The sequence below is a fragment of the Cygnus olor genome, chromosome 1 (genome assembly GCF_009769625.2).
Source record: "Cygnus olor isolate bCygOlo1 chromosome 1, bCygOlo1.pri.v2, whole genome shotgun sequence".
NCBI lineage: Eukaryota > Metazoa > Chordata > Aves > Anseriformes > Anatidae > Cygnus > Cygnus olor.
Window position 1 is genome coordinate 196,950,855 of NC_049169.1, and position 144,179 is coordinate 197,095,033.

The 144,179-nt window shown below is 40.0% G+C and overlaps 1 long non-coding RNA gene across 2 annotated transcripts; it reads right to left on the reverse strand.

Annotated features, from left to right (window-relative positions):
* Positions 1-14,348: 14,348 nt before the first annotated feature.
* LOC121063608 lies at positions 14,349-111,549 on the reverse strand. 2 transcript variants are annotated; one of them, XR_005816092.1, is made up of 6 exons: positions 111,494-111,549; positions 105,501-105,638; positions 100,216-100,258; positions 92,476-92,783; positions 91,216-91,416; positions 14,349-14,479 (listed from the first exon to the last, which is right to left on the reverse strand). It is a non-coding gene; the product is annotated as an uncharacterized LOC121063608 (long non-coding RNA). The 2 variants fall into 2 exon arrangements; XR_005816091.1 differs by lacking the exon at positions 111,494-111,549 and having other exon boundaries at positions 105,501-105,857.
* Between the last annotated feature and the right edge of the window lie 32,630 nt (positions 111,550-144,179).

The window sequence follows — 144,179 nt, forward strand, 5'->3', positions numbered from 1 at the left end:
TACGCAGCCTTCTCACTGCCTCCTGCAGCTCAGCCACCTGGTTCAGGAGGCCCTCCTACCTTTCGCAGGCAGTTCTGCCACACGTCCGTGCCCTGGGTGAAAGATTTAGGCTCTTCCAGCAGTCAAGTCTGCACTGCAGCCTCACCCCTCAGTAGCTGGGTCTGGGTGGAGGCATCAGCCACTGCTGGGGTAGACGGTACAGACCACACCACCAGAGCCACAGCCTTTGCCCTGAGATGAGTGCCCACGATTCTACCTTGAGGACCAGGTAGGCTGAGTGCCCATGGCCTGTGCAGATGGTCATGGAACTGAGCCTGACCACAGCGTTAAGGTGTTCTCAGTGCCTCCGTGCAGCCTGTGGAAAGGCCCTGCCTCCCGGGCTGCACTCCCTGCGCCCTCCTCACCCTGTTTGCCCCAATCCTGTCTGCTCGCGCTCCCTAGGGGCTGCCTGTGGAGGAGTGTGGGGTGGCCACCATGAGACTGCCGGCCCCGCACATGCCTTGTCAGCCACTCCTATGAGGAGCAGCTGAGGGAACTGGGGTTGTTTACTCTGGAGAAGAGGAGGCTCAGGGGAGACCTTATTGCCCTCCACAATTACCTGAAAAGAAGTACGTGTGGGGAGCTGGGGTTCGGCCTCTTCTTGCAGATAACTAGTGATAGGACTAGAGGGAATGTCCTCAAGTTGCGCTAGGGGAGGTTTAGGTTGGAAATTAGGAGACATTTGTTCTCAGAAAGAAGAGTCAGGCATTGGAACGGGTAGTCCAGGGAGGTGGTGGCATCACCATCCCTGGGGGTGTTCAAGGAAAGATTGGACCTGCTGCTTAGGGACATGGTTTAGTGGGTGACATTGGTAGTAGGGTGATGGTTGGACCAGATGATCTTGAAGGTCTTTTCCAGCCTTAATGATCCTATGATTCTGTGATTCTTGTGAGAGCTGCTGGCCCCCAGCAGGTCTCTGCACACCTCTGGGGCTGCCCTGGCACAGGAAACCCCCCTGTAGGCCACGTCATCCCGCTGTGGAACACGCCCACCCCAGAGCTGATCACCTTGGTAATCATTTGAAAAAGTTCAAATGATTGCCTGTTCTTAAAGCAGTTTCAAAGTAGAACATTAAATCAGAAAATAATAATAAAAATGTTTGGGGGTTCATTCATGTTTCTGTTTAATGTGTAAAGGCTTGATCTTTATTTTGGTAATTTTTCCCTTGAAAATAATCAAGTCAGACACTGGCCATTGTTTTAGTGCCTTCAGTGGCTACTTACATGTTTTCTTTTTTAAATCTATTTCTTTTATTTTTACATGCTTCAAAGACATTTTTCTTAGCCACAGTCAAAAAGAGAAGACTGTGAATATTTGACAAAGAAAGCTTTTCTACCAACTGTTCCAGTCAGACAGATGTTAATCACCTACCTACTTTTTATGTCTGGTTTTCAATCATTCCAAGAGCCTTTTAAAAAAAAAGCAAATGTGAATATCAAATACATTTCTGATGCAGAAAATCAAAACAGGAAGAATTTGAAGTATAATTTTTAGACATCTTCATTCATCATAAAGAAAATGGATTAAAATATCCTTTTTTCTTTTATGCCTGTTCTTTGTCAACATGAAAGAATACTGTTTTTCTCTAGTTCTGAAGTCTGCTAGGGACTGCAGTGCAGCTGAAGATCCTACCAAGGAGGCACAGGAAAAAAAAATCTAAGATAACACTTAGAAACCTTGATAATTTCTTTATCCCAGTGTTCCCCAAAGTAGCCCACAGCTGAAAAATTTCTTCAGTTGAGAGCCCATTGCAACAGCCATTCTTTAGGAGAGTTTCAGCCTCTCCCATCCTTTTGACATCCTCCATTCCCAAGCCAGTAGTCTTACGGCTGTTTATGCTATATTGTTTTTCTTTTCTCTGGTAATGTGCCCTTTTCAAAAATTCTCCTAAAGGTACTGAGTTTAGTATAGAGCACCTCTACAATGGATACAACTTCACTGCAGAATCAAAGCAACTAAGTAGTACCAAAAATATAAAAACATAAAAATAAAAATCCACAGCTCTTATCTGTTCAAAGTGTTGACTGATGAATGCACATCCAGGTATATATTACTTGTACCTGGTGCATGAGTCATTCAGAGATAGCTACAGTTATTGTCTGTCATAAAACATTTATAATATTGCAAAGCTGGATCATAAGATTTTCCCCCTCCAGAAAAGTATGTTGTTCTGCTTCATCTGGAAACCCTGATTATTTGAAGGTTTATTCTGTAAAGTTGAAGTAGTCTTAAGCCAGGTCAAAATTTAAAAATTTATTCAATTACTTATTTTAAAAGTTGGTAAAGTTCCAGAGATAACTCAGTGTTACGAAACAGGTGGCTTCATCATAGAAATAGCTATGTAGAGGTGAAAAACAGAACATAAAAAAAATGCATCTTTATTTGTATTTACCAAACTTCTCTGATGCTTAATCCATTACAGTCTCATTTGTTTGCTACCTTCACCCCCAATATAAATCTAAAATGAGTACTATGAAATACTGAAAGCTTTGTTGTAGTTGCTGAAAATGGCTGAGCTAAGGTAAAACTAGCTTTTCCCTTTCACTGCTGTGGAGAACTAATTTAACATCATATTTCCTTGAAAAGAATAGTTATTGGCAGCAATTTACACATATAAGGATGTAGTTGTGTGCATACGTATACACAGTTGTTGATATGCATTTCAGAAAGCTCTGTTTCATTTGAAAACTACTGGAATTTGGATGAGAAAAAAAAAAAGACAGAGGCTCCAGAGCATTGACACATGATTAACATAGATTGAAATACTTTTCAGTCTTTCTGTTTAAAACATTTTTGACTTGTACAAAGTTTTTCTAACCAAGAGCACACTATAGAAAAAAAAAAAAGTTTTTTGTTTTTCGTTTTTTTTAAAAAGACTTTAAATATCTCGGGAGATGGGAACATACATAGCTTGAGATGACAACTCCAAATGGTCATACAGAAGCTCTAGAGAAACCTCACAAGCCCAAGCTTGTCCTTTCCAATATTCCTGAGGTAAAACATCACCAAGACTGTCTTCATACACCAGAGAGCAGACAAAGCAGGGAATGGAAATGTGAGATAAATACCAACTTGTAATGTAGATTAACACCAGACTGAGGATTATTCCAACTTCCCATGTTTAACGTGTGACTTTATTTATTTATTTGTTTATTTATTGGAGTCCCTACACAAAGATACCTAAGCTTGATGGTAAGAATGGCACTGTTTCCAGTTACTTCTCAGATGTGTTCAAGAGAGCAAGCCATCACTTAAAGCTTGGTGAACACAGAACAAGATTGCCAGGGAGACTGCAAAATGATATTAAAACCAACACAGACAAATATGCTCTAATATGCTCTGCTGGGAGCATATTAGGTAGAGTGGATCAGCCCTGAAGGATGGGGATGGATTTCCAAACCCTAAACAGAGACTCCAGATCCTGATGTAAGGTCATCAGTAGAAGACAGATATTTGCTGAGGGTACAGCTCAAGGCTACAGGAACCCCACATAACCAAAGGGTTTCCAGGAAAAAGCTAGTGCTTTCATGGCTGTGTATCTCCACAATCCCAGCAGTGCACTACTTCCAGAAACACCACTTTGTCAAGTGCAGCATGATCTGTAAGATGGCACGGCTATCTCTGAAAATAAGTCTTTTTTATTTCACTTGTTCAGCAGAGTGTATGTATGCCATCCATTGTGTGTTTTAGTAGGTCACTTCTTAGTAGCCCTGCTTTAACTCCAGTGAATTGATAGTTAACTCATGGCTACAGACACATGAACAAGGCAGGAACCTGGAACAAATCTCCCATGGCACCTTCTGTGGCACCTCAGCAGCAATGAACAGTCTGTGCTGTGAAAGACAGACATCTGAGAGCACGATTTACACCCAGGTGGCAAATGAGAATGCACCTAACTCACAGACACACAGTGTCATACCATACTGAGACTCAGTTACACATACGTGTAAATTAAATCCTAGTTCAAACATATCATGTTCATCTGGTTTTTTTTTCTTGCTGATCCCAAGGGGGAAAAGTATTAATAGGTTTATGGATGAATGTATCTAGCTTTAGTTTTATTAATCTGGCTTTTTTTAATTTATTAATCTTTTAATCTCTGTCTTTATTAATCTTTTCTTCCAATGGTACAGACCTTCAGAGACAACTCTTCCAGGAACAACAAATGGCCACACAGTACTATCAAAAGAAAGTTCCATGCTATCAGAATTTGCCCACTCTGGGAAGCTTGACAACTTTAGCTTTCTGAGTAGAGAAATAAGAAGCACTGATATCCCCACCCTTAATACGGAAACAAACATTACAACACAGACATAGCAAATAGCATCTCTACTAAAGCTTATTTCACTTTGCAAGAAAAAGTTGTTTGTAGTCATCCATCACACACCTGTTTTTATAACCACATGGGATTTATACTTATTTTTCATAAGTTAAATGTCCAAAGAAAGTAAATTAGATTTAATTAAGGTTATTTAGTAGAGTTCTGCAATTTAGAGCTGAATTAATATAAATTAGTACATTCAGTGATATCCTGAGGAGGGGAAGAGGAGGCTTAGGAGTATCATGGCGTCAGTATCATCTTATATAATGCATAGAGCCATATGCTCAGTAGTGCTTCCTCCCCTGATCACCTTCTCCTCTGATAAGTTACTGAGGACTTTGCTGTAAGTTAGATAGCAAACAATGTGTATTAAAATTAGACCAATAAACTCTGCTCTCCACAGACAACCTGAGAATGTTCTGCCAATATTGGGGAAAGGGAAGAGGGTAACAAGCAGAGTTTTGTGTACAATTTTCATCCCCAGCCCATCCTACAAGTGTTTCTCTACTGTGACAAATGACATTTGAAATAAGCCAGTTCCCTTCTGGCAAGAGACCCTGAGTAAATTGTGACCCTCTACCCCTGCTTCACCTTTCTTTAGAGGTCCTACACTCGGGGAGCATGCTGAGATTTTAATGCTTCAGGCATCAGCAAAGAGCTCTCTCCCAGCCAAAGAGAGGTCAAAGATAAGGTTAGGTGCACATGAGGCTGCCAAGGTTAGGGCAGCTCCCAGCACCAGTCCAATACCAGCATGTGAAAATGACAGAACTCCTTAGGTTGTCCTTTTTTGTTCTGCCCAAATGACCAGGGACATGCTTACAGCTCAATCGACTGTAAAGGGACCGAGTCAATACAAGGCTAAAGTAAAGCTTGAACTCAGCTCTGCCACTGCATCTCCAAAACATACAAGAAAATAGTAACTCTGAATACTAACCATTCAGAATATATTTTCTTTCACCAGGCTATGGTCTTCTGATAGATGATCTCCTTCCATCATGATGCTAAAGCAGTCCTGCAATCTAGAGATACAGGACTTGAGTCATTAATGCCTGCATCCACGCTCATGTCATCACACCAATTATATTGGTCATAAACCATCTTTTTATTACTGAGATCTAGCCACAGCTCTCTGTTCAGCCAGGCCGGTCTTCTTCCACGTTGGTTCATCTTTTGGCATGTGGGGATGGCCTGAACCTGTACCTTTAGGATTTCTTTCCTGAAGAGTGTTCAGCCTTCCTGGACTCCTTTTCCCTTCAGGAATGCCTCCCAGGGGACTCTGCCAACCAGTCTCCTTAATAAGACGAAGTCTGCCCTCTGGAAGTCCAGGGAGGCAGTTCTGCTAACTCTACTTTTCCAAGAATCAAAACTGTATTAATTCATGATAGCTGTGCCCAAAACAACCTTCAACCTTCACATCACCCACAAGTTCTTCCCTATTTACAAGCAAAAGGTCCAGCAGGACACCATCCCTAGTTGGTTTATTCACCATCTGTGTCAGGAACTTATCTTCCACACACACACGAAACCTCCTAGCCTGTTTCCTCTCTGCTGTGTTGCATTTCCAGCAGACATCTGGTAAGTTGAAGTCCCCCATGAGAACAAGAGATAGTGATTGTGAGACTTCTCCCAGCTGTTTGTAGGATATTTTTTGTGCCTCTTCAGCCTGTTTAGGCGGTCAGTAACAGACACCCCCCCCCCCCCCCAAGACATCTGTCTTATTGGCCTTCCCCCTAACTCTTACACATAAACATTCAACCCTGTCATCACCATTATTAATCTCAAGACAATCCAAACACTTCCTAACATACAGGGCTAGACATGTATGACCCGTTACCGTTTAAAACACAGAAGTGCTAACAAGAAACTGTGGGCAGGATTTCTGTCCCCTCTCTCCCCTCAGCACATAAAATAGTAAGGGAAAAATAGTACTCTTAAAACAATCAGCATTTCCAAAGTTATCACAATTCAGCTGTCCTAATCATGGTATAAATTAGAGGAGTGTAAGTGCAGTTATAAGAAGGTACCATGGTCCAAAAGGAAAACAATTTGACAGAGTGTTGGGAGAAATTATTTCCTATCACCCTCATTTTTGTCACTGTCTGCAAAGGAGCAAATTAAAAAGAATAACCTGTCTCCAAACATTACTTCCAGGTTCAATGCACACAATCTAAGTCAGGATTCTGAGAAAATGTTCTCCTCCTTAATGAAGTGACTCTAGCAGTTGCATATTTAATACCACTTTCTGTTCTGAGAGTTAGTTGTCATTGAATTTTTTTCCCCTCTCTTTACGTTCTGTATGATTAATTGAGAAACCTCTTCCCTGGATGGCATCAATTCACCATAATCTCTGCTGCCTATTAAAAAAAATTCATTCCAGCATCTAATTTTTTATATTTGAGGCTTGAATGTAATCAGTCCAGCCCAGCTGCTGGATACATGTGAGAAACAACTGTCAGAGGCACTAGCCATTTTTCTTCAGATTTGATGAGTTACCAATGATGCCGTTTCATAAAGACTTCTATCTCATTCTATTGCTAAGTACCTGTCAAACATACAGTGTATCTAAGGACATAGCAGAGAGGCTTTGTAGTCATTAGGATTTTGTTACTGCCTTTTTTCTTTTTTTTTTTTTTTTCCTCCCCTAACACACGGATCTTATCAGATCTCTGCTAGTTTGCCATACTTGACTAAACCTTTGTCAGCCTGGCTTCTACGGAGCATCTCCTGGGAACAGTCTTGGTTTTTATTCATCCCAGGACTGAGATAATTAAGCAATCTATGAACTGTGAGGCTTGCTGAAATGTGATGCTTTCTTGTTGTCCTGACCTTGATGTTTTGGATGCTCTAAGTCATGACGGATATACTGACCATGACAATTCCTTCAAGGTTGTGGGCAGTTTTGTGCACCCAAGACAAGAATGGCAAACATTTATATTCTTCAAATTACCCAGTATTCTGCCATCTATCTGCTGTTTCTCCACAGATCCATGGTCTATACTGTTATCTGACATGCTGTTAGGGCAATTGTGGTAAGAAAAGAAATACCTGTCTCAAAGTCAGTTTCTCTAGCTGCTTCCTGCTAATTTTACCCAGTTCTTAAAATGGTCAAGTTATTAGAATATCAGGACTAAGAATTTAGACTTTCAGAGAAAAGATGCAGGATCTCTAACTGCTTAGTGGTGGCTGCTCATTATGGAGGCCTCTCCCTTCTTTAACTATTTAACTATTAAACTATTTATTATATTTTTTATAACTTTAACTATTTAACTATTTAAGACCATTTAACTCCTTGGTGTGTGCTGATCATGAAAAATAGTGAAATATACTTCATCATGGAAGCAGACTTCAGACAGAGCCAAGAGCCAAAAGGGAAAGAGCCAGGAGCACCTCTGCAGTGATGCAATTCCTGCAGCAATAACCATCTCTATGCAGCTGGTGAGACAGGTTTTCATGGAAGAAAATTTCTTTTCACAACAGAAGAGCAGATATTGCTTATACAAGATGAACACTGGGGTCATGCTTTAGCATTAACAGTTTATGGGATGTTGGTGTCTACATGGTTTTCTCTGTCCTAATGGTAATCACTTGGTGAGGAAGCTGTGGGATCTAATTAAGTTCTGCACAAGGGGAAAAAAATTCTGGGATGTTCTGAAACTAAAATGACCATGTTGACATGTTGACAGCCAGCCCCAGGGAATATGCTGAAGGATGAGAAATAGCTGTTAGAAATGCTGGAGACCAATAGATCTCATGAAAGCTAGTGTCACCTGCAAGTACTCAGTCACAGAAATAAAGGTGGGGAACCGGAGTCCAAGAGCACGGTTCTCAGTTTTGCATTTTTTTATGAGACAAAGTTTACAAGATCATTTTAAACTAATATATTTTCTCCTTAGAAATGGGAAAAAAGCTCTACTCATAAAGTATTTGGATTCAGCTCTGCTTCTCCCTCTGCCAGTTCAACCTCATCAATAGCACTAGGAGGGCATGTGTTAGAGCTAGTTGAAACCAGACATATAAAAAAGTACTGAAAACAAGAAAGTGAGGTGAAAGGTTTATTAAAAACATGCTTAACAAACTGTCAGAACATTCCATATTTTCTCTCTGAATTTAAACCTCTGCCTTATTTACACTCATCACTTTGAACATCCTGTTTATTGAGTTTGCTCAAGACAATCTGGTTTTCCCATACCCTCGCAGTTCTGGGAAACTCGCAATGGCTTTGTGAATTCCTGCAGTCATATAAGATGTATCGTATATTTTATGATTTGCTTAGTACACTCTGAGCATACTTAATACAGGTAATAAAAGTACACACTGTCTTTTTTGTATAAACTATCAAATAATTCACAAATAAATAAATCATATAAAAGCAAATACAATTTTTCAATCTGTCATTAAATGTTCTATATTTAAAACAAATGCTGGGAAAAAAATATTAAAAGCTTAGGTCTAGAAATTGAAGAGGCACCATGAAAATGAAAATTGCATTTCTCCCTGAAAATCTAGTGCCTGTTATAGTTACAAGCAACTCCTAAAATTACTATAGGTGAAAGAAAAATGTCCTCTACTTCCTGCAGTTTGTTACATTGTGCATTTGACAGCACTTTTTGTGTAGTCATTTATTAAATCAATTTCTCCTCTGCTGAGAAGACTCCTATCAATACCAAGAGGGAGCAAAACAAAACAAAAAATTATATGTTTTTAAAAACGAAGTTTGTAAATCATTTCCAACACATAACAGCTACTCTTAATCCACTGAAATCAATGAATCTATATTGATTATTCTCTCAGAGTCTGTCCTACCCATTAATAAATGGTGTTTATTAAAATATTTTTACATTAGAACCTATATTTTCAGTACACTAACATCTCTTTAATGCTTTCTTGCTTTCGGGCAAGCTGGGCAGTACATGTGAAACGCAGCCAGAAGATGCAGAAGGGTCATACCAGCACAACTGCTATATTTCTCTTTAGCCGTCGCCTCTGGTCTGTTGAAGGTCTTCTTCTGGAGAACCTCAGCCTACCTGTGCCACCAGTGTGCAGTCAGCCTCTCTGAAGCAGCATGGATAATGCTGGATGGAGGCAGCTTTCTCCACAAGGGCACCATCATGTGCCCTCTGCCTTCTTGGAGTCTTTGGGGGATCCCTCATGGTTCTAGCTCACACTCAATGTGGAGTGTCCCATAGAACCTGAGTCTTATCCACCAGCCACAGAGGGATATCTAAGGCACTGCAGAAACTACATGAAGTCCCTAAACTGAGGTGCCTTCATCTGGAGGCAAATCCCAGCAGGTGCCCCATGATCAGAGCAGGAAATCTGTGCTGGATTTGGCTGGGATGGAGTTAACCTTCCCCACAGCAGCCCATTTAGTGCTGTGCTTTGAACTTGTAGCTAGAACAGCAGTGGTATCACATAAATATTTTGGCTATTGCTGAGCAGTGTTGGTACAGCATCAAGACTCTTTTCAACCCCCCACCAAAAGCCAGTGGGCTGTGGGTGGGCAAGAGGTGAGGAGGGGACATCCCCAGGGCAGCTGACCTAAACTGTCCAAAGAGATATACCATGTGGTGTCACACTCAGCAATAAATGGTGGGAAAGGAGGGTGGGAGGGAGATGTTTCTCCTTATGAAGACATCTGTCTTCCCAAACAACTGCTACGTGCACTGAGGCCCTGTTTCCAAAGATGTGGCTGAACATCACTTGCTGATGCGGAGTAGAGAATAATTGTTTTCTCCTTTTGCTTCTGCAGGGCCTTTGCTTGTTTTTCTATTCTTTTAATTAAACTGCTCCTTATCTCAACCCATGAGACTTTTTTCATCATATTTTCTTCCCCTGTTGTTTTGAGGAGGGGAAGCGAGACAGCGACATGGTGGAGCTTAGCTGTCTGTCAGTGTGGATGCACCACAGTCATTTTTGGTGCACAAGGTGGAGCACGAGGAATCTGAGATAAGGATGATAACTGGGAATGGTAACAGGCAAGACATGGACTGGACATTGTTAAAGACAGCAATAATTGTGAAGAATTTATGTTGTTGTTATGTGGTAAAGGGATGAAGGGTGACGTGTGTAAATGGTTCCCACAGCAAGGAGGTGATATAAGGGATGTTTTATCCATGGCACTCGCTGTAAAATTCAAGCATTTCCATGATATTGAAGACACACTTACTGTTCCCCTTCTGATTTTATTTAATAAATAAATAAATAAGGAAGAAGAAAGAAGAAGATAAAAGAACACTGAACACTTAGTAGTGAGGAAATAAAACTTGTCAAGGGGACACTATTTCAATGTGACACTGTATCTGCAGAAACATATTTTCTGGCTTGCTACTGAAATTCTATAATCTGAATAGGAGAGGTACAAATGAGTTGGAAAGAAAAACAAATCTTTTGAATTGCACTTCATTTTTCACTTCAAAATTATAATGATTGACTGTGATCCATAACAGACGGATCATTACCTTAAACTGTAATAAATCCTCAGCTTTCAAGTCAAAGCACTTGTGGAGTAGAAGCACAACTAAAACCTCTGTGTTATGGACATTTCATATTATTCAAGATGTACTTGGAGCAAAACATGATACAGTTACCATAGTTTTATACAAAGGTGTGATTACAGTTGAAGGTCACCAGGAACAAATGTCTAATGTAATTTCTTCTGTGCTTTCCAAGGGAGTGCAAAGGCTTGGACTTGTTGGCTGAACATTAACTGGCAGGTCTGAAGTCAGGTGTGCTCAGCAAAGCTACCTTCACCTCCAATAGTCACAAGCACAGTTCCTCAGTCCAATTACATATTCATGTAAGATAGGTCTAGCTAAGAACTGGTTTTGCGTGTTTTAGGCTTCCTGCTAGAATACTGAATTTCTTCCATGGGACTTCAATAGTATCTGTGCAATTTATCTGACAGATTTTTACCGGATACAAAACAACACCTAGGGAAGGACTGGTCCAAAAATATTACCTATGCAGGTTAAGTTAGCAGAGAAGTTCTGCACAATGCACAGCATACAGTTATTTTTTGTAACTGGACTTTGACAAAGAGACACAATCCTCCCGCCCCCCCCCCCCCTTTTTTTTTTTTTGTTCAGAAGGTATTTAGACCTTTTGCATTAATGACTTACAACACAATATATCAAACAATAAAGGTATGGGACATCTTGAATCTATGGCATACCTGAGACTGGAAATTCATAAAGGCATGTCCAAGTGGAGATCCAGTGGGCTAGAGGAAGGGATCCCCACCATGAACATCAAATGCCTCCTGAGGTATTCACCAGGACTTGGATGACTTGCTGTAAACAACCCCATGCTCTCCCCCATCCTGCTTGAGGAAGGCACAACCTGTCGAAGCTGGTGAAGGGCCTGGAACACAAGTCCTGTGAGGAGCGGCTGAGGGAACTGTGGTTGTTTGGTCTGGAGAAGGGGAGGCTCAGGGGAGACCTTATTGCTTTCTGCAACTACCTGAAAGGAAGGTATGGGGAGCTGGGGGTCAGCCTCTTCTCACAGGTAACCAGTGATAGGACTAGAGGGAATGGCCTCAAGTTGCACCAGGGGAGGTTTAGGTTGGAAATTAGGAGACATTTCTTCTCAGAAAAAGCAGTCAGGCAATGGGACGGGTTGCCCAGGGAGGTGGTGGCATCACTGTCCCTGGGGGTGTTCAAGGAAAAGTTGGATGTGGTGCTTAGGGATGTGGTTTAGTGGGTGACATTGGTAGTAAGGTGATGGTTGGACCAGATGACCTTGAAGATCGTTTCCAGCCTTAATGATTCTATGATTCTATGAGTCTTGAGAGCAAGGGAAACCTTGACGGGTAAACCTGACACCAGATAAAAGGGGCAGATATATTAGTAGAGAGTTTTTCTTCAAAGATTTTTAGTGTGTGAGTCTTTTTTTCCATATCACCATGAACCATAAGTATCTGTATCTAAAAATGTCTGCTGAATTTTGTTTATTTACATATAATATTTCTTACACTAGCAGTAAATTCTTTGTTCCATATATATACAGTGTGTTCCCTATTGACCCAAACCGATTCTCAGTATATCAGAAGGAACAGAAACAAGGATGGGAAAGGACCACAGAAACACCATACACTTGAAGGGCTGTGATTTGGACCCAAATACAGCTGCTGAGTCTGACTGGCTGGATGCCCTCAACAGCATTTGCTGTGATGAGGAACAGACTGAATGCAGGGAGGCTGTGAGAAGGAGGCATGTGGAGAGCCACCTAGTCAAAGAGTTTTGCACAAAATACATGAGCTCCAGGAAGAGCAGGGGCTGTCCAGGTTTCTCCAGGAGTAGGCCAGAAAGGGAGGAAGTAGTGTAGGGAAGAGACAGGGCTTTGGTCTTGTATTTTCTCTGCAGCACCCAGTATAGGTCGCTGGGACCAGAAAATAACTGAAAAATGCTTCCCAAAGCACAAACCTTTCTGTTACCTTTCTGCAAAGCCACTCCATCCCTTGGAGACAACTGTATCATGAATGCTTTGGCTGGTATTCTGCAAGGATTAATTCTTCCTCCTCCTTTTTCATCAGTATTTCCCTGAATAAAGTTCTAGTTACTGGTATATAAATCAAACACACAGGGAATATTAGTCCCATCCTTATAAAGAACAATTTACTGTGATCTGTTTGTCTGAAACTTCGGTGCATGATGGTTTGTTGCCTGTTCCTGTGCAAATGATACTGTAAATCACCCAACCAAGCAGCAATTTCTCAGCACTGTCTTTATATTTTACCTGTGCAGGAGCAGGGATTTTTCACTTGCAATATCATTTCCACCCCTGCGTAGTGAGTCTGCAGAATGAGCACCTGACCCTGCATCTGCAGTGAGCTCTGATGGGCTCAGCTCTGCAGTGGCTCTCTGCTGGTGAAGACAAATGACTCCCCTGTGCAAGGACCCAAGGGCTCACCACATAGGCAGAAACTTCTTAAACACCGGCCAGGTGAGGGGCTGTTTGTCTTCACAGATTTCTCTCATCTTCACAGGCTTATCTTGTGGACATCTACCTCTCGACCCATCAACCTTTCCACTTGAATTTCCAGGATGCTTCTCTGGCAGTTCTGACCTCTTTTGGAAATAATAAAAAAGAGCCTCAAGGACTCCTACAATGTGCTTAGTACATTTAGCTCTGTGTAGCTCCAGGGGCTTCACAAAATAAACAAGACAAATGTTTCCCAGAATCAGGCCCATGTAGGTTTGCTTTAAGCTTGTGCACTTAATACAACAAAGGTGGTGAAGGACTACAGTAGCAATTTGGCTTTGCTAAGAGAAAGAGAGAGATTGGTTACCATTTTATTCATTAATAAAAACCAAATAACTTTAAAATATAGATGACCTCATTTTTTAAGGGCCTATTGCAGGGGTGGTTGCACGTTTTTCCTGCAACACTGGTAGCATAAACAGCACTGGGAGAAAGATCTCCATCTATAATTATGCGTTAGGTCTTCAGTAACCAAACTACCCCACAGGACAATTTAATGGTTTCCATGTTTTTTTTTTTTGTTTTTTTTTTTTCTCTTTTAATATATTTTAAACTTATATGGAAAGTGTATTCCATATCTCACTGCAGGGCCACTTCTACTCACCCCAGCATCATATGTGTCCATAATGAAATATCAGATGTTTATTTCCCCTTTTAACAATGTATTTACTATACAGTATGTTTTAGATTTCCTGTACAGTTATTCTAAGGCCTCATGAAAAGTCTATGCATGTAAAAGAAGCATGATTAAGATTTTGCATTGTGGATGCTATAACCCTTTTAAGTGCCTACTAAAGCCTAAGGACAAAAGATAATGGTAGAGTAAGTGACTGTATAAGAAATGTTACCTGGAATTATTCTATATGTCCGTCTTGTGGGTTCTGCTTGGTTCATCACTAAATTCTACATTAGAAATTACTGGAAACAAACCTTTTCATTGTAGCTGCTTGCTAGACAGCAGCCTATGGTTTAAATTATACTAACAAATACCTTCATACATATATCCTCTTTTCTTTATTTCCAATATATATCACATTGGCCAGTGGCAAGGAGCAAAATAGCAGAAGAAAAGCATTTGGAAATGACATGCAGACAAAGGCACCATAGTTTCCTCCAATTTCCATCACTAGAGCATCTCATCTGGAAAAAAAAAAAAAAAAAAAAAAAAACTTTTGACAGAAGGTGGGAGATACAGCAGACAGGACTAGCACCAAAACCAGTGGTGAAAAAGGAGAGAAGTCCATGGTGTTTTTCTAAAATGTTTGCTAAAGAAAAGTAATAACAGCTAACAGTCAGAAGACAAGCTAGCAAATAAGCCAATGGGAGAAAGAATTGTTAACCAGATGCTAGTATCATCCCCGTTTCTTCTCAAGTTATTCAGAGTTGCTCTTGGAAAGGGAGGTGGTCCTTGACTGGCTGTTACCAGTGGAATATAAATTAATGATAAGAAAATAGTAAGGAGTAGAAATCATGACTTGGAAATACCTGTCCAGTCATTTTCATATTTTGAGCAGATGAAGGATTGTCTGATCCTCTTAGCAGATACTAATGACCTCAATCAGTATCCAAGTTTCAGTATTTCCAACTATTTTACCAACATACCCTTTTAACAGCCAGTGCAGCTGAAAACTGCTGTAAGTAACATGTTCAATCAATTAAATCAGTGATACAAATCATTCTTATTAGTGATCTTCTGCTGCCAACAGATATTCCGTACATTAGAAATATTACAGATATTTCTGTAATGTGCCAGTGCTCCACAACTTTACTGTATTGTGAGGAGCAACATCTAAAAGAGCAAACCACATACTGCTTGTAGCATGGGAATGCAAGATTCTACACTTATTTTTCAGGAAAACTTAAGCAAAATTAACAGCAAATTAAATAATTAATCGCAGCTTTCTATTAACTACTCTCCTCAACATTACATCCCTTCTGGACAAGTGTGCAACCCTTCTCAACATCATCAGCTTCAGAATTACTTCTTTAGAGTTGTTTACTACATGGAGAAATTAATATACAATTATTTTTTACACAAGATCCTTCTCAGGAACACTGGATCCATATTTATTGTCATAGCTAATTAACCAACCACAGATTCAGACTTAGCATGAGGAGTCCATTCTCTAAGAGATAATCCATTGCAATTGCATTAGAGAATTATATTCAACTTGCAGATGAGAAGAAAAAAAAAATGTATTTCATCATACCAAACCAAGAACAACATAATACCTTATACAGCAGAAGGCAGTGTCATCACTGACAACAAACAAGCTGCTGATCACTGATCCTACCACCTGCCCTACCAGTTTTGACCTTTTACACTGCCAAAAACTGCTCCTAGAATGATCCACGACAGCATGCTGTCAGTCTTCACAGACTCCAACTTGTCAACCCATGCGGCAGCTCTGGGTAAGTATAAGTGACAAAACACTGCAAATACATCAGCTGTTGCTTGGCTTGGCAAGCCTCACTGAGGAACCATGAAGGTATTTAGGTGAGAGATATAAATTCAGTGAGATATGGAGGTCTCAGCAATTTTATTGACTTAGACCTTAGCACTTCGCCCTATTAAGGTTTGTATATCTCATTAGGCTTTCTTTCAGCTGTTGACCTGCCTATCTACTCTTCATAACACCAACACTTACTGCCAGTCCTTCTGATTTATACTTGCCCAATTTGCAGCCTGGCAAAGTCTTCAGTTATTAGCTGAAATGCTTGGGTCCTTTAATGTTTTGTAAAAATCCTTTTAGTTGTGTTTTTTTTTTTTTTAATATATTTTTTTTTCCTTTTGCTTTTCATCTAAGAGCGAGCCCCAATTTGTCAGTATCTATTTGGCAGTTATGTGTTCAGGAGTGAACACAATGTGCTGGTTGAGGTTATACCACAGTGATAGAAAGAAGAAATATAACTACAATGCTCTGAAACATGCCACCTTTGAACATGAAACACTGAATCACTCTGGCCTTTTTTCTGTTGCAAAATTACCTAAAGGTCCTTTCCAGCACAATCACTTTCTTCTACTTCATCTTGCCACTGAGCCAAGTGGTTTCAGACTATTTCTGAAATTTCCTCTTTCATGTTTTCAAATTGTAATTAGTAACCTGATTTTATTTTTTTTTTGATCCTGAAGATATGTAAAGATTCTCAGATGATGTTTTCTGTCGTAAACATATTAGCTGAAGTGCTGCTATGACAATTCAAACTGGCTGTGAATCTACCCTAAATTATTGCAGTGCATGCTCTTGATGTTAATCAAGATAAAGATGGCTATGGGGATAAATCATTTTTCATGTGCTTTGCTGAAAAGGAAGCTCAGCTCCAGCAGCAGAAGTTCCCAGTAACAAAAAATTTGGAGTGAGATTTCTCTTTAGTCATCAACTCTTGCTCAAAGAAAAAATAAAAATAAGAAGCATGTGTGCATCCGCAGACACATATTATATATGTGTATTTTACCGGTCATGATATTCTCCAATAACGCCATTCTGCAAGATGCAAGAGTCATGTAGGAATTCCACCCTGCACTTTACAAGTACTCGTTGCTTATCAGTACACATCCATGCACAAACCACTAAGTATGGGTTATTACATCTAATCTTTGGTATTATATTAATCATATTCCAAGATAAACAAAATGTGTAGAAAACTAATTATAGTATTTGCTAACTTATAGCCAGCTAATACGTTCCCCCAACTGCATGTATTTCTCTTACTGCCTACTGTTTTTATTTATTTATTTATTTATTCTGAAGTTAGGAACAAACATTACACAAATCAAAAGTAAATAAGCACAGAATTTTAATCTCCTCCCCTTTTCAGATTTGAAATTCTCAACCCAATAAGCCTCTGAAAGCTCTCTGATTTTCAGCTAAGTTGCTTTGAATTATCATAGCCCTGTTCTGGGCCTATGTCATGGCTTCCTTCAACAATATTTCTGATAGTTTAATGCTGAAAGCCTGCTAACACTTCCTCCCTTTGTTAATCCTGGGATCACAGAGACCACTTCCCCCACTTTTCTTGGTCAACATAGTTGTCAAAACAGATCGAGATTTGATTGCTCAAATCTTTCCTCCAGACAGCGTTGGGCGGTCCCAGTTTTTCTCATGCCTGACACTTCACTGATGAATAAGATATCCCTTCGTCCAAGGTACTTGCATTTATAACATATATAATCAGAATAACAAATTTTCTTTTAGGTAAACAAAGAATGTTGAAGGGGGTACCCAAGATGATAAAACCTACTGGTTTTCTGTTTGCAGAATAGCTGCAAAAACTTTTTTTTTTCAATTTTTGTTGAAAATTGTTCATTTTCTCAAACATCCAATACTAGTATTGAAATATTCTTCATTGCTTGTATATAGATGTGGGTTACAGAACACTTCAACAGAAAAAGCTCAATGTTTGCTGAAAAGGCAGCATGACATAAGAAAAAGCACACTAAACTCTAGGGTAGTCATTCTATCTTTTGTTCAGTATCTGCCTTGAGCTAGATCAAAAATAACTTTGCTTTTGCTTTTCTGTATCTAGTTTCCCTTTTGTAAAAATGGAGGTAATATTCCACTATCTATTCACAAGTGCAGTTTTAGCACTGTAGTTCGCAGCACCCTATTTTACATTTATCTGACAATACTGTGGGATTTTAAGATGCTGTAAATGTAGCCTTAAAGTTCTGTCAAAATACCTTAATAAGAGTAACACAGCATCTAAGATTCTCTTCCTACAGAGTATTAAGTGTCCCCAAGGAAGGACAAGGGAGAAATGTGTGGAGCCATACAGTCACTGAAATCTAATTGCTGTATAGGTACAGTCTCTTTAAAGTTGGCACATCAGAAGCAGCCCTCTTTAATGCCAATGGTAAAACTGCACACATTCACCCTAAGTGGAATGAAGTTTTAGCCTGCACAAAAATAAAAATCAATTAATCATAATTAATTAGCATTCTGTACAGTCCATAGCACAGAATTCATCTTTTTTGCAATATCCTATATAGCTACTTAAGAAAAATGTAGGGAATAAGATGAGTATCTAGAGAATGTCACTGAGTAATTTTAAGAAACCCTGGGCTTTATTCGGTGATAACTCATGTAGGAACATATCTAACTAACTTTTACTGTTATGATTCACTTCACTGACTCTTAGAAGTACCTTAATCCTACAGACAGACCATCTGAGTTCAGTGAGATGTGAATCAGACTGTATGAAAGCGCTACAATCAAAGCCCCATTCTGATTTTATTGGGGTACACTTTAGTGTACGTTGTTTTGTTCATTTCAGAAATCATATCCATTTTTAAATCAATTTCATTTCTCCAGTGTCTTGCATATTACATTTTGGAAAAAATAATGTACAAATAGCAGTAAAAGAATATTAGTTCAAGAAACTAAATTCTGAACAATTTTAACTTAAAAGAAGAATCCATAAACTCAAATTTCCAGAGCAGTCACAGTAAAGATAAATGAAATATTAAATGTACTCAAAACATCTTGCATTTTGAAGCTATGACCATTTGACTCTGAGACAAACATCCCACAATCAATACAACCTTCATGAATATATTAAACTGCGTTTCCAGTCCAATTTAATAAGCTCCCAAAACATTTTGCTCCAGATATTGAAGTCATTTCAGCAGTAACTCTACAGTAGTTTATCATATTTAGTAGAACTCCATTTGAAGTTTAGAGGTTGGGTTTAAAATATCTGAACAATTCATGTTCTTATAAATGCAAACTACTGGAAATATGGCGTAACTTTCATACTGATCTTCAAAGCCATCTTATAAGTCCCTAGCTGCATACTTCCTTCCACATGTTGAAGAGCAACTTACCTTTCTTTTGGACCATAAGAGGGGTAGCGGAAGACTTGTGCTGGTAAAGAGGCTGAAGAACAGTCCCACACCATCAGCAACAGGAGGAAGTAGATCAACTGGGGATCAATTTGGCAATGTTCCCCCAGCATACAGCTGCATCTGTCCTTCAAGGCAGATGCAGGAGGAGTCAATTACCATTGTCATCTCCCACCTGTGCTCTGCCCCTGGCAGTCCTCTCTGTTCTCTGTCAAGCGGTAGCAGACTTTTAGCTTTCACACATATGACGACTTCTAAATATCTCTCATAGCTCAAGAAAGTACAGTAGTCTTTTGTAGGTGAATGAAGGAACAGTTTTTTTGTGGTTTCATGTGGATACATTTTTGGAATTATATGACATCTGTGGACTGTCTCAAGCCATACGAGCAGAAGCTGAGGCTACTGGAATAATGAGAGCTAAGTCATGCTGACTATGATATTGGGCAGTGTCAGCCTTGTCCTGCAGTTGATTTGTGTCCTTAAACTTAATCTAACGTGATCAATATTTTTTTTCTCTGTTCATCCATTCCACCACTGACCCTTTCTACTCCTTCCATCAACCCTTTGTCTGGCACTGACCATCTAAGTTCAGAAGTCCGAAAAAACTCCCAGACACTCAGGGATCTTCACAAACCTGACTTGGCAGCTGATGCATGTCAAGAACTTTGTCTCTTTTTGAGATCTTGCCCTATACATTATGTATACTCACAATCATTTTAATAATCTGACATTTCCTCCATACCTAGTAATAATATAAAGAACATTACCACCTATGATTTTCTGCTTATTTTTCTTTATGTATGTTGTTCTGCTTTAAGGGTAAAAGTAGTACAGTAAACTAATAATAGGATTGTTTATCCCATAAAAAAACTCATATCTGACTACAGTGAAGTACCAGCCTCTTCTACTCCAAATTGTCTGACCATCAAATATCAAATAAACACTCTAATTTTGGATGAGACTGTAGTTCTAATAAACCTGAAAACTTTTGTCAATGCACAAATCAGTGATGACACATTGTTCAAAGCATGACAGTATTTTTTAGAAAAAAAAAAAACCACAGTTTTTTAGCAACCTTTACTAGAACACAAACACCAATTACGTTATGTTATCTAATCTTTGCCTGACAGTTTTAAAATGTACCTCTATATCTGTCTTTTACTTTTATTAGTCTTTTATGAATTAAGTTACAAATTACCTGCCAGGCAATCCTATTGTGTATAGATTTATGTAACTCATTTTTCTGATATACGTTAAACATTTGCTCATATGTTGTATAGTGTTGGGGTTTTTTATATTAAAAAAAAAAAAGAGAGAGAGAGACAGATATCGGATTATTTTTAGCGACAATCACATAGAAATAGAGAAGTCCAAGGCTTGTGTTTATCAGGTGCTCCACTTTCTATTTCTTTCTTGTACTTTTAAAATAATGTTTCTTTTCAGTGCTGGACTTTTTTTTTTTTTATTTTATTGAAGTAAGGCAAAGTTTTTCCATATCCAACCATTCACCTACAGAGCCAACAAAAAGCATTTGTTCCTGAAAAATACAGAGATCCCATACAAAAATAAATAGATAGATAGATAGATAGATAAAAGAGAGAGGGAGAGAGAGAGATAACATATCCCTGATGATCTTATCCCTTAATTTTAGGAACAGTATATTTTTCCTGACATCAGTTACATTTAACATGCTGTGGTGGTTTTACTCGGGTGGGCAGCCAAGTTCCACCACGGCCACTCTCTCACTCCCCCTCCTCAAAGGGAAAGGGGGAGAAAAAAATACGATGCAAAGGGCTCAAGGTTTGAGAGAAGGACGGGGAGATCTCTCAACAATTATCGCGATGGGCAAAACAGACTCAGAGTAGGGAGATAGTAAGATTTATTGCCTATTACTAACAAGCTAGAGAAGTGAGAAACAAAGGAAAGAAACCAAATACGCCGTCCCCCCATCCGCCCTCTTCCACCTCCTCCCCCTGAGCAGTGCAGGGTAACAGGGGTATGGGGGCTGCAATCAGTCCATGACGCTTCCTCTCCACTGCTCCTTCACAGTCACTCTCATCCCCTGTACTGTGGGGTCCCTCCCACGGGATGCTGTCCTTCCTGAACTGATCCGGCATGGGCTTCCCATGGGCAGCAGCTCTTCAAGAACTGCTCCAGATATGGGTCTGTACCACGGGGTCAATCCCTCAGGAGCAAACTGCTCCAACCTGGGTCCCCCACGGGCAGCAGCTCCTGCCAGGTCACCTGCTACTGTGTGGGCTCCTCTCCACAGGCTGCAGGTCCAGCCCGGAATCTGCTCTGGCAGGGGTCCTCCACAGGCCACAGCCTCCATCAGTGCAGGTCCACCTGCTCCACTGTGGTCTCCTCTACAGGCTGCAGCCTGAAACCCTGCTCCACCATGGTACTCCATGGGCTTCAGGGGGACAGCCTGCTTCACCATGGTTCTCACCACAGGCTGCAGGGGAACTTCTGCTCCAGCACCTGAAGCACCTCTCCCCCTCCTTCTTCACTGACCTTGGTGCCTGCAAGGCTGTTCCTCACTCCTCTCACTCTCCCAGCTGCTGTGTGGTGCAGCATTTTTTTTCTCTCCCTTTCCCTTTGAGGAGGGGGAGGGAGAGAGCAGCCGTGGTGGAACTCGGCTGCCCACCCGAGTAAAACCACCACAGCCCTTTTTGGCGCCCAACGTGGGGCTTGAGGGTTGAGATAACAGTAGAATTGATTAAAATATTTACGACTAACACACTTTCTAGTCACAATGTTCGGTTTGCTATTAATATTTTTCTGTGTGACTATGTCGTATGTAGTCCATCCTATGTTCTCTTTCCTCCTCTATATCTGATCAGAGAACGTGCTAAAATCTGTGTTTGGTTTCTTTATTACACTGTGCTGTAACACACTGGCTGTGAGTTTCATCTGGTACTCAAGCCCCGCATTGTTTTCATTCTGGTCTCCTGGAGATTATCTTTTTGGAAATATTAGGAATTACACTGCCTTCTTTTTCTTCTCTAGAAGTCAATTTGTGAATAATATCGGGAATGGTACCTTTTTCTTCTCTCCCTGTGGGTTAATTACAGCAGCCTTCGAGTATCTTGAATACTCTTGGTCGACTGTCATCCTCCTATTACTAGTCCTGCAAAATGAGTTTCTTTTCCTCCATAAGGTCAAACAATTCATTAAGAATATCATCCAAGAATCTGCCCTGAGACAAAGTAGTTGTGGGTGGCAATGTGGGGGGGGGGATATGGGCAGGTACCTCTCATGGTTGTCTCCGCCAATGGTTTTTCACTTCACCCCTGAACAAGTGCAAAATCCAAAAAAACTGGTAGAACGTTTGAAAGACGTATGCCCTGACCCTGGCAATACCACAGAACTCCACCAGCTTGATGCACTCTGCTGGGGTCTGGCTTACGCCTATCAAATGGTAATTAACACTGCCCAGCACCCTCAAGGGGATGGGGAAGTCTTTGAATTTGATGACCAGATAACACACACTGTGACTATCCCAGAGGACCAACCATCCTCTGCTACCATTCCACCCCTCGCCTCTGTGAAAAGCATATTTAAGAATAATCACAATATACTCTTACTTTACAATCATCACAATTTTCACAAACTTCACTTATATCAAAAAGAATTTCCCACACCAAAATAAGCATAACATCATCACAACAATGACGAGGTGGACAATTTACACACACACCACCCCTCGTCCCTTCACCACACTAATATGCAACATATTCGTCACAATTACAACTTTCTTGAATTCTCAACTATTACATTCATAACAATTACCCAGTCCATGTTTTGCCCATTACTTCTCTCAACTATCATTCTTATCTCAAATTCCTTGACCCCCACGTTGGGCGCCAAAATGGACTGTGGTGGTTTTACTCGGGTGGGCAGCCGAGTTCCACCACGGCCACTCTCTCACTCTCCCTCCTCAAAGGGAAAGGGGGAGAAAAAATACAATGCAAAGGGCTCAAGGTTTGAGAGAAGGACGGGGAGATCTCTCAACAATTATCGCGATGGGCAAAACAGACTCAGAGTAGGGAGATAGTAAGATTTATTGCCTATTACTAACAAGCTAGAGAAGTGAGAAACAAAGGAAAGAAACCAAATACGCCGTCCCCCCATCTGCCCTCTTCCACCTCCTCCCCCCGAGCAGTGCAGAGGAATGGGGGAATGGGGGTTATGGTCAGTCTATAGTGCTTCTTCTCCACCGCTCCTTCTCGGTCACTCTCTGCCCCTGCTCCACGTGGGGTCCCTCCCACGGGATGCTGTCCTTCCTGAACTGATCCGGCATGGGCTTCCCACAGGCAGCAGCTCTTCAAGAACTGCTCCAGATATGGGTCTGTACCATGGGGTCAATCCCTCAGGAGCAAACTGCTCCAACCTGGGTCCCGCACAGGCAGCAGCTCCTGCCAGGTCACCTGCTACTGTGTGGGCTACTCTCCACGGGCTGCAGGTTCAGCCCGGAATCTGCTCTGGCAGGGGTCCTCCACAGGCCGCAGCCTCCGTCAGTGCAGGTCCACCTGCTTGACCATGGTATCCTCCACAGGCTGCAGCCTGAAACCCTGCTCCACCATGGTACTCCATGGGCTTCAGGGGGACAGCCTGCTTCACCATGGTCCTCACCACAGGCTGCAGGGGAACTTCTGCTCCGGTGCCTGGAGCACCTCTCCCTCTCCTTCTTCACTGACCTTGGTGCATTCAAGGCTGTTCCTCACTCCTCTCACTCTCCCAGCTGCTGTGTGGTGCAGCATTTTTTTTTTCACCTGTCTTAAATATGCTCTCACAGAGGCACAAACAACATCACTTATTGGCTTGGCTCTGGTCAGCAGCGGGGCCCTTACCTAATATGGGGCAGCTTCTACATTCTTCTCACAGAAGCCACCCCTATGGCCCCCTGCTACCAAAACCTTGCCACATAAACCCACTACAATGGCTGCAAGAAGAGACTTAGAGTAAGAGCACCAATTGTGCCTTGCAGCCAGGATCGTATTGAGGAAAGCAAAGACATTTGTGACCCTACAGTGGAGGGGCATGATACGTTCATCTGCGCCACCAACCCAATCCACCAGCCAGGGAAGGAGTAGGAGCCACAGCTTCAGTTCTCGAGCTCACTGTCAGACTTCATTTTCCTTTTCCTTTGAGATGCTGATATTCTGCTGAGGAATCATTTCTGAATATAAGGTTGTAATCCTGACCTGGTCATACCCAAGGCCAAGGAACTCCAAACTTTCCCCATCTCCCCCTGTGCAAGTCAGTCAGAGCTTAGCCCTAAAGGGATATCTTCTCCAGCAAAGCAGTGTGAAACTAGCAGAGACCAGTTTTTAATGAGCTATCTCAGGAACCAGCAGCAGCCTCTTTCAACACAAGGTACCTCTCAGCACGATTTAACCTATGCTTTGGCCTGCTGCCAGCTCCTGCATCTCTAATTTAAAGCAAGTCTGGATGTTTCTCTGCTGCATAGTAATTTCCTCTGTAGCTGTGAGATGAAACTCCCGTAAGCAATAGATATACTGGGGATTAAGAACTTCCACGCCCTAAGTGGCAGTGCATGCACTAAGTCATCTCTCACTGAGGAGACGTTGTGTGTTATCCATGCAGCAGAGGCTATCATTTCTACCTACGTCAGAGGGTACAGTTATAAACTTGTGAAGACTCAGAAAGCAATATTTTTAGTGACTTATTTTGATACTTTCAAAACCCAGTGTTTTACATTGTTGTTGGAAAGACCCAGTATAAATATCCATCATTATGATCTGTTTTCTGAGAACAACTGTGACTGCAAACTCCCCTTATCCAGTCAAAACAACTGTTCTCCATACCAAATTTTCATTTTTCATTGCACTCCTGTGCCAAACAGGATCTTTCTACATGATCATTTTGCAAACCCTGTTACAGTTCCCCAAGCAGTAATCCTGGGGAGAGAAAAGGTGGCATCAAGAACTGAGAGGATCATCAAGTCTGGTTTTCTTTTGAAATCACAGGCAGTACGATGTGCAAATCCCTCACATGGTGAGCTCCTTCAGCCAGCTGAATGAGGTGTCCTTGTTGCTGGAAGGCCAAAGGCTTCAGGTGACCGTATGCAGCCACTCTGCATCTCTCTGTGTATTTGAGATGCATGAGGTGAGTGCAGGGAGATTTCAAAAAAGCGCACTCTTGTGCAGATAAGCACAAAAGAGTGTAGATAGTCAATTCATGTGCTTACATAATTTAGACACAGAAGTCTGGCACAGAGCCACAGCAGCCATTGGACTCACAAGACAAATTTGAATTAAAGAAGTTAAGATCATCTCTTCCTGCACAAAGAACTGCAGAAAACAGTAAAAATTGAATTAATTTTAAGAATGCAAATACCTACTAGGTGGGTTGCAGGGATACACACCTAGTCGCTACACACCTGGCAGGGGCATTCTTTGGAAAAGGCTTGGATCTCAGCATTTCACCCAGGTTTGGGACATTCAATGCCTCTGCAAAGCTGATGTTATTTATCACAACACAACTGCACAGAAGCATCACTGTCCTTGCAGCTCTATCTGCTCCTGCTGCACAACTGAAACACACAAAAAAATGTTAACATCAAGAAGCTGCAGATTAATTCCTATATCTACTTTTCACAACTTTATTATGACTAACCTGATCTCCTTCTATGACAAAGTGACGTGCTTGGTGGATGAGGGAAAGGCTGTGGATGTGGTCTACCTTGACTTCAGTAAGGCTTTTGACGCTGTTTCCCACAGCATTCTCCTTGAGAAACTGGCTGCTCTTGGCTTGGACTGGCGTAAGCTTCGTTGGGTTAGAAACTGGCTGGATAGCCAGGCCCAAAGAGTCGTGGTGAATGGAGTCAAATCCAGGTGGAGGCCGGTCACTAGTAGAGTCCCCCAGGGCTCAGTACTAGGGCCAGTTCTCTTTAATGTCTTTATTGATAATCTGGATGAAGGGATTGAGTGCACCCTCAGTAAGTTTGCAGACGATATCAAGTTAGGTGCATGTGTCGGTCTGCTCGAGGGTAGGAAGGCTCTGCAGGAGGATCTGGATAGGCTGGACTGATGGGCTGAGGCCAACTGTATGAAGTTCAACAAGGCCAAGTGCCGGGTCCTGCACCTGGGGCACGACAACCCCAAGCAGAGCTACAGGCTAGGAGATGAGTGGTTAGAAAGCTGCCTGGCAGAGAACGACCTGGGAGTATTGGTTGATAGTCGGCTGAATATGAGCCAGCAGTGTGCTCAGGTGGCCAAGAAGGCCAACAGCATCCTGGCTTGCATAAGAAACAGCGTGGCCAGCAGGGCTAGGGAAGTGATTGTCCCCCTGTACTCGGCTCTGGTGAGGCCGCACCTTGAGTACTGTGTTCAGTTTTGGGCCCCTCACTACAAGAAGGACATGGAGGTGCTCGAGAGAGTCCAGAGAAGGGCGACGAAGCTGGTGAGGGGTCTGGAGAACAAGTCTTACGAGGAGCAGCTGAGGGAGCTGGGATTGTTCAGCCTGGAAAAGAGGAGGCTCAGGGGCGACCTTATCACTCTCTGTAGGTACATTAAAGGAGGCTGTAGCGAGGTGGGGGTTGGTCTATTCTCCCACGTGCCTGGTGACAGGACGAGGGGGAATGGGCTAAAGTTGCGCCAGGGGAGGTTTAGGTTGGATATTAGGAAGAACTTCTTTACTGAAAGGGTTGTTAGGCATTGGAATGGGCTGCCCAGGGAAGTGGTTCAGGCACCATCCCTGGAGGTCTTTAAAAGATGTTTAGATTTAGAGCTTAGTGATATGGTTTAGTGAAGGACTTGTTAGTGTTAGGTCAGAGGTTGGACTGGGTGATCTTGGAGGTCTCTTCCAACCTAGATGATTCTGTGATTCTGTGATTACTCTTACCTAAATTACTTGTGTTGAACTCCATCTCCTCCCTACACAATTCTACTAAAAATATATAGATGTTATTCACATTTTTTATGCCCTGCATAATCCTAAGAGCACTCTGATGCTTCCAAGGCTTGACCTCACATTTATGTTTCCCTTGACAAGAGATAAGGTCCCACCTGAACTTTATGGCGCCTATCAACCTTCTCAACCCTTGTGATAGGTGAATCTAATGTCCCAGAAAAGTCTTGGGCCATCCTGTCTGCCTGATGTTAGTGTTATGTGATAGAGGTGGTGAAAACTGGATGTAGAGAAACATTGTCCATCTCCATGGTACCCCAAACCTTCTTTTTATCCCAGGAGAATGAACAAAACTACTATTGACCAGCTTTAAAGGCACCCTGGTAGATAAGCTGTATTAAAATGTCCATCCTGGATGCCATTGCTACCCAATGGGCTAGACATCGCTGGGATGTTCCTGCTAAGAAAAGGCTGGCAGACTACCACAGGCTCAGGGAATTGCACAGCACACTTCACTCAACCACCCTCCTCCAGCAAATACTGACCAGTGAGTGAATTTGCTAACTATTTCACACCTCAGTGACTCAGCGCAGCCATCTGCTGCAGGGAGTTCCTGAAGCAGCTAGGAGCTGTAAAGATGGACAAAAGTAACCCACTGGATGCTTGCCAAAATCCCCATAGTGCTTCAGGCAGTCTCTATTTAGCTGATGCATACTTGGCAGATTTGCCTGAGACTTTTCCATTAATACCTTTAACAGTTTGATAATCTCTGCTATATCAGCACAAAATCTTCCCTCAGCCACTAAAAATGCACCCTGGTTCCTCGGGCAAATGCCTCTGAGACCAAATCTGTCTGCTCCCTATTGCACACTCATTGGCACTTATATCTTTTCTTAGGTGTGATGTTCAGTGTTGTTTATAGTGCTCTAGGTGCAGTCTAACTACTTTATATACAATAATACTATCTTCTCTGATTTATATTGTATTTCTAGCAATTCTGTTTGCCTTCTCCTATACAGAAGCACAGTGGGTTGAAGGCCATGGGGAATATCTCCACAATAACTCCCCAAATTTATTTCAAACTCCTAGTAACATACTGCAGTGACATTCTATTTGTTACCTCATTGGCTTCTTTGCTATTCTACATTGTCTCTTAGAAAAAGGCATTTAAATGATTTAAACCCTCTGAGCTGAGCTTCATTGTTCTTCATTATTTGCTGTATTTCCTGCATTAGTATCACATCCACAGCTAAAAATTCAACTCTCAATAGCATTAGGTAAACCATTAAAAATAACAGAAAGCTGAGGTGGGTACATTGATCCTAGTGATCCTTTATACTTTTTATTTACAGTTAATCAGTTCCGTCCTTTCCTACAGAGGACTTTTATTTTGTTGAGCAAATGTTCTTGCTTCTTCCAAGACTTAGGCATTACAAGAATTTCTTCTGTTCTTGCTCCTGGCAATATTTTTTTCTTCATAGCAGATTTTTTCTTCTTTGCAGCAAGATAGAGGCAATGGCTTGTGCAGTATTCATCAAAATGTGTATTTGGAACATGCAATAGCCACTCAGTGATACTGGAAGAGAGGTGGTTTTAATCCATCTATCCATCTATCCATCTATCTAAACACAGATTTAAGATCCCTATTATAGTGACAGAATATATTGCATAACACTATGAATTATTTAAAATGATTTATACCCATAAATTACAGTAGAATATAAACCAGATCGGATAAAGTAGATTTCAAAAACTAAACCTCAAACTTAAAAACAAAATGGTTTTATTGCAAGCAAGCTAGTAAAGCAGGGATGTGTTTGGAGGCAAGGGGATTCTCCTACAGAATGTCTTTCTTAGCTGATGCCACCATTCATCATGACCAAGATGCTTGAACTTCTACAGCAGGAAGAGATACCAAATTTGGTAACCAAAGGTTACCACAGTGGGAGAGCAAATTTTCAGAAACCTAAGAAGATTTTTTAATATACCTTAATAGAAATATGAGTCAATAAACTGTCCACTAAGATTTCCACTTGTTAAAATGGTATTGAAACTCCAGAAAGAGTCTTCCTTAGTAGATGAATAAAAAATGCACTTGTTAACCTATACCTTGCTGTACTTTATTCCCTCCTGCCTTTATGTATTTGTGGTAGTCATACTGCAATTCAGTATATTAGAGACCAAGTAAACAGGATTCTGATTGTGGATGTGGCTACCCATCCTTCCTGAGGAACAAAACAGATTTCTCTTCAGGACCAGCTATGCATCATTTGTTTCCAATGTCAAAGACTATGTCTTTAATCTTCAAAACAACTAAAAATCAAGCCCAATTACATTAAAGATGAAATTCATATATTAGAGTCACTGCAATATTTGCGCTCCCCAGGAAATGAGGCAGATCCGAATGCCCATAATGAATTATATGAGGGCCAGCTAGCCCAGCCACATGACAAGCTTTGAATGGAAATGAAACATATCTGGTGTGCCTTGCTTTAGCAACTGTTACAGAACATTTCCCATCAGGAAAGGCATTTCCACAAACACAATTTTTAGCAAGAAAAGAAATCCCAGTGCTCTCTTCCCCTTCCACAACCAAAAAGGAAATTGACCAAATCTAAAACAGAATTTTATCCCAAATAATTTTTAGTGAGAAAAGGCGTGATTGGGAATTTATGTACACACAATCATAGAAATAAGGCTGAAAGGGACCTTGATTGGTCATTTTCTACAATAGTGTGTGATTATCTTTCTATTTGGTAGTATGCTTTTCTTGTCTCTGAGTTTACATGGAACGGAAGGAGATGATGTCCTGTGGTGGATGGTAGTATGATGGTAGTACAGCTTTAAGGCTGTACTTTTTTCTAAAATTTTAGCCCACAGGAACTTGATGTTTTGCTCTTTGGAACCCCACTTATTGGACCACAATCCTTACCTACAGTTTTTAAAGAATGCCACAGTGATCATGTCAATATCTGGGGAGCACCTACATTGGTATGTAATGCCAAGTACTCCATCTCAGTCATTATCAGAGCAGGGAGAAAAAAAAAAAGACTTCCTATGGAGACTTCCCTGAATAATTCCATACCTAACCCTTTCAATCACATATTTTACAGGCTTCCCATAACTGGAAAGCAACTAGCTAGGTAGCCCTTTTGAGGACTTGAATAAATAACCTGGAAAATGGTCGCTTAACATGGCAGGAAAACTTTTTCAGTGAGCAGCAAAATCAGTCTTCAACACCAAAAAATATCTTGCTGTCAGGGTGCTGCAAGGGGTGGCTGTTCCTGAAGGGAAGGGAGCTTGCAGCCACGCCATTCCCCATGGGGTGACATCCTGCAGGTTGCAAATGTGGTACATAGAGCCAGGGCTCAGTAACAGGGTCCATTGACAGCCACTGACATGGTAAGCAGTGAACTAAGGTCAATGTCTCTGCAGGGAGCCCCGATAGGACCAAAAAAGACAGGGGTGGAGACAAAATTACAGCATGGGTCCAAGGGATTAATCCAGGGCATGAAGCTGGAGACAGGGCTGAAGACCAGGACTCCAATAGCATTGCTGGGATAGGGACTGACAGCCCCAGGATAAGCTAAAATGGGGTTCCTGGGCCCATGGAGGGGTGGAGGGAGTCCCAAGGTGAGGTGTACTGCTGCGCTGAGGACCCTGATACTTATTTATTAGGGCTCAGGTCACTATTTTTGTGATGTTCCCACACCCATAGATGTCATTATCTTTCAGCTTAGTGGCTTATGCTAGTGGAAGTTTCACTAATGAGAAGGTCTCGTTGTGTGATCAATCTGTGATCATAAGATTGTTTTACCTACAGTCACACAAAAAACTGTAAAGATTTCTCTTTGTATACTGTACATCCATAAGATAAGCCTCCAAGGCTTACACACTAATGTATTCACAAATATCAAAAATATCTCAAAAATATCTGAGGCAAGTAGAGACTAAATTACCAGGACACATTTTCAACATAGCAGGGATTGAATCTTGACTTCTTCAGGTCCAAACCAAAGCCCTAACCACAAACTAAATGTGCTTCTGTTCTTGGAGTAATTTCAGTTTATTCCCTGCAGTTATGACTGTACTGATTCATTACTCAAGTGAAGGCATAAAAATGTTACTTAGTCCACAAGACTCTTCTATTACAATGTCATTCCAAAAAATGCAACATAACACGATCCAAAAGATTTGCCACTTTACCTCTAGCTTTCACAGAGAGGGAAAAATATATTCCTGTTTCACACATCAAATATTTGCAACTGCAGTCAAAAAGGATCTGAAACCTGAATCAAACTCTATTGAAACTCATGGAGTGAAAGATTTTACAGTTTATTATTTAGATATAAGGTATTTTATTGGGATGTAAAATAAAACTCAATTCTGAGTCCACCTCAGGTGGTGACAATGGCGTTTTAATTTCTATTGGAGCATGGAAAAAAATAAACGTAACTTCAAGTGAGAATCAAACACCGACAAAAGACTGAAAATAAGAAGCCATGGCACACCAGTCCAAACCAAGCAGCATGTAGAGAAAGAAAATCTCCTAGACTGTCATGATGGGTAATTAGCCTCAAAAACTGGACTACCATGCTTCTTCTCAGGAGAGAAAAAAAAAAAATCCTTAAAAAAAAAATCCATATAGGAGTCTAAATATGTTTTGCAGTTTAGGATATTCAAAGAGAAATGGCAGAGAACTTATCAAAAGATAACACTTATCTTTTATTTTAAGAAATGCCACATCTAATTAACCTCAATATGCCTGATACAAACTACCCCCCAGTGTGAGAGCAGCTGTTTTGGAGTGGTCACCTTGGAGACTGCTAGATTTCTGGAAGCTCTTATAAGAGAAAAGGTCCCTGTGACTTCGGACGAAGGCATGAACTGACTTTAGTGTAATTCTACTGCAAAGCTGTGGGACTGCACTTTATCATGGGGAAAATATTATGGATTTATTGTTTACAGGCTTTATGCACAGCTGTATTGTTTGCTTTGAATTCACATCTTACCAGAGACCAAGCCTGGGACCAAGGCTTCAACTTCAATAGCTAGTGATTTAATGTTTATAAGGAATTGAAATCAGGATTTTCCCTAAGATGGTACCATTTTCTGTTTCACTTTAACCATTGCAAACCACTTGTGTGATATTCAGGGCTCAGTTTCACCCAGCCTAAATTCAGTTGAAGTCCCAGTGCTTCACCTTCCCATTAGTTGTCTCCAGGCCTACAATACTCCCTAGTCAATAAGGGAGTACAGAGTAAACCTACTCAGATGATATTTAGGCCTGGGAAGTCTGGATCAGTTTATTCTGTGGGCCCTGGTAGAATGATGACCTCACTCACCCTGTTAATGTGAGCTTTGTTCACTGGGAAATGTTCCTATAAATAATGGCTGACCTGTTGTTTCACAAGGAAAATGTCTGCAAATACATTTTGTTTTTTATGGAACTTGTTCATTCAGTCTATTCTGGAAAATGAGTGTCATTAAGAATGAAAGGGAGACAGGTAGTACTATTAATGAGAAGGCAAGTGCCATATACAATACATGGAGAAAAGCCAATACAGAGGGTTGTCATTTATAAACACTACTAAAATAATTCAGCACAGGACTAAAATTGGTAAAAAAATATATCCTGCCAAACTGACAGGAAAAGTTACTGCACAGTATTCATTTACAAAAAATATAACAGGGAAACTGCTGTATTCTACTTTCTCTCTTATGGAAATTGTCTCCTTTCATGTTTATTCACATACCTACAGAGAAAGATTGGTTCATAGGCGTTGATTTTGAAAGATTTTGATAACTCCTATTTAGTTCACAAGACTTTGTGCAACTAGCACCAACTGGACCAAGAGTCAAAATATTAAGTCCAACTTGACAGACCCCACTAGGAGGTCTCTGTTGGGATTAAAACAGAACTTCATTTCATAACCTGCCTGGGCTTTGGAAAGCTGCCAGTAAACTATTTTCTCTTTCCTGAAAGGTCTCACAACCACCACTTCTGTAGACCAACATGAATAGAAAACAAGGAACTCAAGGGCTGGCAAAAACATGGGAGGCTGAGGAGAGATCACGCTCTTCATCTCTGAGGAGAACTAGCCAGGCAGCTGAATTTCAGTTTTGCAATAATGAACCAAAATGAAGTGTTTGGGGTTGGTTTCTTTGTATGTTTGTTTTTCCTTCTCTAATCTGTCCAGAAGAATATGATTAATTCCTTTAGAAATGTCTTTTCCTTAAAAAGGGAGTAGGTGGACTTTAGCAGATTAGCAATACTAGAAGTAACAAGTGCCATTGACTTAAAAGGATATGATTCCCCCCAATTTTGCTGTTACTAAACACTGATTTCCCTGGGGGGGGGGGGGGGTTAATGTGACCAGGCTCATGTTACACTGACTACTCAGTAGCCTCAGGTGAAGGTGCCATCTCAGTAATGAATTGGGTGTCCTGAAACATTTTTTCTGCTGTTATTCATCAAATCGTGCTAATGGATAGATCATACCTTTGTTTGTGGGCATCAGCCCAACCCACCTAGTCCCCAGAACTGTTTAACCCTGGTGACCATGTTTCGAGCAGGGATTAGATTAGGTGATCACCAAAGGTACCTTCTCAGCTCAGCTACTCTGTGATTCAGTGGTTCTATGAAAGCTAAAAGCAGTCTTGGAAGCTGGCACCAAAACCCAAGCTTTCGTTGCTACATAACTCTCAATTCAAACAAGGTGGCACAAAGAGGGTTAACCAGATCTGAGGATTTCACATGAGGGAAGCTGTGAACACTCTTCTTCCCACCTTGCATAAGATCCAGACAAAATATGTCCTTGGTATTTTTCCACGATGCATATTTAACTGCTGTCACTGTTATTTTGCCTAAATTATGTGAGGATCTCAGCCCCTGGCTCTTTATGCAAATCTTATGTTGCAGGACAAGAATAGCCATCTATATCTTTCTGCCTGATACTGCAACTATGAAAGCAGGTGCAATCTTTGGCACATAAGCAGCGGGGTACAGTGAAGTAAAGAAAGATTATTACTACAGCATATAGAATTAATGAGACCTTGTCTGGAAACCTTTGCTGATGTTTATACTTTGTAAAACGCGACAGAAAAAAAAAAAAAAAAAAAGGAAAGTTTTTTTTGAAAAAATACAGAAGAATGAACTATAGTTTCAAAGCAGCATTTAAATATAAGAAAGTAAAGACACTTCATTTCTTAATTTCTCAAAACACAGATTAGGTTACACCTTCACTTCATCACAGCCTACATGTAGTAGACAGAAAAAGATTTCAAAGAGCAGAGGAAGCCTGGCAGTAGATAAAGTATATAGAAATCAGTTATCTGAAAGCTGAACCTAGACAAACTAGGGGGAAAAAATAAGGTGTCAATCTCTGAACGACAATAAGTATCCAGTGTAACAATTTAATGATGAACACAATGGATTTTCTATCATCTGAATTTAGTACATCACTACTGGTTGACAATAGTGTTACTAAATATATCCAACTAAGGTGATCACTTGAAGGATGTGAGCTGACAGACCACATTGATGCCTGTTTTTAACACTTGATTGATAAATCTGATTCTGAATCTGAGAGCTGTTTGTTTGAGTGCTAGTAATTATCTTACCATTAATTACTATGTCATTAATAAGCCTCTAATGACTGGTTTATATTCAAGATGTTTAGCATGAGTAGTAGATGGTCTGCAAATAAATAAATCACCTTCTATGTTAATGTACATAATAATGAAAAGTTTCATTTTCTCAATACAGTTTTTTGGTTTTGTTTTTCCTTTCCTCTTAGCATTGTATTATGACTATGAAACAGAGACAAAGTTAATCCTTCGTCTCTTTCCTTTTGTTAACGTCCCAAAATACCAATCACAAAGCTCAAATACTAATAAGATAAATGCAATATGACCTTATACTGCCTAAGTAATACATTCATGCTAATAAAAAGTTAGACAGTAATGCATCAATTTCAGCTGGCTGTGAACAGTGAAATACAGACACATTTGGAATGGTGTCTATGCAAAGTGAAAGCAGATGCTGGGAAATGTACTTTGTTGTTCAGGTCACTGTACCAAATTCAGAAGCCATTTGGCCGGTCCTGTTTTAGTCACTGCTTTCAGAAGACAATAGTTGCTTGGTATTCTACCCAGATTATCATTTTTGAAAGGTTGTGGAGGTCAGGGTTGGTCCCTGACAGATGACGAAAGGTTGCACACACTTTAAAAAAGGCAAAGAAAAAGATCCAAGGAACTTAATATTGAACAACATCACTTCAGTCTCAGACAAATTCATGGAGAGAGTCCCAATGGACTGTATTTCTGCACACGTGGAGAATAAGGTGGTAGGGAACAGTCAGCACAAATTTACAAATGTTAAACCAAAACCAACCTGATTGCTTTCAAAGACTCGATTTCTGGATGAGGGAAGACCAGTTCATGTCATTAGTCTCAACTTCAGCAGGGCTTGCAACATATTTCCCCCAATATTGTTGTATCCAAGTTGGGACATGATAGTTTCGATAGGCAGATCAACCAGAGGTGTTCGATCTTGGTTGCATGTTTGTGCTCAGAGGGTGATGGTTAATTGATCATTCTCTGTCTCAGAGCTGGTAATGAGTAGAATACCACAGGGGTCAGTCCTGCAACCTGCTTAACATCTTCATCAGTGACTTGGAGGAGGTGACAGAGTGTACTCTCATCAAGTCTGCAGAAGACACAAAACTGCAGGGAACCAATCAATATGCTGAAGGGCAAGGCTGATATCCAGATGTACCAGAGCAGGCTGGAGGAGTGGGTCAGCAGGAACCTGAGGAAATTCAGCATGCACACCAGCCCCCCGGTGCCTATGGAGAGGTCATCAAGGTGGCAAAGCTAGGCTCTTCACAGCACAGAGCAGGGAGGTGAGAGACAGTGAGTACAAGCAGAAACAGTTGAGACTGGACATAAGGAGAAACTTTTTCCCTATGAGAACAGTCAGGCAGTGTCACAGGGTGGTCACAGAGGATGTGCACTCTCTGGCCTTGGATGTATTCAAGACTTAAATGGCTTGCCTGGAGCAAACTGGTCAGACCTCATAGCTGACCCTGTTTTGACCTTACCCTGCTGAGGTCCCTTCGAACCTGAATTATCCTCTGCTTCTGTGATTCTAAGGGTAAGTCTGCAGTCCCTCAGAAATGTAACTGACTGCCCAAAGGATCCTCAGTGGATTTTAAAGCAGGAGATCAAGTAAAGTGAGCTTTGACAGTTAGGCAATAAAATGATACTGGGAATAATATAAGCTTGTTAGAAGGTATTAATCATAATTAATCACACATGAATTGCTTATAACAAATATGAGGGAATTAAGGAGAACTGTGCTATTAGTAAAGTCTTGGGAAATGTTTTCTACTGAAGCATCCTGTATGGCTGGGATGGTGAAAGGCAAAACTTTGTCTGAATCACAGGAAATGAATAAAGCAGTGTGAGATCTGTCACTATATTAAACATATTTGGAAGCTGATCCTTTCCCAGTCAACACTCACTGCAAAATCACCAAGGTATCTACAAACATTTCCCTTCTCTCTCACCATCAGCAAAAGTATTTCTGCAGTGCCACCTTTTACCTGTGTTAATTTTCAAGTTCTTCTAGAAGTAGGTCCGTGAGCATTTCTGTACATGTAAAATCAGGTAGAATTAACCTCATTTAACACTAGGTGCCTATAAAGGAGATACATGTGTTTGAGCTACTTTTCCCAGACACTTTCAGGTCTGATTTTCAACATCTCATTTAGGATGGTATTAACTGCACCCTAAATGTAACTCCTCCACTGTAGATGAGTTTTTCAGCTGTAAATACCAGCCTTGTCCATGATTATGTACAGTTAGATGAATCCTGTTCGACGTGTTTCTTGTACCAGCTGGAGCAGTTTTTAAAGGCTGAATGGTGAGATGGCAGTAGAAGAAGAAAGGGTAGTAATGCTCTACACGTACAGGCCAACCTGTATTTCATAGAATCATAGAATGGTTATCATACAATGGTTTGGATTGATCATCCAGGATCATAGAATGGTTTGGAAAGACCACCCAGTTCCAACCCCCTGCCATTGGCAGGGACATCTCCCACCAGACCAGGTTGCTCAAAGCCCCATCCAGCCCGGCCTTGAATACTTCCAAGAATGAGGCGCCAACAGCTTCTCAGGACAACCAGTTCCAGTGCCTCACCACCCTCTGAATAAAGAATTTCTTCCTCATGTCTATTCTAAATCTACCCTCTTTCAGTTTAAAACCATTACCCCTCATCCTATTACTACAGGCCCATGTGAAAAATCCCTCTCCAGCTTTCCTGTAGTCCCCTTTAGGTACTGTCAGGCTGCTGTAAGGTCTCCCTAGAGCCTTCTCTTCTCCAGGCTGAACAACACCAACTCCCTCAGCCTGTCTTCACAGGAGAGGTGCTCCAGCCCTCTGATCATCTTTGTGGCCTCCTCTGGACTTGTTCTAACACATCCATGTCCTTCTTGTGCAGGGGGCCCCAGAGCTGAACGCAGGGCTCCAGGTGGGGTCTCACGAGAGCAGAGCAGAGGGGGGACAATCCCCTCCCTCACCCTGCTGTCCACACTGCTTTTGGTGCAGCCCAGAATACAGTTGGCTTTCTGGGCTGCAACCGTACGTTGTCAGCCCATGTCGAGCTTCTCATCCACCAACACCCCCAGTCCTTCTTCTCAGAGCTGCTCTCAACCCATTCTCTGTCCAGCCTGTATTTGTGCTTGATATTGCTCTGACCCAGCTGCAGAACCTTGCACTTGGCCTTGTTGAACATCATGAGGTTTGCACAGGCCCACCTCTCAGGCTTGCCCAGGTCCCTCTGGATGGCATCCCTTCCTTCCAGCGTGTCGACTGCACAACTCAGCTTGGTGTCATTGGCAAACGTGCTGAGAGTGCTCTCAGTTTCACTGTCCATGTCACCAACAAAGATGTTAAATAGTGCTGGTCCCTATATTGACCCCTGAGGAACACCACTCATTACTGATCTCCACCTGGACATTGAGATGTTGACTGCAACTCTTTGAGTGTGACCATCCAGCCAATTCCTTATCCACCAAGTGGTCCATCCATCAAATCCATGTCTGTCCACTTTAGAGACAAGTGGCCCGAATGGGCCACCATTGTTTAGCATGACGTCAGATGGTATGGAATACCCCTTTGGCCAGTTTGGGTCAGCTGTCCTGGATCTGTCCCCTCCCAGCTCCTGCTGCATCCCTAGCCTGCCGGCTGGCAGGACAGAGCGAGAAGCTGAAAAGTCCTTGGCTTGGTGTAAGCACTGCTCTGCAACAATTAAAACATCAGCGTGTTATCAACACTCTTCTCATCCTAATCCAAAACATAGCACCCTACCAGCTACTAGGAGGAAAATTAACTCTATCCTAACTGAAACCAGGACAATATCATACGGTAATTTAGAGACAATGATATCAAATGCTTTGCACAAGCCCAGGTAGATGATGTCAGTTTCTCTTCCCCTGTCCACCAGTGCTGTAACCCTATCATAGAAGGCCACGAGGTTTGTCAGGCATGGTCTGCCCTTAGTGAAGCCATGCTGGCTGTCACCATTCACCTCCTTATTTTCCATGTGCCTTAGCAGCGTTTCCAGGAAGACCTGCTCCATGATCTGGCCAGGTACAGAGATGAGACTGACTGTCCTGTAGTTCCTTGGGTGTTCTTTTTTCCCCTTTTTGTAAATGGGGATTATGTTTTCCCTCTTTCAGTCAGTGGGAACTTCACTGGACGACTACAGCTTCTCAAATGCGATGGACAGTGGTTTAGCAACTACATCTGTTGGTTCCCTCAGGACCTGTGGATTCTTCTCATCAGGTCCCATGGACTTGTGCACCTTCAGGTTCATTAGCTGGTCTAAAACGTGACCTTCTACAGTGGCCGAAGTAAGCGTATTTGGCCAAAAGCAAGACTGTTCTCCTAAATTTTGGGTGTCTGCAGTTTACCTTTGTCTCACACATGATGTCCAGCCTCAGAGTGACTTTTTCCAGCACTGGCTTGTGCTTCCAAGTTCCTTGGAAGTCTGAAAGTAACCGAGAAGTCTCAAAAGACTAACTGTGCAGACACTGTTCCCAGCATGCTTCCTGGCCACATTTCCTCATTTTAAGCTACGCAGACAAACATAATATTAAACCACTTCAGGCACAAAAGGTGAATGTCCCAAAGAAAAAAGTCCCAAGGTGTATAAGGCAGCCTTAAAGACTTGCTCGCAACATTGCCAAACCAGCCTTACTGGAGCCCAGACAAAGAGGTACAGAGAGCCCCACACAAGCTCTAGGTTATACCATAGAATCATAGAACCACAGAATGGTTTGAGCCAACCTCCCTGCCATGGGAAGGGATGTAGCTCAAGTTCAAAATCAGACTGTTCATCTTGGCACATCACTAAACAAATGCAGCTAGAAAGCTTCTGGATCCAAATAAGTATTTCCTGATACCACAAAGCTGTGCCATGATTGCTCAGGGTTCAAGCAACGCTGCATTGCACAGCACAGACAAGAGCCTGCTGCTCCTCTCCTTTCTGCTCAAGCAAGTGTCTCTGGGGGTTGTTTGTTGCAACATCACATGTGAAAGCATTTGCAAAGAGACAATGGGTTTTTAGGGTTAAAGTACATTTTTACTCAGTCACTGCAGCTCTGCACCAAAAGGACTAATTATTGTTTTCCAGAGAAGTAGATATGGCATGACCAGCCCCTGAAAGTGGCCCCAGCAACAGGGTGTAAACTCCTAGTTGTGCTAAACTCAGTCCCAGTGTTAAATTACAGTTTAATTTTTGTGTTGGTACACCCAGGAACCCAGACCATTCAGACCCCTAGGGATATATATGCACTTTGCAGCAAATCCAAGTCCTCACTTTCATATATTCAGATCAGAATGTGGCAGAAGTGCAGTATGACTCCTTTCCACCCACACATCCCATTTTTCTTCCCAAGGAGAAGAGCACTAAAGGGAGACATGGCTTTTGCTCGAGTCTCACCTTGGCACGGAGGCTGGGTACAGCTGGAGGTGAATATGTGCAGCTGCACCTGGGAGCTGGCACATGTCCCAAGGTCCCACAGTGCAGCACGTGGGCTGCCTAACTTTGTACAGTCAGCTCAGCATGGAGTTCACACAAAGTTAAAAGGGAAATGCCAAGTCTTATTCATTCTAGCAAGTGTAAAGACAAACACATAGCTGTTATATTTTTGAAACAAGACTATAAAAAGAAAATTAATAATTGCATTAACCCACCACTGGAAACCTTTGACTCACTGGCCCTTGAAGTTTCTTTTCAATCTCTCCATCAGTCATACAGACTCAGGAATGATTCCCTCCTCTAACAACTCTCCTGTTAACACATAATGTCCTGGAACTGAGCAGCGGGATGTAACTCAGCATGTGGCTGTGGTCCCAATCTGAAAAGCATAATCCTCTTGCCTTCCTTACTACCCATCCCGATTTGCACTGTCTCACTGCAGCTTGGAATAGCAGAGGGTTGTTGTAGGGAAACAAATCCTTCTGGCTTTTCTCCATCTTACAGTTTAACTTTAGGAAGACCCACTGTAACATCCTGATACACCGATGAATGAGCAAACACAGGTGCACATGGGAGTGCTTTTCAAATGGACTATGGACAGGTGACTCCACTTTTTGGGAGGCTCCTTTGATTTAATTGCAGTGTGTATGAAGGCATCAGTAGGGTTGCCTAACTGCACAGCTGTTGGTTAGCTCTGCTGCTGTTAGAATCTTACTTTTTCTCAAATATGGAAGTTCTGGAATAATTTGTGGGCTCATTTTACTACATAACACAATATTTATGAAGCATCTATCTTGAAAATATTCCTTTGCACCCATGTCTTTATAACATCATTTTGTTCTTGATGCACACAAAGGGTAACTACATTACCCCAAAAAAAACAGAAAACAGAACAACTACTGCCCCATGGTTCATGGCTCAGAATTTTTGCCATTTGCCATTGTTTGACACAGTAAATCTTTATCAATAAAATGCAGAAAATGCAGAATTTTAGAATCAGGATGACCTATTACAGTGAAGATTGTCTTTGTACAATGTTTTGCACAACAAAACCAAATTAAAATACTTTCTGTAGTTATTTTTTACATTTTTCTAGAACATAGATACACTCTGAGAATTTATAATATGATGAAATCAAATAAGTCAACAAGCAGAAATAGTGCAAATTATTTCTACTTTGGTTTGGGATAAAATGTGTTTCAGAAACAGTTTAGAAACCAGAGAGAAGCCTATAATTAAGGAACAAACAGAATGAGTGCAGTGAATTTAATCTTGCTGATATCAAAACAGATGAAAGTGCATTATGCATTACTATTGTTTAGAGCTGTAAAGTGTGGCTTTTTATAAACTAAAGGGAAGGCTGTTGGAAAATAAATAAATAAATAAATAAAATCCTGTGTTCAAGTTGGAATAAATAGGTATAAAATAATAAACAGAAAAACAGTTAAAAGAATAATCAAGAACACAAATAGAAATATCAAAGGTTGAACTTCCAAATATTATTCAAGTAAAGGTTTTTCAAAAATACATTTTCTACAATTACTTAAAATAAACATGCTCAGAAATGGTGGGAACAGATGAAGGAAATGGTGTACTTGTTCTAAAGAGCTGCCTTTGTTTTGTCTTTTGCATGAAAGAGAGGGGGAGGCAGCCAGAAAATCCTGGGCAGTGCAGGCAGCAGCAAAGAGATCAGGAGAGGTGGCAGGCCAGCCTCCATGGGTGAGGCTGCAAAAACTGCATGCTAAATATTATTCTAATGCAAAGTCCTGAAGCACTTTTGTAGATGGGCTTATTGACCTTTCACTAGTCCCTCAGGCAAAGCGAAGTATTGGCCAGCTTTGTCTCTGCCAAAATGAAACAAACACACTCCAAATTTGGACTCTTTATAGTCTTCCTTCATCAGTCTGAAGCAAAAAAAAAAAAAAAAAGGAACTTTATAATCAGACAGCTACATTAAATAAGAACAGAAACACAGGTTAACAAAAATTTATAGTCAACAGTTTTTCTGTTCACATTGGGGTGGCAATCACATTTCCTTTCTCTCAGTTCTCTGCCATAACGCTTCAGCTTGACAACCCCTGCAGCTCTGTGAGAGTCAGTGGAGTTACACTGCAGTAAAACTGGAGAGGCACAAAGGAGACTCCAGCTCTTTTTTACTGACTGCTCTGAAAACTTAAAATAACTCGTATGAAAAAAAAAAAAAAAAAAAAAAAAAAAAAAAAAACATTCTCTCCCTGTTGCAGGTATGAACTGTTGCCAGGAAAAAAGCATAGAACCTGTGATTTTAAATTGAGTTTCTTCTGTGAAGTCTACAAGCAATTCAACAAGAAAGGCATTCAAATTACACTAACCCAGAATGTTCTTACCCAAATCTCCATCCTGTGCACTCCTCGTTATTATGTTAGCACCTTTGCTATACCCAATAAAATCAGTGGCAAATTTTCCATTCACAAAAAAGACTAACAGCTTGTCAGGGAAGTCCTGCTCTTTCTCTGTCTCCTAGGAGAGATCTAGCAAACTTAAGAGCTTCAGGGGACTGTGATGGGCCCTTTAATGCCAGTTCCAGAAATACCTACAAGAAATAAAACCATACAGCTTTGTAAGCTCCTTCTGCCAACTTACTTGCTACTTCCCAAAACATCCCTATTGCCTTCTTTTCTGGTATGCTTATGGCACAAACTCAGGGGGCTCAAAGCTACACCAGACTGTGGGGGTTTTATAGAGACAGGTGCAAATCATTCTGAGTTTCTCTAGTTCTGAGCTGATGTCTGGAAAGGAGCAGTCAGAGATATCTTCAGAGATTGTCTGGGAGATTTGTTGGGGATGATATGGCTTCATTAACTGTCTGGCAAAAGGGGATAATTTCATTATCTAAGAACTGATGGGAAAATGGCATGAGAAATCCTGTCAAATCAAAACCCCAAGCTGATCCAAAAAATGGATACAAAATTATCACATCATTGAATTGGTAGTGCTATGGATCCAAACACAGACGGTGAGGCTTTCTATAGATGAGCCATGTTTTGTCTCATTCAGGATGTTAATTTGGTCCCAATCCTACAGTTCTTAGCTATATAAGGAAACTAATATCTGGGGAAGAAATTCTACCAGATTGCTCCTGTTTATAAGGGTAGTAGGATCTAAATCTGTACTATATGCTTCTGGAGTTGTTTTCAATATGGGAAAAGCAATACAAAATTCAAACAAAGCAGAAATTGGTTGTCATGAAAAAAGCTGCTTTTGCCAATAAACTAGTGATTGGCATCTGAAAGCTGTTCGTCTTCTGTCTGGAGACCGGCAGCATGTAGACTATGACATCTACATCAGAACTGTGAAGGTTTACAGCCAATGCAGTTCATACTGACCTCATTACATGCTGTTTTGGGGCCTGTACATAGGTGGTTCTGGAATCTACGTATACACATACTTTTGTGTAACTCTCTTAGGCCATACAGAAAACTTCAGCCACTCAGTCACGTTCCTCGGTTTGTTTTGATAATACCCATGTCTTAGCAACAACAATTTCAGAAAAAAAAAAAAAAGATGCAAATTTTGTTTGGAATAAAGAAGCAAATACAAAGTATTCAGAAAAAAAAAAAAAGATAGATTCTCTGTAATGCTGTATGTTGTTCTGAGTTTTTATGAGTAAACATAATAACTTCCTAGCAATCCTGTAATTTTGAATTACCCACTAGTTTCCCCAATTATCGAAAATATTTTTATGAGAAGAACCCAGTGGAAGTCAGATCTATATTTTATTTCTGATGCAGATGGAAGGGTAGGTATTGTCTTTGTATCCATTTGGAAGTTTTTTGTTCATTTTTTGATAGGGTGAAAGAGAAATGTGAGAGCTTTCCAATTCGGTACTAAACAGATACTTGCAAGAAACACAATCTATTTTTGTTCTTGAAATGGGAAAAGTAAGCCTACAGGCCAGCTGATAGTGTTCATGTAAATAAGCAGCAACCTCCTGAAATAACCAACTCCCTGTCACTTACAGTGTCTCTGAAAAATGGTCCTACAATGCTGCCCCTGCAGACCGTAGTATAAACTCATGTACAAAAGATAGTGATTAATAGAGTAAGAACAGAGTTCATTTTATCTCATGTTAGATATCTCAAAGTCTAAACTCATTATCTAGGATCACCCCAATGATCTCTGGGGTCACTGTAATCAATAGCAAGAGACACATGGGGACATGAATCTCACCATCCGCAAGAGCTTCTTTATGAAAGGCCACATTACCCAGCAGAGCCGCTTACCTCTCTATGGAAGCTGAAGCAAAGAACAGGTTCAGCTATACCAAGGTGATTCTTAACATTAATGAATGGATAATTTCAAGTCTCTGATCCAGAAAATTTAGAAAACTTCAGAAAACTACATTATGGAAACTTTTGTTAATTGATCTTGTTTTTTGTTCAATACAGTAATAAAATACAGTAACATAGTTCAGTCGGAAGGGACCTGTGAAGGTCAACAAGTCCAACTGCCTGACCTCTTCAGGGCTAACCAAAAGCTAAAAGCTGTTAATGAGGGCATTATCCAAATGCCTCTTGAGCACTGACAGGTGTGGGGCACCAATCACCTCATCACCTCACTAGGAAGCCTGTCCCAGTGTCTGACCACCCTAATGGTACGGGAATTTTCCCTCATGCCCAGGCTGACCCTCTCCTGGCGCAGACCTGTACCATTCCCTTGTGTCCTACCATTGGTCCCAGCGAGCTGCAGGGAGCAGTGAGGCCGCCTCACAGCCTCCTCTTCTCCAGACTGGGCACCCCAAGGGTCCTCAGCCTCCCCTCACAGCACATGCCTTCTTGCCCTTTTACCAGCTTTGTTGCCCTCCTATGGATGCTTTCAAGGGCCTTAACATCCTTTTTATATTGTGGAACCCAGAACTGCATACGATATTCAAGATGAGGCTGCACCAATGCTAAATAGATCAGGAGAATCACCTCTTCTGACTGCCTGGCCATGCCGTGTTCAATGCACCCCAAAATACAGTTTGCCCTCTTGGCTGCCAGGGCACACTGCTGGCTCATGTTGAGCCTGCTCTCAACCAGCACCCCCAGGTCTCTTTCTGCTGAGCTGCTCCCCAGCCACTCATCCCCCTATCTATTCCTGTGTCCGATGTGGTAACCATTGAAAAACATCTAAAAATATTAACATGCCTTGGTTATTTTACTATGCAAAGATTGACTTGAAGGTTGTCAGTACCAAAAATCTCAGCCCCGGGATCATAGCCTACTCTCAGAAGGGCAGCAGCTATTGGGAAGAAACTGTGGCCATACCACCTGCCCCAAAACTGCCTGGGTATGGGCAAGTCCTCCAGACACTGCTGAGCTCTCCATTACATACACTCAGCAAAATACACTTTTAGATGTGAAATACATCAACATTTCTGAAAGAATAGGAGTAAAATGAATAGGAGTGAAGTGAGTTGGGTATCCCCAAGATCTCCTGCACCATCACACATCTTGCCTGCCAGCCCAGCACTGGGGGCAGGCAGATGGCACAGCTCTAAACAAAGCAGCAGATAGAAGCCCTGCCAAATCCACACCTCAGCTCCAAGGCCATGAATTCAACGAGCCATTTACAAAAATTGTTTTCTCTTGGGTCATCGCATGACATGCTGCTCTGTTTGTGAGGAGCTGGGATAAGACCCTCTCGCTCTATTGTCTTGGCCTCTTCCAAAGAATCTCATTACTAACCTGAAGAGCTTGGCTAATGGAGTTTAAAGTGACAGAGTCTTTTATAGTGCAATAAAACCTTTTAGGATGTACTTCAGGGGCTTCTAATTCTCTCAGCAACACACTAAATATAATGAACGTAAAAATTATCCTTGCAGATGTTGTGGTGTCAGTAACAATAACAAAATCTCAGCACGGCACAGGCCCAAAATAGCATCTGGGATTTTGATTCACTCAATTTAATCACATAGTGTTTGAACATTTACGGTTTTAGAGTTTTAGTTTATTGATTTACAGTATTTTAATAAGATTACTGTGAAAACATATATGCTGAACTGGTACTTATATAGGACATATACCAATGCCCATCACTTCCCTCATTGCTTTCTACAGAGTGCTAATTTGCAGCCCTCTGGAGCTCACAGGGAGATTTAACATTAAACAGCCTGCTGCCTAGTATGAGGGGAAGAAGATGACTAATAACTATTTCCCAAGCACATCAAAAGACCATGAAGCCTTCTAAGACTTTTTCAATAAGGGAAAATAAAAAACATAGAATGAAGCCATTTATATTTCTACTGATTTAAAACTGAGTGGGGAAGTATTAGCGAAGCAACACACTGATCTATCGGTCACTGCTCAGGCAATTTCCAAAGCATTCCGAGTATAAAAGTCATTTGTTGCTTTGTGGCCTACACAAAAGTGCTGGTAGTTTCACATTTGTGAGCAAGAGGCCACAGGGAAGCAGCACTTCCCATATCCCTGCACCTGAGCATGCACAGGGATTTGTTGAGTTTAACTTTTGCTATCAAAAAGTTAGGTATCTAAGTTAGGCGGCTGCCCATGCTTGGGGAGTAATTTGCACGTCAGTGACTCTCATGTCAGGTGGCAATTCATACTACCTACTAAAATGCCACCCAAATCTCATATAAAGGTACCCCTGCCTCTCTCTCAGCCTCTCTCTCATTATTGTCTCCACTGACTCTATTGGGCTATTCTTCCCTTCTGGATGGCTGCAGTTGAGGGAAAAGAATTCTGAATCTGAGTAGCAGAGGCGAAAAGCTGCACAAGATATGAAGAGCAAGCTACTCGATAGACTTTTCTAAAAATGAAGTCCCTCCACTTGGTGATCAGGGCACTCTGGGAAAGCAATGTAAGTACCCATTTTCTGCAAGTAAATGGAAAGTTTTGCCTTGAGAGCTGCCATGCTGCCACCTCCCCTGAGGACATCTCTCAGGTTTCCCTCAGAATATGTGAACTAAGTGCTCAGGGTGGTCTGCAGCACTGCACAATGCTGCCAGGGCTGTACTCAGCACCAGTACCACTGCTGCTTCCAGTCTCTGTCAAAAACAACTCTTCTGAATGACTGCATGAAAGATAGTAGGGAAAATGTTAAAATTATCTTGTTTCCACAGACATGAAAATTACTGTTTGTCAACTACATCCATGGGAACTGTTTTTCACCTGGAGTCTCAGATATTTCATGTCATAAGGATGGTTCTATGAAAGCCAAGGTCTCCCAGAAGATTTTTCAGCTCCTGCCCTGTGGCCAGAATTCCAGAGAAAAGCAAACCTTGTGCTCCCAGTGCTCCCATCACACGATCCATCAAGCCCCTTCCAGCACCCATCATAAGGCCGAGTCCCAGGAGCTGTAAGTCAGTGTAACTCCAGGGCAAGTACATTGATTTCTGACAGTTTAACAAGCAGTTAAAGTAACATTATGCTTGCTAAATGTGGAGAGTGCACTAGACAAAAGAAAGATTTTGGCATAAATTTTTGAGCAAAAGACATTTTAGTTAGAGTAAAGAATGGTCATTCCTTACATTACTGGAAATGTTTTCTTTCTTCCTTCCTGTGTGCTTGTCCATAGAGCAGCTACAGGTCAGATTTTTATTTATTTTTTCTTATATTCTGTTATTCTTTACATCTTCTGGGTGACACAGGACTTATTACCATGGCAGGCTGAAATTTCCCTGCCACTGCTTGATCCAGTGTCCCTTCAGCTGCGCGACAACACGTGGCATAACCTCTTTCCTCTTTGTGGTGGTTAATGTTCCCCTTGTGCCCTCACATGTCTGGCAAGGTGTTTGGCCTCGGAGCTTGATGTATGTGGTTGGAGATATTAGATGAAATCAAGTTTCCTCTCCTTGCAATGAATGCATGCTTGAAGTAGTATTTCTTTTCTTGTGCTGGTTCAGAATAATCAACAGCAACGTTAAAGTGTTTTTTATTCTTTCCCAGATAAAATCCATATGCTTTCCTTAGCTTCTGCTTTCTAAAGAAGTTAGCAATATCAGCTGGCCCACTTTGGCATCTCTTGATGAATCAAGATCATTATTGTTAACATCCCAACTGCCAGAGAAGCAGAATATAACTTTGTATGCTCTGCTTTGGGTTTTTAAGCCCATTCACATGGGAACTCTTTAGTTGATAATTCAGTAGCACAAGGCTTTTCATGTTACAGGCAATAATTCACTCATGAATCTACCTCACATTTTATTTCTTTCTGTCATATAATAAACAACAGTTCATTTGTATGCTATTCTGTGTCGGTAACATCTAAACAACCACTTTGGTGAAAAGAGAAAGCAGGCTTGTCAGAGAAGACAAGAAATTGGAAATTATTTAGATTTTTTATCCTTTATTTTTTTTCTATTTAAAAATGTCAATTCCCTTACAACAAAAAAGGGAAACAAAAGGAAATGTCAGCTATTACTATGAACAAAGCATAATTTACTTTAACCATGAATTTCACTGTTATTTCTTAGTCAGAACATCCCATGAACAATAAATTTTGGTATCTACTGACATTAGCAATAAAGGCCACCCCAGGCAGAGCATTTATTTCAGTCAAGCATTATGTATTCTTAAGCTGTCAAACATGAGATCTGTCAGAAACAGCAGCTGGGACACTAATGACAGCTACATACTGATCTATCACAGTAAGCTCCTCAAGAAAAAAAAAATTAAAATACATTTCAAAACTGTTGAAATTGTTATTATGCTGAGTGGGCCTTGGATTTTCCTTTAATAATTCTATATTGAAAGTTCTTACATTTCAGAGAAGTAAATGGGTTAGTTGATGAAAACAGCTGGGTCCTTTTTATTAGAAAAAAAAAAAATACTCCTGTGGAGTTTTATCCCCGAAAGAGAATTACTTTTTATAGTAAGAAAACGTTGTTGCTTTTTTTTTTTCTCTTTTTTTTCTCTTTTTTTTTTTTTCTTAGCATTTCATAAACAAATATTTAGTCTCCTGCATACCATTTCTAAATACATACTTGCTTTGATGTCTCAGTGCTGGGACCTAAATACTTTGCTGATTCATACCCTGTCAAATCAATGCAGCAATTGCATGTAAACTATTATATTTCAAAGCCTTGTCTATCCCAGCCTTGCAAACTCAGCTATATGTTAGTATAAGGAAATTATATTGTACCCTGAATAGATTCCTATTTTTTCTAAACTATCTCATCCATGATGCCCAAGGCTGGGGGATGTGTTCCTGCTCACTGTTGTGCTCCTTGGGGTGGAATCCTGATCTGAAGAGGGCTTCCATGAGCATTTTACCATTGGAGTTTTTTTTTAATTTTCATGTTCTTTTTCTTTAGCTAATATAGGATATTGGTTGAGATTTGGGGTTTTAAGTGCAGCAATGTTTTAAAACAGGAATTGGAGAGTTAAAATATAAGTTTTCTCTTGTAACCGATGAGCCATTCATGACCTTCCATCTGTTCCATGTCACCCCACTGTCACCAACACCCCCATGAAGGTCCCTGTCAAACACCAGCCTCCGGAGAGCTGCACAAGGGCAGTGGCTGGGGTGCACTGAGCAGCTCTTGGTACCCGGCACAGCTCAGCACTGGGCCATTTGTGGGATGTTAAGCAGCATTAATGTAAGAAAGATGCAACAACAGATTCAGGAGAACAGTCTCAGGAAGAAGTACTACATCTGTCTTTTCAAGCCTCCTTTGTGAAGTTACAGAATTGTCACCAGGCATCAATCTGACATCTTGATAAGGCAGAAGAATCTATAGTCATTTTCTTTTCACTGGGGCAGAATTATCATTACTTTTTGATACTATTTCCTTGGAAATTCATTTACATTTCACAAGGCAGAAGGAAGAAGTTTTATATAACACCTGTAGTTGGTCAAGTCACATCAGAAGTGAGAAGGAAGTGCTGATTCTTTAAAAGCAACATTTGGCACGGGAATACATCAAGCTCTGATTAAATTTCACTGGGAGAGGTTTCTTAGTTCCAGGAGGATACTCTTTCCCTCTGTTAAAGCCATCCCAACCTATATATATAATTAAATATTCATTATGTGAGAGAGACAGAAACACAGAGACACATAGATAGGGAGGGAAGCTGCCTCCAGAGCCCAGTGGCGGGAGCAGTCATCTCAGATGTTGGAAGCCGTAATACCAGAGGCCAACACCATCTCTGTCAAAGGGTTATTGAAGACGTCATACGTAAGGGAAAAGGGTATAACATGTACAGTCAAGTGCATTTGAGAAGTTTTTGTTTCTTTCCTTAACATGCCACTCTATTAATAGTCTGCCTTAACCTAAATACAGCAGAAAGCTACCAATCTCTTTTAACGGTGTATGGCACTTTGGGGGCAGTTAGTTTAAAAATAGATTTAAATAATTTTTTTAGGACTTCTGTGGAGACAAAATATACCACTTACATACATATATATATTGCCAAATGCTGACATTTGGTTCACCTATTTAATAGTGATAAGGATAAATTCTAGAGTCATAAAATATTGATGTGGAAAACAGAGGTGGTCACTGTAAAATACATTTCACTTACTATCTGAAAGCTACTCACATATTCTAAGGGACTCTGTGTTATTGACAAATTTATAAATAGCTGCCATTTTAACATGCCAGGTAAAAAAATGTTATTGCTATTATTACACACATTTATAATGTTTCTGGGGAGTGTAATTGACCCATCAGGATAATTATGACTTTCATTTTTCCTTCTTCCTGTCCGCCTGCTGCAATTGTTGGTTTGTTTCGTTGTCCTCTTGGTTTATTTCAGAAAGTCACTTCTCCTCAGCAATGAAACAGTTACGTACCAGTGCTGGACCCCAGCATTAAGCAAAAGCAGGGCATTCCCTCTGACTAAAGAGTGAGGGCAGGGGCAAAGGGCAGCCAGAAATTATGAAAGCAGGTGCAGGAGCCACCACAGAGCCTGGCAAAGCCTCAGGTCTGAGCTCCAGTGCACTGACACTGCTGTCTACCCCTGACAGCAACCAGGGTGATGTTTAACCCACTTCTCTATGTTACCCAAGTGTCATCTCAGATTGCTGCTTAAGCGATTAGCTTCCTTCAAGTCTTTGCTCAAAGAGTTGGTTCAGTCTAATTAGTTGAATAGTGTTTATATATATCCATATATACACACCCATTCTTAGTCAAAGACATGTACATACAAATATATACATACATAGAATGGGTTGGGTTGGAAGAGACCTCTAAAGGTCATCTCATCCACCTCCCCTACCAAGCACAGGGACACCTACTACATCAGGTTACTCAAAGCCCCGTCCGACCTCACTGGAACACTATATATAAAAATTATTTTAAAATATGTGCATTCACAAACATATGTGACCTCGTCCTATCATCTGAAAGAGGGAAGAAAAGAGGGGAGAGATGAGAGAGAATGAGAGAGGAAGAGGGATAAATGAGGAGAAGGTAGAGAGGCAGGAAAGCTGGTAGGATAGCAGGGAAAAGGAGGAAAGGAGCAAGAAGGGATGGAAGGAAAGAAAAGATGAGACCTAAAACCCACTAGTCCTTTATTCTGTCTCTGAACTGTCCAGCACAAGTTGGTTTTACAGAAAGGCATGTGCTCTCTGAAGTGCCAGAACATGTGCTCATATGAGCCCTTTCTTCAATAGATAAGAATCTAATATATAATTTTTAAAGACGTGGTTTCATTTCCACAGCATTTGATAAAATGCTATGATAAAACAGCCTTTAACATGTTTTTCTGTCCTAGGTATACAAACCCTGGATATACTCAACATGACCGTAAATGGGAAATCTTTTTTTTCTTTTTTAAACTGCAAGCATGAAACAGAAAGAAAACTTTGCATACGAAGTACCATAAATTATCATGCTCTACTAATGTGTAAATAAATAAATAAATAAAATAGAATAAGTAAAATAAAATACAATAAAATAAAAATCTAAGGCCAAAGCAGAAAGAGAATAATAGCATTTTATATAAGTTTATTATATAAAAGTAAGTGGTGACTTGAATCTCAGAAGGGTCCCTGGTTTATACAACACACCTTGTAGCCTGTATACCTCAGAGGAATTAAATCATATTCCATTTCCATGAAACAGAACAGGAAACTACAGAGAAGATTACTGTTTTATCAGGTAGAAATCTTTTCTTTAGGGTACATTAAAAAAGAAAAAAAAGGGCAATGTGATTTTACTCTTCTCAGCATGGTATTGAATAGGCCAAAAATATACAGTGATAGATTAAAAAAAAAGAAAAATAAAAGAAAAAGAAAAGAAACGTTGTTCTGGGGCAGCTAGAGTTCATCTGCACACAACTGACATGAGCAATGAAGCAGAAAGTTAAATCATTTAACAGTACCTGCATTACACTCTTTCACCCAGAGGTCCTCACCTCACCAGCACTATGAGTATCGCTTCCAACAGACACCACACTGCTCCACATAAATCTCTGCACAACTTTGGGCTGTTTGCAGACTAGGAAAGGTGCAAATGGTACAATTCTGGGAGGGCTTAGGGTAATTCACAGGAGGAAACGGCCTCAATTTTCATTCCCATTTGTGCATATCCCTCATATATTTGCAGATAATAAATGTTCTGTGAAAAGAAAATCTCTGGCGACATTTTCCATATTCTTTTGTTTATTAATGACTTTTTAAAAAGTACCTCTTATCCATAAAAAAATAATTTAAATTCATGTTGCACATTAAAACATCCTGAGCATATTCAGGATACTCCACTCTGACAATTTTTGTGTAATGGCTCCATATTTTTATGAGATATTAATCAATAAAGAAAGGTGAACAGATAAAATAGTTTCAGGGAGAGAGCCACATTTCAAACCCTCTTTCCTAGTAGAAAAGCATGAATAGAAATGAAAATTGCATGAAAAATTCAAAGGCCCTAGAAGCTACACCTGTCTGGAATTTCACACAGTCAGGCTGTAAAGAAGCAGAAATCCTGCCCTATTTTAAACACATTTTAACCCTTCAGTAGAGAGCTGCTATCAGTAAATAATTATAGAATAGATATCTTACAAAGGAAAGGTAAAGCACTACCTATTTATTATCTATTTCCCTTACAATGAAATAAAACTATGTGTAACATGAAGGATACTAAAAACGTCATAATCATATATATTGTTACAGCAGGGAAAGTGAGGAAGAATCTCTTGTGAGTTGCTTAAGAATTTTCTGAAGTCTTTTTGCCTCCAGCCTAAGCTCTGTGGATTTACCCTGGGCTAAAAGTCTACCATCTTGTTTCCTCCAACAAACCCAACTCAGTTCTTGGCAGCACTGGAGATGAGCAGGAGATTTGGAGCTAATGGTGTAAGAGAGAGTGAGATAGAACCTAGAGGAAAAAAAAGATTTTGTGGAATCTCATTAAAAAAAAAAGAAAAGAAGAAAAGAGAGGTTTTTATTTTTCCTCTAGACAGGATTTTATAGATTTGGTGTCAGTAGGAAACATGCTGTGCCATTTCTCCTACAGTCTAATTCATTATGCAGAACTATTAAAACATGAAATATTTCAGCATTTGGAGGAGAAAAAAGAAATGGGTTATTTATTTTAATTGTGAAGTATCACTGGAAGGAAAGGAATGTGAAGAAGTCACTTGCAAGTTTGGCCAAGATGGCACAGTGAAGGAGAGGTGAAATACGCTGAGTTGCTTGCTTAAGATGAAGAACCAAGCTTTCATCAGAGCAAGACACTGATACTGGGTCATCACTTGCCATGCGGTGATTTAATCCCCTGTGCTTCCAAAAAACTTGATATCTTCTGTGGTGTACAAAGTGAATTAGTTTATTCCTAAAACGTTGCATTTCCCATATAGCTTTGTTGCTGCACCAGGGGTCTCGGCACAATGGTTTAGTGCCCGGGGATATGCTGGGTAATCTATCACATCATAACGAGTTGATACAAAATAATCTCTGTGCCAGTCACCAACTTGCTGCCTGACTGCAAGTACAGAAAGGAAAAACAGATCTTGGGACTGTGCTGCTGGACTGTCATCCAAGAGGCACATTGAAATGCCAGATATTTCCATGGTCTTTGTGATTTCTGGCAAGCCAAGCAATTCCTCTGTACCCTAGTCATTTATCTGCTAAATGGACATGTGCTTCAAGTGGACTCATCTGAGGATGGAGACCATCTCCTTCTTCCATATCCAAATGCCCTAAATTTCACCCACATCCGTTCACCCATCTGTCCTGTGTTCCCTGCTGGGACGTCACAGCAAGCCCATGGGAAACACCAGGCTCAGGGTAGCAGTAAGGCTGTCTGTAGTGAGCTGTATTCCTGACAGTGGACCTAGTACATCCTGAACTGCTGCTCATCACTATAGACAAAAAATAAAATTTCACTATTACACAGCTCTGTCATACATGTATTTGGGTACAGATGAAATGTGGAATCTGCCCAGAATACAGATATTTTCAACACATAGAAATGCTCAACATGAATAATAATAATAACAATAACAATAAAAATAAAATGTTCTGTTTCAAACATGGTTCCTTCCCCAGAAAAATAAGTACAGACCTGTTCTATTTTCTTGAGCTACTCACAGTTTCCTCAGTCTCATTTCTGTAACAATGATCCGAATTTCCTGTCAGGGTAATTGGACTAACCTAGTTAGTGGTCAGCATTTTCTTTTCAGTTCTTCTGCAAACTGCAAAATGAGCAATTTGTCAAAATGCAGAGAACTTCATATTCAGGTGGCAAAGGAAACCAAGCCTGAACATTTCATGTACATTTAAATGTGCACTCAAGCAGTGACATGGAAATCAGTAAAACAGCGACTAATGATCTGGTTCCATTAACAAATGCTCATTTGGATGGTAAGTGACCTGAGACAGAGAGGAAATGCAATTTTGTATGCCAATACAATAAAAAATGGCTGCTATTAGTGCTATATAGGGATTATAATCAATTATATCTTTTATTGACTCAATTCAGTTACACTGTAACCAATTAAACCTTTGTTTTGAATAAAGAAAGGAATACAGTGGGTTTTACAAAACCACCTCATGTGCAGTTCCTTTAACTTATGTTATTAATATCACCTTGGTTACTGGGTTGACGGAACTTACTTCTCACTGTGATTTTAGCTTTTGCCTTATTAGCCTAAAGTTTTTCAGAACACTTTTACCAAGACAGGAAGTATGTCTCTTCTGGACATCAATTTAAACTTAATTCACATAAAACAATGCAATCACTCTAGCCAATGACTAGAACATTACCTATTTCAGCTACCCTACTTTATACTCAGAAGTAATTTATTCACTTAATGGTAATCTGCTGCTGACTAAAGATGTCTACAAATATGTATTATGACATTTATTTTGATATAAAATATTTTTCTTAGTAACATCTATTAACCAAAAGTTTAAAGCTACTGTGCTGCATGCTGCAGAAATTCATAGAAAATTATCATTTTCCCAAAGAGCTTTGAGTTGCATATGCATGTGAACATACTGAAGGTTAATGTCTCTGTCACAGCAATACCACTTTGTCCTTTTCTGACATCAGCATTAGAGAGGACAAATCCAACCCACTGAACAACCCCCTTGAAATCAACTTAAATGACTGCATCAGGAAGACTACATATATTTGGCCCCAAGTTTAAACAAACAAAAGTTTACAAATAGGCTTCAATTCACAGCCCTAATCTATTTTTCAAATCTGACTGGCAGGCCTAAAAGCGGAGTTTGATTTTAAGTAAAGAATGAATTTTCTGTTTCTAGTTAGTTTTGGAAATGAATGGTCCCTATCCCTATGCTTTCTGATCACATACAAAGATACAGCTATTTTATTTGTGAGTGTCTTTTTCAATAGGAAGCTTTTTTAAAACTGGAGCCTGAAAGAATAAAGGAAGCTTTTGTTTATAGTTAGAAAACAATGTGGGTAGCAAACATAATGAGTGTGGGATGAAGAAGGTGGTTGAAGCTCTGGTAGAGTGTATGCTGGGAAGATCAAGTAGGATGAGTGACAACAGAGGAATTCAGAAGCGGGAAAGTGGCGCTGGAAACAGTGATAACAGAAAAGTCAGGAAGGCAGTTTAATCACAGGTCTCAAAGGAAAATATGTAGTCACAGGCAAATTAGAGGACCTTTCCCTCTCATGATCTCCTCAGCTGAATTTCTGAAGTTCTGAGTAGTTTAGGTGAAAGCATGAAGAGGAAGCAGGACTAAGACCAGGTTCAACATCCATCCTGAAGAGAGAGGTAAGGCTGATGCAGCACTCTGCTCTTCCCAGATGTTATATCAGAGCATGATCTAACACATCGCATCAGTAGAAGTCAAAGGAGAAAGACCCTCAAGTTAATATATGTCAAATTTAATAATGACTATGCAGTAATAGACTGGAAATAAAAAAGCCCACAAAAAAAAAAAAAAAAAGTCCTCTCTGCAGATAAAGCATGGGGTAGTCCTTCAGTTGTCAATCATATAACAAAAGTTAAAAAGTCAAAAGACTGACTATAGGCATCACTCATCCTTAGAGAAAATGGACTCTCAGGATTGTATCAAGTAACTTTTGAGTATGATCTGGGTCACGTAAGATTCTGCTGAAAGAAAAAAATTAAATAGATTACGGTCACAAAACAGGACAACCTGTGTGGCCAGTGAGTGTCAAGGGGTTATAAGAAAAATCCTCCACAAAGTTATAGCCTCACTTAGCCTCTTATCAGATACAGAGACTTTGAACACATTACATTAAGGAGCACCAAGAAGGAACAAGTTCCGCATCACGTAGACATATCCATTAACTTCAGCAGGCTTTGGAGCAAACCTCTGGGAGAAGACACTGTCATTAGCTATCCAATAAGTCAGGGTGTTTTCACTTCTCCCTTTTACTGATAAAGGTGCCTTCATATTAAATACTTTATTCAAGACTGATTATTGGAAGGACCCCAGACACCAACAGTTCAGGAGATCTTCATCTGAATAGCTGGCTAGAGCTTCTGTTTAGAGCATATCTAGCTATAGTCAAAAGGTTGCACATTCACAGTTACCCGCAGTGGGGCATATCTCCACCTACAGTGTTATTTCCGCACATCTGTGTCATGGTTTCTGTGGAGGGGGAGTCAGTTGCTTGAAAATAAAATACTCACTCAAATATTTTCCTACACTGTAACTCATTCTAGCTAAGTAAACACAAGCTAAAAGAGTCAAGCTGCATTTTCATTGTGAGCTCAATTTGATTTTCAGTACTCACCGCTAATGAAATATCTAAAAGTGATTTATTGGAACATACCAGTTATATTTAAGCAGCAGCCAAAACAATTACATTTAATTAAAATTAAGGTCAAAGAAACACAACAAACTAGTGTGACACTTCAGACAGCAGCCTGGAATAGATGTTATGTTGTTTGATTATCAATTAGGCGCAGTAAACACAAATGTGTTCAGCAGGCAGTTCTCAGTGAAACCAGTTCAGGCAGGCAAACAAATGCTGTGCCTGAAAATTTTCTCACTTTCTCTGGATTCAAAATCATCCTGCACACTGTGCTGTCCTTTCTATCCTTACCCTACTTGAGTGATTTATTCTTTTTCCTTGAGGAGAAAGTAGTCTGCCAGAAGCTCTCACTGGAGAGCCAGAGAAATGCAAAGTTGTGGGGGAAGGTGTTTAGTTTTCACTGTGTTTCATCTCTTCACCTTGAAAGCACAAAAAAAAAAAAAAAAAAAAAAAAAGTCATCTTGTCACAAGCCTTAGGCTAATCAGGCTGTGAGAGGTGTTTGAGCACCTTCTACATGGCTGCATATCAGCAAACTTGGAAGCAAGGTTTATTATGAAATGGTTAATGGCTTAGTCCTTTCTGTAGCAAAGATTACACAACTGTGATTTTCTCTCTGTGATTGTTTTAAGCATAAGTCATTGCTTATGAATGTATATTTTAAAACTGTGAATTTTCACCTTATATATTTATTTAAAGAGACAAATACCTCAAGGCTCGATGGCAGCCTTCTTCTGAACTCCTTGATGATGAGAAGGAGAGGATACCACATGAATAAAACACTGCTTTGAGCATCCCCTGACTGCAGAGGTTCAATCACACTGAAAATTCCTTCAAGTCCCTCAGGCCTGAAGTCAATTCAGGGATCTGGCAGTGGAGTAAATGGATGCAGGATCTGACCTTCATTCTCTCTGGATCTTTTGTTTCCCACTTATAAAAACAACTGTGGAAATATTACAGAAATAAATTCTCCTGCAGCCTCTGCCTGTCATGCAGGGACAGTAAGCATGTCCACATCTCCCTGTGGAGCACACTGCAGAGACCCTCAAGCTCACACGGGTTGTTGGGTACATCCACACACTACAGCATGCACACTATTTTGAAATACTAGCTGATATGCCAAAACCACTGCCCCTACTCAACTGAAATCTGCACCCCCCAGCTCACCAATACCCAATCCAGCCCAGGTGCAGCAGTGCTCATTCAGATCTCCTGCTTGAGCTTCCAGAGGGAGTGTGTGTGGTGCTATCTGGGGGACCTCTGTGCAGCCATCAGATGCCCTCATAGCCCCAGCACAACGGACTTCTGATCTCCACTGGGACTTGCTGGTGATGCCTCAATCTAAATAGCGATGTGGAAATTTCTGCTTTGAAGCCTCCTCAGACTTAGCGATGCTTCATGAGGTTCACAGACACAAATGGAAAAACAAAGCTGAGCTATAGAGCGAAGGGAAAGAATGACTTATCCCTTTTGTGCATTTGTTGGAACAACACACCTTTGGGGACATGCCAGACCCAATCTGAATACAAATCAGAAAGCATTAGCATAGCAGCTGGGGCTACGGACAGCCAAGCTAAAATGCAGCAAGACCACTACCGAGGTCGCTGGAAATTAAACACAGGACTGAGTGGAGGAAAGTCACCAGCAAAGCAGGAAAAGGAAAGGCAGAGAGAAAAGTCACCCTGACTGGAGGGCAACAGAAAAGGAAAAGTGACAACGTTTCTGTATTGGTGATTTTTTGCTTCTCCTGTATTAAAGTTACTGTAGAACCTAAGAAGGTTTTGCAAAAATACAGAAGCCCTGACTTACCTGTGGTGAAATGCTCATTTCTTGATTTTCTTGATTACCTTCCTGATGTAGTTTATCCTCATCAAAGCAAAATATCATGATGGAATAAATCCTAATCCATGGTAAAATACCTCCAACCTTCAGCTAGGGCAGGCTTTTGCTTTTCCACTGGAGACAGAAGAAAGCTGAACATCTTTGCAGGAAGATCCAGATTGTATTTTAGTCCTTCAGGCTATGTTGTGTACTGCTAACAAGTGTCAAGTTGGTAGTGACTAAGAGATGAGACAGGCATATGCTACTCTGAATCCGGTGACCTGGGATTTGGCCTAGGTATATCTCCTGTCATCGGACCAGCCTAAGCCACTCCTCCAAGCCATCATTCACAGTGTTTCAACAAATTTCTGTGGCACTCAAACACTGAAGAAAAAGAGATGACACGTAAAAGAGACTGGAAGGGACCTCAAATCCAGCTGGTCCAATCCTGCACAAAGCAGGGCCAATTTTAAAGTTACACTGGGTTTTACAAGTCTGGATCCAACTGAAGTTTGAACACCTCTGAGGATTGAGACACCATAGCCTCTTTGGGTCCTCTTTCCAGTCTCTGACCTCCCTCACTGTGAAACAAGTTCTTCTTACACCCAGTCATGTTTCCCTTGTTGCAGAATTGTGTTTGTTGCCTCTCACCTTATGACTCACTCAATACCTCTGAGAAGAGTCTCTAAACTCTCTCATTAATATCTGTAGAGAGCTATTAGGCTGACTGATCCCAGCTCCCCCAGCCTCTCCTCACAGGGCAAGTACTCCAGCCCTCACCATCTGGGTGACTTTCACCATCTCCTGAACTCCTTCCAGCTTATCAGTATCTTTCCTGCACTGCAGACCTTAACCTGGGCACAAATGCAATCTCAGAAGTGCCAAAAAGAGGGGAGGAATGACTTGCCTCAACTTGCTGGCGCTAAGGTTTATAGCCTGGAGAGGAGGACAAGTGAGAGTTTTACAAACTCTCAGAGAGAGTGGGTAAACTGAATGCAAAACAGCTCTTTATCAAACCCTGCAATGCAAGGAGTAGGAGGCACTTGCTGAAACAAGTTTAAAAAACATCAGCTTAAAACAGCCAAAAGAAAGTATTTCTACACACAGCAGGTAGTGAATTTTGTAAAACCTACTGCCACGGGAAGCTGAGGAGACAGTATCAGGAGGCTCAGAAAGAGACCAGATAAATTCATGGACAGAAGACACTGAAAGTGCTAGGCAGGGATGTACACACTTAAATTCCTGCTGCAACACTTGTGCTCGCTGGGAAATACGAAGGGACCACAGGAAGCAGTTGGGTTTGCATGCTGTTCCTGTGCAGCCTCTCCTCTGGTCAGTGCTGGAGGCAGATGGACCACTGGTCACTTCTTGCTTACTTATTCAGCTGAGCCCTGTGGGAGGCTGCTGAGCTGACACATTAAAGAAAAGACACTGAGACAGTAGCTGATGTCTCTTACATGAGATATTGATCTTGCCATATTAAGTATCAGCAAAAATTCAGACAAACTGTATCCAAAATTGTTGTCCTGTGGAAGTTAGACCAGAAAACTGTAAGGTCCACTTCATAAGAGGGTTTAGTGCTAGTGATTTTTGTGGACTGCAGGGGTGTGATTGCTCTGCAGGATGTGGGGCTGGTAGTAGGGATGGTGCATCAAGTATAGCTAATCTTCTGTCTCCACAAAAATAAACAGAAATCGCTAGCATAAGAATTGAAAGCTAACTGAAACAGCTCATAATTTTAAGCTACTAGAAGCATATTTAAATGTGCTGACCTGAGGGGCTTAACACAGAAACTTTATTTCTTTTTTAGATACATTTTCCTCATGTTTTCTATTTCCAAACAATTCCAAAACCATTATTTCAAAATAATTAAAATATGGGTCATGATATTTGTGAATAGTGTGTTTGCAATCCTGTCAGTAGGTTTAAAAAAAATAAATAAAATAAAATAAAAAATAAAAGGAAAATTCCCCAAAATGTCCTAAGAAAAAAAAAATAAAACTGGGAAAATGTGTTTTCTGACCAACAAAATATGATGGTAATTTTTTTTTCTTTAATTGTTTCAGTAAGTCATATCTGAGAATGCCCTGGAAGAGCAAATCTTTCTCTAATAGCAAAGCACGGCTTCACTTCCATGATGTATCACTCAGCTGAGGAGTTTTTCTATAAAGGAGAATGTCAAAATATGCCACGAAAAAGAAAAACAAACCTTTAACACAGCAATAAGATGGAAGAAAGTAATCTGAAGTTTCCCTTTGAGCAAGATACTAGATAAGGAATTATAAAAATGTAAATTTTTCTGACTCCCCTTCCCCGTAAGACTTGAATGCATTTCAACATGGTTACAAAGCAAGTTACTGGAAGCAAACCCATTATTTATGTAGGTCTGGTATAATCTAAAAGAAGTTTGCCAATCATAACACAAGAAGAACTTTCTAGTGTAGCTGCAAGTAGTGAAACTGTGCTCTCTGGTACAGCCAAAACCAGTCTTTAAATAAAGTCAGGAAGGTGATGCTTTTTTGTTAGTTTTAATATATATGGGAAAGACTTTTGACTTCATTAAAAAGTAAAACTAACAAGCAAAGAAACAACAACAAAATAACAGCATACCAAAAATATCTTTTGCTTTCATTAAAAAAGGAAAGAAGAACCAACAAATCAAAAATAACAGATCCCAAGCAAGGTTCTTATACTCAGAAGAATATTTTATGCAACTTTTCTAGGTTTTGTTCATCCTCTTTCAGGCAGTATAATGACAGTAAAGATGATCACAGTAACTATGTTAACAAATGTTAAGAAATTACTGTTTATGCTATAGGAAGTGAATACTGCTTTGCATTTCAGATCTCTCTTATTGTAAAAAGTTAGCTTAAACCACCCATTTTGGCTCTAATTTGTACTGACCACTGCAGAATTGGTTTAAACTCTTTCACTCAGCCTAAGCAAGCTGAGAACAGTAATCAGAGCAGTTACGATGAATCAGCTGAGATCTGTAGAAATACTATAGGAACTGCTCACAATTGTGCAAACATAAGCAAAAAACTGGACTAAGAATTTAAGAAAGTGGAATTACAACCTATAAGGATAAAAGAAATGAAAATTCAACATAAATTGCCAGTTCTCCAGTGCAGATAGTATGGCCTGTGAAAACATCAGTTCTGACAGTGTTTTGTTACCATCAATTATATGCTATGGAGCCTGTAGTACTGTCTTATCTATTGACTAAATACCTTTCTCCAAAGAAAATGAACCATCAGTTTGAGAAATTTCCCTAGTTATAGCTGTGTCAGCCTGCTTAAACTGACCTTTAGAGAATTCACATGAGAATAAAGGACATATTATTATTCAGAGAACAGTTTTGTTAGACCAACCCAGGAACTGTCGACCTTAGATAAAGCACAAGATTCCTTCCCAAGAGAATCTCTGAAGATTTGCAATTAATCACACTCTTGAGTAGTTCATAATCTGACAATAGAAAACAGCTGGGGAAAAGTAATCCTGAGGCAACTCCATTTTCATGCAATAGGGTAAAATTTGGTCTATCCCAGTGTGTTTCTACTGGCCATCTCAAGGTATGCATAAAGGAGTGGGGAGAGTAATTTGTTATAAGGAAGGGAAGCTGGTCTTATGTGGAGAGTGTACTGTGTACATAGGCCAAATAGTCTAAAAACTTGGGTTGTTATACCAATATGTTCGTAATATCAAAACAACATTCGTGTGCTTTTTATTCCATAATTTTAAACTCATCTTCAGGCCTTAATGTGACAAGTCATAATAGCTGCATGAGGAAATTTAATACCATATATCCCCAGTTGGTATAAAGGCAAAGTTGAAGCAGAGAGCAGTTCATTAAGTTGCTCTATGTTCTTGGGAGGATAATTTGGGCTTCCAGATACTTCAGTTCTTGAATAAGGCACAGTAGGAAAGAAAGGAAAAAAAGGTAGACTACACCCAATACTGACTTTTACAAATAGTATCTGAGATCTGAGGAGTTACCATGAAAAAAAAAAAAAGAAAAAAGAAAAAGTTTTCTCATGCAAAATGACCTCCTGAAAAACTGGCTTTGGCTCACTGAAGATATAAAGACATCTCTCAGCCCATGTGATTTCACTAATCTGAAAATAAATAATCTCTTTGAACTGATTTTGACTAATGGCAGTGAGCCACCTGAATCCTGGAATGATGACAAAAGAGTAATATGAAGTGATCAGGGAGCATTCAAGCATTGCATCTGGAGTAAAGCTAAGCTGGTTTCTGTATTTCAGAGTTTAGGGATGGTGAATGGGAAGAGGGAGAAGGAAGCAGGGAAGACAAGACACCGTGGGCTATGTTTCCAGCCCCGATTTCCTCTGGTACTGGTTACACTAACAGTAAACCATTATTTTTTCATGTACTTGCAATTTTCAGAACCTTAAATTGAAAATGGGGTAATTGATACTTTACACTGTTAATTTTCTTATTTGCTCTAAAACTAGTCAATGAGGAAAAACAGAACAGGAAAAGCACAAGGTAATTTAAGTAGTGTTTCAGCTTCTACAGTTCCAGCATGCATGGTACCCATATTCCGATGGACAGAGGAATTCATCGTAGGCTATTATTGTAATGAGTAGTAATGAATAACGATAAGACTATGGGAGTCTTCTCTCTGCACAGCACCATTACAGGCATGAGTGGATAAACAGATTGTGATTGAGCTAGTGCCTAGTAAATCAGGGCTGATTTTTTTGCTATGCCATCTGAAATGGCTGCTGAGTATATTTTTATCCTCACCTCCATCATTTTGCAGTTTCTTATCTTCCATACTTATTGCCTTAGTGATTTCAAAATCCAGGAGATTTCTAACTACTTGTGTGTCAGAAACTGTTTAGAGAACCTTCAAATTTACCAGTGGAAGATGGAAAGAAATGAGCAAGATTTTGTCTGACCTTGTGCTTCAGTTTTGCCAGTGACCTATATACTAATAGGAAAACTTATGCTGTTACTAAAGGAGGGAATGTTCTGGAAAACTTTGTTAGTTAAAAATCCATCGCAGAAATTGTGGCTTGCTCTCAGTTACAGATCTAAGGATGCTCACATTTCCTGAAATCAGTGTTTCGGAGGGAGGTTTATCTGGATATGGCCTTTCTGGCAGCTCAGAGGCAGCATGGCAACAGAGGTCACAGGCAAAGGTCAACAGGAACTAGAGAGGCTGGTCACCACATACAGAGTGACAAACCCAAAGGAAAGCATAGGAATCTCTCTACTTCCTGGAAATGTACAAGGGAGATAGATGCTTGGCAACACATGACATATTGCATGTCTCGTGCAGAGATATCCCTGTGTGTAGACATCCATGAAGCAAGAGGTCACGAAGGCATAACTTTCAGAAAGAGGCAGCCTCCTTCTGTATTCCTAAAGAAACAAGTTGTCATTTTTCCTCAACTGCTTTTAGCTCGTTTGTAGATCTTCTCATTCGAATAGTTAAAGAAGGGTTAGATGAAGCCCGTCACATATGTCCACACTACATACATAATACAATGAAAAATCACCTGAGCAGTATTAAACAAGCAGACTTATACTGAGAGACAGCTAGATGCAAGAGCAGGGGAAAAAAAGGAATAAACAGATCTCCACAAAACACAAAACACAGGGTCCTGAGGTGAAGACGATCCATGTGCCTGAGTCAAGTAAGTCTGTCCTTACATGCAGTGCAAGCACAGATGTGCCCTTAAAAGACAGCTCTTGCCTGCCTTGTTGCTAGGGCAAGGCAGTGATGTTCTCACCTTCACATGAGGCAGAAAAAGAATTCAAAACACAGCACAGAAAGCCAGGGACGCATTGAATTTGGCAGACATTCAGTAAACAACTGAGGGAAAAGTGAGTAATGACTTGAGAGCAAGGAAAAGTGAAAAAAAAAAATCAGAAAAAAACACCAGCGTACTGGTAATACTTCAAGCACAGTGCAATGTCCATGTCTTTCTGCTTCAGGTCTGCTTTGAATGAGGAAGTTTGAGGCTGTAATAGTTTCTACTTCTAATGATACATTCAGTTAAATACAAAGGTTTCATCAGCAGAATCACATCTCTGAACATGATGAGTCAGCTGAATATTGCAATTTAAACTCTACAGCTATTTCAGAGGTAATTCAAATGCAGTCTGATGATTCTTAAAAGAAGAAAAAGACATTGATGAGGTGATTATTAGATTTCTTGAGATATCTGTGCATTGGAAAGAAGTAGACTTTTTAAAATTTAGGGTGCAATTCATCTAACCAAATGCAGAAGTCAGTAGTGCACTGAGATCTAACCTAAGTCATCCACGTTTCCTTTATGGTCAGAGAAGAGAGATAAGATCCTCTACCACCTCTTCTGAAACAAATATTCAAAGCAGATAACCAAACAGTGCTCATTTCTTCTGGAATGCCTCCATTGTAAACAGCTGAAATTAGGCAGTGTTTATCTTGCCTGGTCTCAGCAAAATCTCTTTGCCTATAGAAGCAAAAGGTAACTGAGCTTTTAAGTTTTTCCAGCCACTGAGGCTGAGGATTACCAGTCACTGTGCTCTGAAACACTGTCCTTGCCTAGACTCTCCCTGGCCATAGCTGGTCCCTCCCAGCATCATGCCTTGACGTGAACAGCCCCCAGGTTCAGAGGGAACATTTCCACGGCAGAACAGTAATGCATGTTGATCATACAAAATGCCAGTGCACCATCTTGAGTGCCTTCTGTAGGCACATCATTTAAAAACAATTTGTTTAAGCATCAGCATGTTAACTAACCTATAGGTCCTGTAGATCTAAGGATAAGTTGAGGGCTGTATTTTTCTGCCAAGAGGCTTTAGTTTCCCAGAAAGCTTTTCCCAACATCTGTCATAATCTCTTATCGTAATCTCTTGCCCTAACTGGGGCAGAAGTGAGGTGGGAGTGAGGAAAAGCCTTTATTTATAACTCTGTATAGAAACAAGGTATTAAGGTGTTCATCCAAAGCCTTCTATTCAAAAGAACATTAAAGTCAGCAGATATTGCAATAACATACACAAACTGTGTGCAGAATAGTGGGGAGGGGGGACACCCAATCGTTACTCCTTGAGATCAGAGGCTGGGCAAACCTTGCCTCTCAGGCACAGAATAGCCTGACAAGCACAAATAGGGCTTATTCTTTTGATTTAACTTTATCAAAATATAAGGAAACATCTCCCGCTTCCTCTCATTCTCATATCCTCTCTTGATCTTCCTATCACCTTGAGCACATCACCCTACAGCCATTCAGTTTTATCTAAGGCAGCAGAGTTTGTAGATAGAGAATTAGGATGATCATGGAATGCACGGAAATGACTTGGTAAGCATTCTAATTTTTAAATGTCATCTCCTTTTTTTTCAGAGGTGGGAAGAAGGGAAATAACAGCGTCTTTTTATATCTTTCTTCTATTCTCTAGATAAACATATTCATTCTTTTTATAACATCTGCTTACATGATTTCTACATGCTTTATCATATAATAAAATATTCTAATAGTGGGCTTTCACTTCCTTGAGTAAAATAAATGAGGACGGACACGCTCCTTGAAAAGATGTGGAATAATTGAAAAAGGGTTTTTTTGGAATAGTGCCTAACATCCGAAACTCCCTCATATTGCCATGCAAAAGTCAACTGATTATTTCTGAGTGATGTATGCTATGCTGTTAGTCTAATTGCCAGCAGTGGCATTGCTCAGCCATAAAGAAGTTCACTGCATCAACAAAATTTAATTGGAGCATCTCAATATACTGGCATTTCCTTGCAGAGCTAGTTAAAATGAATACAGAAACTGTGATGTACAAGGATTGAAGTGTACATTCTTCACTTGAACGAGAGAAATTCACAGAAAAAGGACTCAATTTACAACAGCATGCTGTAATTCTGCTCCCTGCTCTTAACTCCTGCAACCATTAGCTGATTATTATTATTAATAATTCAATAATAATAATAATAATTCTGATTTACTTTATCAGAGGACACTAAGGCTATTTAACTAATTAGGTCATTGGTTTTACTCTGCTGCAAAAATTTTAGCAGAGAAAGGAAAGAAACAACAAACAAAAAGGAAAACAAAAAGGAAAACAGTAATGAAAATGAAAAAAAAAAAGAGAGAGAAAGAAAGAAAAAGGAAAAAAATGGTATAGCCATTTTGTCCAAACTTAATTTCATTGAATATCATAATTAATCAAACAGTCCAGCATTGTTGATGACATCTGTATTAATGTGCTGTTGCTTTCCTAATGGACGGAACTGCTCATAAGAAAAATTATGCAAAAGAATAATTTGGTATTAAAAATCCACAGCAATCCACACGACTAAAAATATTCTATTTTTGTTTCTCACATCCTCACTGGCAGGTGTGGGAAACCTAAAATGTCCACTGACATTAAAGTCATCAACAGGCAAAAAAGTAAATAGTAAGTTTAAAAAAGGAGAAAATTTAATTCTCTCTCTGTGACTACAGGAGAGAAAATGACTACACCAGAGTCACCAGAGTTTAAATGGGTAATAGGGCATGTTTCAGAAGCGCTGTGTTGAAATGCTGAACTTTACTTTCTCTCATTAAGTTGATTCATTGAGTAGGTAACAAGGGAATAACTGGTAAATGCTGACTGCTGCGTGAGCCTCCACACTGCCAACATCCATCATTCAAAACTTTGAGGCAAACATGCCCACCCAGCTTTGTCTTTCCACGCTCATCTCTCTTTCTCCCACTATCATGCTACAGTTTTTTTTTCTTTTAACATCACAGTTAAGGGAAGCCACTGCCTCACTCCTGGACTGTTTCAAATAAAGTCTCCATAAAAATAAAAAAAAAAAAGAAAGAAAAAAAAAGTTAGAAATCCTTGAAGGAACAGCCCCACATGTTGTTGCATGCAGCAGAAATACCCCCCTGGGCTTTGAGAGTCCCATTGATGTTCAAAAGAATTTCCTCGCCTAGAAACTCTCCTGAAAAGTTGAAAATTGGGCCCTAACTCTTCTTGCTATAATTATTTTTCAGATTTTTTTTATTTTTTTTTCCAGAAATGGATACTTGGCAGTGATTAAGCAAAGGTGGAAGTGATGTCTTCTCACTTGAGTAGGCTGAGTTTAGGGTCAGAGGACGATTGATTGTTCTGATTAATACACTGCACTTCGACATCTGGAATGGCGACTCAAAATGAAGGGGCCATATTCTGCCCTGTGCTCATGGGCACAATTCCCCACTGAAATCAATGTCTCTAAGAAAAAAGAGAATCAATGGTCCTAGGCATTAGTGGAGGTCAGAGTACAAGACATACAGGGCAAATCATTGGTCATTGTAAGTCATTGCCACTCTCTTAACTCAGTGGATCTATTGCACTTAGGTCAGGGATCTGACCCTGAGAGTAATCTCTGTTTTGTTTTCACATCTATCATTTCCTCGTACACTTTTGATTGTTCTTTGCTTTTGCAAGCAGTTTTATTTGAAATGGATTACACTCAGTGTTCCGTGTATTTCTAATATTCACAAATATTTCAAGAACAAAGTTTGGGTATTTTCTATGCCTTTAAATTAAACTTCCTATGCTGCATGGGTATATATTCCCTACCATTCACCATTCAAAGAATAGCTCTGATCTACAGAGATTCTGGGAACCTAAAGAACGGTGCTGAGTATTACAGTTTCATATTGAAATGTTGAGGATACTCAGCAGCCTGTAGACATTCTCTTCATTTGTTTATTCCTCTTGGATTTTTGTTTTTCTTCTTGTGTTATATTTACTTAAAATGTTTTTCTATTTTCATATTCTTTATGTCCTTAGAAATTTAATATTTTCCTGAATTCTGCTATCCAAAATTCAGGAAGTTTTCTGCACAACCTCATACATTTTTCCTTTTGACACCTTAGATGAAAAATATTCTTAAATCTTCCTTCAAGGAGGAAAACTCTCCAAGGATGAAAATATAACTCTTAGATAAATAAGAGCATACAAACATTCCTTGGACCTGAACTTAAACTGCAAATGTAAGGAAAAAAAATTCTGTTTGAAATTTCATCCTAAATCATGACAAGAATGGGATGGTTCAGAAAAACTTCACTGATATTTGAGCAAGCTTCTGATAACTAGATTCACTTCTGGTATAAAATGCCTTTTTAAGCAGTTCTAGTGTTTTCTTTCAGCATGAAGAACAGAGGAAACTTCAGTTAGATGTTTCTCAGAAAAAAAATCCAAATTCTGGGACTGCAATTTCCAAAGCATGCTGAAAGACCTGATTACTTGTCTCCCACTAAAAGACAAGTACAGTCTCAAGTAACACTTACAGTTGCCTTTGGAAATACCAACAGAAACTTCCCTGGCCTCATTAACCATTAGCCCTGTATAAGAAATAGGACAGAGAATGAAATACAAACAGATATGGATGGATGAGAGTCTAATTTAATAACTACTCAATATAACTGCCCACTGTCTGATGCATTGCTGCATAATGGGCTATTGATTTGGGGAAAAAAGATTATATGATAGCTAGGAGCAAATGCCTGGCTCTCTTCCTCACAAGTTTTATTGTTTTTGATAATGAGTAAATACATTTTATGCATGAAGATCTAGCAAGGTTTTTCTAACTGTCTTAATTCTGTCATCTCCAAGGACAAGGCCCCTTATAACTTCACGGTCAGTGTCCATAAAAAATCTGCATGTACTTCAGTCAGCTAATGAACGCTCCCACAATGTGCAAGTAACTCCAGCAGACAAGAGGGTCTGACAGAGGATCCTCTTGCATACTTACTTCCTGAATATGGTATTGCTTCCAGCCCTTTGGACAATTCTGATATAAACTGGACAAAGGTGCTCCTAATTCACTGTTTTTCCTAAGAAAGATTCCCTTGGGATGAGACCACCAAATAGAAGACCGTACAATTCACTCATTACTGTACCTTAAAGTGTCGCCATCTCTGTTAGTGCTTATATTGTCCATCTAAGTAACAATTTTAGCTCCTTGAATTTGAAAGATATTTAGCTAATCATTTTGTCTGCTGCAGCATTTTACTGGGAAGATTTTGAAGCATGTCACTGCATTAGCAGATTTAAATCACTGATTTCTACATACTTTAACTGGATTAGGATGGTTGGGAAGTAGAAAAAGAACTGAGGTTTTTCCTCCATCCCCATGATGTTCCAGACACCCATATGGAGCAGTGCAATAATATCCTGAAAGGCATAGCTCTTAACAATTGTGTTAAAATCATATCTACAATAATTAGGGAAGTGTGCCCACTGCTGGGACAATGCAAAGATGCTTTTCTTTTAAACACATCCTTTGTATGCATATAGATCTATGCAGATAGTTACAGACATCGATTTGGATTATATAGATTAGAGACAGAGATAGAGGTATGAATGCATATATTTAAGAATAAGAATAGGCTGAGCCCCAAATTTCATAAAACTCATTATCTTTATAAAATATCTTCACCTGTAATACACTGAGCTTTGAAAGCCTGTTGAAATGCATAAGAGGGTATTTTGAAACTGCATAAAAAGCAATTTCAGAGCCACAAGCAATTATACTGGAAAGCTCATGGAGAGCAAATGAAGTCGTGAAAGAAAAGGGGAAAAACATCTCTTTAAAACAGGAAAAGAAGAGGATGTGATAGTCACAGCTCAACAGCTTAACTCTGAATTCCTACTGGAAAAAAAAAATCTGTAAGCATCAAGAAGATAATAAAGTACTGAGCAGCAGCTCTGCAAAAATCAGTCTTATTTCCTTTTGTCATAGAGCAACAGATCAAGTGAATAGGGACAAAGAACTGGTATTCTTTAGTGAGGCTTTTGCCACTGTTTCCGATTGGTGTTCTTGAGGGAAACTATGGAAATTTGGACAAATAAAAATACTAGGGAATGAAAAACTGCTTGGATACGATAGTCATAGAGTAGTTTTTAATTATTTACCATTAAAATGGAAAAATACAATGGGACAACTAGGAGACTGTGACCAGTAATATTAAATATTTTCGTTTTGACTTGGACAACTTTTCAAGGCCACGTCGGATGGGGCTTTAGGCAATATGGTCTAGTGGAAGGTGTCCCTGCCCATGGCAGGGGGGTTGGAATTAGATGGTCTTTAACGTCCCTTCCAACCCAAAACATTCTATGGTGCTGTGATTCTGTGACAATACCAGTTTGGGGAGGACCACACAGAGAGGATTAGTAAGCATGGTGATCTTGAGATTTTGGATGTATGATCTAAGTCAAATGAGAGGCAATTCAATGTGAACAACTACAAACTCCTACACTTAACTAAAATAATAATATCCACAAATACAGGATGATGCTCAAACTAGGTGTCAGAGCTACAGAAAATAATCTGTAAGTCCCTTGATGAACAGGCATCAGCAGGAATACATCGCTGCAAAACCAGGTAAGTATTAAAGAATGAGAACTACATTCTGAAAGATGCATGACATATTTCCAATCTATTTATCGTTCAACTAGCAACTAGAATAGTCCATCTAGTTTGAGACACTGCTCTCTGAGAAAGATGCTGGCATGAGAACAATGAGAACACAATGAAGTCTAGAAAATATGACCTATACGGAAAAAAAATAAAAAGAAAAGAAAAGAATAGGGTTTGTTTCAAATGAAAAATACAAGACTGGAGGGACAAATTATTTAACTGTCATCAACTTCATAGAAACACAGATGAGAGAAACTGACTGAATAATTTATGGTTTAATAGGTTTAAATTCATCATAAAAAAATTAAGGTAGTTTGGTGGAAAACTTGGCTAGGGGAACAGATTTCTGGGGGTTGGAAGATGGAAGATGGTTTTGAAATTTTATTTCTTAGAAGTTTTTTAAGAACAGGTTAGACAAGTACCTGCCAAGTTTACCTACCTAGTTAGCCATTGTCTATCTAACTGGATAACGGAAAAAATCTGAGGACTGGTTTAGCCCTACTTTCATTATTCTCTGCCCACTCCTAAGTAATAAACACAAATACCAATTGTACTTTAATGTCTCTATTTTCGGAAAGAGTGAGAGGCATTTCATCTAAGTTTCCTCAGAATTGTTAGAACTGAGTCACCATATGGTACACATCAGTAATGTTATGGTAATTCTCATTCAGTTTCTGTCATTGTCACTCATCTTTATAAGTTTTCAGGAACCTTAAAGTTAATCCACCACAATAGGAATGTGATTGGAGTTACCCATCCCCCACTGGCAACTTTGTGTTGCTTTGCTCACATAAAATATCCCAGCAAACAGCAGCTTCTGCTGACTGGATTGGGCTGTCCTGCGAGCCCTCATTTCTCTTGCAGGCAAATAGTCATCAACAAGGTGTTTATTGGTGTCTGTCACTTTACAAGAAGCAGACTACAATATTCTCTTCAATGAGTTCACTTCAGCTCTCATACTCAGAAAGGCAAAACAGTTCCTGTTTTTCTTCTATGTAAAAGACGGTTGCCTTCATAGGTCCACCCCCCAATGTCTTTCAGAAACAAATCATACACTAGTGATAATACTTTAAATTCAGCTCCAAACACTGGTTGAAACACAGTTTTGCCACTATTTATGATGCTTATTGAGAAACAAAACATGAAGTCAATTAGTTGCTGCCAAACTCTCTTCAACATAGCAATGATTATTTCAGGGCTTATGTCAAGTTTAGTTCCATGTACCAAATAATTCACTTATTTTTATTGTTTAAGTCAGCTTGAACCTTTCTTCAAGCCAATATCATCCTCATGAAACCCTCCAGGAATTATTCAAAATCATTTTCAGTACTCACAAAGTTATGAGGTATAAGAATCATTATTAATCTGAGGGTAGCAAACATTTTATAAGGACGACATTTTCCAGTTGATGCTTGCTCTGACAGTTCTAACTGCATAATGGCTTTAGCAAACTGAGGGAGATTTCTAATTTTGTATGAATGAAAATCAATATGTACTTCTCTGGATTTAATGTGTATAATGGTTATATTTCTCAAAAACATTTTGTCAGCTATTGCTCTGGGTTAGTCTGAATGAATTCTTAATATAAGACAAACACTGAAATGCTCTCTATGAAAACTGATTTGATTTCATCCATCACGTTGTCCCAGGCAGAATTGTCTTTACCAGTGTGATTAGGCTAGTGAAAGCTGTGTTTATATTTTCCTCCCGTGTATATGATATCTATAATACTCCAGCATCAGCAGCAACAGCTATTAATTTTAGGTCACGGACATCCTTAACATCCTACACTCTGTCCAGTAGCTCTGATGCTGAAAAGTGGCAAGGATGAGAACTGATATGGTTCTCAGCATCATCAGATCTGTCGTATCCAGATGCCCCATGTTCTGCAGTCACAGAATGTACATGCACAATATCCACAGCACCAGCTCTGGACCATGGATAAGTTATCAGTGTGACAAGGTCAGTACTCTGGAATACTCTTACTCCCTTTTTAGATGGTAATGAGATCTGTGACTAGACTGTCCCAGTAAATCACTTAAACATTCCGTATCAAAACCTGATTTAACCTGACGCTAAATGCTACAGTATAACTACTGTTGCTCCAGACACAATTGCCAGCTAAGCAGGTTCATCTGAGCTGTAATAGAATTTCAGATGATTGACTACCAAAAACCCAAGATGCTGTAGGACCCTGTTCATGTACTGAATGAATACAAGGACATGCAATGAAACAATGAAACTGACCTTCAAGACCTTTATGTCTCTTGGGATTTAACTTGCATTTTTCAGTGTCTTCTCTTAACTGGTTTGAACCCCTCTGGAGTTGTATAGGAGTATAAACTGTGTTTGCAGGGACACTTGGACACTTGGTACAGCCAAAGCCAAAACCAAAAAAAAAAAAAAAAAGAGACTAAGCACCCTAAAAAAAAAAAAAAAAAAAAAGCTAAACACCCTAAAGCTTTTGTCTGCATTTCTCTCTATCTCATCCAATGGCAGCTTAAGTGCTCTGCCTCACCCTAGGTAACATCTGGCTGCTGTGTCACTATGCTTCTTTTTCACCTTTTTCACCTTATTTAAAACATCTCAGTAGTGAACAACCCCAGCTCCCTCAGCCTTTCTTCATAGGAGAGGTGCTCCCCAGCCCTCTGATCATCCTCATGGCCTTAACGTGGACTCGCTGTAACAGGCCCACATCCTTGTGCTGGGGGCCCCAGACCTGGATGCAGAACTCCAAGTGAGGCCTCACAAGAACAGAGCAGAGGGGCACAATCAGCTCCCTCCACTTGCTGGCCACCCCTCTGTTGATGCAGCCCAGGATGAAGTTGGCCTTCTGGGCTGCAAGTGCACACTGATGGGTCATGTCGAGCTTTTCATCCACCAGAACCCACAAGTCCTTCTCTGCAGGGCTTCTCTCAATGAGTTCTCCAACCAGCCTGTACTCATGTCTGGGATTGTCCCAGCCCAAGTGCAACACCTTGCACCTGGCTTTGCTGAACCTCATTAGGTTCACATGGGCCCACTTCTCAAGATTGTCCAGGTCCCTTTGGATGGCATCCCTTCCCTCTGTTGTATCAACTGCACCCCTCATATTGGTGTCATTGGCAAACTTGCAGAGGGTGCACTTGATCCCATGGTCTGTGTCACTGACAGATATTAAACAGCACTGGTCCCAAGACAGACCCCTGAGGGGCACCGCTAGTCACCGGCCTCCACCTGGACATAGAGCCATTGACCACAAATGGGGATGTGCTCAGCAGCTTTTCATAGGTGCAGAAATATGGAAACAACCACTAATTATGTATCCCGTTAATTTTTAGTTATGTACTTATGTCTATCATAGCCACATTTGCTTGTCTTCACTGCAGACAAGTAGTTATCATTCTCTTATGGTAAACAAATGCTCTGCTTTCTGCCAAATCATTTGAAATAACAAATAAAGCCCTGATGATAAATCTTCACTCCTTGAACTTACCCCTTATATTACTATTTCACAAATATCTTACCAAATCAGGAGCTGTGATACAGCTGTACAGGTACACACTTTACAAGTATATCAGGTTAACTGCACCAATGTCTTCATTGTCCAAAGAGTAATTCTCCATTTCCCCACGTCGGGAACAGATTTCAAAAGCACAGGAGATAGAACGAGAAGCCTTTTTTTTTTTTTTTTTTTTTTTTTGATATCTTTCACCTTAACCTAAAGAGGAAGCAGAAACTGAAGCATAGTAGATCCACCATTTCTTTAGCAACAGAAGAGAGTGGAGTGAGGATATTTTTCAGAAGGGAAACCTTGTGAAAATTATTTCAGGGTCAACAGCATTTTATGGACCTTAAGGGAATGCTGAGAGGAGAATTTTTTGTCACTCTTAACAGATAACAGGCTATGAAAATCACATTATACATCCACTAGTTATCTTTCATTCAGAATCTGTTTTACCAGGGTCAGTGTAGAGCAGAAGCAGAACTCAACAGTATGAAGATGTGCCTAGTCCCCTAGGTGATACAGCCAAATCTTTTAGAAAACAAAAATACCGTGAGTAAATGGGAAACCCATTGACAACAAGGAATCATTTGTGTTGTATGCTGAGATTGTATGACTGTTTGTAACTGAGATTTTTGTCATGAACCAGAAAGACTTGCCCGTCAGAATTTTCATTTTCCTGCCAATTTGGGCACTAGCTGAGAAGTGCAACTGTGCTTACTCTGGCTCTTTGGTCTATGAGATATCTTCCCTTGCATACTTGCACATTGCTTCATTTTGTATGTATAAGGAAAAGATAGAATATAAGCACTGTGCTGACAGTTGTAAGTTATGTCAAAAAGTTTATATATTTTTCTATTACACCATATGTATGGTGTAATACATGGCATTTGTGTATATAAGTGCATAGAGTATCCCTCCAAAGCTTTAGGTGCACAATAATTACAAATCAGAATATGAATATATATTTTAAAAACAAACAAACCACAGAATAACTACTCTTGTGGGCCATACATCCACAGTAATCTCTCTGAAAGAATGAAAAAAATATTGTTAATATATTTAGACTCAAGACAGCCCCCTCTGTTTACATTGAAACGAGAGACCGAGAACATTTCCTTCAGAATTTCTATTATAGTACTTAATGTAATCAAATGACACAGTACTGACCTAGACAACGTTTTAGGAGTGCTCAGAGGAGTTTCAGAGTCACACCAAATCTGCTCAGGTTCTTTGATCTCTCATCACAGGGTCCCTAGGTAAGAATTAAACCAGCAGATTAGGATTTGCACAGCTTTAAAAAGAACAAGAAACAACCCAGAGCCAGACACTGAAGAGACTAAGTATGGGTAAATTTCCTCTCTCCATGTCAGCGCCCAAGTAGATATATTATTCTCTTTCTCTCTCCTTCTTGACTCCTATACATGGAATAACAAAATTGCCCTCTGGCATGTGATCAGACACACCAGGATGATTTTTATCTTCATGTTCTGATGTAGACACAATTTTAGAAATATACCCAGTGCTTATGTCACAATGGGGAAATGTGTTTGGGCTATCTAAATGATTTAGGTCTCAGAGACTCAAGAGCAAGAGTAACTTTACAATGGCTGGACCCTAATCTCTGTGCTTGATTTTCATCCTCCCGTAGCAGACTACAGCACATTCCTAGCACAGAGGGACAATGCAAGGAGCCAAGGTTGCAACATGCTGAATAAGGAAGACCATGAAAATACCTTAGATTGTTAAAATATCCTCTATTTTTTAAAGTAAATCTTTAAAAAGTGAGTGTTCCATATGTAATAATGACAATTAACCTAGACACAGGGTGTATTTCCAATTGTAACGCAATGTAGCATTCCTTCAAAGAGGTGTCAAAAACAATCATAGGCTAATGAGATTTTACATGAACCACCTGCTGTTAGCTTTCAATTAGATAAAACACCTTTGCTGAAAGTGAGGAAAACCTTTTTATTATTTGCAAATGACTTACAGAACAGAAAGAGATAATGGGAAAAGAAATAAGAAACTAATAGAACAGTCTGAGCAGCCCAGCTCTACTCCTATCCCCATAATTCTGCTGGGGGGTGAGGGGAAGGTAATGATGGTAATACTGTGTTCAATGACATTGGGGAATAACGCAGTGGAAAGCTACATGAATAATTGACGTAACAGTTCACTGGTACTCCTGCAAAAATGTTAAACCAAAAATTTTAAAGTACTTTGTTTTACTTTACAGTTGCCTTTAAAAAAAAAAAAAAAAGTATCCTTAAAAATGTGGAAGGAGGAAAAAAGAAAGAAAAAAAACAAAATAACATATTATTTAAAATAATATAGTTAAGTGTTTAAGATGTTTTAATGATTTGGGATTTCAGAATATCTCTAAGAGAAAAGGAAATGATTGAGATGAACAGTTTGGCAAAACCTGAAATAAATTTGCAGAACGTCACAGTCTAGACAGATGTCCATTTTATACATTTGTTTCTCCAAAAACTTCAGGCCAGAAGAATTGCTTCAGTCCCACTGAGCTTTTGGCCTTCCTGTATGAGATCAGCAATTGTACTCTGGACATGAGCAAATTTAGAGGAAGACTGAAGTAAATCATAAACTGAAATATCCAACACAGCCCCCTTTGAATGAAGGAAGGGAGTACGGGGCATAGGCATGGCAGACGCTTTCTCTTTTAATGTTTTTTTATAGACCTTTCATACTTGCAAGTTCCAGAGAAAAATGAAGAGAGCATAGAACTAGAGGGCTTGCACTCATTACATTTCCACCTACCTCATATCATGGTGTAATGGACATTGACAACAGAATTTGTGAGATTAAGAAGCTATTTATATGGACATAAAGCTTGCAGATTGGCAGAAAATCTTTGAGCCACATTCTTTTTTCTCACATCATGCATCAAGGTTTCATTTGTAATATCAGAGCACTAAATTTTCAGAAGCACTTTGGAGGGATTTAAATATCAACCTACAGTACAATGGAAGATATGTCCTGCAAAATGCTTTTGGAGCCTGTATTGTAGATGGGGATTTCCTTGGAGTTTGGGGGGTTGCTATACTTCTTTTAGCTTTATTAATAATGTGATTGTTGGATAGTGTCTCTAAAAAGAGTTCCTGCAAAATCCTCCTGCCATCTAAATCCTGACCTTTGTGTTGTTCTCCAACCCACATTTTCTCTATTGAAAAAAATATAAAATATTTTCCTTGGTCCTTGTTATACATGACTAAATGGGTTTTTAATAATAAAGCAAGCAAACAAACAAACAAACAACAGGTGTGTTCCAGTTCTATGGAAGAGAAAGATTCCTTTCAGAAGAAGGCAGAAGACAAAAAGTAAATAACTTCACCAGCAGCTGACATTTGAGATGGGAAAGGGGCAATCAAGGTGAAAGGAAAAGCTTAATGTGACCTTCTCAAACCCCATAACAATGACATGCCTTTCTTCCAAGAACAATGGAAAAAAAAGCACCTTTTCATTAGTAGGTGTCTGCAATGAATTACCCAAGCTGAAAGAAGGTTTGAGGGGATCCAGATCCCACCAAAAGCCAAAGGACCTGGAGGGAGGAAGAAGCCTTATCCCTTGAGATGTGGAAAAGTGCTTACAAAAGAATTGTTACTTCAGTCAACTGAAAAAAGGTCAGATCCATCAGTGATTGATAGAAGCTGAATGCACTGTCACACTTCTTGAAGTTTAAACAGCTGTATACCCTGATGATATTATTCAAAAAGATGCATTTGGAACCAGTGTCACAGGCAGAATACAATTTGAGAATCTGCTGTGGCATTAGAAAAAAGTTCACTCTTTAGAGGGTTTATCATCCAGAACCATGGCTTTAGTACAGACTGCTGTGGCAACCAATCCTTGCTTGCAGAGGCTGACAGGAATGAGAGGAAGAGATAATGTAACATTCAGAAGCTAAAACACTGCATGGATTTCCAAGTTAATTTAAATAAGCAAAGCAGACCACAAAAAAAAAAAAAAAAGTGTTTATGCAAAAGCAGGCTCAAAATCAGAAGGTGACTAAACTTGTCATTTCATAATGTATCATATGCAAATGAATTTAAAAATTAAGGAAATGAAGCTGTGGGTGAGTTTGATTTTGCAATATTTAAAAGAGAGAAGGAATTAGTTTTAAATATTGGGCACTAAGAGGTCTTATTTATCATCATCTGTGGTTCGTTAGTTGGTAAAGGTCAGATGTCCTAAAAGCACAAATCTGTTGAGGGTGACACTGCTTTAAGATCAATCCATGGAGAGAATGGTGGTACATTAATCCTCAGTTCCCCCTGCTTTGTAGGATAATAACTTTCTTCCCATTCAGCTCAGCAGCAAATAACCAGCCTCTCCATTGGTGTGCTTTAGTTTCCTAGCCTGGCAAGAAGGCTGGGGCATTGGTGCTCCCCCCCTTACTGCTGAGTGTCCCCCACCAATTCTGAAAAATATATATTTAAATGAGAAAAAAAGAAAAAAAAAGAAAAAAAAAAGCTGAACCTCTACGAACAAGTGGTTTGGACTTGGCATAGACAGTCATGCCAAAACAACTCCAAACATTCCTATTAAACATAGGATATAGTTCATTTGGAAAATGGTGTTTCTTTGGAGCGGGGGGAAGAAATCTCTCCCCCTTGCCATTTTTTTCCCTTGATGTCCACATTTAAAACTCAGAAAAGGAAATCAAATTTTATTCACACTTATACTTTGCACAGGGGCTTAATCTAAGCTGCAGTCTAGTCCTAAAGGAGTAAGAACAGTATTTTATTTGTGACAAGGCTGGCCAACATGTCTAGCTTTTAAATCTTGTATTTAAGCTATGTCTACATGAAGTTTTCCTAATGAATCATATTATTGGTGTGTTACCTTCCAGCACTGCCTACCACGATATGACCAGGTAGCGTATCCAGAGCTGCTATAGCAGACTGATTGAGAATAATTAGCGAGACAAAAGGGCAGATGATAGACATTAATGTGAAGGAAGGAAAAAATTACCTCATGCCAGGCTCAGGAAGAGTTATAATTGAGGTTTTTTGTAACAGAAAAACAAACAAACAAACAAACAAAAAAAAAAAAACACCTCTTGCAGAAGGGAAGCCTACTGTTAATTCTATGCTGACTACCTGACGATTGTAACATCACTTTGCATTCCAGTTCTCAACATGCCTGTTCCAAAACATCAAAACACGCCTGTTTTGCCACTGGCATCATCTGTGAGGAAGACCAAGACTGCCACTGGTTCCAAGGGACACTACAACATCTGCTAAGAGTCATTCCATACCTTCTGATGCTCATTCTTGGCCACAATAACTATCAGTGCGTGAGAAGCAGCTTCATGGTGGCCACCTTGCTCTGACATGGATAAACGTACCGTGCCCCCGTGACCAGAATGGAAGACCCTCTCAATGCACTGGGGTCACCCTCTGTGAGAGAAAACTGCTCAAGGAGAGACAGTTTGGAGAAAGAATGTGAGAGAAGAGGTTCCTATCAAAGCTCCAGTCACCTTGGAAAGCAGGCCCAGTCTATTGATCTACGACCTATTGAAAGGTCTGAGATCTTCCTAAAAAATTTTGGGCACCTTTGGACATACCTGCAAAAGAAAAGGGCAAGGTGCAGCAATATCACCTTTTATCCCCCAAATACCCTCAGAACTGGAAGTCACGTTCCTGTTCTGCAGCCGTGGCAGATCAGAGCAACCTCAATGCTGTCACGAGAAGCTGGAAGGAAAGGAAGTAGTCACTCATCCTACCTGTGTCTGTACCTACCACTCTCTGCAGCCTTACTGAGGATATACCAAATTTCATTTCTCTGTATTCAGCAACAATTTGGCTGTAAGATATGTTGCTATTTCGTGTTTACCAATGGGTATCTCTGTTGATATCAAAGGGTATCTCTGTTGGATTTGCATGGCTTTTTTCATTCTGCTGATCTTCTCAGATGTCTTGAATGAGACCTGCAAAGCTAATAAGAAAGGTGAGAAAGGTGTGCATCACTATTTTTTAAAAACATATTTTAGCCTGTCTGATGTTTATTTTACTGTGTTGGATGTTGATTCTTTCATTCCTTGTATCATCTATGTTGTAGTTTTATTTCCCATACTGTATCCTCAGAGCTGTCAGAAGATGCATGTCGCTCCTCAAATCCAGGACTGAGTGGTGCATGTACAGATCAAGCTGAAGATGCCAAACAAATCCAAATGAACATTTTTTTTTTTTTTCATTTGGACCAAGTCATTAATATAGTATGGTTTCAAAAATCTTGTTCTGGGATCTCTTTCTTATTGTGTAATACACACACTTATAAGCAGACAACGTGAAAAGCCTTTTTTATGCAAACTGGAGGGTACTGCTGTTGCCATCCAAGGATCACTCATTCATATTGAAGACATTTTTTCCAGCAGTCCAGTAAGTAAAAGTGGTAAAAGGTTCATTGGTAAATAAAGGAGTGAGCAAGCTCAAAATGCTAGTTCAATGGATGTAAACTTCTTGTTTGTCCTTCAATTGCAGCAATCAAAAGTAGTAATCCTAAAATAATATCATTTCCCTCTTGGATCTGAGGCTGATGATTGTTTAACACAACCAGACATATTGCTATATCAGTTAATATTATAAGCTATAACCTTGAATATTCAAATCAAGTACCTGAAAGGGCAAAATGTAGGAAAAGATATCCTCGTGGAGGAAACCATTTCTGCTGTATTCAATATTGTAACACTTTGAATGAGCCCAGGAAACTGACTTTGTAGCTCTGATTACGAATGCCTGTATATACAAGACAGATTGTCAAGATCACTTCACATGTCACTGAAATGCAAACACTGCTCAAGAAAAGCAAACACTTAACAAAGCAATATATTAGCTGTAAACAGGAAAGTGTGAGAGCCTAGAGAGCCCAAAGCATCAGATGAGACCATGACTCTGAAGCTGAAGCTCTGATTAAATGGATTCACAGCAAATTGCCTCATTTCCCTCTTACTCCATAGCTGGAGTGCAGAGCATTGCGGTGTTTTCCTCTGCGTAATTTTCCAGTGTGGATATGCAGCCAGTTAGTTCACACACCTAGGGCCAGCATTCCTGGTCTGGCTATGCTCCAGGAAAGAGCATGTAGACTAAACATCAGGGGAGAAACACACCACAATAAGTCACTCATTTCCAGCAGGACAGTTCTCAAAAAAGGGACTCTCCCTTTAGCTTCCTGTAAGATTACAGCTCAAATGAGCACTGAATCCTCTTGAAGCAAGCAGCCACCATTTGCTCCAGGTGGTGCCAGGTGGTGGTGTTATCCACAGTACAGTGGATCCCATTATCCCAATCCTCCCAATACTCTCTCCAGTAAGGCTACAAATAGCAGTAATCCATGGGAGCAATCATGGGAGCAATCAGTATTCAGCAGTACTGGTGCTGTTTCCAGTACCTCTAGATTAGGATTATGCCACTCTTTTACACAAAGTAATGTCTCTCTCCTAACCTCCTTTACACCTGCCATAGAAGAGATTTCAAAGACTTACACATGTGATAATAATACACTGAGGAAAAGAAAACTAATATGAAAAGCCATACTTGGATTTTAATCCTTTCAAAAGCTTTCTAAAGTCTGTAATTTCAGCAACGGAGAAAAAATCTGACAGTCAAAGGCAATCACTTCTCCAATCAGCTGCTTTATTTACCAGGCTACTGGATGTGCAATTATTCCATCTGCATAAAGATTGCTTTAATTTTTAATTTACATATAAAACCATAAAAGGTACAAGATTGACAGCACTGAAAATGGAAGGCCTCTGATTTATCCAAAAAAAAAAAAAAGTAAACTGCTCTTATCAAAGCCATGAGCAATGCAAGGCTCCTCCTTCATGGCTGTGATGTGCCTTGGGTTTAGAGGCAGAGGGGCCATTTCAAGGATGAAGAGTGGTCTTTAAACTCTGAGTTAGTCTTTTAAGAGTACCTACAAAATATTAAAAATGAAATACAAGATGACTTGAAAATCAAAGTATTTCAAGCATCCCTATGAATTTTTAAATAGATCCCTTTTGAAACTAACAGTTACTAAGATAGCCAAATTGCTCTAAGAAAAACAAGGTAATTTAACTGTGAAACAGACCAGGAACTGAGTAGGAAAAATAGGATCACCTTTGTGAAGAGTTGTTTTACCGAAAAATACTCATCTTTGCATGTTTCTGAACATAATCATTTTCTGAAAACAAAACAACAACAACAAAAAAACATGAACTGCAGAGATGGGAGACAGATAAAATGGAGCAGACGTTGGATGCAAAGCAGGCAAACAATGGTCTGAATGGACCTGATAGTGTTCCCACTTTAAATAAGCACATTTTTAACAAATGCACAGAAAAGGCAAGATAGATGAACTCTGAAGTTCTTTGTGAAGCTTTGTAACTTCACCAGGCCCCAGAACTTGCAAGAGCATTTCGTTCTGACTGGGCAGACTGACTAAGGTCACTTATGTATCAGGAGAAATGGCTGATCATCAGCTACTGCCAGCCAGTAGCACATAGGCTGTCTATAATATGTTCATCAACTCCCTGTGGCACCTCCTGGGAGTACCAGTCTTCAGCACAGAGAAAGAAAAATGCATGATTCTAAATCATATTTATGTATTTTCAGGTTAGAGAATACTAATATGATGCAGGTATTCTTTCCCTGGCTCCTAATCCCTCATGCATACTGTTCAATGAATTAGGATAACCCTTCAGGGTTTAAAATACGGCTTAAAAAAAAATCTTTTTTGCTGAACTCTGATCCTTTGCAACACACAGGACACATAAATACGAGCATACAGGACTGTAAGGAGCTACAAAAGTATACAGAAATGTATTTTCTATGTGGCACTTGCAAATGTTAATAGCAAATGCATCTTTGTGAACTCACATTATCTAGGAATTTATCAAAAGGGAATAATCTACAAGGCAAAAGAACAAAGAACCAAAAGTTTAACCTTAAAAAACAGATACCAACTATGAGAGCCAATGGAGAATAGATAAAAGTTAATAAAGTGAGCAGCAGGTGGATGAAAGCTCAGGTAGTTTACAGCTACCAGCTTAAATCTATCTCCAGAGGTTCTTTGAAACAGAAGCAGCAGAGACTTGACTGCCTTCCTCTTCCTTTCCTCTGCCATGCCAAGGCGAACATGATCGCTTTGAAAATTTGTGGCACTGAGACTGGCCTAGAGGTCCTTCGGCCATCAGCTGAGCAGGGAGGGGGCATAGCATGTAGCAATCTTCTACACATTTAGGAAGCTTTTGAAGATACCCCCTGTCTGCAACAAGTGTAAATTATGGGACATACAATGAACACAATAGCTCATTTGCACATCAATGTCAGTTTTTTGCTGAGAGGGAGGTGTTTATGCCATTGTTTGTATGTTGTATTTAAAGCAAGAAGACACTGTGATCCGTGCTGATGAGTCATATCAATGGTACTGACTTTATACCAAAGCCTCAGCAGAGATTTTCACAAACAGAATCATATAGATTCCTAAATCTGCAGTTACGAAAGTTAAGAGAACACTTGATTTACAAAATGCTGAGAACCCAACTGCCTGCAGAAATGTTTGCAGATACTCAGTTTGCAGTCATCCCACTTCTTCCCCATCTGATGTTAAGCACCTTTTATTTATTTGTGGTTTTCCTCAGCAGGTCACTAATATTCCCTTTGCTGTATCTAACCGTGACATATTCTGACTAAAGTTCCATGTGATCCAAAACTTTGATCTAAAAATCCTCACACATTTAGCACAGCAGTTATAAATCAAGAACAGAAACCCACCAGTATAACTCAAAAAACTCTTAAAAGGATGAGCACGAATCTTTGTCCAATGAGAATCAAAGAATCATTTCAAAGCCAAGACACAATGGCATTCAATAATCTTAGGTTGCTTAAGGACTTGGAGGAATCCAGTGGGCAGTGACAGAACGAAAACAATGCCTGTTCCTGGAGCACATAGTCCTCCCAGATTCCTTATGAAGTCCCCATTTTTTAACTTGAGATGATGTAATAAATCCTACGGGAAAATGTCTATATACAAGGAGCTTCTTTCCTTACAGTGGGATAAACTAAATCAAAAGGTGCCCAGGTTTGAAGTGTTCAGAAGGCAAACACAATTTTTGTAATTGGACTCCTTTTCTCGGGGTGAGAGTCTCACCCAGCTGGGCTCACAATTCTGCAGCAATCACAGAGGCATATTCTGCTTTCATTCAATATGACATTTCCTTTCTGTATGAGTTATTAGTGTGAAGCTGCAGCCTACAGCAAAAATAGAAGCTCAGCTTCTACTAAGCGCTCTCTTCCAGCTAAGCAGGAGAAGTAGTTTACAGGCTTTTAGCTATAAGTAGATCTGAGTTTGACTAAAGAATCAGAGTACAAGAATATGAAATCTAATTTCAGTAGACTGTGTGACATTACCTGAATCTTTGTTTCCCAGTGCATTTCAGAAATGTACCAAGCATTGTACAATTCCATCTAAACTCAAACAAATCGGTGGTGGAAACAGGAACTGAACCCACGGTTTCTCGAAAAGAACAAGTCAGAGTTTTTAATTGGGATTTCAGTTTCTGTCTAAATCCTTCACAGACATTGATACAGCTAAAATATACGGCTTTAAACATAATCAAATAACTTCAGAACAAAAATGTTCATATAAAAAAAAAAAAAGGAAAGAAAGAAAGAAAGTACAAAGCATTGCATTCTAAAATATTTGTTTCAGGGAACTATTAAATCAACCATGTGAAAAGAGCTCCAGTAAAAACTAGCTAATAAAGTTGCCTTGATATATAAATTTATAAAAGGGGGAAGGGGGCATTTTTATCATATTCTGAGACAGTATTAATAAGCTGTACAGATAGATAGGGAAAGAACTGTTGTGTTTGCAAAAACTACAGCAAAAAAAAAAAAGAACAGAGTGCCAGAAACACAATCGTTTTATTTATTTGCAAAGGTTAGAGAAATTAAGCCCAGATACATTGCTGATTAGGCCCTTCAAACAAGTTAAATGAGGTGGTGATACAAACGGAGATGACCTCTCATGGCCAGTTTAGTGGTCAGGTGTTATAACCAACTGGTGCTTCTCCCAACATGAAATAAAACCCATGAACCTACTAGAGACAGGCGTCGTGCTGCTGAGCTGTATTGTCATCCCAAGACACATGGTACTGGTTACCCAGCTACAGTCTCTGTCAAGACTTACACTGAGATGCTAAAGGTAGTTGGGAGCTTGAGGCAACACCATCAAGTGCCTTAGACTTCTTAGTGTAATGCACTCAAACTGCTGCTTTTCTACCCATTCACCGAGTTACCAATTTCAAACAGATCTTTGCTGTGGCCTTCCATTTCACCTTGAATACTGCGTTCAGTTTTGGGCCCCTCACTACAAGGAAGGACATCGAGGTGCTGGAGTGTGTCCAAAGAAGGGCAATGAAGCTGGTGAAGTGTCTAGAGAACACGTCTTATGACGAGCAGCTGAGGGAGCTGGGGTTGTTTAGCTTGGAGAAAAGAAGGCTCAGGGGAGACCTTATCATGCTCTGCAATTACCTTAAAGGTAATAGCGAGGTGGGGATTTGGCTCTTCTCCCAAGCACCAAGTGATAAAACCAGGAAATTACCTTAAATTGTACCAGAAGAGCTTTTAGGTTGAATATTAAGAAAAAATTCTTCACTGAAGGGTTGTAAAGCATTGGAACAGGCTGCCCAGGGAAGAGGTTAAGTTATCATCCCTGGATGTCTTCAGAAAACATCTAGATGTGGAGCTTAGTAACATGGTTTAGTGGTGGACTTGGCAGGGCTAGGTTAAACATTGGACTACATGATCTTAGAGGTCTTTTCCAACCTGAATGATTCTATGATTCTAAGTCACAACTCAGTAAAAAATTCCAGCATGGGGATGATCCCTGCCTGGTGAGCCCTTATGCAGAAAAGTCGCCCCACTTAAGCCCTCATTCAATTTCAAGGGTACTCTGCTTCTAAACAAAGTCTGTTCTTTGGTGTCTTTGTAAGAGATCCTTTGAGATCTTTACATCTGCATTCTTCCAATGTGTCCAACTCATTTGTTTGTAATACTGCTTCATGAAAAATATTTCCCCTCCCTCCTTTTTTTTCCTTTTCTAACTTGACAAATAGGCCTCAATTCACTTTTGTGATCTTTCAGTCATGGATGCTGAAATATTTTTAAATGGCTCGCAAACATTTTTTTTTCAGCTCACAATCTGTTTCCACAGCATGTTACATTTCAAAATTCATCATGTTACATATTTTAATCTTTATTTTTGCACTGGTGTTGCCAAATTTCCTGATTTTACAGGACCTAAAAAATGATGCTCTAGTCTTCACTCTTGGAGCTGTTAACCCACAAAGGTGCTCCTCATCTCTATCACCAAAAAAAAAAAAAAAAAAAAAAAAAGACTTCTAAACAATATATGTTTTACTTTTTTCAAATCCATGTTTGCCGTTTCCAGCTCTAGTTTTACCACTTTGGACTCCTTCTCACTGACTTTCAATAACCATTAAGAACGGCCAACCCTCCAGCCTTCTCTAGCTTATTATTTAGATACCCATCTTTTCAGCAGGTGTATAACATCACTAGCAAAATGCAGGTGATGAACCCTACATGACATAACCCTTGTTTGCTGTATATCTGTACTACTACAGGTGACCAGATTATTCACTAACCAGTACATGCCTATTTCCAAAAACAAAGAGAGGATAAACTGCTCTTTTTGCCTTCTTCTAGTAACCAAGCCTCACAGTCTTGCTATTAATTTACATTTTCAAAAGACCATAACTTCATTGTATATTCACAGGCTCTGTGCTTTTTTAAATTGATACTTGACAGAATTGATTAAATAAGTTTGTATTGGCCTTTGATATTCCAATCACTTCTCTATAATTTGCTTTATTATGTATTCAATGAAACTGTACCCACCTCCTGCCCTCCTTCTGCACTGACCTTGGGGGCTGCAGGGTTGCTTCTCTCTCAGCTCTCACCCCTCTCTCCCCCCCCAGCTGCTGTAGCACAGCAGATTTCCCCTTCCTCCAATCTGCTCTCCCAGAGGCCCACCCAGCATCGCTCATGGCTCAGCTCTGGCCAGCAGCGGGTCCCTTTTAGAGCCGTCTGGAGCTGGCTCTTATCTGACATGGGGCAGCTGCTGGGCTCTGCTCACAGAGGCCACCACTGCAGCCTCCCCCGCTACCAAAACCTTGCCACATCAAACTGATACAGTCTTTTATTTATTTCTGATTTCATGAAGTTATCTAAATTACCTAAGCTCACATTCCAAATGAGTTTATTGTTACCATCAGCTACAGTGTAGTGCCTGAGAGGAGGAAGTACAGTGACTCACTCATCTTTATCATTAAGATTTTTTACATCCATTTTTAATGCAATTTCCACAAATCATTTGCTTCATATTTCCTCTGTATCTTCATGCACTTTATGTGCACCATTCTTTCTATGGGAATCTTTAATCTCCAAGAGAACAGCTACCTTTCTTTACAGCTGGTCCATCTCCAAATTAGACAAAAGACATCACAGAAAATAAAGATGACTAAAGAGAGAACAGTATAAGGTAGATTTCCCCCTATGGTTTATTTAGCAGTGGTTTGTGTAATATGGTTTTCTTCAAGTCCAGAATGGCCTCATCCCTTCAAAGAAGATATCTTTCAATTTCAGTGGCACCACGGAGTTCATCCTTTTGAATTTAAATCTGTGGTTTCTAGAAGCCTGGATCATCACATGAAGTTTGACAGGTTTTAGGAAATTTTAGTTACAATAGACAGGAGAATTGAAACCATTTTATCTGAGGTGAAAAATGAGTAAGTTTAAATCATAGGTTTTGAAAGTATCACATGGGGAAATCTCCAGATATACTCGATTTGACATCTCAATAAAAGAGAACAAGGCATTGCAGTGTAAAATGAAGCACATGAAAGAAGGTCAGCACTGCTAACTTTGAATTAAACTTGTGCTTCAAAAAGGTTGAGGTGAAGGACCTCAAGGCTTCCCATATCAGCTTTTGATGCTGAACTAAACGTCCATAGTGAAGTTTGATCTTAGAAAAGAAATAACTGGACATTGTCCACATGTAACACATGAGTGATACCACAGATTAAAACAAATAATAAAGGGTCTGATTCACTATTGATTTTTTGCCTTTTTGGCTATATTCTGAGCTAGTGCAAATCAGCTTAGCCCATTGATGACAGTGGAGTTATGCCATCTTCGACTTGCCAAAAGACTCACCCTTAGGAATGATTTACATTTGTGAATAGTGGATTAAATATATAAATATATTAAAGCAGATGGAAATACATCATCTCTCTTTCCACCAAAAACAGAGGGAAACATTTCCTTTTTTGGGGGGTAACGGAAAAAGTCTCTCTGTTGTCACTAAACATTAGAGCAAGGATTCTCTTTTTGGTTACAAACTAAATTAGTAATCAATCACAACATTAATTTGAAGAGACTCTCTTTACACAGATGTTTTGATTGTGAAGAAGACTTACCATAGGAAGATTAAGGGCTGTAACAGCTTCTTTACCAGTGCTCAGCACAGGAAATATTCTGCAGCAGAGGGTGGTGAGCCACCACCGAGTTCTCTCATTTTCCATGACTGTCGCAGGCTTACCTATCCCTGTCTGTGACTACAGTACACACAGACTGGTTCAAAGTCTGGTTTCATATTTTGGCATATAGCAGGAATCAGTGCATAAAATTCCAGTGAGTACTTTATAATTAATCCCTTGGGACGATGAAGTGGGAAAATGCACATATAAGTAGATATTTTCAAAATTTATTTACATTTGTTTGACATCTGATTTTCAGAGTATGACAGCTGCATTTCTTTCACCCCACAACTACAAACCCCATAGACTTAAGAGATCCATTTCCTGATTAACGCTTCTTGATTTATAAACATTTCATTCTTTTTTTTTTCTTTTTTTTTTTTTTTTTTTTTTTAATATCAGATACTAAGATAATGGAAATTAGAATATGGAATGACTGTTTTTGTAACCAAAGCTACACAAGGCTTGGCTAATGAATTGGTGAATTATAGGCAAGAATGAAAAATTACTTCTAACACCTTATGGGAATATGTAAGTGAAACAAAATGATAAATTGTAAATGGATGGTATTTCTTGACTTAAGAAGTATTATTTTAATGAAGGTCATATTTTTAGTTTCCGTTAGTAGATTATTTTTATTTTTTTTCTATTGAATAACATTTGAATGAAAAAATATACATTCATCAAAAAGTTTCTGTAGATAAAATTGCCTTTCTTATGGGAAACTGAAAACCCCAGGGTAAAAATTAAATTTCAGGAAAAAAATTTGGTTTTGAACTATAGCAATTTCAAAAGCAAAAGGTTGGTTCTAGTATTTCAACAGGAAAGGTCTTCATTTTCTGCTGACACGAAGTCCTCATTTTCAGCACAGTTTCCCATGGGGAAAGTCAGATTTTAGAAAAGACATCTCTAAGACTGGCATTTCATATCCTAGTTCACCATAGATAATCATGAGCATTCGTTATAATCAGAGATATCACCATCATGACATGACACATCATGACCTACAATATAATGCTTTAAACAGGCTCTAGGAGAAGCTTGATTTGATAGACATTTTTTATCTGTTAATGACAAATTAGGGGCACTTCTGAATTATTCATCTACAATCCCTGCATGTGTTTAAGTCAAATCTACTTTGATGCCATGCAAGTTTCAAACTTATTACAAGTGAGCTTTTTCCTTTTGTCTGTAACTAATGCCAGAGAAATGAAGTAATAAAACTCTACTGAAATCAAGAAACGTTTGCATTGCACAACTGTTTGCAATGCTGGCAAAGCAGTAAGTATGCCAGATTCAGAGCCATCAATGATTTAGCAGACTTCATTAAGGACAGCTAAAATAGTGGAGGGGGACAAAAAAAAACAAAGCAGTGTTTCACTGTTGTTTGTTTACTCCACTAACTTGCATGTAATTACATTATGTATAGATGCTCCAATGAAAATATATGACTTTCAATGAAGCTGTACAGCTTGCTATTTACTGTATCCATTCACACTGATATATACAGAAGATATAATGGATTTAAGGAGAGACAAATGCCTGCTTAATAAAACCAACTGATTGCAACAAGAGTCAATATATTTTATATTGATGAGTTCATTAGCACTGGAACATTCTATTTGGAAACCAATAAACGTACCTTCATACTGGGATTAAAAATCAGCTTTGTTAGAGCAGCTCAGCAGTAGGAATCAATACAGCCTTACAGATTTTGTAAATCTTCAGTCTTGTCCTCCTCTCATTAACGTCCAAATGGTGTAGTCATCCACACCAACTCAGCTAAAGGGGATTCTGAGTGATCTGATCCATAACCCTTTGTAAGGGTGGGATTCTTCTCAACCTAGCCAAAAAAAAAAATCATCTGTCATAAATCTGTAGGCAGGCTAATGAAATCTAGGCTAACTTTGTTAATAATGGCGAAGGACAGAAATCTCCAGAAAGTACTGTTTCTCCTAATTTGGATACAGTTTAGCAGAGACTAAACTGCCATCTTAGGGTTTTCACCTTTCTCCACGATTACAGACCTGGACTAGATGTCTTATGGGTGGCACTGGGCATAGGCTTTCCTATTCTATTTGCTAGTTACATTGTTGAGAGGAGTTCTGGAGACATAAGATGAAACGAGAATTTCAGAGAGGATATAAGGAAAACTTTTTTCCCTATTAGGACAGTCAAGACGCAGAAGAGTTTACCAAGAGATGTTATGTACTCTCCAGCCTTGGAGACTAAAAGTCTGCTTGAATAAAACCCAGAGTAACCTTTTCTGACCTCAGCGCTGACCTTGATGTGAGCAGGAGGTTGGACTAGTGACCTCCTTGAGGTCCCTTACAACAGGAATTATCCTTTGATTCTGTGGTATTTATCCCATATTAGCTCCGTACCAAACTGACTCCCCTGAAGGCAGTTCACAGAATTCAGAGAGAGGGAACATGAAGTTCAGTCAACTCAGTTGAAATTTTAACTTTAATTTATGTGTAGAAATGTCCAGGATTTCATGCCATGCCTCGGAGTGCCTCTTGAGCGTCTCTTGAGGGACAGGGCCTCTTTGAGATTTTAGGCTTCATTGAGTCATAGAAGCATAGCATATCCTGAGTTGGAAGGGACTCACAAGGATCATCAAGTCTGTATGGCTTATTAGCAAAACAGTGATGCAACCCAAAAATTGGGTTAAACTCACTTTGTGGCTCAGACCATTTTTAAGCAAGTATCTTCTTCTTCAGAAACATACAGATGTTCTATGATGAGCTGGCTATGAAAATACAGAACTATGAAAACAAATTATAATTTCTCTCAGTTACTGTCAGTTCTGTTTTGGTTTTTTTAATTTGTTAGGCTGCTCATTTTACCTTGTGTGCTTGATTCTGCTTGCCTGCAAAGAGCTAGGAGACGGAAGACTCACCAAATATATCTTCTTCCTCAGTGTAGTGCTGAGAGGCATCTTCAAACCCTGTGTTACTTTAATGCACCTGAAGTCTCAGGTACCAGAAAGGGAGAGGGCAGAATGTGGGACACAGATGCCAATGAAAGGCTGCTTGTGGGAATGATGCTGTAACGTCTCCAGCGGTTTCGGCGTCAGTCCCTCCATCGCTGCTCACTCTGGGGCGAGTATCCTGCCTGCTTGCAGTGCAGCACAATGGCTCTCCAGGAAGCAGGGCAAGAGTTAGCAGCAAAGCACTGCTGCAGTCCCTTGGAGCACACTCAGCAAATCTCCGTGCATGAAAAGACAGAACTTGAAAGAAGATACTAGTATCTAAGAGGCAAAATTAGTTTAGCAAGATTAAAAACCGATTAGGCACTTATATGAATAAGAATATGCCTTATAATTACACTAACAAGGGTAAAAATTATAGGGCCAACAGCCTTTATTTCAGACATAAGATCATCACCAGCTGGGGACAGACAATTTCATCTCATGGTATAATATTACACAATCAGGTGCATTATGTGGGTATTCTACCTTCCTTTGAAACATCTGGCATGAGCCACTGTCAGAGACAGGATGCCAGGCTAGATGGACCATTTATCTGTTCTGGTGCGTAATTTTTCTGCTACTTTAGTTTACAGACTAAACTGACTGCTTGAGAATATCTATGAAATTGTAGGGAAGAGAAGAGAGATGTTATTTCTAATTGAAGAACTTGCTATCTCTCACCACCTGTTGTTTGTACATAAGATGATAGGGCTCCAATCACAAGATTAATGCCCAATTTAGACTGAGAAAATATGAGCAAATATGTCTGATTCTCTTATTTTAAATCCTTTCATGATCTTTAGAAATATTTTACAGTGCCAAGAACATTTTCAAAAATAAACCATAGGACAAAAAAAAAAAAAAAAACACTTCAGAAAGCTGCATCTGTCATTTGCTTATGCAAAACTTTCCTTGCAGATTCATGAATAACTTCAGTTATGTAATTGCTGTAAAATTCATGGGGGTTCTGCTTATATTGACTTTTATTTTTACTTTGTAGGACAAACATTTGCAACCGATGTGCAAAATAAGAGTGCAGAGGTAAAAATCTGGGCGCCGCCCTAACCTTCACTAACATAACATTTTGATTTATACTAATTGCTCTTTTCCTTCTTGTTTCCTTTGCTGATTTCCACTCAGAATGCCCAACAGAAAATATTTACTTTCTTTTGAAAAATAATAACCTAAAAAACTTGCTAAATGAAAGTGCAAGAAATTCCATAGCTATTACCTTCTCTCCCATAAAAATGTATATAGCTTGAAACCATTTTTTTTCCATCAAAAAACATTTCACATGAAATTTCAACTTGCTTTAATGAATACCTGCTCTGCTAGCATTTGACATCCATTTGTAATGCACTTTGTCAACCAGGAATAGAGCCCAGGTCCTCATTCAATTAACCCCTCTAAGTTTGCTAAGAATAACATGGTGCTTCCAGATGCTTGACTGGCTTCAGGTTTTGCTGAAAAATCACACATCTGTGAAACTACTTTTACTCTCTAACCAGCTTCCTGATAACCAGCTATTACAGATAAACAGAAAGAACCATAATTAAGCATTCTTATACTCAACTTCAGCCATTTAAAAGTTAGGTAAAGCGAGTTGGCTGTGTTTCATCACAATCAGTGGGATGAAATAAGCACTTTAAGAGCAGAAATCATCCCATCTTTGCAGAAATATATAAAATTATGGGATATATCCAAAACAGAGGTTCTTCTCCACCCTCCATTAACTCTAAAGAAGCTTAGAAAATGAATTTAGCCAGAACAACTTGTGCTCAACTCAGCTGACCCACAAAGGCTTCTAAGCAGTGTACAGGTTATAAGCTCTAAAGACCACGGTCAGAGAAATGATCCATCTAGTCTGTTATTTTATCTTCAGCAGAAGCAAGAGGAGAGGCGGTCTGGGGAGAACCTGTGATGTCCCTAGATGTTCAGAGATTCCATTCTGGCTCAGATCTGTCCAGGCCTATGGGAGAACCCTTCCCTTCTGGACAGACAACTGGAGATCAGCCAGGGTAGCTTCCACATCTGAAATAATTCAAAATGACTTCACATAGGAAATTCAGTTAAGACCATTTTTGTTTGTTTGTTTGTTTGTTTTGGTTTTTTTTTTGACAGTGAGCATTATATGAGAAGAATCCCACTCAATTATATTAGCACTGCAATAGCTGCCACTTTTGAGCTGTAGTCATAACTGATTATTGCTATTGGTTATCTAGCCACATGCCTACACTTTTCCTCCTAAGAATTTGCAACCATGCTTGAAGCTGAAGGCACGTATAATAGGAATGAGAATTTTTAGGAAAAAATACGAGTGTTTTTGGAATCACAGTTTTTATATTACAAGCTTGCCATTTGGCAATAAGCACACTACTTCCCCTTCTCCCTTTAAAGAGTAGCACTGGATTTCTCAGATATCCACTGCCTCTCATTTTTTGCTGGCTTTATCTAGCACATCTTAACCCTTGTGCCCCAGGCCAGTTGGTTTTAGGACCAGAATCATACAAGCATTCATAATCGGAAAAGTATTTAATTACGTGTTTAGGATTTCAGCTTGAAGTCAACAGGACTAAAGCAGATGCTAAGGCTAATCAAGTGTTTAAGTGACACCTAACATGGCTGAAATCCAGAAACAATCTTAGCTACTTTACCGAATTGGGTCTTAGAAAGTGAGCAGAAAAACAGATGAATCTGGCAGTGTTCCTCCAACTTATGTAACATCCATTTTATACCTTGCAAGGAGAAAAAAAAAGCATATTTGAAAACACTTTTAAGAGTTTAGAGGTTTAGACTGATGAAGGGAGAAGGATAGACAATTCCAACATACAACTCCTATCTCAGAGGCCAGTAGAGTTTTTAGGCTAGAGCCTTACATGGGACTACCACAGCCCAAAATGCACATGTAACCCACTTAACCTATATGTGGGATGTTAAGAAAAGGGTTCAAGAAGGCAATCATTGCACCACATTCCACTGCTTATTCTTAGATCTCCACATGGCTGGAGGGAGACCTTGGAGGGTTGTGGTGGTTTCACACTGATCGCTAACAACTCCAGGACAACTTCTCTCTCACTTCCCCTCCTCAGAGGAACAGGGGGAGAAGATATGATGAAAAAAGGCTCAAGCACTGAGATAAGGACAGGAGGATCACTCACCAGCTATCATCATGGGCAAAAAACACTCAACATATGGAGATTAATATACTTTATTGCCTATCACTGGCAGACTAGAACAGTAAAAAACTAAAAGCAAACCAAAACAACCTTCCCCCTACCCACCCTCTTCCACCTCCTCCCCCCAAGCAGCGTAGGGGAATGGGGGCTGCGGTCAGTCCATGGTGCTTCATCTCTGCCACTCCTTCACGGTCACTCTCTGCCCCTGCTCCACGCGGGGTCCCTCCCACGGGATGCCGTCCTTCCCGAACTGAGCCTGCGGGGGCTGCCCACAGGCTGCAGCTCTTCAAGAACTGCTCCCACACGGCTCCGTACCACGGGGTCCATCCCCAGGAGCAAACTGCTCCAGCACGGGTCCTCCAGGGGGGGCAGCTCCCCCCAGACCCCCTGCTCCTGTGTGGGCTCCTCTCCACGAGCTTCAGCTCTGGCCAAGGGCCTGCTCCTGCGGGGGCTCTCCATGGGCCGCAGCCTCCTCCAGGCCACATCCACCTGCTCCACCGGGGGCTCCTCCACAGGCTGCAGCGTGGAGATCTGCTCCATGTGGGACCCATGGGCTGCATGGGGACAGCCTGCTCCCCTAGGGGCCTCTCCACTGGCCGCAGGGGAACTTGTGCTGCGTGCCTGGAGTACCTCCTGCCCTCCTGCTGCACTCACCTTGGGGGTTGCAGGGCTGCTTCTCTCTCAGCTCTCACCCCTCTCTCCCAGCTGCTGTAGCACAGCAGATTTCCCCTTCCTCCAATCTGCTCTCCCAGAGGCCCACCCAGCATCGCTCATGACTCGGCTCTAGACAGCGGCGGGTCCCTTTTGGAGCCGTCTGGAGCTGGCTCTGCTCTGACATGGGGCAGCTGCTGGGCTCTGCTCACAGAGGCCACCCCTGCAGCCCCCCCGATACCAAAACCTTGTCAAATAAGGCCAATAGAAGGGTCTTCTTACACCACACCCTACTGATCATACAACAAAGGTCTCGGGATATTTCAACCTAGTCTGAACCAACTTTATCCAGTGACAACTTTATCCAGTAAAGATGCATGTATGCTTGATAATTAGGAAGAAAACCCAGAAACCTGCTGAAATGAACTCTTTAGTTCAATTGTTATCTAGTGACTATAGTCGATGACATTTAAGCTATTGATATATTCTTTGAGTGGAATTATCTATATATCATACATCTAATGCCCAGCATAATAACATTTTTCTCCGCCTTTCTTGCATAAAAGTAATACTGAATTTATAAATGGTTTTAATTTTTAATGTCTAATATTGTTTTGAATACAAATGGACATCATATTCAGTGATAATGACAGCAGCATATTTTAGTGGATTTTATCGTCTGTAATCATTTTGAAAAGATATTAATTTTTCAGGCACAAAAAAAAAAAAAGGATTACAGTTTTAAATTATTCTACTCCTTTTTCTCTTTTTTAATAAGGGTTTTAACCATAAGAGAGTAATTTGTTTCCTGAAAAAAAAAAAAAAAAGGAAAGAAAAAAAAAAATAAAAGGAAAAAAAAAAGGACAGAAAAGTTCATTTAAGTTTTGTTTTACTTTCAGGTTTACTTTCATCTATATCAAACACGTACCTTGAGCAAAAATCATTTTGATATTTGGCTCTGAAAGAAAGATTTTTATTCCCAAATATTTACCAGTTTAAGGGGCAACAATTGAGGAAAAATAAACCCTAAAGACAGAAGTCAGAAGACAATGTGACACTGGTAGGTTTTTAAAATTCTTTCAGAAATAATCCACACAAAATACTTCATATCTTTAATCTATCCATACACTTTTCTACCATGCATATTGCAAGTGCAGAAAGGAAAGCTACAAGAAGATTTGGTCTTCTTATTACAAGTGATGAATTTTATTACAAAAATTGTCATGAAGGCCAAGTAAAAGCTTAACATCTGATTTCATCAAAACATTTTGGTCTAATAATTTTCTGCTGAACACGTTTACAAAATTGTTGCATTCCTTAGACAAGTTTTTTTTTTTTTTAATTTGGCATTATTTTATCAGCAGTTTCCGTCAGAAAAATCTTATCAGTTCTAATTATATGTAGTTAGCATTCATACTAATAGCAATGCTAAATTGCCTGCTATAATATCCTGACCTCATATGTTAATAACACCTTCAGACAGCTAATTCTGGGGAGAAAGTACTCTTTTTATAGTTTAAAATCCATCCCAAATGTTTCTTTTTTTCTTTTTAAGCTTAAGGAAAATGTATTTTTTGCCCACAAAATACTGATTTTAAACAGATTTTTTAAGGATTAGGTGGGAATTGTTTCATTCCTGTTTGTCTCTTCTTTAGTTAGCTTTATGAGCAGATTAAAATCAGATATGCTTTATGAGCAGGTCAAAAAATCTGCTAGATTATTCTTCAAGAAAAGGTCTCTAAATCAAATTTAAGGAAAAATGAATAAAATACTGAGCGGAATTCTCCCATTTTTGTTGAGGAATGAGAAATATTTCAGGTCTCATTGTTGAAAAAACATTTCTGATTATGATCAGTAAAGAATTCAGATGAACTATTGTTTTACATTTAAAAAAAAAAGTCGCATTTAATTCATTTGATTTATCAACAAATTCAAATAAGACTGTTTTGTTTTATTTCAACTGCTGTTGGAAGAATGTGCAAAAGAATGGTAAAACACTCATGCTTCACATCCAGAAGAGCAAAAAAAAAAGTATTGCCAGCCTGTAAAAATTTGTAAAAATACTTAAAGGAATGCACCCTGAAGTGACATAAAATATTGAAGCCAAAAGAACTGATGATCTCTATTAGCTGAGCACAGAATTCAAGACCAATGTGTTACCCCAAATCCAACGAAATCCTAATAATAGTTCTTGTTTGGAGTTTTAATAATCTGGAAGCCCGTGTAAGCTCTCTATATCATGTGGAGTTGTAAGTTATCTAGCATACATTCCTTTAACAGACCTATAAGAATTCAGACCTATAAGATTCAGATATATTCAAAATATTAATTTATTCATGCACATTCATGTATAAATGCATACATGTATGCATTCCAAAATAAAAAGTATGAATTTTGTTGACATCCCTGCATTACTTATATGTTGGAATCCATTTTCTTACCATTTGTTTTCTGACTTTTATTTATGATGTTTGCAGAGAGCGCTTTTCACAAGATCAGATGTAATGCTATTGAAGGCCATCAGATAATGCAGTAAAAAAAACTCCACAATGCTCTTTAAAAGCATAGGTATTTAAATTCCTATTTATTTACCATTAAGCTGGAGAGTCCATTAAATATATATATACATATATATATATAAATTTATAACCCTTACCATTCCTGAGAGAGCTGAATATCTTCAGATTTCAGTAAGCACATTATACATTCTGGAATTGAAAGCTCTGTACTTTTAGCATCAGCAAGTTTATTCAAGTGCTTAACTAAAGACTTCAGATTTTGCTTTTTACATAATGATTAGAAGATGCCCTGCTTTATGCTGAGATCCTGGAACTGCATCTTGTGGAAATTAGGTAGCCCTAAGGGTGATCACTGTTGCATTTGGGGAATTAGAAGACAGCCTAGATATTTTTTTTTTGTCACTCTTCTCAAGTCTATCGCTACTCACAGCCCTGCACCTGTCTTCCCAAAAGTTTCAAGAGGCTCAGGAGTCAAGGGTCACTGACACTGAAGTCCTATGGCCCTGACAGACTGCTGGATAGTGTGGGGTTATCTCCTCCATCCAGAAGGACTGGTGGAAACCCTGGCAGGGAGGGCTGGCACTTGGGAAGTTCCATGGATGAGGCTGAAGGAAAGATTCGGCCTTTCTTTCATATTGATCTAATAACTTTGCTGCTTTCACAATATGCAACTCACAATGCAGTGCCATTCCCCAAGAAGACTCGGCTCTTCAGCTCAAACAGGGCAGAAAACAGCTGAAACTGTTGACTAATTTAAAGGCAACTAATGAACAGCTATCAAACGGCAGTGACTTTCTGCCATTACCAACTTTGACTCAAACAAATGAACTAGTGTAGAAAGGGTCTATATCTCATTGCCAGACATCTAAGCTTAAGCCATCACTCTTTTAAGGTTGTCTGGAATGGCAGTCCTAATTCTGATCTCTGGCAAGTGTAAATGAGCAGCAACTCCACTGAAGCCCACAGGCACATCGATACGGAACTGAAATGAAAATGGAAGTGAGTTGGCACACACTGTTACTATTTGCCAGCCTGAGCAGCTATCAACCAGACAATACAACTGCACAAACAGTCAGAAGCTTGTATGCTTCTGCTTGTTTAATTTGCAGGGCTTTTACATGTCCTTTGCAATGCTGTGTGCCCTTAGAGGCAGCCAACATGCCAGAAGAATCCGTGTCAGCTCAGGCAATATCACATTCATCACAAAAGCAGGGGGAGAAAAGAGCTTACTGCCAGGTGTACCTACTCAAAGACAGGTGCTCTCTGCTGTGTTTGACTTACAAGAATATTAACTAATAAATATCCTGTGGTTTTTTACCTACCTGGAAGGCCAAAGGCTGGCTGCAGGACAGGCGAATGGCATGTCTATGTGCATGAATGGCATGTCTATGTGCATTAAAAAAAAAAAAAAAAAAAAAAAGAGAGAGAGAGAGATTCTAAATCTTTCAGCCCTCTGAAGAAGCAATTAACTTGTTTCATTACTTTTCCCATTAGGGACTGACGATAGCAAACTGTGTATTCTTTATTGCAACTCAACATCATGGAGCCCTCCATACAATTTAAATGGCATTTGAGAAACTCTTTCTAAGTGGAAAAAAATTAAGTGTTTCTGCCTCAAAAAGCAAGCAGGCAAATATGGCAATTTCTTACTGAACAGTTCTACTTACTGAATATAGTTGGAGTCATCTGCTTACTTCAGTAACTAAAATTTTTTTATTGCTTTTTGTTCCTGTTATCCTGCTGCTCCAAAGCAGTTAAGAGAGATGACTCTGATTCCTGCTCCATTTTGTGCAACATAAACAGAATTTATGCTGCAATTACAAAGTCAGATTCTGCCTGCAGTTATACCTTGTAACTCCCATGAAGAAAACAAGTTGAGTATAGCTGAAGACAGAATCCTTATCGCCAACAGCAAAACAAGACCCAAGGAGAACCCTGCCTGACTTGCAGGCACAAGGTTGAGTTTACCTGGGTAGCCCTGCTAGAGCATAGTGATGGATGCTTTACAATAAGAAACAAGGGCAGGTGTGCAGGCAGGGACAGAGTTGCACACAGCTTTGCAGGGTAGGAATTTACTACAGCAGAGAAGAAGTGTTCAAACTCTCTAAAGAGTATTTTCCAATAAGTGCATGCGTGTTTCCCACTGATAAATGGGAGCCTTACAGCTATGTCTATTCTCCATTCTGAAAATATAACCTATATTTTCCTACTAGGAATGCCAGCTATTTTGGTTTATCTCTGACTGAGGGAAAGGTATCATTTAGGGCTTGTCAACACAGAGAAATTGTCCAGAATATCTATTGCAGAAAAAACTGTCCTAAAATATCCTTGTGAACTTCAAAATATTTTTTGTTCTCTGACCACCACTGTATTGAGATCATGAACTAGAGTCAGTTCTTTCTCCCCTGTCTGCTTCAGCAAGTCACTTTCAAAATAATTACAACAGTCCTAAAGGAGAATAAAAGTTTCATTTATTTTTTAGAGATTCTCATATGTCCTTATATTGGGTACCTAAAAAGAATAGTAATGTTAGGCTTCCCAGATAGTTAACAGGAGAGAGAAAGCATTCCTGTCAGCCCACTGCTGGTGCAAGACTCCCTGGAGAAACTTCTTCTGTTAGCTGTAGAGAGCACTTGTATCTTAAGTGCCTCAGTAAGGCCTGAAGTTGCATGTGATGAAATGGGGTTAGAGCATTTGTACAAGCAGATGTTCTGGAAGGGTTTGTTTCACAGTATCTGGCATCCCTCAAAGAAGTCATTGTCTGCAGGTGTGACTTTTCCATACTTTCACACTGGTGGATATGCACACCATGCTCTTCCCTCTTCCTCAAAGACATCTATGGTGGCCATGAGACCCTGAAACTGGTAGCAAAGGAGACAATCTGGCTGAACGATAACACTATAGGAAAAAAATAATAATAATTTCAGACAGGTTTTTTAATTTTAATTTTCAGTACAGGCTCATTATCCTGTTAAACCAGAGCTGGAGCTGGCACAAAGAAGGAGATGGAGAAGATCACACTGTCATATGTGGAGGGCAAGACAATATTTCTGGGTGACAGTCAGACTTGGATCAGCTTAAGGCAGTAGTGAAACTGCCTCCAAAAGCTCTGGAAGACTGTCAGACCAAAAAGCCAAGATTTTGAGAATGCTCAGTATGTCATTTGAAACCTTTCCTAGCTCCTTCTTTGCATATAAAGACGTTCACTTTTTTGTTTGTTTTGTTTTTGTTTTCTGATGTAAAGAACTTTGGGAACAAGGTGTTGCATTGTGCAGAGGGGTGAATGAAACCATTAAAAAACTGAGATGGATCCTAACAAGAAAGCATTATGCTGGTGAAGCATCTAAAAGCAGCAGAAGAAATAGATTCCAAAGTACTAGAACAAGAATAGACTGCTTTGTGTTTGTTATGCATGTGGGCTTTTTACAGCTACCTGTAAGGCTGCTGCCTTGGCTGCATCATGTAACTGCTGGGTCATGTAACACACGCTGCCACCTGGGGTGAATTCACTTCAGGATTAACTGCCTGAACTTTCTCACCGAAGTTTACAGCATTGAAGAGACCCCTGTGCCCAGCCATGTGGTGCTTGGGTAGTTGTGTGCATGTGCGAATCTCTGCAGAAGTGGAGAGGGATCAAAAATTCCTGCTAGTGGGGTCTATGCACATCCAGCAGGATCTCTGGTCCAGAAACCAGCACTTCGCCAAGCCACCAGCAAGTCTGATTGTGTGACTGAGCCAGCAGATCATCCCAGTCTGTATTTGTGCTCACACAAGGTGACACTGGTGAAATCCATGTCTCCTCATATGAATCCTTTTGTCCGTCTTTGTGAAACAGTTTTAGGACTTTTTAAATCATAATGAAAAAGAAATAAATAAGAATTAAATGCATATTTCATATATTAATTATTAATAAAGTTTTTTTATTAAGGGGAAAATCAGTTTTATTAGTCACTTTTTTATTTTTTTTATAATTGCTATCTCCTCCTGAGGCCCTCTGAAGTCATTCAGTAGTATGTCTCTACTGGACTGACCTGGTGCTAGCTAGACATTTCACAGTTCAGGATGAAGTGTTGGGGAGTCTCTCATAACTTTGAAAGAATCAGGTGATTTCCTAGGAATATAGAAATAGGTATCACAGAGGTTGTCCAAGTGAATTTTTCTGTGATTTCTCCCAGAGCCTAACAGTTGGAATATTATATCTTCTTTCCACAGGGACTTTGGAAAAGTCTGTCTCAGATTTCAGTCTTCCCTTGTAGGCAAGTGTCAAAACTCTCCATCACTTTTCACACTAAGTTCTTATTCTCTTGTTCTCTGTCTCTCTGCTCCCATCTTTCTCCTGCATCTTTCATTTTTCTTTTTTTCTTTTTCTTTTGGAGTTTTTCTCAGTTGTCAAGTTTCAATGACACCTTTTTGCATGCATAATGCTGACTTGTCCTCATTTCCCTTTGATTCCACATCACGAACCCACAATCTCTACAGAGCACACCACAAAGTGTCTCTAACCCTCTCATCTGAGCACTTTCCAGCCTAAATCTCCTCTAGTCAAGGCATTCTTCATTCTTCCCCCATCTTCTAGTTTCCTCTGCCTTCTCTTCTCTTTTCCTTTGTTCTTTTTCTCACTTATTTCTACAGCATTACAGTTAGCAAGGCATTCATACTATCATGCTGGCTGCTAGGACCAATCACAAGAACAAGGTGGACGTCAAGGCAACCTGACATACTCAGCTCAACATTATTCTTCATTTCCCCTCTCCCTCAACAAAGATTTGTTCAATGGCATCTGTCATTTGTCTGCATTTTTAATAGCTCTGTCCCATCTTCAGGTTTTCTCCTACGAGCCTTGCACTGGGCATGCCGCAAGGTGCCACTTAAAAAAACCAGAAGTATGATGTTTGCTCTTTGGGGGAGCTCTGTCTGTGTAACAGATCTGGTGTCAGTGCTGCAACACAAGCTGTGCTGACAGTTTCATACCCATGAATTAACACTCAGGTCTGCCAAGGAAAAGCAGCCGTGTAATTGGTGAGGTCCTGCGGTTTGACCGTTCGGCAGTGTCAAGGCATTTGGGGCACCTATTGTATTTGTCATTGCTCTCCCCGGATAGCACTGAAACATTACTTTGAATTGACAGAACATGACAGAGAACACAAAATCAATGCTAGATGTACCCAGACATCACAACTCCTTACGGTACTCTGTAAGGGTGGGGAGTGAATAGACTTTTATTTTTCTACTTCTTTAGTTTTTTTCTTTCAAAGTGACATGCCCTCATCATTAACTCAAGCTGAAATAGCTTAGGGCAGTCTCCGTGCATACAAAGGAAGGACACCCATATTTTCACAGGTTCAAATCTGAAACCATTTATACAACTGCCACTTTTTTGTTACATGTATGGGCCCATTGCTCTTGGATTAAAACAATCATCATAAATCCCTCACCATACTCTAAAGGAAGCAAGAAAGAACACTTTATTCCTTCTGGAAACAAGGAAAATATGGAGATCTGATCCAAAATATGCAACTAACTGTGGTGACAAAAAGTGTTTAGCTGCAAAAGAAAAGTCAATTTTTAGATGTCAAACTGGACATTCCCTCAAGGGGATTGCTTTTTCATTAAAGCTTATCACTATGTCCATAGAAAGCCAACTTCTTTAAGGAGTCTCCCCTTAGACTAAAGTTGAGGCAACTAAAACCACTAGGCTCCAATGAAAAACACCTCTCTGTTCTGCTGTTCTTCTAAATAAAACAGATTTTTTTTTCCAAGAAATAAAACTTATATCCACTAATATTTCTGTAGGTGAAGCAATTTGGCCCTGTATTTCTAAACACATTTTACACTGGCTTGAAACACTTTGTATCATACTGAGCAAAGGCAGGCTATTTCTGAAATAGCTTTTTGCACATGTACTCTGGCTGTATTTTGCTTTCCTTGATCATTTTGTTGCTATGCTATTGATTTTTGTATTAAAATAGAGATAAAAATCCCAACAACATATATGTTTAAAAGCATAGAAATCTTTCCTCTTTTGTAATTAGTTCCCCCTTCTCTGCCTCCAATTATTGAAATCTCAAGGGCCAATTGCTGCAATTCTTATTCAGTCAAAACTCCCATTTATCCATATATGTTGCCATAATAATCTGTTATGAAAATAGCAGTCATATCAGGTTATAGTTTTCTAACATCATTACATGGAAGAGGAAAGAGAGGAGGAAGAACTGTATGGAAAAGAAGCTTTTACTGTAAACCAAAACCATCCAAAATAATTAGCTATATCTGGGAAACATTCATGATTACCAAAAGTGATTAATTTTAATTAATGTCTCTGTTTTACCAGGGTATCATTCAGATTGGAGAAGGGATATTTTTCCCATTTATTTTCTTCCATTGGACCATGTGTGTCCTCCTCCTCCCATTCCCAACAATTTCTATTGTTTTACTTGTCAGATTGATCAAAGTATGGCCTTCAGTGATCCTAAGCCCATTCATCAGAAAGTCTAATAAAAGTGTTGAACTCTTTTATTGATAGACAGTGGTACAAATTATGGGCCCTGGCAAAGATCAGCCACCTCTGACTTTCCCTCCTCCACTGTCATATGAAAGTATTGCTTACCCAGTGACAGAAAGGCTTTTGTTTTGTGTCCTCAACAAAACGAATCCTGCTGGAAAATAACACCAGATATGGTTGTTCTTCTCCAGTAAAGTGTTGTCCAGTGCAGCTTTCCAGAGATCTCCAAAGGCCACTTCAGCACTGCTTGAAATGTCAGAATGAAGATTATCAAATAAGCAATCAGTGGGATGTCACAGACCATCACAATTTATAGCACTACAAATCTATCTCCCCTTCTTTTTCAGACTGAAGGGCTGTCTTGTTTCTAGGGAAGAAGCAGCCCAAGTAAATCCAGTAGCACAGCTATATATCTGCACAGGGAGGTCAGTAGATGAGCAGCAAGCACCAGTGTTAGAGGTGGTTAACGCATTCCAGCTAACCCTCGGTTAATTAGAAAAATGATTTTTTTTATTCAAAGCATATATCTTTTTTTCCCTAAGAGTCAACTTTCCGTGTAACTTGATTCACTGATTTCTTCATTTTTTTATAATTGTAAGCATATCCTATAACTTACGTGATGGTCAACTGGAAGTATTTAAAGAGGGAGCTTGTGGTGCATTGCAAGAGATTAAGTCAAGCCAGAGACACCAACCTATCAAAGAGACAGGGAGCACAAGATAACACAGTAGCATTTTATCACCAAATTATTTTGCTTTTTTTTTTTTTTTTTAGTATTAATACTTTTGGCAGGAAGAAATGTAACTTTGAATTGGAAAAAAATTCAAAAAACTGCAATTCACATTAAATTGCAAGTGAGCTGTGTTCATTCCACAGCATAGATTGGATCACCAGGTATCTGTTGTTCATAACACTATCTCACATACTATTAACACTAGCAAGTCCAATAGCAATACTTCAGTCTTCTTAGTATTGCAAATATAATTCTTAAAAAAAAACAAAAAAACTTTTTAAGAAGTAAAAACACAGCTGAAGTATTGCCTTCTATCAAGGAAACAGGTCCAAAAGCTGTATTTGTGGACCAGCTTCAAAATATAATTATTTTCATTTATCTCTGAAAAAGGCTGTAAAAAAGGCATAATAGAATCATTATACTAGAGGGAAGAGAGAAATATAGTAAAAACCTTATAGCTGCATCAGCTATTTCAGGGGACTTTTAATGACTTGAAAATCTAACAGAAATCATAACAGTAATAGAAACAAGAACATGACAAAGAGCAACATAGACCTTTTGTCTTTAATCTTCACAAAAAAAAAAAAAAAAGATTAATTATAAACAGACATTTAACTAAACCATTTTAATGAGGTGCCAGTAGTACAAGTCAAAGGAAGAACAGGTTAATGAACGCTAAGATAAATTAGGGGCACATGAGTCAGCAGGAATTGATGAAATTCACCCTAGACTACTTAAGAATATAGCCAATGTAATCTCTGAGTCATTAATAATTATCTCTAAAAACACAAGAAAAGTAGGAGTGCTCCCAGAGGACTGCAAATTAGGTATCACTACACCTATCTGTGCAAACAAGAGAGGAGGGAGAAGATCCATGGTATTACGGGTGAGTTAACCTAACACTGATCCTGACAATAATTTTGTATTAAAATTATTAAGCTATATCTTTATAAACACTTAGCACATATAAAGCAGATAATATGTATTTGTCAAGAAAAAAATCAGGTGCAACTGATTTTTTTGAAGTTGGTGGTGCTAGGCAAATGGGAGGAAGGGTGGCCTAGTGGAATGGGGGAAACGGGAGCTTTGAAATATTTGGAGTTTAGTAAAACTTTGGATATTCCCTTCCCATCCAAACTATTCTATGATTCCATGAAAATAATCTTAAAAGCAAGCTAAGAAAATAAGGTCTGAATAAGATATGCATGCATTTAATTGAAAACTATATTCAGTGAGCACTAGTATGCTACTGAATTGAAGAGTGAGGTTTCTCAGTGAGTCCTCAGACAACTGAGTGTGGTTGGTACTAGTGTTAGCATTATTGGTATTTTCACTAACAGCTTGGAAGAATGTGTATGCACATTCTCAGTGAGCTGATAGAGATCAGAAAGACAAGATTAGTCTTGAAAACTGTCTTGATAAATAAAAGCTGCCCAAAAAGCAGCAAGACAAATACATAAGCAGTATTAGCAGGGATTTCCAGTGTAAAGGACAGGAAACATTTATTGGTTTGGGGTGAGACATGAGATGAACTGCTGCATTCAGATGGGGGACTTACTCTTAAAGAAATGGAAAGAAAAACTGGAAAAAATTTAAAAAGATTAGTAAGAATAATGTGGGTTAGTGTCATGCTTTTGGCTGAGACAGTTAATTTTCTTCATAGAGGCTCACACAATGCTGTGTTTTGGATTTTTCATGGAAATAGCTGTGATAACACATGGATGTTTTAGTTGCTGCAGAGCATTCCTCTACAAATATCTTGTCAACCCTACTGAAAGCCTGCGAACTTCTGTGAGCTTAGGCTGTTTTGCTTGTAGCTGCTTTTCTGTTTACAACAGCATTACAGAATCTGCCACGTTCCTGGCTGTGCCAAAATCTGCTTGAAACTGCAAGAGTAAAAGACAGAGGACAAGAGAGAGAAAAGGTATTTTGAGAATAGAAAAGAAGACAGGGGTGAAGGAACCACACCTCAAATATGGTGAGACTGCACCTTGAATACTATGTTCAGTTTTGAGACCCTCACTGTAAGGAAGACATTGAGTTGATGTGTAACTAGTCCTGCTGAAAGGATTAGAAAGCAAGACATATAAGGAGCAGCTGAGAGAGTTGGGGTTGCTTAGCCTGGAGGAGAGGAGGCCGAGGGAAGACCTTATTGCTCTCTACGACTACCTGAAAGGAGGTTGCAGTGAGAAGGGTGTTGGTCTCTTTTCCCAAGTGAAAAGTCATGGGATGCGAGGAAACAGTCTGAAGTTGCACCAGGGGAGGTTTAGATTGGATATTGGGAAAAAATTTATTTACAGAGCGTGTGGTTAAACATTGGAACAGACTGCCCAGGGAAGTGGTGGAGTCCCCATCCCTGGCGGGATTTAAGAGAGATGGACATGGCACTAAGGGACATGGTTTAGTGATGGGACTCAGTAGGCCAGATAGATGGTCGGGTTGATGATCTTACGGGTCTTTTCCAACCTAAATAATTCTATGAACTGAGGCTCCCATTTCCAGCATGGTGAGCAAGATGGTGATGGGTGCCTTCCTTTCCCTCAGGATAATGAAAACCTGTTATCAGCACCTTGTCCTGATGACTTGCAGGACTGTAATATTAACAGTCACAAAGATAAATGTTGTTCCATTCAGTCCAAATCTCATGGTATCAGTGTTGTATCACAAGCCCCAAAAGGGGATGATGGGGGGGAAAAAAAAAAAAGCCTGTTCTTTCATTCTTTCATTATATTGTTAATGACTTAGACCTTATTTCTATCACAACAATATCTGATCACGATTTACAGACCTATGCTTCTTCTACTGAGTAGACATGATCTCAAAATCATCTTTTCATCAAAGGAATAAACCTTTATATCTAGACTAATACAGTCCTCCTATCTTCATTTCTTTGTCTGTTTTAATAAACACCTACAGAATGGACTGAGTTATACTTCCATTTTTTTGGGCAATTTCAAGTACAAGGCCCTTTCACAACAGGGGATTTATCTGTAACCAGTGTAATTTACATAAAATGACAATTTTAAGAGGCATAATTATTCCACTTCTGTAAAAGGCTGATGCTAGTAACAGCAACTTCAATATTATAGCAAGAATCTTTTCTACCCATTGCCTGCACTTAGGTAATTTTTATCTGAAATTATTAGGAAGTTTAATATTTATATCTAACTACTTTAAAGTTTGAAATAGAAAAGTTTACATTCGTATAGCATTTCTTATTTTACATGGATTTGTGAGTGTGGTAAAAATTCTCTACTGCATTAAGACTGGAAACAATAAAATGATCAGTAAATCACATATGAGAAAGTACTGAACAAAGATTACAGTTAATGCTAGTTAATGGATTCCTAGTTAATGGATTAACCTCACAATACTCTTGAAAATGCTGCAAATATTGTTCCTTTGAAACACCAATATATTACACAAACCTTTTCCACACGCACAGCTGGTTTCTCTTTAATAAATGTGTAAAATAAGTAATCTAGATAACAATGTGTGTCATGTTTCTCTTCATCTAGTTGAGGCCAAACCCTTAAATTATTCATTCAGAGGATATTAAAAAATAATAGTAATAATAATAAAAGGTCTGGGAGGAAGATGATCTTTCAGTCTACACTTTGGAAAGAACTGGCTTCTGCAGCAAAAATTGTTAATAAATCTGTCAGCAGAATCATAAATGACTATAAACTCAATCAGTTGACAATGGCTTGTCATTGAAAAAAAAAGTCTCAATCACTGCAGCATTCAGAAAGCACCCTATATAAGAATAAATGTAATTATTCTACTAAGTGCTGTTAGACTGTGTCCTCTTGTGGGCCCCACTTTGTCTGGACAATCTGGACACAGTCAGGAGATGTGGTAAACCCTCTCCTGGGAGTATGAGAGACAGTGGGGGAGAAATAATGCTAAAATGATTAGGAAATGTGACATATAAGGAACGACTGAAGGCCCTTTGTTTTGTCAGCAAACATTCAGTGTAGTTGAAACATGGTCACAGTCTTCAGATGTGTAAAAAGCTGTTACAAGGAAGATGGTGATAAATTGTTCTCTCTGTCCATGGTACGTTTTACAAGAAATAAACCTCTGAATCTTTACATGGTGTTTCAGGTTAGGTAATAGGAAAAGCTTTCTACTTGCAAGGTTAGTTCATCATCAGAAGAGCCAGTTCTGACTCCTCTTCACCTGAAGCCTTAATGGGCACACTACACAGTCACTTACTAGCCTCAGATGAGTGGTACTGAATCCTGTCTCAGCAGGGATGAATTAGAAGACCTCTTGAGATCTTGTACTACATTTATACAATTTTTATGATGTAAGTTGGGAGTACTTCCGAAGACTAATAAACATAGTGTCTCTTTCCCTTTATCTTTCTTTTTCTTTATCTCTCTTTTTCTCTTTCTTTAACTCTAGATCTATACCTTCCTCTTGTATAGCATTTCAAATGTCAACAAGAGATTATGAATTCATACCAAAATATTCAAACCATTCAGCAGAGCCCAGGGAAACCTGAAGAGTTCCTTTTATGTCTCCAACATACGAGAATACACTACAGTCTTTAAGATTATGATTGACGGTCTGAAGTTAATGACAATCAGAACATGGTTGTGATGTACAGAAAAAAATATAACTAATTTTTCCATTAATGTAAAAGAAATCTGCCTCTGCCGTGAGTTTCTCAGATGCTCAGGCAAGGTGACCAGTTTTCATCTAAGGGGTGTCAACAGTAAGTTCTTTGACAATAAGATGACAGATTGCTAAGTTTAATGTCATTTTTGTTTTCTGCTGAAAAATTTGGGCATGTACTAGTAGTATTTATTAGATATTAGGTCATGAAGTGATGCAAAGTTTAGGTCTTTGGGAAACCCTTACTGTCATTAATTTTCAAGTATTTCTGTGCTACATATACTTCATACCTTGTAGTTGCTTGTAGAGTATTCAACAGTTCTGGGAGTCAGGAACTAGAGAAGAGTTTAGTGCCCTATTTATCTCCTTCAAAGCACCATTAGCCTTGTAATAGCGGTGTTACACCAGACAAGCAATAGGCTGCTGCCAGGGAATCAATGCTTGTGTTGACAGCCTGAGGGTGTACTCACCACTTTCCTTGGTAATGATGGTTCATTCCCAAATTACATTTATATAGACTTCTGTCATTTATTTAGTATTCTCCAGATGCTATTTATAGCTTGGAGTTCTTCACATGGTACCTCTGATAATTGTTACAGACTAATCTAATGCCAAAGACACTCACTACGTGCTGTTTCACTGTAACATCAGTTCTTGATCACACAAGTGAAATGCATGTATAGCTGCTTTAAGCAGCTATATAGCTTTATACTGTACTTTAGAATGTTCCTGTGGTGCTTACCTGGTAGTCAGAATAGATGCAGAGATGGCCATACCGATCATCAGTTCTTTGTTCATGGTAATGAATAAAATAATGACTTACGATGTTTGACAGTTTTCTGTGAGGCAGCAACATACATAGGGAGAAGTTAAAGAACGTCAGTGTTTAATTTCTTTAGGTAGCCAGTTTTCATGAGTGTGGTCAGTGCAAGGATTTGAGGGAATTAACCAAATTTAAATTCTGTTTTCTACAAATAGATTGTTCTAAATCTGGCTTAAATGACTGAAGGGAAAAGCTATGCTACTAACTTGTGGCAAGAACTAAGTGGGGATATCCTGCTTAGACATTGAATAGGTTTGACCATTTTTATTCCAGAGTACCTAATATGTTAACATTCATGATTTTCCCTACAGGTTTTTTACCAATGGGAAAAATTGCTAATAAATGGTCAGCTATAGCTTTCTGTTTCATCCTGGATTCCTGAAAAGTTCTGAAAAAATATAATCAAATACAGCACCATTTCTTAGACTCATCCTTTGCTCATCTTTTACATCAGAAGTGTCCTGAAAATAATGAAGACATCTGACAACTTGGCTTGTCTTGATGGAACTCTTTGTATGCTTTTCAACAGAATTTATTCACAAGTGAATTTGTGTTCCTGACAAGCTGTATGGCTGTCAAATTTGGATTTACTTGCACCACAATGCTGGCATCTTGGTTCACAGCACCCATAAGTAATGAAGCAATCATTGACTTTTTAAAGTTAATATTTTCCATGCTGTTACTGTTACTGAGACTGGCCAGGCTTCCAGATTTTAAGAATAAGATTTCTGTGCACTGGATCTACCCCAGTTCTGGCATCCTTAAAGTGCTTTAATTTTGATTACACAGGAAGAAGCTTCATACCCTTCTAAAATTTTCCTTAAATCCCTATGAATTTTCAGATTCTGCTGATTTCTTCAAAACATTAAAAAGCCCACTTCAGTTAATCAGGTCCTAAGTTTTTTATGTTTTCCCAAATGTTATAGTCTGCTCACTACAGATTCCGGCAAGGCTTAAACAACGATGGACTGACCTGATAACACATGTAAAATAGGATGAAAATTACTGATGCCACTTCTTAGGCCAATTTTATCATGCAGTGTAGTGTAATGAAAAGATCAAACATTAGCATGCTCTTCAGCAATTTCTGACTTTTTTTTTTTTGTTCTTGTACAAGCAGTTCTCTCATTTGACTAATACTAGCCCCATAAATGCCGTGTCCATACTTAAGGTGGCTGTGGAGGAAGGGAGTGAGTGAAATGGGTACCCAGAGATCCATTAGTTAGGTTCAATAACAAGCAAGGCTTTCAGACACTTTCCTAAGAACAAATAACTAAGAACACAACAATAGAAGGACAGATTTTTGTCCAAGATACACAGTTCAAGACTGTTTTCTTACATTTCTTCGATAAAATAACTGACTATCAAGACAAAGAAGTGGTATAATTCCCATCTAACTGAAGCTGAGTAAAGTATTTCCTATGATGATACACAGAAAAGAATAAATTGAACTAGGAGTTAGAACAAAACACTGCAAAGAATGATAGAAAACAACTACAAAATGACATAACCACATGTTGGATTAAAGTGAATTGATAGATCAGTCTTGGAAAAATACTGTTGAATTGTTTCACTTATTTATAATAAATGATAGCTAAGAATATACTTATATAAAGTATTAAATAGTATTTTCATCAATGAATTTGATAGAGATGTGCTCATGAAACTTGATGATGGTAGCTGGGAGTCACAGCCAATACAGAACTGTGCTACTCATGAAAAGCACTGTGTGACCTTGTGAACTGGAATGGTAGTAATAAGAAGAAATCTAATAATACCAAGAATAAGGTCATTCCCTTAGGGACTACTCACTTGAACTTTGCTATATAATGGATGCTCATCGGTTGTAAATGGCAGAACAAGACCTTGGTTCATCCTTGGATCTGTTCATCACAGGATGTCCGCAGACCAATGATCTGATGACCCTGGAAAATACAAATGTGTTAGCAGTGTAAGTCAGGTGAAGCATTTCTAACAGCCAGTAAGCTTTTATACAGCCCCTATAAGTACCAGAAGTACAGAATTTCCTCTCCATAACAGCGACATTTCCCTAGGGGAGGGTGAGTGATGGAGGGAATGAAGAAGTCTCATCTGGAAAAGTATGCAAAATGTTCAAGAAAGATAAATTCAAATAGGACCAGGTTTACACAAGGTTCACCAAGAAACAGAGATACCATCTCTTTAATGAATACTAGACGTGTTTGACATGTTTAGCATAGTAAAATAAGGCCTTAGCAGGGAAATAAGGCCTCTCCACAAACCTAACAGGAACATAAATACTAAAAAATAAGAACTATTTGAGTGAAGAGACAATGTTAGCACCAAACAAGATGGTATTTGTGTGCTCTGGAAGACTCAAAAGCTGCAGAAAAAGGAGGCTATGGAAGAAATAGGAAGGAATATTCAAGGAGGAATAGTAGGAGGAAGCAGCCTATTTTAATCAGTTTTTAAAACAGACAATGAAACATTTATTTGAAATAGCTGGGCACTGTGCCTAGTAGGTCTCTTTCAATCCTATGCTCCAATGTAGTTTATTTTTGTAGTGAAAAAGAAATCTTTCTCTAATAAACAAGGATCAGAAAAGCTAATACAGATATCAGCTTTTCAAAACTAAGAGAAAAAATGTTGCTATTACCCAGTGACAGTACATTTTCTCTAACAGACTTAATTATCCCACCATTATTGGTTATCATTAACATTAATTATTGATATCAAAGTAGCATCAAGAGGTCCCAGTCAAGCTCAAGGCTCCACTATTCTGGGGGCCTGAGAGAAAAAATAAAAAAATAAATAACAGAAAGCAGTCTGGTTTTCAAAGAGCTGCAGTCTAGCTGCCCAGCTAGAGTCTCAGGCTGACCCGGGCATGTGTGTGTGATAACCATGCACAACAAGGCGCCCATCTAGTTTAATAGTGCTGATCATAGTGTGCCAAGTCAGGCAAGTGTCAGTTCTGGCAGACTGAAAGCATAATAGGGGTGACAGAAAAAACTAGGGAGGAATAAAACTGGACTCCTGTCCCTGAAATTTTATTCAGGGACATTAATTACTATTATTTATTAATTTATTTATAATTTATATATATATATATATATAATTTATTTATTTATAAAAAATTATTTATTAATTAATTATTATTAAAGAATTAACACAGGGACACAAGAACAGGCACTGTGGGTGAGCCTTAAGTGTCTGAATTTGACGTTGGCTGAAAAAGCAGCAAAAGAAATTAAGGAGGAAGGGAACATCCAGTGATCACTTTCCTGCTCTTTTTACCTAGCAACTGTTAATCTGTTGTAAAAGAATGCACTAAGTAAATGGGGTTACATCAGGCTGGCAACCCATCACAAGTGGAGTTCCCCAGGGCTCCATTTTAGGACCAGTCCTCTTCAATGTTTTCATAAATGATTTGGACGAAGGACTTAAAGGGTTTTTGAGCAAGTTTGTGGACAATACCAAATTGGGTGGAGTTGTTGACTCCATTGAGGGTGTTGAGGCCTTGCAGAGAGATCTGAACCGATTGGAGAGCTGGGCAATCACCAACAACATGAAGTTTAACACAAGCAAGTGCCAGATTCTGCACCTGGGAAGGGGCAACCCTGGTTACACATACAGACTTGGGGATGAGATGCTGGAGAGCAGCCCCGCAGAAAGGGATCTGGGAGTTTGAGTTGACAGCAAGCTGAAGTTGACAGCACACTGAACCAGCAGTGTGCCCTGGCAACCTGGAGGGCCAACCGTACCCCGGGGTGCATCAAGCACGGCATTGCTAGTCAGTCAAGGGAAGTGATTGTCCCGCTCTGCTCTGTGCTGGTGCAGCCTCACCTCAAGTACTGTGTGCAGTTGTGGGTGCCACAGTATAAGAAAGATATAAAACTGTTAGACAGTGTCCAAAGGAGAGCAACAAAGATGGTAAAGGGTCTAGAGGGGAAGACGTATTAGGAGTGGCTGAAGCCACTTGGTTTGTTCAGCCCAGAGCAGAGCAGGCTGAGGGGAGGCCTCATGGCGGCCTGCAGCTCCCTCACGAGGGGAGCGGAGGGGCAGGCGCTGAGCTCTGCTCTCTGGGGACAGCGACAGGACCCAAGGGAACAGCATGAAGTTGTGACAGGGGTGGTTCGGGCTGGATATCAGGAAAAGGTTCTTCACCCAGAGGGTGGTCGGGCGCTGGGACAGGCTCCCCAGGGCAGTGGTCACAGCACCGAGCTGCCGGAGTTCAAGAAGCGTTTGGACAATGCTCTCAGACACAGGGTCTGATTTTTTGTGTGGTCCTTTGGGCATCCACGAGTTGGACTTGTGGGTCCCTTCCAACTCGGATATTCTATGATTCTATAAGTCTTAAGCAATATGAACAAATCTGAGCTTAATAGCTTTTAATGAACCAGTCACTTCTAGAACTCATATGGTGTTTGGCTTTCATAACATCCCTTGGCAAAGATTTCTACAGCTTAACTGAGTGCTTCGTTTTGTGTAATTTTAAAACTTCTACCTTTATTTAAGTCCTGATTTCTGTTTTAAAAGAAACTATGAATAATCATTGCATCTTCACTGTATTCCTACTCCTTAGGCTTTACAGAGAAACTGAGGTACAGAGAGGCAGTTTACATAGAATAATTGAGAGAGTCTTTGGTAAAGTGAAGGACAGGACACAGATGTGTTTGGCTCCAATAAAATCTCTTGACCATGAGACTCTCCTTCGACACACGACGTGCAGATGTCTGCACACATTGCCTAGAGACAGTTACAATTCCTCAAGGACTGTATTAACCGACAATATGAAGTGGGCAATCTCTTAGTTCTGCTAGATCAACTATTTAATGATGTTCCGTTTCAGGATCCCAGCCTTGCTAAAAATCCAAGTAATTTTTTTAAGTCAGTTAAGATAGCAGAATAGCCATGTGTGAAATTCATGATCTGAGGTGGAGAAAACAAAATTAACTTAGAGCAAGGCAATGGATAAATCCACCTTGTTAGGTAATACACCAAACCCATTTCTTATTTACATGATGCTTGAATTCATCCATGAATTAGACCCCGCTCTGAATTAGACCCTGCAGTTCATTCTGCTTAGACCAGGACTTAAATATGCATGAAGCTGCAAGGATGTCCTGGTATACTTTGCTGAACAGGGACAGATGCTGAAAGCAAAGCAATGAGTTTTGGATACATACCTTGGAAGTGGACATACCTTGGAAGTGAGCATAAGCTGAGTTTGTCTCTAGGCTCCCCATACAGCTCTGTATTTTAAGTACTTTGCAGGTAGATATGTTAAATCTAACAAAACATTAGCATCAACAATTGATACATAAATGTGTGACTAGCTTTATTTGTTACCAGGAAATGAGATTCTGAAAGCAGATGAAAGTTAACTAATGCCTTTAAAAGACCTCAAATATATACTGATGCAATGTCAAATCAGCTTGGTTTTCTTTGTTCTGTGACTAGGAACTTCAGCTTTGTTGGCTCAACAACAAAGTCTCGTAACCTGGCTTTCACACCTAGATACACATAAATACTGGGGCTCACAGATACTGCGTATTCCATCATAAGTATAACTGAGAAAACTTCTCTGAACTGCTTGCCAGTTGTGCAATGGGGACTAGGTTTCACTCTTTCCAGTTTAATAGACTTTCAATAAAATATGTTTCAGTAGAAGAGAGGGAAAACTGTCCAAAAGTAATGGGAAATAGGCAAGAAATAGCACAAAACACTGAACAACATACTTCTCTGTTGACAACTTCCTAGTATTTTTACAGCAGGAAGGTCAGGAGAAAGGAGGGGTAAAACCGATATGAATGGGATAAACTTTGGGAAGTTGCTGCTGATTGCAGTCTCATTCACTTTAACAATGTTACTCCTCATAAATATCTCAGTGAGTCCCAGGATATCTCGATATCTTGGTGAGTCTTTTCTTAGCCTGTGAGATTAGTAATATCCAGAAAGAGCAAGCTCCATGCTCAGCAGAGAAATAGGTTCAAGACACTATCCAATTTAATGGGCTCCTTAAAGAGGAGCCCCTGGAATGCTCTCTTGCTCCTGATCTCACCCCAAAACAGAGCTGACTTTTGAGATAAATGGAAGCTTGCAGGGAAGGGTGCTGTGTGTAGTGGAATGGAGTGGAGTTTCTGAAAAATTAATGCCGAAAGCAAATTATCATTTTAGCTTGCTTTGCTGTTCCATAACAATCATCACAGGTAAAATTACTTTCTAAAAATAAAGCCACTGAAGTTTAAGAAAAATATCATATTTCAAAGAAGGAAACTCAAACAAACATACAGCTTTTATTAATTTACAGCCAAAAGACCAGACAAATTCAGGGACGGATAATTTTGAAGACCCGTGAAACACTATATCCTTTCCCTGAATAGTCTAGGCAGTGCAGAAACACAAGTAGTGTGAGAAGTCATTCCAGCTTCCTAGCTCCATTGTATAAAGAACCTAAAATAACTTCTCAGAAATCACCAGAGAATGCCTAAGGGAAAAGATTTTACCCACATCTTCTTAACCCTACTGTTTTCCTCAGTATCGGTCTTTCTCTTGCACAGATTTTTCTGATGCTATCTGATAAAGAATTTCATGGAAATTTTAAATATGAACATTTAATACAAGCACCACTTGCTGTGTTCCATGCTTTTGAAAACCCTGACTATAAAGCTAAGGGATCTTTAATGCAAACGTCAAGAACAATTCAAAAACAAAGAGGACACATCATTGGCTGTGGCTACGGCCAAAGGTTATGTATTTATGAAAATAGAGGTTGCTACAGTTATGATGCACATGTTATAAAAGGATGACAAAATAACTTCCTGGGATGGTATACTTGTGCAACAAAAGAGTGGAAATTGAAAATTACTGTGGAGAGCTCCTTAAAGAATTCCTGCTGGCCAGTATGGAATTCTTACTTCTAACAGGCAGATAGTCTTACTTAGTCATTGTTAATAAATTATGAGCACATTCCACATGCAATGTTAAAATTATGATCTTAATACAATTTTAGATTTGTGGTGCCTACTAAAGCAAGTTAGTTAGCAAATTGCATTTTAAAATCTGTACTAAATAATATTGTCAATCCTCAATAGATGGTGCTATTATCTAAGTTAATATCCTATTTGATTATGCAAAGGAGCTCAAGACAAGTGTGCCTGGGACATATCTGTGAGGAGAGATGACCACCTTTATGATGTCCTTGCTGTTTATGGTACGTGCTTGCAAGAGGACTTCTATTCGCTTTCCACTCCAGGGTAATGAACACAAGCACAGTCAGGTATCTCAGTTATGCAACTGCACATAACAGCAGACAGATTTCAGGCATTTTTGCTAAAAGTAGGGCAATTTGAAACAGAATCGATGTCTGCATAAAATGGCATACTTCTTGTCATTTTTCTTACATAGTTTGAGATGGTTGATATCCAGAGCTAATTAAAAGTGTGAAATTCAGTTTCACAGCATGGCAGTACATTGCAGGCTGCTCTTACATGGCTCAGCTCTATGGAAGCAGGATGCACACGACAGCAGCTGTCTCATTGACTTGACTTCACAGAAAGCAGCTGTGTGCTTCCTCCACCTACAGGCTAGATGCAGCAATCGTCCCCCCACAAGGCAAATCCATAATTTTTGCTTCTGATTATGGTATCCCATCTTTTCAGAATGTTCTTCCAAAACACCTCCAGGAAGGTAACCCAAAAATGGCACTTGTATCTGAGCCTGGATCTGCTTTTTAGATCTCTGAAATTAGATCTCTGAAATTCAGAGATTTAAATCTCTGAAATGGCATCACCTAATTCACCTTCTAGGATGTAACAAGTTATAAAGAAATAATAGTATCATTTAGAAAAAGAAATATCAATGGAAAAGGTACTCTCAGTTTCCCAAATATAGTAAATATTTACTCCTTCAATAATACTTTAATTGTTCTCTACTTTAAAGACAGCTCCAGAGTATAAATTAAATTAAACCATTACCTAATTCCCCAATTTATATCCCATTTCAATCACATTCACTGCTGCCTGATTGCCTAATCTATGTTATGTGAAATACTTTATACATATCAATTTGTGGACATTTATATAAGATGAAAAATAAACTTTAAAAAGTGGATAAAAGAAAGCACAGATGAATAATTAGACTATTAGGAATTCCTAACTGCTCTTTTCCTCCTTTGAGTATTCAAGTGCACTGGGTCTGGCTGGGATAGAGTTAACTTTCCCTGCAATGGCCCATATAGTGCTGTGCTCTGCACTTGCACCTAGAACAGCATTGGTATCACACCAGTGTTGTGTCTACTGCTGCGCAGTGCTGGCACGTGGTAGTTTTACTCATCTGGGCTGCAGAGCTTCACCACAATCACTCTCTCACTCCCCCTCCTCAAACGGAAAAGGGGAGAAAATACGATGAAAAGAGCTCAAGAATTAAGATAAGGGCAGGAAGATCACTCAACGATTATTGCGACAGGCAAAACAGACTCAGCATAGGGAGATTAATATAATTTAATTAATATAATTAAATTATATTAATTAATTTATAAATAATATAATTTATTGTCTATTACTAACAGACTAGAGCAGTAAGAAACAAAAAACAAACTAAAACTACCTTTCTCCCATCCACCCTATTCCATGTCCTCCCCTACAAGCAGCGCAGGGGAACGGGGGATGGGGGCTGCGGTCAGTCCCTGACGCTTCATCTCTGCCACTCCTTCACAGTCACTCTCTGCCCCTGCTCCACGTGGGGTCCCTCCCACGGGATGCCGTCCTTCCTGAACTGAGCCTGCAGGGGGCTGCCCACAGGCTGCAGCTCTTCAAGAACTGCTCCCACACGGCTCGGTACCACGGGGTCCATCCCCCAGGAGCAAACCGCTCCAGCACGGGTCCCCCACGGGCGGCAGCTCCCCCCAGACCCCCTGCTCCTGCGTGGGCTCCTCTCCACGGGCTGCAGCTCCGGCCCGGGGCCTGCTCCTGCGGGGGCTCTCCATGGGCCGCAGCCTCCTCCAGGCCACATCCACCTGCTCCACCGGGGGCTCCTCCATGGGCTGCAGCGTGGAGATCTGCTCCATGTGGGACCCATGGGCTGCAGGGGGACAGCCTGCTCCCCCAGGGGCCTCTCCAGGGCCGCAGGGGAACTTGTGCTGCGTGCCTGGAGCACCTCCTGCCCTCCTGCTGCACTCACCTTGGGGCCTGCAGGGCTGCTTCTCACTCCACACTGCTTCTGTAGCGCAGCAGTTTCTTTTTTTTCCTTTTCTTCAGTCTGCTCTCCCAGAGGCACAAACAACATTGCTTACTGGCTTGGCTCTGGCCAGTGGCAGGTCCCTTTGAAACTGGCCCTTATCTGACATGGGGCAGCTTCTGGACTCTTTTCACAGAGGCCACCCCCACAGCTCCCTGCTGCCAAAACCTTGCCATGTATACCCAGTACAGCACAGCACCAAGACTCACTCCAAACCCCTCCAAAGCCACTGGGCTGGCAGTGGGCAAGAAGTGGGGAGGATACATCACCAGGGCAACTGACCTAAACAGACCAAAGGGTTATTCCCTACCACATGATGTCACACTCGGCAATAAAAGGTGGGAAAGGGGAAGGGTGGGGAGTCCTCATTATGAAGATGTCTGTCTTCCCGAACAACCACTACATGTATTGAGGCCCCGCTTCCCAAGACCTGGCTGGACTTTGCTCATTTATGGGAAGTAGAGAATATATATTTTTTCTCTTCTCTTTGCTTCTTTATGGCTTTTGATTGTTTTTCCCTTTCTTTTCCCTTTATTTAAACTACTGTTATCATAACCCATGAGCCTTTTTCTTTCTTTTCCCCATCTTCCTTTGAGGAGGGGAAGTGAGAGAGTGACTGTGCTGAGGTTTACCTGCCCAGCAGGGTAAAACCACCACATTAAGAGAAAACAAGTTAGAAATATATTATCAGTAAGTTGCCAAATTTTAGAAAATAGTCATAAGCAAGTGTCTGTAACTGTTAATCAATATGATAAGAAAACACAAATAAGGCAACAGCTGACTCACCCAGAAACACAACATATTCTGGGAACAATCCTACAGGGTCAAGTGCTGTATCTGTACTAGGCTGAAAAAGTGGGCTGCACAGTAGCTGTGAGCATGATGTTGCTGGTGATACCCACCATCGACAACCCATGTGTTGCCCTTAACCTTACAGGATTCCTGCATGAGGAAACCTTGGCCTTCCTGACAAATCTGTGTATTTGGTGTTGGCACCTCAGACAGGGTGGCCTCGGACTCACAGAGTACACACTATTCTGCTTCAGACAGAGTGAGGGGTTATATCCTTCATTTTTTACTCAGGTCTAATTCAGATAAATTCCTACTGAACAGGCACTGTTCTAAAAAATCTGTTTAGCCTATTATTGCCCTGAAGAGATACTGGGTAGTTAGAAATTTCCAGCCATTTCTCCCATAGCTTGTCAAGGTGATGTGGGTATGAATCCACAAAAGCAGAGCAGGGAATTCAGCTGGAATATCCCAGCTGAGAGAAATCATTTCCAGCATCAAGACCACCCCCACTCCCATTCTTTAGTAAAACAGCCAACACTCCTGAGATTTCTGCTGAAGTTACTCCTGTCAGTTATTGGGTATGCAGAGCGTGCCTCCTGGACTAGACTCATTTGCACTACTTAGCCAAAATGATATCTAGTCTGTGGTTCCTGAATGAACTAAAATGAAAGACAGGCACTGTGATGTTCATCCCTGACAACGTGGATTCTGTTCTGCACTTGGGGAACTTATGAAAAATGAACATTTACAGTTTTCAAGGTATCTATGTAGAGGGTTAAGTGAGAGTTTTGCAGATCGTATTTGCAGACAGAAGCCGTGACTTCTGGCTGGCTTAAAGCATATCAAGCAAACTGAAAGAGACTTAATGCCTGCATAAAAGCCTGGTACATGGATTTTACTGAAAGATTTGGGATGATCATGTTAAGAATGGCAGCAATCCTATTATGACTGCCATGTCCATTATAACAGATGCTTAGTTAAAGAAGTTGTTTGGTCCTGTTTGTACTACCAAACATTTCAAAGGTACATTTCTGTAAGCTTCCATGTGTAAAGTTCTTGATTAAATCAAGTTTTCTAAGAATTCACCCCCGCAAAAAAGTGACAGAAGAACTTTTCAGAAGAATGAATCTGACACTGCTTAGATAGCATAGGAAAAGTATTCATTTTTGCTAAAGGCCAAGAAAACATGAACTGAGCACTAACAAACAAAAACAGTGGTTTTCAGAACAAACATCAGCTACTTTGATTGTTCTACTACCAGACAAAAAAAAAAAAAGTAACAAAATAAAAGCCAAACTGGAGAGATAAGAACGGTTTATAAAAAACACTGTCATGATATAAAGACTGTAAAATGTGCAAGAGATGTGCAATGGCCATTAGGTTTTTTAATTTGGAAATTAAGTAAAGTGTTTTCTGATCCTCTAGCCATTAGTTTTTTAACAATCAGAATTGCATTTGATTACATTAACCAAAGGTATTAGTTTTGAGCAACATGAGACAGTTTTATGGAGCCAAACGGAAGCAATGGATTAAGAAGTGTGCAAAATTTTATTCTTGAGCTGATTTACTTCGTTAGAACTGAAAGCAGGTTAGGCAGCAGGAAGCCTTCTCATGCAGACTGTAGCATTATAAATTGCTGCAGCATACATGTGACTAATAAATCTGCAAGAGACATTCCTGTCAGGACAGGAGTTGGGATTTCTCTAGCTTTCCAAGGCAGTGTTCTTCCCCAGTCAATTCAGGGCAACAAAACTCATAAAGCTGAGGAAAACTGCAGTGCAAGTCTGAAGCCCCACTCACATCTCCTCCTCCTCCTCCCTTGCTAAGTTATCTCCTGCTCAGTATTGATACTAAACTTAAGTTTTATGAAAGTTCAATTGATTTTTTAATATTTTATAAAATATCTTTTCCATAGGTCTTTAAAGTATTATTAGGCTAAACTCTTTTTCACTTCTGACCTTTCACAGACATTGTGCCTTTCATTGATTTTTCAGCTCTTTGATACTGGCTGAGCTACAATAGTTCCAGCAAATAGGAAAGGGAGGGGGAGCAAATGCCATTGCATTAAAGAACTTAAAAGGAATGATTTAAGTTTGATTACCAATAATTCAACTTTCCTATCTCGTCTCCTGGATCGGCACATAAGACCTTCAGAGATGAGTCACCAAGAAATGCTTTTTCTCATGTTCATCCCAGATTCAGCAGTCCTAACATCATTGCTTCCAACCTCCTTTGTCACCTCCAGTATTAAAAACATGTATTAAAATAATTATCTGTGCTAAATCTTTAGGCAATACTAAATATTCTCTTTCTCAACTAAACGATTTTCTGTCAGCAGACTTGTCAGGCTCCTGAGGGAGCAGCAGGGGATCATTTAAAAAGAATTATGTTGCACCAGTGATGAATTAAATCCACTTGAATCAATAGCATTTAGATTTTTTAAAGGATATAGCCAAAATGCTATCAATTAAAACAAATCCTGATTCAATAGGCCTAGATTTCACATCAGGGTCTTACTTAAGCCAGTCTCCCAGAAGATAGGGTGGGGTATTTTTATCTCCAGTTCAGGCATCTGGTTGATGGACAGCCTTACTTGATCTGTTCATTCCTGGCTCTTTTTATGTCAGGCAGGAGATACAGAGTTTCTTTTAGCTGTCCACAAATAAGTGTCCAATGCCACCTGAATTGTACAAAGATGTCTGGGACACCAACATGGTGATGGGAAGCTGTTAAAAGACCAGTAGATCTGTGTGCTGGCAGGAGACCCTTTTGCACCTCAAGTGGTGCTAAGTGCTTATACATAAGCCATTGATTCAAGCTGTTCATGCCATTCTAAAATTGGATCTGAAATAGGGAGCTTAGAGTGAGTAACACAAGTTTAGACATCAAAATCTTCAGTATATAAACTCAGTAAAATTATTTCTTCTGGCAAATTCCCCAACTAACACAGCTTTAGCAGTGCAGCTGTTTTAGCAGTACTTGTATGAAAGAACTTACAGTACAAGTCATTCAGGAAACTTTCAGTATCATCCAGAGGACATGACATGGAACATCATCAAGAAGCTTTAGGTTTCTGAATCTAATGACCAAGCTGATATTTGTTTGGTTGTTGGTGAGTTTTTTTTGTGTGTTTGTGTGTCTTTTTTGTTGTTGTTGTTGTTGTTTGTTTGTTGTTGTTGCTGTTGTTGTTTTGGTGTTGTTGCTGTTGTTGTTTTTTCATCCTTCAAGAGATTAATATTAATGAATATTTGGGCCCCTCACTACAAGAAGGACTTCGAGGTGCTGGAGTGTGTCCAAAGAAAGGCAGCAAAGCTGGTGGAGGGTCCAGAGAACAAGTCTTACGAGGAGCAGCTGAGGGAGCTGGGGTTGTTTAGCTTGAAGAAAAGGAGGCTCAGAGAAACCTTATTTATTGATGTTTATTGGAATAGGCTGCCCAAGGAAGTGGTTGAGTCATTCATCCCTGGAGGTCTTCAAGAAACGTGTAGATGTAGAGCTTAGTGACATGGTTTAGTGGTAGACTTGGCAGTGCTAGGTTAAAGGTTGAACTAGATGATCTCAGAGGTCTTTTCCAACCTGAATAATTCTATGATTCTATGATAATCACATCAGTGAAGGTACTAGGACTAAAGGATGATTTGAAGATACTGCAGAGATGGAAGAGGTACGAAAACCTGGAGAACAGGATGCAGCAAGAGGAAAATGACAAGATTCTTCATTAGGCAAAGCTGCATGGGCCCTCAGAGAGTCAATGGAAAGAAATTGGTTCCTTGATATAACACTGTGGAGTAGGAGCTTTATTGAAACAGGGGGAATCAGTCTTTGTTGAAGCCTTTCTACCATTATCAACTGTATAGAGAGAAAAGATTCATAACTGAGGTTAGACAGTTATGAATCAACCAGTTATGAAGGCAACCTCAACATCAGATGGCCAAATCATAACCTAGCCACCTTACCACCACAGCCTATCCTAGTTTTCTGAGCATCTAGAATATTGTGATTCATCAGCATCTACTCCCTCACCGGGAAATCCAGCATAAAAATACTGGTTCCTGAAGCACACAGGGCTTATGCAGAGAGTCCAATGCATTCTGAATACCTTTGTCCCACCAGACATCTCGTGAACCATTCTCAAGATAAAGTGCCAAATTATTCTGGATATCAGCATACAAGATATGGAAGAAGGCCAGGGTACACACAAGGAATATAGAGACAGAGTCTGAGCTCAGAGAAAAAGGATTAGGAAAACCAAATTCCATCTGGAGTTGGATCTGGTGGGAGACATGAATGGCAACAAGAAAGGCTTCTCCAGGGAGCAGGCTGATATCTCTGTGAGGTCACTCTAAACTATCAAAGCTCTTGTCAGTGGTGTACCCCCAGGGTTTGATATGGGGGCAAATTAAGTTTAACATCTTCATTGATGACCTGGACAAAGGGAAATAGTGAACCCTCAGCAAATCTGCAGATGATACAAAACTGGGAAGACTGGCTGATGCATCAGATAAGTGTGCTAACATTCAGCACTCTGGGGAAATGTGCTGACAGAAATCTCATGAAGTTCAAAAAACAGAAATGTTAAGTCCTGCAATTCTGGAGGAATAACCCCAGGCACAAGGACAGGCTGGAGGTCAACCAGATGGAAAGAAGCTTTGCACTGGGGGGTCTTGATGGACAACAAGCTGAACATGGGGTCCCTCCCGCAGGTTGCCATCCTTCCCGAACTGAGCCTGCAGGGGCTGCCCACAGGCTGCAGCTCTTCAAGAACTGCTCCCACATGGCTCCATACCACAGGGTCCATCCATCAGGAGCGAACTGCTCCAACATTATAACCCCCAGCAGCTCCCCCCAGGCCCCCTGCTCCTGTGTGGGCTCCTCTCCACGAGCTGCAGCTCTGGCCCGGGGCCTGCTCCTGCGGGGGCTCTCCATGGGCCGCAGCCTCCTCCAGGCCACATCCACCTGCTCCACCGGGGGCTCCTCCATGGGCTGCAGCGTGGAGATCTGCTCCATGTGGGACCCATGGGCTGCAGGGGGACAGCCTGCTCCACCAGGGGCCTCTCCACGGGCCGCAGGGGAACTTGTGCTGCGTGCCTGAAGCACCTCCTGCCCTCCTGCTGCACTCACCTTGGGGGCTGCAGGGCTGCTTCTCTCTCAGCTCTCACCCCTCTCTCCCAGCTGCTGTAGCACAGCAGATTTCCCCTTCCTTCAATCTGCTCTCCCAGAGGCCCACCCAGCGTTGCTCATGGCTTGGCTCTGGCCAGCTTTGGTGGGTCCCTTTTGGAGCCGTCTGGAGCTGGCTCTGCTCTGACATGGGGCAGCTGCTGGGCTCTGCTCACAGAGGCCACCTTTGCAGCCCCCTGCTACCAAAACTTTGTCACATAAGTCCAATACACTCTCCTATGAGGAGAGGCTGACTGTGCATCCTGGAGAAAGAGAAGGCTCAGGAAGGATCTCATCAATGTGTGGTAAATACCTGATGAGGGGGGAGAAAAGATGACAGAGACAGACACTTCTTAGTGATGCCCAGTGTTAATATGTAGATAACCTGAAATACATTAAATTTCCCTTTAAATATAAGGAGTAAACTTTCTTACTATCGGGGTGGTCAGGCATTGGAGCAGGTTCCCCAGAGGGCCTGTAGAGTCTCCGTACTTGGAGATATTCAAAACCTGACTGGACACAGCCCTGAGCAACAAGCTGTAGGTGACCTTGCTCTGAGCAGTGGGTTGGAGTAAATGATGTCCAGAGGTGCCTTCCCACCTCTGCTGCTCTGTGACAAAACTGCTAGGTGAAAATAGAGAATATAGCCAGAGGAAGAGTAAAGTATGAGATTCTTTTCAGAGATGAAGTTCAAAAACATTTCTTTATTTCTTAGTTAATATTCAGGAGATTGGGCTCCTTTTTGTATCAGGGAGACGTTTTATACAGACTCTTGATTCCAGCAGCCATATATTTAAAAAAGCCTCCAGTCATAAAATCAGGCAGAAATGGTTCCCTGTTGTTTTCATTATCTGATTTCACCTTTTGCTTTACAACTGAGGAATTTTGGAAGAGTTTTAAGGTCAATAGAGTTGTATTATGTTCAATTTAGGCCTCAACAGGACCTGAAGGTGACCAAGTCATGAGTAACACCTGCTCTGTCCTCTACGGGTACATTTTGAGAACCCAGGCAGATGCACACCACCAGGATTAGCATGAACTGCATGCATCACAAGCACTAATCCTTCTATTTATGTTCCCAGATCCCTTGTACTACCTAGTCATGTTAACAGAGGCAAAGATACACAGCTTTTAATCCCTCAGCTTGTGTGCCACTCTAGTATGAGAAAGCAAACATCTGTAAGGTTGAATTAATCATGTATTTTGAAAATCTTCATGGGCTCTGTTCAGGCTGTTTCCAGGAGCATGAGATTATTTTGACAATATAATCTCTTAAAGGATAAAGGTCAGTAGCACTTGCTACTTTCAAGGGGAATTTTGCCCCAGGGATAGCTTTAGACTGAGGCTAATTATAATTATCATGGTATGCCAGATATAGAACTTGAATAACACAGCATCAGCTGGTTTCCCTTGTAGCAGTATTCACCATCCTCAACCAAAGAAATATTTTACAAAGTAAACCCAGACAGTCAAGCCTACCAGCTGCTCATAACTTCTTAGACTATAAATTTTAAAATGCTTTAGTTTGAAAGATGACACTGTAAAGTCAGCTGACAGGACAGAGTTCAAATTGCATTTTAAAATTTCATTCAGAATTTCCTGGTTCTTATAAATCTTATTAAAATCATAGAAAAAAATAGATCGGATGGGACCTAAGGAGGTCATTTGGTCCAATTGCCTACTTAGAGCAGAGCCAGCTTCAAAATAAGATCAGATTTATCAAGGTCAGATATACTCCAGAATATCTTCATAATATCTGGGGTGAGATTTTCAGACAGAACATGTACTTCAGTACATGTAGACTGGAAATAAATTCACATCTACATTAGGTCAGTGAAGGTAAAATTTATTTGACAGGCATTAGTTTTATACTTAATGATGAATTGGATTGAGTTCAGGAGTGCTTTTCCTTGCAATGAATATAAAGGAAGCCTAGTTCAGATGTAGCCATCTCCAATTAGTCAGGTGAATACCACATAAAGAACCTAATGCAACCATATGGTTGCATCATCATCAATTGCATCATATGTGTCTGAAAGAGAAATCTAGATGGCAAAATGTTCAGATTTTTTCTGTAAAGTATTGCCAGCGACTGCTTACACAAGGATTTGTTTTAACATGCCAGGACTCGGAGGATTTTTTAAAAATCAACTTTGCTTGTAGAGTTCTTACACTTCAAAACACGCTGTTACTCGTGCAAATACAATGACCTGAACTATTGGTATCTAATTTCACATTTTTTTGCAAAATCAAAAAATGGCCATAAAATACTCCTGGACCTTCTTATACTTCACTTTGAGTGCCATACAAATGGATTTAACATGGTCAAATATGTATCCAAGGATACAAAAGCATCAGGCCAATTAAAAAAAAAAAAAGAATGTCAATATACAGGTGGTTTCTCTTGTTGTTGTTTTGTTTGTGTGTCATTTTTATAACAGTACCTATCATTTTCCAGAATATCCAGTGGCATATCATACTATAATGGCATTAATATAAAACCCATCAGAGCTGAATTCACTAAGCATCATGCAGGACTGAACTATTTGTAAATTAGCTCACCAAACAGACTGTGATTAAATCACATGCATGTTACAACAACTCTCAGGAGAAAGGAAGACACTTTATGAAACGTTTTTGCATATTTTATAGTGTACTTGCTAAAAAGAGAGAACAGGCTCTGTTTCAGGAAACGTGTTTCTATGTGTTTAAGCAAAGATGAAGGCACTTTGGAATAGCTGGTATGATGAACTACATGGGATGCATTTTTTTAACATCATACACAGTACATGACTTCTAGAAAAAAATGTGGGTCAAATCCTAATCGGTTTAAGTCACTGAAATGTTATGGTAGTCAGTGGAGATAGGTCAAGTGGTAATGGCTACACATTTGACATACTGACTGTTTTTCATTGCAGCTAGGAAAGCAGAGCTTGGAGATAAAGAATAATTGCTTCTATTGCCTTGGAAATATTTTTGATGAATCCATTTTCCCTATACTCCATTGCTCAGAGCAAAGACTGATAGTCATGCAAATCTATTGCACCTCTGAAGAGGACTAAGAAAAGCTTTAGGACCTTCCATGTAGCATACACTTTGTAAGTGATCTTTTAACTGTATGCCTATCCCTTTGCAGGTGATGTGCACTCACAGAAAAATGAGAAATGAATTATCCTGACACTTGAAAAATGCAGTAATTGGGAGTAGATTTGACCATTGGACACAAAGAAAGAAGGTATATTTTCCCTTCTTATTTTGTACATGCACCCAGCAGACAGACACCAGCAAATTCACGGTCCCACTGAATCTCTAAGTATTTCTTCAGTCTGACTATGAGCTGTAATTCTGACCAAATTCAGTACAGAGTGGAACTGATTCACAATCAACCAGACCTACTATCCATATGCTTAAGCTCCAATTTCATGAAAGAGAAAGGCAAATGGATGCCTCACTTTTGTGCTAACAGAATAGAGTGAAACCAATTGAATGTATTGCCTTGTACTTCTATTTAAAATCCCTTTTCTATTAGACTCATACGAGCAGCAAAAATTCTTAACAGGTCTGAATCCATACATAAACACCATCCAGAATGACCAATTTCAGCACTTTACAAACCAACAAAATGGAAATGTGACCTTGACTCATGATTTTTTTTCTTCTTAGAAATTTCCAAGGCAATTGTAACACTTGTAATGACAAAATATAAAGTCTCTCAAGCAGATGTTGAAAATAAACCTCCTCTATTGCTTTTGTGTGCTTCATTCTAGTTTTTGACAGTGAAAGATAAGAAAGTGCAGTCAACTTCCTTTAGTGTTACAATGATTTAAACATTAAGCATATTCGTCTGAATAAAACAACCGACAATGACCTCAAACGATCTGATTCATTGGTTTACATAATAAGGCATTCTAAATATCTTTGACTTTGAAAGCAAAAAAAGAACATATTTTGCTCTGTAAAATTATTTTAATGCTCCATTAACTTGCAATCTTATATTTTCTGCTACTACTATTACTAAAAAAAAATGAAAAAAACAAAAAGAGAGGACAATCCATAGGTATCAGTACCACAAGATTCCACTCTGTTTTGTGCTATATTAAGAGTTGTACATATGGTCCTACAGGACTTGGATGCCTCTGCCCATGTAGTTCACTGTGATACAGCGGAAAGCTTAAGCATGCTTACACATCCTTATCACTGATTTAAAAAAGAGATTAGGGACCTGCAGAGAAAGCTATCAGACAGAGTCAGAACATAGAAACAGCGGTACATAACATATAAACCTTAAAATGCCCTCTTCCCTAGGGTTCGCAAAAGGGGTATTATTCTTGTTCGCATATTCTTGCACTGCCAGAGGATAAAACTTATGCAGGACCTGGGATGCTCCTCTGTGATAATCAAGGTCTTCAGTGTCCATCCAAAACCCTGCAAGACTCTGATTATTTCCTAATCCTCCCCAGTGTGAAATAAGACAAAAATCACAGGTACTAGAAAGTACCTGGCCTATGAGGTTTGCTAATATGTGCTGACAGCCTTTAGCACAGGGTTTAGCAAAATTTTTCACACAGACTTTTTTCCCCTATTCTTTCTTAAGAAAAAAAAGTCTGATTTTGTTGTAGAGTAGAAAAAAGCCAACTTTGAATATTTTAATGGTGAGGGACAAAGGAAAATATGGGAGCAGTTTTCTTTTCTCAATTTTTAAAAATTTGAAGCAGTTTTTCTCTCATTTCCAAATGAACTAATATCATAACTATCCCAAACTGAAGTCCTCTGGTATTTAAGCATATATCAGTAGAATGTGGCATCACTGAGAAAAGGTTTTGCTCAGTTTCATGCCAGTAAAAATGTTTCATTTATGGAACACCTATCTTTCCTATAAACTACTGTAAATATTGTTAACTTTCCAAGTTCCAGTTGTGGAAATTAATGTAATGGGGATGCCTTAACATGAAATCTTGTAATGAATGTATGCTAACACAGTCAGTGTCACTGAGGACAATTTTTTTGATTAGTCATGAATATTTAATGAAAATAACTTATTTCTGCCCACAAGTTGCAGTATGTACACACCGAGTGTACGCTTTTTCATGGACTAGTGAACAAAATCAAATTTAATGATAAAAGACAGGGTATTCATTATTGTTCAAAACAGCTAATCCTGTATCAGCACTAGATGATACCCACAGCTAAGCTTCAGGACCTTTTGAATCGAAGTTGAGGAAACATAATTTCTAATTCATCTCTGCTCCATGGGCTGCAAATAGAAGGAATAAAAAATATTCTTTTTTTCACTACAATATATTAAAAAAAAATCTGAAGACTTCTTTTGCCACAGAAAATAAAACACTAGGTCATTTTTATTGTTTCCTGCTTCAAAAATAGCAGGTGGCTGATAGAAAACTACAATGAGTTCCGATTCTGCTCATCCATCTGCAGCTCACAGTCTATTGTACAGCTCTTATTTATTGGCATTGTATGTCAATGTCAAATATGTTTGCAGGCTATTTAAGCTTTTATTATACTATGCTTCTATAGGATTAAAAAACAATCTTTGTTTTAACAATGTCTGTATGATTAGTTGATGTGCCATCAGTAACACTGAGCAGCTTCACTGTATGTCCCTAGGCTGTAACAGATGTTTTTGTCTTCTGGTTTCTTTTAGTGTTTATCTAGCAAAAATTGAATATTACAAATATTGAAGTGTCACTGTTCATGTCTGCATTGTAACAATAAGCGTCTCAGCATTTCAACATCAGTTGTTCTTAAAAAAAAGTTAAATTTAGATTGTTTTGCATTTAGATAATAAACTGAAAAGAAAAGCTAGATTACGAAAATATGTATATTCTTTAAATCCACTTTCTCCATTGTATATACACACACAGCTACTACTGTACAGACTTCTAACTGCAAACAATATATATAGGTAGTGGGTTAAAGCTTTCAGAGAAAGAAAGGTTTAGCTCTGTCTATCAATTTCATTTAAGGACCAAGTCAGTGAAGCACCTGTTTACATCCAAACCAACAGCAAAAGGAAAGTTTCTAAGGAATGCGCAAACTTTGTTTAGTATTGTTTCGGACACAGAAGAGAGAAAATGAAGTTCTGTCCCACATAGTTTCTCTCTGTATTGTCTTTATGCTTAGATTCAGTTCTTGAGGTCAGCTGTATTTAATGAGTTCAAGGCCACAAAATACACATTCACATGCCTGTGAATAAATACCACACATACAAGCATGATTATCTGCCTTGAGTTTAAAGACACAAATACGTATTTCAACATCCAAATGAATTCTGCAAAACAGCATCAGTTATTATTCAAGATATTGATTTTAATGAGAGCCAAAAGTCTCAGAATCTCTGAAAATCAGGACACTTATTTAGGTCATATGGATATTAGCCAACATTTTCAAAAATGGCTTTCTAAATATAGGAACATAAGTTCATATTTAAACATCAGCCTCAGCAGTTCATTTTTTTCAGAAGTATTAACCACTTACAACTGTTAGCAATTTTTTCTCTGTATCTTTAGGCCATTTTTTTTTTCAGAAAGGAAACTGAAATAGCCTGATTTGATTTTTGATGTCCATCTTCTAAAACATTTTCAAGAGCCAGATTTCCAAAGAACAAAACACAGCCATTGCTAATCAGGCATATCTCAGTTTTACTAGACTGGGCATGTAAAATCTTTCATCTTTTCTTAAAATCTTGTAACTTTGGGGGAAAAAAAAAAAAGGATTAACAGTTTTTTAAACATTGTGATATTACGATTGTGATGTTGGGGATTGCTTGACAAGCCCTGAGACCAGACATAGAGTTGGATAGGTCCAACTGATACTGGGGATGGATGGGGTGGGGATGGGACATGGCCAGGCACAGGCATGGCTGTGACATGGTGCAGGCAAGGGCAATGACTGGACCCCAGTTTATTACCGTGCCAGGGCAGGCCTTGAGCACAGCCACCAACCCCTGGGGAGGGGAGAGAGGCTGTGGGACCCATCAGTGCCCTTGGACATCTGAGAGCAAATTCATCTCATTCGACTTCAGAAGCCTGCCTGGTAGGTATTTAAAATGAGAGATTTGGCCCAGATTTTGCACAGTCAATGGGAAGAAAAGGCAAACATGCAGCAATCTTGGTCCATTTTAGATGCTTGCCTTCAGAAAAGAGGAGTCATTTGATTTCTCTAGCCAGACAAATGAAAAATTTAGTATCGGTGTAACTTTTAGTATAACCTAACTCATGAGACATTAATCCCTTCCATACTGAATATATTTGCTTGGGAAGATCATAGAACAAAGCCTCCTGGAAGCAATGTCAAAGCACATGCAAGACAAGGAGGTGATGTGACACAGCCAGCACAGCTTCACCAATGACAAATCGTGCCTGACCAATCTGGCAGCCTTCTGTGATGGAGTGACTGCATCAGTGGACAGGGGAAAACAATTGATGTCATCTACCTGGACTTCTGTAAGGCCTTTGACATGGTCCCACATGACATCCTTGCCTCTAAATTGGAGATATATGGATTTGAAGGCTGGAATATTCAGTGGTGTGGAGGTTTTACCCTTCTACACAGCTTAACTCCACCACAACCACTCTCTCACTCCCCCTCTTCAAAGGAAAAGGGGAGGAAATTGGACAGAAAGGACTCGAGGGTTGACATAAGTCCCTTTTGATTGGTCTCTTTTGGAGCTGACTGAAATTGCCTCTGACCTGACATGGGGCAGCTGCTGGACTCTTCTCACAAAGGCCACCTCTGCAGCCTCCCTGCTACCAGTTCCTTGACATGTAAACCCAGTACAGATGGATAAGGAATTGACTGAATGGCTGCAGCCGGACAGTTGCAGTCAACATCTCTTATGTCCAGGTGGAGGTCAGTGATGAGTGATGTCCCTCAGGAGTCTGTCTCAGGGCCGGTTCTATCTTTATCAGTGACATAGACAGAGGGATCAAGTGCACCCTCAGCAGGTTTGTAGAAGGCACCAAGCTGAGTGGTGCAGTCGATCCAACAGAGGGAAGGGATGCCATCCAGAAGACCTGGACAAACTTGAGAAGTGGGCCCACGTGAACCTCAGGAAGTTCAACAAGGCCAAGTGCAAGGTGCTGCACCTGGGTCAGGGCAATCCCAAACATCAGTACAGAGCAGGGGATGAATGGATTGAGAGCAGCCCTGTGGAGAAGGACTTGGGGATACTGGCGGGTGAAAAGTTGGACATGAGCCAACAGTGAGTGCTTTTAGCCCAGAAAGCCAACCATATCCTGGGCTGCATCAAAAGAAGCATGGCCAGTAGGTGGAGGGAGGTGATTGTGCTTGTGAGGCTCCACTTGGAGTCCTGCATCCATGTCTAGGGCCCCCAGCACAAGAAAGATGTAAACCTGTTTGAGTAGATCCAGTGGAGGTCCACGAAGATGGTGCTGTGTCCTGGTTTTGGCTCGGACAGAGTTAATTTTACTTATAGTAGCAGATATGGTGCTGTTTTTTAGATTTAGGGTGAGAATAATGTTGATAATACACTGATGTTTTAATTGTTGCAGAGCAGTGCTTACACTAAGCCAAGGACTTTTGAGCTTATCACACTGCCTTGCCAGCGAGGAGGCTGGGGGTGCACAAGGAGCTGGGAGGGGACAGAACCAGGACAGCTGACCCAGACTGGCCAAAGGGGTATTCCATACAATGTGATGTCATGCTCAGCAATTAATAAGGGGTGGCTGGCTGGGGTTGGGTGGAGGGGGCTGCTGCTTGGGGACAGGCTGGGCATCGGTCAGCAGATGGTGAGCAATTGCATTGTGCACCACTTGCTTTGTATATATTATTAGTATTACTATTATTATTATTTACCTTCCTTTTCTGTCCAATTAAACTGTTTTTATCTCAACCCACAAACCCACATGCTTTTTTTTTTTCTTTTTTTTTTTTTTTCTCCTGATTCTCCCCTCCATCCCACTGGAGGGGGCACACTGAGCAAATGGCTGTGTGGTGTTGAGCTGCCTGCCAGGTTAAACCACAACGTGCTAGAGCACATCTCCTACAGTGAAAGGCTGAGAGAGATGGGGATGTTCAGCCTGGAGAAGAGAAGGTTGTGGGGATATGTCATTGCAGCTTTTCAGTACGTAAAGGGGGCTTATAAAAAAGATGGAGAGTAACTTTTTATATGGCCAGATAATTAAAGGAAAATGGGTAATGGTTTTAAACTAAGAGAGGACAAAATTAGTTTAGATATAAGGAAGAAATTCTTTACTCAGAGGGTGGTGAGGCACTGGAACAGGTTACCCAGAGAAGCTGTGGATGCCCCATCCCTGGAGGAGCTCAAGGCCAGGCTGGATGGGGCTTTGAGCAGCTTGATATAGTGAGAGATATCCCTGCCCATGGTAGGCGGGTGGGAACTGGATAATCTTTAAGGTCCCTTCCAACTTAAACCATTCTTTGATTCTATGAAAAACCCATTGCATTCCCTCTGTCACTTAGCCACTGTCTTTTAAACTTGCCTTTCTCTGGGCCAGGGTTGCCTCCTCATCAAGATCAAAACCAATATCATCCAAGTCCCATTACACTCCCCTAAGCTTCCTTTGAATAGCAGAAGCACAACAAACCCTCAAAGCAACCTCACCTGTGCCAGCCTGTGCTTGCTAACATGCCCAAAAGTCTGGGCCACCACTTTAAGAGCAGCCCTAATCATACAACCAAAAACTCCCTACACACTTCTTGCTCCCCAGGAGTCAGTCCTCAACTGTTCTTCGTCCTCCAGCCTCTCCCAGGAAAAACTGCTGTCCAGAGTTTCCTACTAAGTCTCCTTTCTTTTCTGCGCTTAACCATCTATTCTGCTATTACAAGTGTGACAGGGTCAGGGCTCTGGCACTCATTGTATGGTTCTCAATATTTACATTGAAATTTCTTACATGTGTCCTAGAAAACAAAAGCTTTCTGATCATAAGAAACATTAAATCTTCATAATTCTTAATAATTTACATTATGTTCACAGATACTCAATATTTTAAAGCTCAGGCTGTTATAAATACCTTTCTTTGATTCAGAATTGTTGCTTAACATACTGACACAAGGTTCTTGTCTTTGAAACACATACATCTCCTGATAGTGCCATTCAGTTTGACTACCATGACAGTAGAGAGCTCTGAATGCCACTCTAACCCTGTACAGGTAAACTTGAACTCCTGAAACAATACAAGAAATGAAGAATCAGTTTGCATTAAATATTCCTATTACATATGAATGAATCTAGGCAGCAACTGACTAGATAATCTGTGTTAATGTACATCTGAAATAAGTTATCAAGGAGATAAACATGAAAAGCTGAGGTCTGCAATGACCCTTTGCAGTCTCTTCTTCTCCCTGCCCTTTAAAATCCATCACTGTTTCTTTTCACTGCCTTCATTAAATTAGTTCTTCATTAATTGTGAAGTTTCCTTCCTTATTGTTTGTTTTGGCCTTGTGGCTGCATTACCCATAGTACTTCTAGTTCTGACACAATTATCTAATAATAGAAATGCTGATCACTGTAATCACAGGTATGCTGAAAAAGTCCCACAGGACAAATTCACCTTTGGTGTAATGCTAGAGTAAGTTTCCCGGGGACGAGTTTGACACCTTGCACAGTAGTTCATCTAGTTATCAGCCCTGCACACTGAAAGGGAAATTTGATTGTTGATATCATAAATTACACAGAATAGTTACTTTAAGTTGCCTCTTCATGGAATCACAGAGTCACAGAGTAGTTGAGGCTGGAAGGGATCTCTGAAGATCATCTAGTCCAACCCTCCTCCCAAGGAGGATCACCAAGAGCACGTTGTGCAGGATGGCATCCAGGCGGGTTTGGGATATCTCCGGAGAAGGAGACCCCACAACCTCTCTGGGCACCCTGTCCCAGTGCTCTGTCACCCTCACAGTAAAGAAGTGCCCCCTCATAATGAGCCAGAACCTCCTGGGCTTCAGTTTGTGCCCATTGCCTCTTGTCCAGTCACTGGGCACAACTAGAGTCTGGCTCCATCCTCTTGACACCTTCCCTTCAGATATTTATACACATTGATAAGCTTCCCTCTCAGTCTTTTTCTCCAAGCTAAACAGGCCCAGCTCTCTCAGCCTGTCCTCATATGACAGATGCTGTCGTCCCCTAATCATCGCATTAGCCCTCTGCTGGACTCACTCCAGTAGTTCCATGTCTTCCTTGTACTGGGGAGCCCAGAACTGGACACAGTGCTCCAGGTGTGGCCTCACCAGGGCTGAGTAGAGGGGCAGGATCACCTCCCTCGACCTGCTAGCAGCAGTCTTCCAAATGCAGCTCAGGATACCATTAGCCTTCTTGGCCACAAGGGCACATTGCTGTCCACCAGGACTGCTGGGTCCCTCTCTGCAGGGCTGCTTTCCAGCAGGTCACCCCCCAACCCATACTGGTGCATGAGGCTATTCCTCCCTAGGTGCAGGACCCTGCACTTGCCTTTGTTGAACTTCATGAGGTTCCTCTCCACCCAGCTCTCCAGCCTGTCACGGTCCCTCTGAATGGCAGCACAGCCCTCTGGGGTATCAGCCACTCCTCCCAGCTTTGTGTCATCAGCAAACTTGCTGAGGTTGCACTTTATTCCATCATCCAGGTCACCGAGTAAATTGAACAAGATGGACCCAGTACTGACCCCTGAGGGACACTGCTAGCTACAGGTCTTCAACTAGACTGCATCACTAACTCTTTGTTCTTGAGCTCCATGTTCACTGTCTCCCAACCAGTATGGCTGTTCTTCCCTTAAAATAAAAATAAAAATGAAAAATAATAAAAAAGGCAGCAGTAAGCAGTTTTTTACCATTCGTGCTGATACTGTTTTTACAAGCTGTATTTATCTGTCTTGGTGTCTCTCTGGGGCTGAGTTAGTGGACATGCCTGATAGTTTCAGGGTGAACCTTTGAGTGTCTAAGAGCTCATATCTGAAAAGGTTTACACAACCAAAATGAAACAGGAATTTTTTCATCTCTTTTCAAATTCTGACATAAAAAATTATCAAGTTTCAACTATATGCTGAATTATAACACTTCTTTCTCACACTGTATTTAGAAACTATATTTGATCTGAATTATAGCTTGTCATTTTTGCCTATATTCACATAGTACCAATTTTTACTGTACTTTCATATGTTTTGCTAAAAGAAATTGTATGGATTAATAATCCAAATTTGGAGGCTAGGCACACCTTCTTCATAATGGACAAAAATATAATCTAAGTCAGTTTTGATAAAGAAATAACTTTGTCTTAAAAGATTTAAGAGAAGGTATTGTTGCTATTATATATGGGTAATACTAAGAAAAATTCAATTAGCATATAGGTCTGATTAACCCCTTCTTCCACTAAATATCATAGAATCATAGAAAGGTTTGAGATGGAAAGGACCTTTAAAGGTTATCCAGTTCCCACCCTCCTGCCACAAGCAGGTATATCTCTCACTATATCATGTTGCCCAAAGCCCCATCCAACCTGGCCTTCAACACCTCCAGGGATGGGGCATCCACAGCTTCTCTGGGTAACCTGTTCCAGTGCCTCACCACCCGCTGAGTAAAGAATTTCCTCCTTATACCTAATCTAAATATACCTTTTATTTTTTTTAGTTTAAAGCCACTACCCATTTTCCTATTCCTACATGCTCCTGTAAAAAGTCTATCTCCATCTTCTTTATAAGCCCCCTTGAAAGGCTGCAATAAGGTCTCCCCAGATGCTTCTCTTCTCACTCAGACTAAATAACCTAAGCTTTCTCAGCATTTCTTCATAGGAGAGGTGCTCCAGCCCTCTGATCATCTTCATGGACCTCCACTGCACCTGCTTTAACAGGTTTACATCTTTCTTGTGCTGGGGGCCCTAGACATGGATGCAGGACTCCAAGTGGAGCCTCACAAGCACAATCACCTCCCTCCACCTACTGGCCATGCTTCTTTTGATGCAGCCCAGGGTATGATTTGCTTTCTGGGCTAAAAGCACTCACTGCTGGCTCATGTCCAATTTTTCACCCGCCAGTATCCCCAAGTCCTTCTCCACAGGGCTGCTCTCAATCCATTCATCCCCTGCTCTGTACTGATGTTTGGGATTGCCCTGACCCAGGTGCAGCACCTTGCACTTGGCCTTGTTGAACTTCCTGAGGATCACGTGGGTCCACTTCTCAAGCTTGTCCAGGTCCCTTTGGATGGCATCCCTTCCCTCTGTTGTATCAGCTGCAACACTCAGCTTGGTGTCACTTGCAAAATTGCTGAGGGTGCACTTGATCCCTCTGTCCATGTCACTAATAAAGATATTAAGAAGCACTGGTCCCAGGACAGACTCCTGAGGGACACCACTCATCACTGACCTCCAGCTGAACATAAGAGACGTTGGCTGCAACTCTGGCTGTGGCCATCCAGTCAATCCTTATCCACCAAATGGTCTATCCTTTAAATCCATATATCTCCAATTTAGAGGCAAGAATGTCATGTGGGACTGTGTCAAAGGCCTTACAGAAATCCAGGTAGCTTGCATCAATTGCTTTTCCCTTCTCTATTGATGCAGTTACTCCATCACAGAAGGCTACCAGATTGGTCAGGGCCTTGGTGAAGCTTTGCTGGCTGTCTCAGGTCACCTCCTTAGGACACATGTCATCAGGCCCCATGGACTTATACTTGTTCAGTTTCATCTCAAAGAGCTGGTCTTGAACCTGCTCTTCACTTACAGTGGGAAGGACTTTGTTCCCCCTGCCCCTGCCCAGAGGCACTTAAGAGACATGGGAAGCCTGACTGGCAGTGAAGACTGAGGCAAAGAACTCAATGAGAACCTCAGCCTTCTGCATGTCTGTCATTACCAGTTCTCCTTTCTCTTTTATCAGAGGGGGCACACTCTCCTTGGCCTTTCTTTTCTGACCAATGTACTCATAAAATCTCTTCCATCTTCTCTTCCATTCTTTGCATCCCTTGCCAAGCTCAGTTCCATCTGGGCCTTGGCTTTCCCAATCCCATCCCTGCACATCCAGACGACACCCCTGTAATCTTCCCAGGCCACATGTCCCTGCTTCCACTGCCTGTGCATTTCCTTCTTGCATCTCAGTTTGACCAACAGGTACTTGCTTAGCCATCCTGGTTTCCTGCCTTCCCTGGGTGATTTATTACACATAGGGATGGAGAGTTCTTGCACTCTAAGAAAAGTGTCCTTAAAGAGTTGCCAGCTCTGATCTGTTCCTCTGTCCCTAAGGACACCTCCAGGAAAAAGCTTTAGTTGTTTACTTTCATGTTCTTGTGTATTTGTTACCTACTGCTAACTAGTTTCATTAAAATAAGAGGAAGAGCAATATTAATCACTCCCTCATTGAAGAAGCTAGACTAATATAAGCTTCAAAAATAAACACTTCCTGTTCAAAGCATAGGTGAACAAGGATTACCTGCCTAAATTTTTTTCATACAGTGTCAGCAGTAACTTGTCCTGACAGGTTCTCTTGAGGTAAGGAGGGCTGAACTGGAGCAACATAGAGAACGAAGGTCCCTCTATGGAGTCTCTGGGGTCATCAGACCATATCCACCTTGGCTGTGCCACCTCTTGTGCTGACACAGTACTTGCAAATGTTCCTACCACAGTGCTGCAAACCTGAAAGCAAAAAGGTGGGAGAACTAAAATGCTTGGATCAAATGAAAAGCCTGATATAACTGGCCTCTCAGACACACCGGATGAGGAAAACCAGAGGCATACCATGTTATCAGGTAACCAACCATATGGGAAGAATATGGTAGGAGCTAGGGGAGTGGCACAGTGTTTGGTGGATAAGTATTGAGACAAAAAATAATAAATAACAAAGTCCTATAGACTCTGCTGAGGTGCAGCTCACTAACAGTAGCATGTACTGCCTGAACTGTATGACCAGCAGCCCAAACAGGATTACAGCAATGATCAGGAAATGTTAAGTGAGATCAGAGAAAGCGTAAATTTAGGAGAGGTAGTTATAGAAGATACCTATGAACTGTAGCCATGCCTCACTGTGATGTAGAGAGAACTCTTTTGCATGCAACAAATGACTGCTTGTAGAACAACTGGTCTTAGACAAGAAAAGATGCACTTCCTCTGGACTTGATCTTGAGTTGTGCCCAGTACCTAGCCAAAGGGGAGAAGTCACTCTGTTTAACACTGTAGCCAGAGAGGGCAGAAGAATAACGTGCTGCACATGGATATTAAGCTTTAAGAGACAGAACTATATAAAATAGGTCAAACCAGATAAGGGGTGAAGGACACAGCAGGGACAAAAAGCAGTCTAAAAAAGCAGAAAGACTATGAGAGTCCTGGAATGTATCAAACAGTACTGCATTAGAAATTGAGGTAAAATATGTGTTGTAATTCAAAAAGAAAAGCAGTCCAAGAAAATAACTTGCATAGCTCAATAGGACAGCTAAGGAGACAATCAAATTTGTTGGTATTTAAGAAATAAGAAGTTGGTTAAATAAGGAGAACAGAAAAGACCATAAAACATGGCAGGTCAAATGTAAAGAGGAAATACTGAGAACTAAAAAAGAACTTGAACAGTGCTTTACTCTTCTTAAACTGCTGTACTCCTTCAAGTACATTAGAATTCAGAGTCAGGCCGGGGAACTGCTACAGCCGACTGATGGCAAAGGTCTAAAAGGGACATGTGAGGACAATAAGAACAAAATAGAGAAGTGCTGCAATTTCTTTGCATTGTTTTTCACTGCTGCAGATGATGGGGAGCTTTTGAGACCTGAGACCTTCTTTGCGGCAGATTGGTCAGAAGAGTGAGGTGAATTTGAAATGAATATACAGGAAGTCTCAGACCAAGCAGACGGATTAAATTTCAGCAAGTCATCGGGACCAGATGGTGTTCACCCACGAGTCTTGAAGGAGCTCAAACGCGAAATTGCAGAAGTGCTGGCCAAGGAGTGTAATGTGCCATCGCAAACAGCCACGTGCCAGAGGACTGGCGGCACACCAGCTGCCATTGAGCCTTCTGGCTGGAGAGCGACTCTAGAGGGAGAAGGAACTACCGACCAGTGACTCACCTCCACACCACGCAAGGTGGTCGAGCCCATCATGAGGAATAAGATCACTGAGCACACAAACAAGCACTATTTTGGGGAAAACAGGGAAAGCCTGACATCACTGTTGGAGGCAGACACACAAGGGCAGTTCTCATGTCTACTATACTGATGCCCAAAGCATTTCCATCCTCTGCAGTGCCTTATATTTTACATGCTCCTAGGTCCATAGCCCTGCTATTCTTTTGCTTTTGGATCACAAACGTATCCACACAAAGCATCTCTGCTAAGATCTGTCCAATGCTCAGACAAAACTTTAGTTCTGTCCGTGTTTACACTAACATGTCCTCTGCGGATGTGTCCTTGAATTTGCTTTGGCTAATAAAAGGGTTCTGTGGAGTACTCCATTCATAAGTATAACTGAGTAATGTAGCCCATAGCATTTAGATGTATATAGGCTGTCACCCTTTCCCTTGTCAACTTAGTTTTGTGCAAGGTCCTCTGGGATGTTGCTTTCTCCAGATAAGCTTGTAGGAATTAGAAAAAAACTGCCTCTGTAGATATACAGCAAATTCTCCCTTGCCCAAACCACTTACATGCAAGATCCAGCTTCCCAAGAGCCAGCCATTCTGTTTTACCTTGAACTTCACAGGAACTCATTAAACTCAAAAAAAAAAAAAAAAATCCATTATGCTACCATGTCTCTTGGCTCCAAATGGAAAATAGACATTGACTAGCAATGCCCTATCACATCATTTTTTCATGATTGTTATGAGTGTTATGTACAGCTATGAATGTGCAAAAATATACTTAATGTCACTATAATATATTAAGGAAGTCATAATAATATATTACATAAAGTAATTGGATAGCACATATATAATGCTGACAAATTTATTTAAGCATATTAAGAATACTGCAGAAGAGTTATTTTCCAGCTATCTTGGGTTGAAATGATCACCGTTGGAAGTCTAATTTAAATTTTTATGATTAGATTATGATAACCATTGTGAACTCAGTATTAAAAGGATATAGTCTTAAAAGTTCATACAAGCACCAATTATTCTACCCTGAGATTCTCTGAGCAAGAAAATATGTTTACCATGGAATATTTTATTAGTGTTTTATATTAAAAAAAAAAAAAAAAAAAAGTACTTCCCCAGAGGGCAGAGTTTTCCTTGCACTGGACTCTGAAGAATGCTGATGATGACACAGTCTCCTTACTAATTGGATTCACATGCTACAAAGAAACGAATCTTGGTTATTATCTGTCACTTAGTTATGGAGACCCACAAGTTCCAACCTGAAGAATCTGTGGTCGTAGATCTGCCACCTCTGTCTCCATCCAAATGACTAATTACCAGTAACTTCCTCTTGAGAAGGGAAAAAACGCTGTTCTACTTTTATTTGCTAGCAATGCACCATATATTTAAGTAAATATTGATTTTCTAATCTC